General features: G+C 41.5%; 1 protein-coding gene across 3 annotated transcripts; it reads left to right on the top strand.

Moving 5' to 3' along the window:
• Nucleotides 1-23,889: 23,889 nt before the first annotated feature.
• Nucleotides 23,890-117,825, top strand: ttc21b (tetratricopeptide repeat domain 21B). 3 transcript variants are annotated; one of them, XM_041201427.1, is made up of 29 exons: nt 23,890-23,956; nt 38,642-38,771; nt 38,882-38,992; nt 40,229-40,395; nt 42,300-42,422; nt 43,385-43,542; nt 46,485-46,569; nt 47,193-47,291; nt 50,074-50,266; nt 55,316-55,413; nt 67,766-67,966; nt 71,412-71,541; nt 72,350-72,507; nt 75,417-75,641; nt 76,551-76,789; nt 77,708-77,780; nt 78,317-78,427; nt 84,088-84,226; nt 85,003-85,109; nt 87,553-87,741; nt 89,019-89,129; nt 92,579-92,660; nt 99,199-99,349; nt 102,469-102,630; nt 103,173-103,368; nt 107,021-107,245; nt 107,974-108,094; nt 108,206-108,273; nt 116,851-117,825. In XM_041201427.1, the coding sequence occupies exons 1-29, from the start codon at nt 23,930-23,932 to the stop codon at nt 116,926-116,928; spliced, it is 3,957 nt and encodes a 1,318-aa protein (XP_041057361.1). In that variant the 5' UTR covers nt 23,890-23,929; the 3' UTR covers nt 116,929-117,825. The 3 variants fall into 3 exon arrangements, with proteins under 3 accessions (XP_041057361.1, XP_041057360.1, XP_041057363.1); XM_041201426.1 differs by having other exon boundaries at nt 84,985-85,109; XM_041201429.1 differs by lacking the exon at nt 116,851-117,825 and adding an exon at nt 109,362-109,467 and having other exon boundaries at nt 84,985-85,109.
• The last annotated feature ends 17,858 nt before the right edge of the window (nt 117,826-135,683 follow it).

Here is a 135,683-nt window from a genome sequence, read left to right as displayed (position 1 = left end):
AAAGAACGATAACTGTTAAAAAGGTAGTTGAATTCCTCCAGTGACTTAAAGGAATCGCACAAGATTTCAAGTACTAAGACTTTTACTGTAATAAACAAAATCCACATTGACTAACATTATTTAGTGGGTAACTAATACTTGAAACTACAGAAAAGATAACCTTTATTAAAGTCTTAGCACGACCAATAATCCCATGCCACATGTATCCTTTACTGCACAGTCTCCACAGTGTCTTTATAGGAAACAATCCATAGTCACTCCCAGCTTCTATTCAGTCCAAGGATCCCCTTTTCACCAAGTAAGGTCCAGCAACAATCAAAGGTCCTTTCCCTCAATCTCCTGAGAATTACTGAACTGAATTTCAGCAGTAAGGCCCTCTCTGGTGATTTATTCTCCAAGTCTCACTAGGGCAAATTTTCATATATCCTTAAATTGCTGTGGGTTCATTGCTTTCGACCATAGTGGACAAGCTTTCTTGTGCCTTTGGCCTGATCTAACAGAAATCAACATCTTCCTTTTGCAGACTGCAGCAACAACTGTTTTTTTCCTCTCTCTCTGTCAAGGCGTTTTCAAATAGATTGCCTGGAGACTGGAAGTCTACACTAGGCAAAAAGAGTTACCTCTCTTTTTGTTCAGGTGTGAAAAATTGCACTTGGGTTTCAGTTAGTTTTAACTGACCACATGGTAACCATCATCTGGCCTGCTGCCAAGTAAAGCCAAGTACAATTTCACACCATCCCCTTTTCCAGGGCATTCTATTTTACCTTAAATTAAAAAAGGCAACTTAAACATAACCCTCTTGTAAAACCTTGCATTCATAACATTTTTCTTCCCCTAAATTTGAGAAATAATGAGGAATGCTCGTAAGAACTCTGATTGTCCTAATTAATAGAATGGAATCAAAACCTATGCCACAAATCCTCATTGACCGAAGTTTTGGCCCTAGTAAAGAAGCACTCAAAATATTTGCACATACACTTAAAAAACAGACACTGGCATTGCATTGAAGATAATAAACTAGAATTGCTAGGTTGCTTTTTGAAAGTTGCTGATAACTAGATTGCATTTTGAAAGTTGCTGATAATGCCTATCAATAGAATATAATCAGCAACACAGATGGAGATCACTTACATTGGATCTTCAGGTGCAAAGCATTTCCAGTGGACTAAATAACTGGTGTAATGTGATGGAAACAACAATTGATGTCAATGCCCAAGTGATGTTGTTTCCAACACATTACTTCAGTTATATACTCCACTGGAAATGCTTAGTGCCTGAAGATCCAATGATATAAGTGATCGCCACCTGTATTTCTGATCATGTTCTATTAATAGGTATTGTCAGCAACTTTAAAAAAACTAGTCATTCTAGTTTATTATTTTCAATTTATCCCTGATATAATAACCTCAGTACAACATAAAATATTATAAACCCCTAACTATACCACAATGCTAATAGCTTTAAATTTACAATACCTGTTGATGTTAAACAGTGCTTGTTGGTTTTTCAAAAAAAAAATCACTCATGGGATGTGGGAGTTATCAGTATTTATTGCCCATTCCTATTTTCCTTGAGAAGATGGTAGTGAGCAGCCTTCTTGAACAGCAGCAGTCCACATGAAGTTACTACCACAGTACTGTTAGGTAGGGAGTTTCAGGATTTTGATCCAACAACAATGAAGGAACAGCGACATATTTCCCAGTTAGGATGATGTGAGACTTAGAGGGAAGTTGGAGGTGGTGGTGTTCCCAGGTGCCCATCACTCTTGTCTTAGGTATGAGAGTTTGCAGGTTTAGGAGGTGCTATTGAAGTAGTCTAAATAATACAGTCTATAAGATAAGATGAACTTACTAGCTACATAGAGAAGCCTGAATTAAGAAAGGATGGTGAGCACAATTTTTGAAGATGTTGATCATACTTGACCATTCTGACAGGATTCTTTAAAGAAATAAAACACAGTATATAAAGGAAAAGCACTAGATGTGTTTTAAATGCATTTTTAAAAGTATTTCATATGGTACCATATAAGAATTTGTGGTAAAGACAATGGCAGATGGAATTGAGAAAAGTATGGTCAGATGGAGAGGGAGACAATTAGACGGCACAAAACAAAGCACAGGACTAAAATAAAGTTTCTCAGGATGGAAGAATATGGTTATTAATGTTCCCTTGGTGTCCAGTTTGGGCTACTCTTACTTTCTATTTGCTATAAATTATCTGGACCTGGTAATTGAAGAAATAATATCAACATTTGATGTTGCTCCCCCACTGGGACGAGGCCTGGTGAAAGATTGCAGAAAAATATAGCTAAAGTAGGGTGGGCACGTAAGTCACAGATGCAGTTCAAAACCGAAATAAAGAAAGATCTTGCATTTCTATAGCATCTTTCAAAACATCAGGCTGTCCTAAAACTCTTTTCGGCCAATGAAGAGATATAGGAAGTATAGGACCGAATCTAATGCCCCCTCCATACTGCCCCGGGGGAGTTCAGAGACAAGCCTTATGATCGGGTGGGAGGGTGCAGGGTAGGGATCCTGCTGACCTCCTGTCTCCATCCAATCAAGTCCGGAGCAGGGAGGCTTCCCACCTGGAGGCCAATTGAGGCTCTTAAATGGCTTCATAAGGGCTGCTTAAGGGCCTCATCCCATTGCTGCTGGTATTCAGCAATTGGTGGCAGGGGACGGCCATTCAGAGAGGCCGCCCAGCAAAACAGCCACCGTAAGAGTGGGGGGGTGGGGTGGGGTGGGGTGGGGTGATTCCCTCATTCACAGTCATTCCGTGCTCAACAAAGGGGACTGGCATTGGGAAGGGCGGTGCGGGGGAGGTGGGGAGGGCCAGGAAGCCACCCCTCAGTCCTTGCTTCTGAAACTCCTCCATCCCTCATCGGCAACTCTCTTCCCACAACGCTTATCCCATCTATGCTCACCTCTTTCTAGGGATCTATGGCTTTTCCCTCCTGCAAGCCCAGTGCAGTAATGGCAGTGACCATCACTCCAGGTGATGTTACCGTTACTGGAGAGCTGCTAGCCTCTGGTTGGCCAGCAGCTCTCGGGGCCAGGACTCCAGCCCCACTGGGGGCTGAATCAGACAGGAGACTCAATGCTGCCCAGGTAAGTGCCTGATTGGAATGTAGTAGCGTTGGGCTTCCGTGGAAAACGACACGGGGATTCCCAACAGTTCTCCAACTGGTGGATGTGAACCCCATCACCCATATTAAATCCTGGCTATAGTTATTGTTGCAATGTAGGAAACACGTTAACCAATCTGTGCACAGCCAAGTCCCACAAACAGCAAAGTAACAAATGACCAGACCATCTGTTCTTTTTTAAGTGATATTGGTTGGGGAATAAACAGTAAGTCCAAGATATCGGGGAGAAGTCCTGCACTCTTCCTCAAAATAATGAATGTGGGATTATTTTGCATCCACCTGAGAGGACAGATGGGGACCCAGTCCAACACCCCATATAAATAACTATGAAATAATACATTAAGAACAAGATTTTAATGAAAATAGAAGAGCAGAGGAACCTTGGTATCTAGAAACTTTCTAGCAACCTGAGAGGACATTTTAATCATTAAATGTGGCAGTACAAATACATTAGGCCATAGAAAAAAGGGAAAAAAAACCCCTCAGTTTTGCATCTACAATACAAAAGTAAGGAGGTAATTGGAACTTATGGAATACCTTTATTAGGCATTGAGTACGTTAGGCATGCAATCATAGAAAGGGTATAAAAGCAATGGGAAAAGTAACGATTCACTACAATTTTACCAGAATAGAGAGATTATGGTTATCAAAATAATCTTACAGGAGGTGGACTTATTTCTCCACTAAAATAGCACTTACCTTTGAAGTCTGTTTAAAGCCCAGCAATAGCTATCTGTGTCTACAATCCATAAATGGCAGAAAATCTAGGATTGTAAGAGATTCAAAGACATAAAGTTTGGGCAAGTAGACACTTGGATGCAGTGGACCCAGGACAATTTATTAAGCAACAAAATTTATATTTAACAAATGAAGACTGTTGATATTCTAGTTTTGATGCTTCCTGCTCCTCACCAATTCTTGTGACTCCTGTTACTTCTTTTCTATCCCCATGGGCAGAATTTTCTGCCTGTCGGACTGGCGGGCCCAACCCAATCTCCGGCCGGTGGGGAGCCGATCTCTGCCAGAGAAGCAGGCCCCACCGTCATTTTAGGTGGACGGGCCATTTAAGGCTATGCGCTTCCTGTGTGGACGGGAGATGAGATGGGACATGTTCATAATTTCCATAATAACTTTATTAAACTTTTTAAAACCCTGCATGAAACCTCATCCTGCCGGTGGATGAGGTTTCATGTTTTACCTATTTGCTGCCGGCGCTCCTGGCCGACCCAACAACCTTAAGGTTGAATGGGCAGGTCCTTTAATTGTATAATTGATCCTGTCAATGGCCTCAATTGGATCCAGTTGCCATGGTCCATATAGGCACCAATGACATAGGTGGAACTAGGAAAGTGGTTCTGTGTAGAGATTATGAGGAGCTATGTACTAAATTGAAAAGCAGAACCTCAAAGGTTACAATCTCTGTATTATTACCTGAGCTGTGTTCAAATTGGCATGGGCTACATAAAATTAGAAAGGTAAATACATGGCTCAAAGACTGGTGTGGGAGAGGTCTGTTCCAGTTTGTGGGGCACTGGCAGCAGTACTGGGGAAAGTGGTGGCTGCACCATTGGAACTGTTTACACCTGAACCAGTCTGAGGCCAGTGTTCTCACAAACCGCATAACTAAGGAAGTAGTGAGGGTTTAAAACTAAATAGTGGGTGCAAGGGATAAAATGTGGAAAGATATGGTATATCAAACTGTAGACATAGGGTAAGAGAGGAAAATAGTATTGTGGGAAATGAGGATCAGAGAAACGCAGGAAGGAACAGAGAGAAAAAAACAAAGAATGCACAAAGAATCAAGACAAGATGTCACAAAGATAACAAAAGGACTGAACTAAAGGCTCTGTAACTGAATGCACATAGCATTCATAACAAAGTAAACAAATTGATAGGGCACATTGAAGTAAATAAATATGATCTGATAGCCATTACAGAGACCTGGCTGCAAGATGACAAGGATTGGGTCCTGAATATTGAGGGGTATATGGCATTCAAGAAGAATAGGAAGCCAAGTAAAGGTGGAAGGGTAGCACTATCAATCAAGGATGGCATTTGTGCAATAGGTAGTGATGACCTTGGTTCAGGGGATCAGGATATAGAATCGGTTTGGGTGGAGATGAGGAATAGTAGGGGAAAGAAGTCGCCAGTGGAAATGGTCTACAGGCCCCCTAACAGTAACCACAATGTAGGACAAAATAAGAAATATGGGTGCTTGTGATAAAGGGACGGCAATAATCATGGTGACTTTAATCTACATATAAGCTGGAAAAATCAGATTGGCAGTAGTAATGGGGATGAGGAGTTCATATAATGCTTTTGAGATAGTTTCTTAGAACAGCACAATCTGGAACCAACCAGAGAGCAGGTTATATTAAATTTGGTATTGTGTAATGTGACAGGATGAATTAATAACCTCAGAGTAAAGGTACCCCAAGGTAGCAGTGACCATAATATGATTGAATTTTACATCCAGTTTGAGAGGGAGAAGGGTGGATCTAAGGCTAGTATTTCAAACTTAAATAAGGGCAACTGTATGGGCATGAAAGCTGAGCTAGCTGAAGTGAACTGGGATATTGGGTAGGGGATAGATCAATAGAGAAGCAGTGGCAGACATTTAAGGGGATATTTCAGAATTCTCAGAAAAAGTATATTCCTACTCTGAAGAATAATTCTAAAGGGAGGACCCACTCTCCGTGGTTAACTAAAGAAGTTAGGGAAAGCTTCAAACTTAGAGATAAAGCATAAAACTGCTCAAAGGTAAGTGGCAGGTCAGATGATTGGTCAGAATATAAAGAATGGCAGAGAATTACTGAAAGGTTAATCATGAGAAATAAATTAGAGTATGAGAGGAAGCTAGCTAGAAATATAAAAATGGATAGCAAGGATTTCAACAGGCATTTAAACAGAAAAAGAGTAGGTAAAGTGAGTGTTGGTCTTCTAGAGAGTGAGAATGGGGAGTTAATAGTAGATAATATGGAAATGGCGGATTAAATGAAAAAATATTTTACTTCTGTCTTCACTGTAGATGAAAAATATTCCAGTAATGGCTGTAAATCAGGAGGTGGAGGGGATAGAGGAATTGATGAAATTACAATCACTAGGAAAGAGGTACTGAGCAAACTGATGGAGCTGCAGGCTGACAAGTCTTCGGGTCCAAATGGACTTCATTCTAGAGTCTTAAAAGAGATGGCTAATGAGGTATTAGATTTGTTGATGTTAATTTTCCAAACTTCCCTAGATTCTGGAAACATGCCATCAGACAGGAAAGTAGCAAATATAACCCCTCTATTCAAGAAGGGAGGAAGGTAGAAAACAGTTAGCTTGACATCTGATGTGGGGAAGATGTTAGAGTCGATCATTAAAGAGGTTATAGCTGCGAACTTGGAAAAACTCAAGGTAATTGGGAAAAGTCAGCATGGTTTTATGAAAGGGAAATCATGTTTAACCAATTTATTAGAATTCTTTGAAGGAGTAACATGTGCAGTGGATAGAAGGGAGCCTGTAGATGTACTGTTCTTGGATTTCCAGAAAGCATTTGATAAGGCGCCTCATCCAGGTTATTGTGGAAAATAAAAGCTCATAGGGTAGAGGATAACATATTAGCCTGGATAGAAGATTGGCTGGCTGGCAGAAAACAGAGAGTATGCATAAATGGATCTTTTTTATTAGCTTGGTGTGACAAGTGGAGTCTACAGGAGTCTGTGCTGGGGCTTCAACTGTTTACAATTTACGTCAATGACTTGGGTGAGGTGAGAAAAGACATGGTACTAAATTTGCAGATGACACAAAAGTAGTTAGGAAAGTATATTTTGAAGAAGACATAAGGAGCTTGTAGACAGATATAGATAAGTTGAGTGAGTGGGCAAAAGTCTGGCAGATGGATTATAATGTGGGAAAATATGAAGTTGTTCACTTTGGCAGAAAGAGTTAAAAAAGCAGAGTACTACTCAAACGAAGAACAGCTGCAGAATTCTGAGGTGCAGAGGGATCTAGTTGTTCTTGTGCATGAATCACAAAAAAGTTAGTATGCAGGTACAGCATGTGATCAAGAAAGCTAGTGGAATGCTATCCTTTATTATGAGAGGAATTGAATAGAAAAATAAGGATGTTATGCTTCAGTTATACAGGGCATTCGTGAGACCACATCTTGAATACTGTGTACAGTTTTGGTCTCCTTTAAGGATAGATGTAAATGCATTGGAGGTAGTTCAGAGGAGGTTTACTAGATTGATACCTAGAATGAGAGGGCTGTCTTATGAGGATAGGTTGGCCAGGCTGGGCTTGTTTCCACTGGAGGGTGAGGGGTGACTTGATTGAAGTATGTAAGATCCTGAATGGTCTTGACAAGGAGGACATGGAAAGGATATTTCCTCTTCAGGGTGAGTCCAGAACTAGGAGACATTGTTTTAAAATTAGGGGTCACTCAGAGGGTTGTGCGGCTTTGGAACTCCCTGCCTCAGAAGGTGGTGAAGGTGGGGTCACTGAATATTTTTTAAGGCAAAGGTAGATGGGTTCTTGTTAGACAAGGGCACTCGAAACATTAACAGAGCAGCCATGATCTTATTGAATGGCGGAGCAGGCTCGAGGCAACAAATGGCCTATTTCTTCTCCTATTTTGTATGTTTGTATGAATCTAGTTAGACCTCAGCTGGAGTATTGTGTACAGTTCTGGGCACCATACTTGAGGAAGGATGTGAATGCATTGGAGATGTTTGCAAAACTGGTTCCAGGGATGAGATTCTTCAGTTCTGAAGATAGATTGGATAAGTTGGGACTGTTCTCCTTTGAGAAGAAGAGGCTTGATTGAGGTGTTCAAAATCATGAGGGGGCGGGACAGCGTAGATAGGGAGAAACTATTCTCACTCGTAAAAGGATTGAGAACGAGAGGGTACAGATTCAAAGTGATTTGCAAAAGAAGCAAGTACGATGTGAGAGAAAACGTGGAGTGGATCGGATCTGGAATGCACCGCCTGGAAGTGTGGTGGAGGCAGGTTCAAACGAGGCATTCAAGAGGGCATGAGATGATTTTATAAATGGAAACAATGTGCAGGGTTATGAGGAGAAAGCAGGAGGATGACACTGAGTCATAATGCTCATTCAGAGAGCTGGTGCAGGCATGATGGGCTGAATGGCCTCCTTCTGCACTGTAACAATTCTGTGATTAAATGATTAATTAATAGCTCTTTAGTTACAATCTTTAAATAATGTTTTAAAGTATTTTTCAGAATATCTTTGCTTCGACCTTCGATCCATGTTTACATCCCAATCTCTATTTTTCCCATGTAATTTTTTTTTAAATGATTTTATTTTACTGCCTTTTGTTTCCATGTTGGGTGTCTTTAAAAATCCTTCAATGTGATTTGATGCTTGTACGTCTGATGACATCACTCCTACTCTATGCCGGGAATAACCAATAAAGAATTTTGCAATCACTTGCAGTATCACTGCATGGCAATAGATATGAAATTCTCGACAGGAAGGTCATTAGATCTCTCAGCAATACTTACCGCAGTCAGCGGCGACGCCCTTGCTTCCTAGCTGACCGTAAACTCCGAGCCATTGACTGCTCTGCAGATTGATGAACATTAGTAGCCCAGCCAAAGCACTGAAATACCATTATTGATTAACTTCTTTAGAAGATAAGCTGGATAAATATTTAATTTAAGAATATATGGATTTCCTGAGTTGTCAACTGGCTTGTAAACCTTTTTATAAAGAAGAGATTTATGATTTCATTATAAATAACATGCAAAAGCATTCTTCACCAGCGTTAAAGAGTATGAATATAGTTATAAATGCAGGTGGTACATCTGAAAATTCGAGGTGTCAGCTGCAATATGAAACTATCAGTAATTCAATAGTATGAGCTGTAAGGTTGGTTTCATATACTGGAGTAATTTTTGAAGGTTGGGAAGAAATTTAACATAATATTGTTCTTTCAATATTGATTATATCAGATGGGTTGCATAGAATCCTCTCCGTCACGGCAAAAATAGTGGAAATGGCTGAAAATCAGAAGTCCCACCCAAATATGGCAATTTCCATTTTCACAAGGGCAGGATTGGAGGCGGGACTCGTTTTGTGCATGTGCGGTTTATGGAGGCAGCTGGCCACTTAAATTATCGGTTGCCTCCACTGAAGTGGAATTTTGGTAGGCTAGGAGTGTGAAACCCAAAGTGTGCAGATGAAGCCAGGTAAGAGCAGGTCTCAATTTGGTAGATTAGTTTGGATAGCCAGGGTACCCCTTTGGAGAGGTAATGTACCACTTTGGATATGGACCTGGGACACATTTGGGGGAGGTCAGGTGTCCTTTTGAGGGTAGGTCAAGTGCCTTTTGAAATTGTTAAAAGTAAGTATAAATGTGCGTAAAAGGTGAATAAACTCATTACTGTCAAGCTCACTAGAACTGTCAACAAGCCTGTCAAAAATCAACTGTCAAAATGATCAGAAGCACTTGTCAAAGGGAGCTATCAAGTTGTCAAGGCATTTAAAAGTCCTACCCTTTAAATCTTTGAAAAAATGTCTGGAGTGTTAAAAAATGATTGCTTGCTATTTCACTCTGTCTATTGACATAAGTCTGAGAGCTTCAATTACTGGATTAGTGCAGGATGACTGATTTCACAACCATCTCTTTTTACAATAGGATGCCTGCCATTTCAAAGTTTGATTGACAGCTACAAGTGATTATAAACTCTTTGACATAGGACTATGAATACCAATGCTTGTTGTTATAATAGTTGTGCACTTGAATGAAATGTTTGTTGCTATAGGCTTTATTTAGTTGAAGGAATGTAAATGTAGTAAATGGGTTTTTATGAATGAGAGTTTTTTCCCCAATATAGTAAAGCCTGCAATAGACACTTCAAACTTTGTTTTATAGAACTTTATTTCATCTAATCTGCATGGGTGTTGAGGTCTGCCCATGGTGGATACTAGGTTAGTTGACATGTTGGTGTAAGGGAGGTGGGCGTGGGCAAGGGTTAGCATGAGTTGGCACTAAATTGGCATAGGGGCTATAAAGGGCCATAGGGGGAGCAGGTGTGGGGCATAGATTAGCATAAAGGCTATAAAGGGCAAAGGACTGTGGGTGGGGGGCATAGGTTTGTATGGAGGTATGAGAGGTGTTGGGAGGTGGGTGAGGAGCATGAGGTTGCATGGGTTGGCACGGATGGGACAGGGAGTTTGTGGGGGATGAGGGGGGTGAAGAGGGCTGGAGAGATGTTTCATGTTTTCTGTTTTTTTTAAAGTTTTGGACACAGTGCCAGAGCCCCAGGGCAAGCCTTCTGCCCAGCCCACCTTTGCACCTAGCAGCCTCCTCACTCTTCCTGAGTCGCCTGGCCTAACTTCTAATCTTGTCCAACCCTCCACCCCAGACCGAAAATCCGCCATCTGGGCAGCCATTTTTAAAGGTCGGGGTCATGCAGCCGGGAATTCTCCCATCTCTATGCACCCGACCCAGGAGCAGAAATCTGGGCCGATGGATTTGATGGGTCAAATGGCTATTATTCAAAACATTTTTTCCTTGCTAACATTATTTTACATATATTTATTGATTGGCAGTTATAGCTTGTTATACTATGAGAAAATATTGAAAATGTATATTCCAGTCACATTAATACAGCAGATGTAATAATTTACATCCAACCTAACAAATAAGCAACTAAACTTATTATCTTGCATTACACAAACAAAAATAGATACACTTTGGTAAAAACAAAATACTGCGGATGCTGGAAATCTGAAACAAAAACAAAAATACCTGGAAAAACTCAGCGGGTCTGACAGCATCTGTGGAGAGGAATACAGTTGACGTTTCGAGTCTGTATGACTCTTTATCAGAACTAAGGAAATAGAGAAATGTGGTGAAATATAAGCTGGTGGGGGGGGGGGGGGGGGGGGGGGGGGGGGGCGCGGGGTGGGACAGGTAGAGCTGGATAGGGGCCAGTGATAGGTGGAGGCAAAGAAGGGATTGCCAAAGACGTCATAGACAGAAGGACAAAGGGGTGTTGACTGTGGAGATACACTTTGGACTTGATTTTTAAACAACTGTGGGGACAAGATCAAGTATGGGCACGTTTTCAAAATAGCACTCTTGGGTGGCATATCAGTTTTCTGATGGCTCCAGAATGTCCTGCTATTTTCAAAGCAAGGATGGGGCAGGGGCAGGGGCGGAGGTTGCAGGGGCAGGGGGCAGCAACCCACTCGCCTCCAATTAACAGCCTGTTAATCTCCTTCAGGAGCTTGTTAATGGGCTGGGGAGGACCTGAAGGAGATTTTCAAAGTGAAGACTGGGAAAAGTAAATGGTCTGGTGTATGTTGGTGCTCAGCTGTGGGGAGCAATGCAGGAGCCATTATATGATATGACTGATCAAAAAATGTAATGGAAAAATAGGGTGATTCATATGGATCAAGTTCCTTCTCATTGACCATTTAGTCACTTCTTTGCACTGTGAATCTCCTGGCCCTCTGATCTCCTGCCTGCTCCATTCTGAAAGGCAATGGCAAACCCTGCCATGGTTGTCTCCTGCCATTGAAAACTGAAATCTAGAGACAGTTCCTACCTCTCTGCAGCGCCCAGTGCCACTAAATGGGCACTGAATTCACCTCCAGCACAATTAGTGGATTTTCATTTCAAAATGGTGTTGCATCAGTGATGCCAGACACAGCGCGGGACCTGGAAATGATCTGGACGTTGGGTTCTTGACTGCAGATCGAAAATCAAGCATTTGGTTTTTTTATTTAACAGAAAAGCTGTATCAATAGATTGGATTTTGTCAATTAAGAGAAAGATTATGTCCTGTTCATGAAACAATTAGTTAAAATCTGACACCCCAATGATAGGACTGCAATCTAATTTCTTGGATTCCACCCAAATTCTAATGTGTGACAAACACTGAGTGCTGTACTATTGCATCATCTGTGATGTTCGGTTGCCAGGGAGCTTCAGTTGCTATCTTTACTTATTATATTTCTTATTTAATCAAGCACAACGCAGCTTGTTGCAAATTAACACAGTAAGTATAATTCTATCTTTTCGTGGATGCTGTGATCTAGCCCACAACATTGCTAATAAAGCACTTAATGATTCATTTCTAGTCATTGATTTTGTAAATATTTAATGAATCTAAATGGTTTGATGCAATCTACACAGAACTGAGATGCACTACATTTATATGAATAGCTATAAAAATATTTGAAGACTTCTATATATTTCTATTCCAGAATAATGGTCCATACCAAGATAGTAACATGCAAAGTAACGGAGGATCTATTATTATAGTAATTAGGAGAAGGATGTTGAGCATGATTATGGATTCTTCAATGCTGGAAAAATTTTGTGGTGTAACAGGAAATTGAATCCTAGATATTCATCCATTCAGACTGATAGCAGGGTGGACGGTTAAGAAGTAGTGAGCTACTGCCAGCTATTCATCCTGAGATGCAAGAGGCTGCCAGAATGCCAAGAAGAAATGAAGTGGTCTGTATTCATCATGAATTATTTATAACTATACACATAAATCCTTTCATGTTAGCAGCATTTGCCTGACTTAATGTTTTTCAACTAGGAAAATATAATTCATTTTTCTTCACAATAATTCTACGCTTGCACTTAATGAAATTTATAATTCAATGAATTTATGACTGCTAAGACATAATTATTTTTAAAATATATCATAAGAAACTGATTGTTGATCATCCGAATATATATGGACTGAAGTAATAAATATAACCAAGTGAAAAGATTTAATTTTTACTGTAATAAAAGCAGAAAGGCTGGAAGCAGGTCAGGCAGCATCTGTGGAGAGAGAAACAAAGTTAGCATTTCAAGTCGATGACCTTTCATCAGAATTGATTTTTACTGTGCTATCCAGTTACAAATTGGAATGCTTTATTGTGCACCATTGTACAATTTTTTCATGTATTCACACTACAACTCTAAATTAATGTTTAACCTCTAATTTAATAACAAATGTACATTTTCTGTCTTTACATATGTGAAATTTATGTGTGGCAGTGGCAGATAAGAAATGAGTATGTCTTTCTTCATATAATATCATTTGGGAGAAATCATTTTTTAAAACAAAAAAACAAAAATGTTCCTTGTACCTATTTGAGCCTTGACTTATTGAGGCTTATTTTTGTGTCTTGCAGATTGAGGTGGGGCGGTGGGGAGGGGGGTGCAGTTGATGGGAAGTCCAGACTTAATTTAAATGCAATCAGCGAGCTGTCAGTTCCAATCATGTTAATGAACAACTCACCAATTGGAAGCGAGGGAAATTCAATTGGTCTAGTTCAGACAGTTCCTTTAAAGGGGAAGTGATTATTTTGATGGTGGGTAGTGACTTTCTGGAGCTGCTGGAAGCCTGACTTCATCCAGTGCTCCCAGGTTCTCTGAATCAGTAGTGTAGGTGCTTATAGTGGAAGTCAGCAGCAGGAAGAAGGTTGTCTTCCTCTCCAACGGGTTACAGACATCCAGACAAATTTCTCATCAGCCATGGAGAGAGGTGGCAGAGCAAGTAAATGTTCTTAATTCCTAGATGCAGTGCAGGGAAAAAAAAATAACTCAACAGGACAGTCAGACTCATTTCACATTTCTCTTACTTTCGGGATTGCCCCCCAGCACTCCTACATGCATGATCAATCCTTTCTTCTCCACTTTACGATGTCTCTCCTCCAATCAAAGCAAGACACTTACTTGCTCCTCCTCCTGCTGCATTTGCACCTTCTTGATCTGCTATTGCCATCAGAAATACGTTACCCTTTTGAACACACTGATGCCAATTCTTCTCCTTGTGCATAAAAGATTAGTAAACATAGACATCTGGAAAACCCTACAATAGAGCTAATCCACATCCAAGTTTCTTGCAGAAGAGATTGGTTCATAATAGAAGGGAGAACATGAGAATATGAGGAAGTCCTACCTTTATTCACATCCTGATGCCAATGAAAGAGGTTTCTATCAATATCATTGGCAGATAATTCTTTATTGACCCCAGAAAGTGAATAGCTCCTGGAAGAATACAGGGAAAACAAAGACCCTGATATGGCAACAATACACCTTGATTCCATTGATGAGGGACTGTGAAGGAGTCCATGTAGAGAAATACAGCTTTAATGAAGGGTTATATGGGTAAAAGAGTTATTTTCCTGTAAATAAGAGCTTAACAAATTTAAAAGGGTTCATTATTTTTGTAAAGGACAAATAGACTTCACAATGCCTAACTACACATCCTTGCATGCACAGACTTGTGCCTTTTACAGCAATATGAGAATCCCTGATAAGAAAGACACACACCCAAAAATCTGCACACCAGCACATTCTGTTGCACACTGTCAAGGAAAACACAGTGTCAGGTTTGAGAAGTTTATACTGATAATCCTAGACCACAGTCAACTCGAAATTTTTTCACCATTTTTACTGGAACCAAATTATAATCTTAAAACACAGATTCCTGACTAATGGAAATGAACCACCATGAGAACTCATAAACTTAGGCTTTTTTTTAAAATCAATGAAGCCCAGTTGTATGAATTTCCTTTGAATCATAAAGGGCTGTCCTTTAGTAAAAATTAACTGATCAAAACCAAATTTGGAATCTAAAATAGGAAGAGCCTAATTACAATTTAGAGACAACCTCCATACATAAGAAATTAGCCATGCAACCTTAAAAAGACACTATAAATATAGAGGAACAAATACCAAGACAGTCAGATTCACTTGACTACTGGAGGCATCTCTCACTCACTCAGACATTAATATAAATGTTTTTTTTAATAAGTATATCCTTATACTTATAGCCTACTTAAAATATTTTTACTGTAACAATGGAAGTTTAAAACTGAATTCTCTGCTAGAAATAAGATTGCACATTCTCTCTTTTTCCTAGACCTATTTAACGTTGTGATTGACAGTTTCTACCTGACTTTGAATTGCATGTTCAGTTCTTTAATAAACTTCTATATATTTTAGAATTGTCTCACATAGTCTTCTGTATTTCTAATTCAAGAACTTGACTCCATAGTCCCTTTGGTGGGGATGTACATTACTGAGGAGTTATAACTGGACCCTACCAATATCCAGGAAATTATAATCTGACTTTAATTTATTAAAAAGGCTATCTGGAGGACATTAGTAATTTCAGCTGGCTCCTTTCCTTTAGGGAGTGATAGATCAGTCCTTCAAACTTTTTGGGCATCTTTGAAATCTGTCCTTCTCCACTCGAAGTTGAGGGGAATCATCTGCGAGGCACTCCTGATCCGTCCAAAAAAGAGCCAGGATTATAATACACCACAGGACACCTCATAAGGTGGTAGTAAACAGCGGAGAAGATTGACTTCATGCACTTAAGCTGAAAGGCATGAAAACTCCTACGCATCTGGGAGCAACCGAGCAATAAACACACCAATGACACAAAATCAACACTGATGCTGTCGCTTCACAACTCCTCATAAACTCAAAGATACCAGCCAGCGGGGAGGATAAGCAGATGGTAAAAACAGCTCTGATGCAGTCTCCCTAGACTGTCTCTGGGCAGACAGACTTCTCAAGCTCTTACACACAAGAGGAAGTGCACAGTGCCCTGATGGCAACCAAAGCAGGCAAAGCAGCAAGAGGCTATGGGATTTACCCAAAATTCCTGAAGAACATTGAATCACAGGGAAGGAAATGGCTAGCAAAGCTTTTTTTAGTCATTTGTTCATGGGATGTAGGTGTCACTGGCTAGGCCAGCATTTACTGCCCATCCCTAATTGCCCTTGGTGAGCCGAGATCTTGAACCACTGTAGTTCATGTGGTGCGGGTACACCTACTGTTCTGTTTGGGAGAGAGTTCCAGGATGTTGACCCAACAACAGTGAAGGAATGGTGATATAGCCCCAAGTCAGTATGGTGTGTGGCTTGGAAGGGAACTTGCAAGTGGTGATGTTCCCATGTATCTGCTGCCCTTGTCCCTTTAGATGGCTGCTATGTCCCTTCTGTCGGGTTGCTTTGCTCAGCGGACACGGTTGCATACCTATCTACTGGTGAGTGAGTTGGTAAACAAGGTACTGCAGACACAGAGACCAATGTAAGACGAAGCACTTGCTGTTTATTAACACAAGTAACAGAGCACTAACATGTGTGCTTCTCCAAGCAGACCCGATTCTAAACTACTAACTAACATTGTCGCCCGCACTACGCAGCAATTGGGTAATACAATCAAGAGGTCAATCTGCTCACATTCTCTTAAAGGTGTATTGCACCCCAGATTACCACAGTGGTAGAGGAGGCAGATTTGGAAGGTGCTGTGGAAGGAGGCATGGCAAGTTGCTGCAGAGCATCTTGTAGATGGCACACACTGCTGCCACTGTGCGTTGGTGATGGAGGGAATAAATATTTAAGGTGCCAATCAAGTGGGCTGCTTTGACCTGGATGGTGTTGAGTTTCTTGAGTGTTGCTGGAGCTGCACCTTAGCAACATTCACAGTACAGGCACCATTCCAAACAACTGATGCCAATCCAAGATAGTGACCATTGCCAAACCAAGAAAGCCACTCAACGACCTATGCAGCTACTGCCCATACAAAGTCCTGGAACTCCTGCTAAACAGACTGAGCTCCACCCTCCCAACAGGCAGGTTTTTAACACAGGAGATCAAATCAGCTGCTCATGAATAACCAACAACAGACTCCTACAGGGATCAGTCCTTGGACCAGCTCTTTTCAGCATAGCTCTTTTCACCAGTGACCTCAGTCCCACAAAGTCATGGCTCTTCACACATGCGGACAACTTGGTCCTGGATTTCCAGGCTAAAGACCTTCAGGACATTGAGAAAACACTCACTAAAGATCTATGTTCTCTGCAAGCCTACTTTGGAAAATGGAGACTTTGACCAAACACTGCCTAGACTGTCATTTCAGCCTTTCACATGAAGAACTCAAAGGCCCGGGAAGAAATTCATGTCCAGCTCTATGATCACCCATGACTGAATATCAAAATATCTTGGCATCATTCCTGAACATACATTTACCTACCGACAACACACCAGCACCTAGGTCAAGACAAGAGTAAATCTCACACAGAAACTGGCAAGTACTCCCTGGGGCAGCAGAGCCAACACACTATGCCCTGCTCCACTCACAATGGCAGAGTACTGCTCCCCAACTTGGCTCAAGAGCAGCCACATAAATGTAATAGATATTTACTTCCTGGAAGTCATGAGAATTATTTCTGGGTTGTTGAGACCAACACAGTTCGAGTGACTTTCTGCATTACCACATATTGAACATCCTGATGTCTGCAAGGAAAACATCCTCCTCAAAGAACACCACTGGCTAGCATCTAACAAAGCACTCACATTGACACAGGACCTCAAAAAAATCCAGGTACTCGTCTGAAGTTCCATAGTCCCTCCTGGAACACACAACACACACTACAAACAGACAACACCCCAGTCCTCAAAGGCACACCTCCTGATTGATGCAAACACCACCAACCACAACCTGGTGACTGACCCAGTGGTGAAGTCTCAGGTTTCAACGTTCCACTGAAAATCTGGACAACCCTCAACCACTTGATGATGGGCTGGGGGAGATGTGGCCACTTGCTCCACAAGTGGAACATGAGGAACGGTTCAAATTGTGACTGTGGTCATCCAAGTCAGATCATCGCCCATATACTGAACCTCTGCCTGGGAGATCCATTCCTGGTAGCAACACAACCATTCACACTTCATCAGCTGAAACTGTTGAATAGTTTGTTAAACTTGACATAAAACTATAACTGCTTTCCAGCTATATGAATAAAAATTGCAGTTAGAAAAGGCACACTTTATTGGAGATGGGTGGCTGGAGATCAGGCACTGCTGGCTGTTTGCCCTGGACATTTCTCCGTCTTTTTCTCTTCCTATTTAACATAAGATAATAAGAAATAGGAGCAGGGGTAGCCCATTTGGCCCCTCAAGCCTGCTCTACTATTTAATAATATCATGACTTATCTGATTCTGGCCTTAACTCCGCTTTCCTGTCTGTTGCCATAACCCTTAACTTCCTTGTCAATCAAAAATGTGTCTAACTCAGCTGATGACCCAGCCTCCACTGTTCTCTGGGGTAGCAAATTCTCTCTTAATTCTCCACTGACATGCTCATACCCATGTGACAAACTGATTATGCACTGCTATTCACCTGCTCCTGCTTACCTTTGCCATTATGTGCTCACCTGAGGCCCTCTCCCTTCTTTCTCAATCCATTAGAATTTCAGGCCCTGAAAATGCTTAAATTGAGGAGGAGAATCACTGGAACAAACACAGTCACTTACTCTCATCCTTCCAAGCACCTGCATAGAAATTGTGCCCCATGCAGGCTCTGGGCTAAATTATCTCTAACTTATCATGGCAGGCTTGGAGACTGAATGGGTAGAATCTTCAGTTGCATATCCAGTCTCCGACAGTCTGCTCCTGGAGAGCAATGGGAATGCTTTTTTGAAGGTTGATGACTGGGCAGTTGTCCAATGGGAGTGGAACATTATGTCATCTCTCAAGATGGTAGCACATCTGGATCCTCACAATCTTCTCAATCAATATTCATGATGGGACTGAAACACGGGTGGACTTGGTCTCCCAAAGGAGCAGGGGATTCTTTTGAATCTTCATGGAGAACAAAGGGGTACCAATATCATATAATGCTTTTGTGGAACCATTGGAACAAGGGCATCAGTTCACATCAGTTTGTAAATTAAGTAAACAAAGTGAAACTATTTGTTCCCCCACTCCTTCCGAGAACCCATTGAAGAGATTTTGCACCTTATCCTGCTTTATGGGCACCAGTGCCTTGTGTTCTAGGAAACTCATTGGATCAGACTGTCCAAGTAGCTTTGGGCTCTGAGAAGTGATTTAACAGTTTAAATTCTTCAAACATATGTCAATCAGATTGCCCAATCGAACTAAGGAAATTAAGGGTATTTGAAGTAGTCTTTTTAATGCTAAAGTTCAATCCTCAATTTTCATTCTTAGTTTCGTTCTAGATTTTTTAGTCATTCTTCTAGTAGTCTTTTTAGCAGAAGGTATAGAAGTTCTGGGTTTAGTATATGTGGTATGGTGGCTATAAAACTGGAAAGTGCATCTTTGACGGCGAGAAAGGTTTCAGAAGCTATGGCTATACCGACTAAGTACAGGAAGATATATGTGATATTTAGATACATTTAAATAGAGTTAATTCAATAAATCTGGAACAAAAAGCTAGTATGAATATTGGTGATCATGAAACTATTGGGCTGTTGTAAAAACCCATCTGATTCAATAATGTCCTTTAGGGAAGGAAATCTGTCATCTTTACCTGGTCTGGCCTATATGTGACTACAGACCCATGGCAATGTACTTAACTCGTAACTGCTCTCTGAAATGGCCTAGCAAGCCACATATTTGCTTCAAAATCATTGCAACAGACTGCATCAGTTCAAGAAGGCAGGTTACTATTATCTTCTCAAGAGAAGATGGACAATAAATGCTGGCCTTGCCAATGATGTCCACATCACATGAATGAATAAGAAAAAACATATACAACTTTCTTTGAGATCAAGAAAAGTGTGTTTTAAGCCAGCTAATTCAGATATAACTACTAGCATGGCAGGCAAATTTACCCAGGAACAGAGGATCCAGGAAGAATGAATAGCACCTCTGCAGATGGATGTTCATGTTAGAACCATATCTTCAAGAACTATATTTTTCATTTGCAATATGGAAAGACATTGCATTATTTGGATACTAGGATCTTTTTAATAAGGTCATAAGTTCACCTTGAACTGGGAACAAGCGTGCCTTTTCCAAGAAATCACCTGACTGCATGGTACTTGAGGAGAAGATCTATTTGTTATTTGAACTCCAATCACTTTAATTAATGGGGGTAAAACTGTTTCAAAGGCAAAGGCCTGGTGATTTACTGGAATTCACCTGATAAAGGGGCTTTATGTTTCAAGTTTATTTTTTTGAACTCAGTTGGGAATGGACAGAGAAAGTGAAGTTGCCCAGTTCACACCTTCCTTGGCCTGCCTGAAATAGAGTGGTTATCAGTATCCAGCTAGGATTCCTCATGTCAGTGGAACTTATATGTCTTTGGAAACTTTAGAGGCTGAGACGAGACGGATTGATCCGGCTCTGTTTTCTTCCATGCCGAGGCTCCGTTGGTGAGAATCTCTTGGCACCTGCTGGGACTGGCGATCTGTCTTCACACAAGGAAGCTCCAGATCGACAGCGTTGAAACTCGTGAACTTTATCCTTTGTTTTATGAAGTATTTTCTTCAGCCCATTTCTTCAGAGACCCTATCCATTTGTCCTTTGTATGTGTGTGTGCGTGAGTCTGTCCTGGGGAATTTTAAGAGGGATAGTTAAACTTCCAGATTACTAATTATATGTCAACCAGTTCTTTCAACTTGTTTTTAAAAATAAGTTTTGTTGTACGATAAATCAATCATTCTGAGTTTATTGAAAAGGGCATGGTTAAAGTCTCTTTTGTTCTGGGTCTAACAGTAGCAAAGGTAAACAATTGGCAATTTTGGTGAGTGAATTAAGCTTTCAAACTAATGGTGCAACCTGTGGAGTAGTGAGGCTAGATAAACTGCACACTCCTCCCAACCCGGTCGCACATTCACTTTGAGAGATCAAACAGATGACACCATCTTCCCAGATGAAGGTAAGTTAACTAGTTCATCCATATTAGCTCTCGGTTCTGGAAGCAATTGTTAACTACAAGCACATTGGGGGCATTTTTACTGCAAGAGAATGGATAGTGAAATCCCCACTCAATCCCCATGTGGCTAGGATTCTTATTCAGTTGATTTTTCAGGTATTTGATTTCTACCTAATATATTCATACAAGTTGAGGTAATATGACATCAGTAGGGCCCTGAAAAGAATTTAGCCATCTGGTATGGCTGCCCTGACAGCATCAACTTGGTCAGAGCAACAGAGCCATTTTGTAACCTTGCTCTTGCAAGGCCTTTATGTGTGAATTCTGGTTTGAATGAACTGCTTGAAGTGCAAAAATGAAGGCTAGTGAGTTGAATTTAGGCTAATAAATCATTGTATCTGGATTCCTGCACTCAGTTCTTTTAAAAAAAATAATGAATCATGCATGGCTTATATGAATTAAGTTTTAGGAATGCAACTGTCAATTTGTAATTTTGGTAGGAAGCAAAATTGGCTTTTGGTTCCCCCTGGTGGAACTTGCATTATCTCATTCTGGATTGGCATATTATGGAAAATAAAAGATGGAAAATATTTAACAATAGTAATCAATAAATAAGAAAATAAATAATTATATATATATTGTATATGAAAATGTTTATTTTAAAATTCATGGACCATCTAATTGAATTTTAATGTTTTGTTAAATTATAAAATTAGAGTAAAACTGTTAGGTAAATTTTCTGTGTGCATGTCAATGGTGAAGTATTTAATTTCAATGGACAGAAAATCATGGGCAAGATGCTTGTGGTGGATGAGATACCAGTGCTGCCACTGTATACTCAGAAATATTAGGCTGATTAGATTTCTTAAATTCAAAAAAGTTAAAAGTACTACTTAAGATCTTCTATGACATTGCTTGTAGGTAGTTTGAGATTTGAAGCATGGCTTCTGATGCTTATCACCATCCTGAAATAGCCTAAACATGACATCGATTTGCCAACCATTGCAAAACAGGGAAGACACTGAAGCATTATGGTGACCGGGTAAAAATCCAATCGACTACTCTTGCAGAAAGGATACAAAGCTTCACCGATATATTTGTAATACTAATCAGCAACCAACAATAAAACTTTGCATGAGGAACAAATCCTCCAAAGCCTCTTATTCTCAATTACTTATCATGTTTTTTGCTCTGTGTCCCACACTGGATTTTCAGCATTCGCTTGAGATCCAAATCCTTTATTTATTTTCATTCATTCCTGGGAGGTGGGTGTTATTGGCAAGGCCAGCATTCATTGCTCACCTTGATTGCCCTCGAGAATCTGCTCTCTTAGCTAGAAACAAAGAGAAAGCTCTAAAGAGCTGAATTTTGTTCTGGTAGTGTCAATCCCACTGACAGGCAAACCCACTTTGGTGCCTGCAACACTTGAAAACTCATCTTGTTACAGCAGCCAATTGGCTGCAACCTGGGTGGCTATTCCTACAAAGGACAGCAACCTGCCGCACTGGCAGCTCAGCAGAGTCACTGGGAGTGGTGGCCACTGCTGAGGCTGCACCTGGAGGAAGAGCTGGATGTGTGCGCTCACAACCAGGTAAGTGGAGTCTTGGGGCCAGGGCCGGGGCCAGTCAAGTGCAGGCCCTGGTGATGTGTGTCTAGGCAGGGTTTTGTGAGGACAAGTGGCAGTTATTGTCGACGGATGGGGTCCCTCTGCGGGTTAAAGAGTGCCCGAATAGGAGAGCAACCGTACCCAGAGCCCAACTGGGTTTACCTGGTGGTCTCCCTAATAATCGAGGGCTCTCCACCATTGGCTAAATGCCAGAGGAAGTGGGAAGAGGCCCTTAGTTGGCCACTTAAGTGGCTCAGTTGGCACTGGGCAGAATAAACCTCCCAGCCTAAAATCCAGCCCTTTGTCTCTCTTTAAACATCTAAGCACTGTTTTAATAAAGTCACTATTAATTTTTAACCTTCATTTGGATTTTAGGTGGCATCTGCTTGAGGTTGTCAATCTGCTACCATGTTAGTTTTTTTTTAATGCTACATATTCTATTAGTCTTAAATACATTGAAGAAAATGTCACTATGTTAGACTTATATTAACGAAGAATCATTGAATGGTTAGAGTACAGAAGATGGATAATCAGCCTATCAAGTCTATGCAGGCTTGCTGGAAGAGTAATTCAGCTCATCCTACTCCCCTGCCATTTCCCCTTAACCCTGCATATTTTTTATCTTAAGTGCTTAATCAATTCTCTTTTGAAAGACGCAATTGAATCTGTCTCCACCACCTTCTCAGCTAGTGCATTCCAGATGATAATCACTTGCTACATTTAAAAAGCTTTCTCATGTAGCCTTTGGTTATTTTGCCAATCACCTTACATTGTTGTCCTCTGGTTCTTGACCCCTTCACCAAATTTAACGGTTTCTCTCTATCCACTCTGTGTAGGCCTCTCATGATCAAACATCTTCTCAACCTAAGCTCGGAAGAAGTCATACGGACTCGAAACATTAACTGTCTTTCTCTCCACTGATGCTGTTAGACCTACTGAGTTTTTCCAGCATTTTCTGTTTTTGTTTCAGATTTCCAGCATCCACAGTATTTTGCTTTTATCTTCTCAACCTTCTTTTCCTAAGAAGAATAACCTCAGCTTCACCAGTTCATCCATGTAACTGTCTTCATCTCTGGAACCAATCCAGTAGTTATTTTCTATACCGCCTTGAAAGCTTTCACATCCTTTATGTGGTGCCCAGAATTGGACGTAATATTCCAGTTGAGACTGAACCAGTGTTTTATAAAGAATCATCACAACCTCCTTGCTTTTGCACTCTCTCCCTATTTATAAAGCCCACCCCCATGCCTTTTTAACCACTTTCTTGACCTGGCCTGCCGCTAATTAAAATTCTGGAAAAAAAATTCAAAGGGCATTGCTTTAGATTTTTGTCTGAAGAACACTGAAAAGCTATGAAGACATCTAAGTAATGCTGAAATGCTCTATCAGAACTTGGACTGTCTGAGAGCAGAGCCAGACATGAGCTGTCGAAAACCAGCGGCTGGATGGAGGTGCCTGGTAGCTGGTGCTCGATTGTTGATGCCTGTGTTCGGTAACCAGGTGACGGGCGGAGATGGCGGAGCAGGACTCGGCCACCCTGGTGAGGATGGGGCACTGAGGGTGGGATCGTGTCCGGGGAGCGCCCCCCATCCCCCCCGCTGATTGCAGCTGCCGAATTTTGATGGAGCTTGGGCGGCAGCTTGTGTTTTTATTTCCGAACCTCGCCCACAGCGCGCCCTCTCCCCTCGGCTCCGCACGACCTCCCCCCACCACTTCGCCGCTCCCTCTCGTCTTCGCTTCCCCACCGCCCCCAACCAGCACCCCCCCCCCCCCCCCCCGCCACAACTGCTTCTCACCCACTCCCCCAGGTTTCTCAACTTCGGACCCACGGCTTCTGACGCCCCCCCCCCCCACCCCTGGCTTCTCACCCCCACCCCCAGCTTCTCACCCCACCACCACCCCCAGCTTCTCACCCCACCCCCACCCCCCCCCCAACCCTGGCTTCTCACCCCCACCCCAGCTTCTCACCCCACCCCCACCCCCCAACCCTGGCTTCTCACCCCCACCCCAGCTTCTCACCCCACCCCCACCCCTCCCCCCCAACCCCGGCTTCTCACCCCCACCCCCCAACCCCGGCTTCTCACCCCCACCCCCCAACCCTGGCTTCTCACCCCACCCCCACCCCCCCCAACCCTGGCTTCTCACCCCACCCACCAACCCCGGCTTCTCACCCCCACCCCCACCCCCGTCTTCTCACCCCCACCCCCGGCTTCTCACCCCACCCCACCCCCCAACCCTGGCTTCCCAGCTTCTCACCCCACCACCACCCCCAGCTTCTCACCCCCACCCCCACCCCCAGTTTCTCACCCCACCCCCACCCCCCAACCCTGGCTTCTCACCCCCACCCCCACCCCCCAACCCTGGCTTCTCACCCCCACCCCCACCCCCCAACCCTGGCTTCCCACCCCACCCCCCCAACCCTGGCTTCTCACCCCCACCCCCACCCCCACTCCCACCCCCGGCTTCTCACCCCCACCCCCAGCTTCTCACCCTACCCCACCCCACCCCACCCCCAACCCCGGCTTCCCACCCCCACCCCCACCCCCAACCCCCACCCCCACCCCCAACCCCCACCCCCACCCCCAACCCCCACCCCCACCCCCAACCCTGGCCTCTCGCCCCACACCCCCCAACCCTGGCCTCTCGCCCCACCCCACCCCCCCCCACCCCCCCAACCCCAGCCTCTCGCCCCACCCCACCCCCCCAACCCCAGCCTGTCTCCCCGCCCCAACACCCCCCCCCCCCCCCCCCCCCAGCTTCTCACCCCACCCCCACCCTCCCCCCAGCTTCTCACTCCTCCTCCCCCCGGCTTCTCACTCCTCCTCCCCCCACCCCGGCTTCTCACCCCACCGCCCCCCCTTCCTGTCTTTTGCCTCACTCCCTTCTTAAACAAGAGAGTTACATTATCAATTTTCCAGTCCCCTGGGACCCTCCCTGATTCCAGTGGTTCCACTAACCCCTCCACTATCTCCTTCAGAACTCTGGGGTGGGATCCATCCGGGCCTCATCTGCCTCATTACACATCATTAAATCTAGAATTGCCTGTTCCCTAGTGGGCTCCACCACAAGCTGCTCCAAAAAGCTATCTCGTAGACATTCCACAAATTCCTTTTTTTGGGGTCCACTACCAACCTGATTTTCCCCGTCTACCTGCGTATTGAAATCCCTCATGATCACTGTAATCTTGCCTTTCTTACACGCCTTTTCTGTCTCCTGGTATATCTTGTGCCCCACATTCTCACTACTGTTCAGAGGCCTGTACATAACTCCCATTATGGTTTTTTACCTTTGCGGTTCCTCAACTCTACCCACACAGACTCTACATCATCTGATCCTACGTTGTTTCTTGCTATCGATTTAATTTCATTTCTTACTAACAAAGCAACCCCACCCCCTCTGCCAACCTGACTATCTTTTTGATAGGATGTATATCCTTGGATATTTAGCTCCCAGTCTTGATCCCCCTGCAGCCATGTCTCCGCGATGCCCACCACATCATACCTGCCAATTTCAATCTGCGCCACAAGCTCAGTTACCTTATTTCGTATACTGCGTGCGTTCAGATACAACACCTTCAGTCCTGTATTTCCCATCCCCCTTCTCATTGTCGTCCCTTTATCTGACGTGCTTGAAGTTAGATTCCTAGCCCTTTCCAAACACCCTGTCCTATTTTGTGTTCTGGAGACTTTAATAACATCTGGGCTCTCTTTCCTTTTCAGTTTTTTCTTAATTTTCCATGAAGTTGAATCCAACCCCCAAATGCTAACCTGCTGCTTTGTTTCCCATTAGTCATACTTCTTGGAGTTTTACCCTTCCCCCCCACCACCCCCAACTTTCCAGTTTACAGTCCTGTTGCCCACCCTATTTACCTTTATCGCTAGAACCTTGGTCTCAGATCGGTTCAGGTGGAGACCGTCCCAATGGTACAGATCCCTCCTGTTCCAATACTGATGCCAGTGCCCCATGAAATGGAACCCCTCTTTCCCACACCATTCCTTTAGCCACGTGTTTACTTCCCTTATTCTCGCGACCCTATGCCAAATTGCAGGTAGCTCGGGTAGTAATCTGGAGATTATAACCCTTGAGGACCTGTTCTTTAATTTAGTTCCTAGTTCCTGATAATCCCCAAACAGGTCCTTTTTCCTAGTCTTACCTATGTTATTTGTCCCAATGTGGACCACAACAACTGGATCCTCCCCCTCCCTCTCCCTCTCCAAAATCCTTTCAAGCTGGTCGGAGATGTCCCTTACCCTGACACCGGGCAAGCAACATACCATGTGAGACTCTCGATCCTGCTTACAAAGGATGCTATCAATTCCCCTAATTATAGAATCCCCTACAACTACCACTTGTCTTTTTGCTCCCACCTCTTGAATGGCCTCCTGTGCCACAGTGCCGTGGTCAGCTGGCTCATCCTCCCTACAGCCCTGTTCCTCATCCACACAGGTAGCAAGTACCTCATACCTGTTGGACAAGGTCAAGAGCTGAGGCTCCTCTGTTCCTGAACACAGGATCCCTCTACCTGCCTCACTTGCTGTCACACCCTGCTGACCCTGACCACTGACCAAATTTGAGGTACTTAATCTACGGGGTGTGACCGCCTCCTGAAACAAAGCATCCAGGTAACTCTCCCCGTCCCGGATGTGCCGCAGCGTCCGGAGCTCGGACTCTAGCTCATCAATTCTGAGCCGGAGTTCCTCCAGCAACCAACACTTGCTGCAGATGTGGTCACTGCGGCTCACAATGGGATCTGCCAGCTCCCACATCATACAGCTACAGCACATCACCTGCCCAGCCATCTCTACTTAGTTAATTAATTTATTAATTAGCTTTGCGGTGTTTTTTTTTCAAATTTGGTGCAGATTTCCTACTAACCAATCAGGTGACAGTTTTCCTGTGACATCACTTTTTCAGTTTTATCCCGCATCTCCGCTGCTCTCCTCCCGCTCTTTTATCCTGCGTCTCCGCCGCCCTCCTCATGCTCTTTTATCCTGTGTCTCCGCCGCTCTCCTCGCGCTCTTTTGTCCTGATACTGATGAATCAGTACTCCTCCATGTTGAGCATTACTTGGAGCGAACATTGAGGGTGGCTATGGCACAGAATGTACTCTGGGTGGGGACTTCAATGTCCATCACCAACAGTAGCTCGGTAGCACCACCACAGACTGAGCTGGCCGAGTACTAAAGGACATAGCTGCTAGACTGGGTCTGTGGCAGGTAGTGAGGGAACGAACAAGAGGGAAAAACGTATTTGACCTGATCTTCATCAACCTGCTTGCCACAGATGCGACTATTCATGACAGTATCAGGATGAATAACCACTGTGTAGTCCTTGTGGCAATGAAGTCCCATCTTTACATTGAGGATACCCTCCATTGTGTTGTGTGGCACTACCACCGTGCTAAATGGGATAGATTTCAAACAGATGTAGCAACTCCAAACTGGGCAACCATGAGGTGCTGTGGGTCATCAGCAGTCGCAGAATCTGTAACCTCGTGGCCCGGCATATCCCCCACTCTGCTAATACCACCAAGCCAGGGGATCAACCCTGGCTCAATGAAGAATGCAGGAGGGCATGCCAGGAGCAACACCAAGCATACCTAAAAATGAGGTGCCAACCTGGTGAAGCTACAACACAGGAGTACTTGCATGCCAAATAGCATAAGCAGCAGGTGATAGGTTGAGCTAAGTGGTTCCACAACCAATGGATCAGATTAAGCTCTGCAGCCCTGCCACATCCATCCCCATCCTAAGTAATGAGGGAATCCAGCACATCAGTGCAAAAGCTAAGGCTGAAGCATTTGCAACAATCTTCAGCCCGAAGTGCCGAGTGGATAATCTATCATGGCCTCCTGTAGAGGCCCCCAGCATTACAGATGTCAGTCTTCAATGTCATTACAGATGTCAGCCAATTCGATTCACTCCATGTGATATCAAGAAATGGCTGAGGGCACTGGATACTGCAAAGGCTATGGGCCCTGACAATGTTCTGACACTAGTACTGAAGACTTATGCTCCGGAACTTGCTGTGCCTTTAACCAAGCTGTTCCTGTACAGCTACAACACCGGCATCCACCCGGCAACTTGGAAAATTGCCCATGTACGTCCTGTACACAAAAAGCAGGACAAATCCAACCCAGCCAATTACCGTCCTATCAGTCTACTCTTGATCATCAGTAAAGTGATGGAAGGGGTCATCAACAATGCTATCAAGTGGCACTTGGTTAGCAATAACCTGCTCACCGACGCTCAGTTTGGGTTCTGCCAGGGCCACTCAGCTCCTGACCTCATTGCAGCCTTGGCTAAAACATGGACAACATAGCTGAACTCCAGAGGTGAGGTGAGAGTGACTGTCCTTGACTTCAGGGCAGCGTTTGACCGAGTGTGGCATCAAGGAGCCCTAAGGAGTCAGTGGGAAACGGAGAAAACTCTCCACTGGTTGGAATCATACCTAGCACAAAGGAAGATGGTTGTGGTTGTTGGAGGTCAATCATCTCAGTTCTAGAACATCAGTGCAGGAGTTCCTCAGGGTAGTGTCCTAGGCCCAACCGTCTTCAGCTGCTTCATCAGTGACCTTCCTTCCATCGTAAGGTCAGAGGTGGGGATGTTCGCTAATGACTGATGATTGCACAATGTTCAGTACCATTCTCAACTCTTCATACTGAAGCAATCCATGTCCAAATGCAGATAGACCTGGACAATATCCAGGCTTGGGCTGACAAGTGGCAAGTAACATTTGCGCCACACAAGTACCAAGCAATGACCATCTCCAGCAAGAGGGAATCTAACCATCATCCCTTAACATTAAATGGCATTACTATTGCTGAATCCTCCACTACCAACATCCTGGGGGTTACCAGAAACTGAACTGGACTAGCTCCATGTAAAGACTGTGGCTACAAGAGCAGTCAGAGGCTAGAAATCCTGTGGCGAGTAACTCACTTCCTGAACCTCCAAAGCCTGTTCACTATCTACAAGGCACAAGTCAGGAGTGTGATGGAATACTCTCCACTTGCCTGGATGGGTGCAGCTCCAACAGCACTCAAGAAGCTTGACACCATCCAGGACAAAGCAGTCTGCTTGATTGGCACCACATCCACAAACATTCACTCCCTCCACCACTGATTCACAATAGCAGCCGTTTGTACCATCTGCAAGATACACTGCAGGAAAACACCAAGGACCTTTGACATCACTTTCCAAACCCACGACCACTAGCATCTAGAAAGACAAGGCAGCAGTTACATGGGAACAGCACCACCTGCAAGTTCATCTCCAAGCTACACATCATGCTAACTTGTAAATATATCGTCGTTCCTTCACTGTTGTTGGGTCAAAATCCTGGAACTCCCTCCCTAACAGTACCTACACCACATGGACTTCAGCTGTTCAAGAAGGTAGCTCACCATGACCTTCTCAAGGGCAATTAGGGATGGGCAATAAATGCTGGCCTAGCCAGTGACGCCCACACCTTGTAAATGAATAAAAAAATTCCTGGCAGCTCTCACGATGCCTTCATCCTTGTCACTCCAGGATGCTGCTACTCTTTATATCACCACTGAAATTCTGTTGACGGCTTCTAGGGGAAAAGGGATATCCCTTGAAGAGGTAGCTACTCATACCTTTACATAACCCTGAGATGAAGGCACGGCGGTGCCACAACTGAAGACTTTTGCTGGCAAGGACCACCATTGAGCAGGCCACCTGAAAATGTGATTCTGATACCTGGACCGTTTGGGTGGTGCCCTGCAATATACTCCTGCGTAGGCCTTGTGCATTGTTGTGGCCCGCTGTGCTCTCCACAGAGCAGTGTGGACATTGCAGAGAATGAGGCACTGGAGCAACACAGTTCAGAAGAGGGGAAGATACAGAGCAAATGGTGCCCATTCTGTGCAGGGAGAACAAAAAAAATAAGAGCAGGAGTAGACCATATGGCCCATTGAGCCTTCTCCACCATTCAGTACAATCATGGCTGATCTTGGGCTTCAACTCCACTTTACTGCCCATTCCTCATATTGCTTGATTCCCTGAGAGACCAAGAACCTGTCTCTCCCAGCCTTAAATGTATTCAGCGATGGAGCATCCGCAATCCTGTGGGGCAGAGAATTCCAAAGATTTACAACCATTTGAGTGAAGTAATTTCTCCTCATCTCAGTCCTAAATGATTGACCCCTTATCCTTAGACTGCTCCCCCATGGGGGATGGCTGGGCTGTCTCATGAGTCAAAGTTGTCATCAGGATGATTTGAACAACGGATCAAGGCACATTTCACCAGTGCTAGACTCGTACAGCAAGACTATGTGCTCTGGCACATACTTTGCCCTGATTGAGAGAATAGATTCATTAGACACAGAACTTTGAATAGTTCTATTCTTAGTGATGATGCATGGCACAGTCCTCTCCAGTGTTCCTGTTGAAAGACCATTACTTCACTGCACCACTTCTTCCTCCTTTTGCAGTTTTTCCAGAAAGGAATGGAAGCTCCTAAATTTGGGATCATGGCACAATATCTCCAATGTAATTAAGTTCGAACAATTTGCACAAGCACAAATGAAAGCCACCTAAGTGAACCACTTAGGGCAATTAACCAAGTGGGAGCCTTCGCTCTTGGCTGTTCTACACTGTTCTCCCCCTATGGCCTCGGATGAGGTGGAATCAACATGCTCGTATGTCTTTGGCTTATGGCTGAGGTGCCTGTGATGGTCATCCTCATCTTCCAGAGGCTGCTGGAAGTAGTTTCTGCAAGCACTCCAAGTGCTGCCGTATATGGCTCTCCAAGAGGTTTGCCACTCTCAGTGCAGGAGTTCATGCATTCAAAACCCAGAGCCATGAGGACACATACAGTTACTGCCATATGACTACAAGTCATCATCAAGCAGAACATTGACCTTTTGAAAGTGAGGTTTAGATTCCTCAATAGATCCGTGGGAGCCCTGCAATATACACGTCAAGGGTATCCCATATCATTGTCATCTGCTGAATATTTTACAATCTGATGTTCCAGAAGGGAGTAACACTGGAACAGAAGAAGACACTGAGCGAGCCACATCCTCAGGGGAGGGGGATGACTACGAGGCGCCTCAACACATGCCATCCAATAAAGATGGTGCTGCTGGGCACAGCTCACATGACAGTGAGATGCAAGGGAGGGAGATCCATGACTCTCTGATCAGCAGATGCTTCACGTGAGGACAAGTGCCACTGAACTAAGAGTTCTTTCCCAGAAGTGGCCTTTTTGACTTTTCATTGGAGACCCTTAACATCTCTCTGTACCCATCAGTGCTTTAAACAAAGACCTTCTGTCAACACAGGCACTCATGAAACCTCCACTTTTAAACACCATCTATCTGGTTCCACATCTGACCACTGTCAACTTTTGCATAGAAATAAATACACGAGTTCTAATACATTGAATAAACTGGCCTTGTTCAATAGTGAGCAAACTTGGGCAATGGGGAGATGTGTGGCCGGCCTATCTTGACCATCCATTGCCTTTTAGACCTCCAGATGAGGCCATGATATGGCGGTCTCTGCAAACCCCCTGCATCCAAATGGTGCTCGATGAGGGTTGCTTCTCTCAATGGAGGACACCGTGCAATCACATGCAAGAGATATGGAGCCATTCATGTCATGGATGGAAGCTCCATCATTTGAACATGGGACTTCACTGCCTCGATTGGAAACTCCAACAGATGTTCAAACAATTTACACTGATGCTGCAGCATCTGCTGCTTTGCTGATGACACCTGAAGCTTGCTGCCTGCATGGAGCCAAGTGTTGCTGGGCCTTACCTCAATTCTCTGAGGAGAATTGACCGCAGCTGTCACTTACTCAGTTACCTCCTCCATGTTTGTGCTCACCACGTTAAACTCTACACGTTAAACAAAGCCCACCGATATGAGTGTATTTATTCTGATGGAGGGTGTGCTGAAATAAAGTGAAGCATAGAGCCTTGAGATGGTGCTGCATCTTGTGAGCCTTTTAGTGTATTAGGAGCCCTGGTCTGTCCTGACCTGCTGTATCTTGCAGAGAGATTACAGTGAAACAGCTGCTCTTTCAGTCAGTCATGAGTGCTTCCCCTTGGTCAGGAGCTTCCATTGGTGCTAAAGGCCCTTGCAAGGTGCCACAGGCCACAAATGGTCTAGGGAATGTTGTCACAACCAGCACTATACTCACTTTCCATAGCCTCCACAACTGCCTCACACTCAGCAACAGGCTCTGTGCATGACCCTTTTGATCGCCATAGCTTCCTCCTCATTGGTGTCACAAGGCGATGAAAGGCACTCCACCTCTGTTCGTTGATGCTCCTTGGCATTCTGAGCATGGTTCCTCTGCAAGACATACGCAGTGTCACTCTCTGTCTTACGTTGCATATGTATTGGTCACCCTGAGGCATTGTAAATGTGTAGCATCAACCATAGCATAGTGAGGTATCCAGCCATCTCAATGTAGCATTCACTCATGACTGACCATGGGGTTCGGGGGTGTGTGAGTTAAGTACCTCAATGTGGACTGAGCTTCGTGTTGCCCATGCATGGGCCTACCACTTGGTCTCATTTTGTGGGTGCTATCTATCTCATGCTGGACTTCCAGTTTGGAAATAACATCACTCATCTTTCCAGATTGCACCAGATCATTAAATCTCTCCCTGTACTGGATCAAGGTTCTTGCAACAACCCCTCAGCTGCTTACAATGTCTGCCACTTATGGCCATGCCTTCTTGATGAGGTTTGCTGGACTCTTCCTTCTGTCTGCTGGAAATAGGACCTCTTTCATTTCTCACATACAGGGAGGTGCCGCTGAATCATGGAGGAACCCTTCCTCATTCTGACACCATTCCTCCACTGATTTCTTTACTGTTGACCCTCCTTCTTGACTTTGTCTTCAGTCTGCCTGACTGATGCACATGTGCCTTTAAAAATGGCAGCACTAGGATTCGCCTGTCACCATTATTTAGCCGGTTCCCACACCTGTCAGCCCTTAATTGGCTCTTGCTGGGAAAATCTCATAAAGATCTGCCCCCTGCCCATGCATGCAGCCAACCCGCATCTTCGCCTGATGTCTGACTGTCCACCCGATCGGTAAAATTCATACCTAAGAGTTTCATGCAGTAATGACTGAATATCCGATGCTACCCACTTGGTCACAGCTGAGCTATGCTGCAAGAAACATTTAACTTTTGGTGCCCTGGATTGCACCTCTTCTTTTGTTTTCCTTAAACTCACCTTGTTGCAATTTGCTTCATTCTCAGCAATTGATCCATGGTGCAAGCTGACAGCCACCTGATGTTCAAAAAGTTGCTCCCACCAGGTGGCCAGATGCTGATGTATGTTTGTTCTGAGGAAGCAGCTGACTGGCCATGTGCAGATGAAGTCTGAGAGGCAGAAACCACCTTGGCCTAATGTTACCAGGATTGAAAGGCTGTTTTGCTGCACACATAGGAACATACGAGCAGGAGTAGGCCATTCAGCCCGGCAAGCCTGCCCCGCCAATCGATTAGATCATGGCTGATCATCTACCTCTACACCACTTCCCTGCACTATCCCCATATCCCTTGATGTCATTAGTATCCAGATATCTATCAATTTCTATCTTGAAGATGCTCAATGATTGAACTTCCACAGTTCTCTGGGATAGAGAATTCTAAAGATTCACACCCTCTGAGTGAAGAGATTCTCTCTCGAATCAAGTCTTAAATAGATTACTCCATATTCTGAGACTATGTCCCCTGGTTCTAGACTCAGCAGGGGAAATATCCAACCTCCATCTACCCTGTCACACCCTTAAAGACCTTTGTAAGTTTCAGTGACATCACCTCTCATTCTTCAAAACTGTAGAGAATACAGGCCCAATTTCCTCAATCTCTCCTCGTAAGATATCTGCCATCCCAAGGATTAGTCTGGTGAACCTCCATTGCATTCCCTCTATGGCAACTATGTCTTTCCTCAGATAAGGAGACCAAAACCATACGTAATACTCCAGGTGCAGTCTCACCAAGGCTTTATACAATTTCAGCAAGACATCTTTACTCCCGTACTCAGTTCTTCTTGCGACGAAGGCCTACATACAATTTGCCTTCTTAATTACTTGCTGCACTTGCATGCTAGCTTTTAGTGACTCATGAACATGGACACCCAAGTCCCTTTGGACATTAATACTTGGCAACCTCTCACCATTCAAGAAATACTCTGCCTTTCTGTTTTTTTCTACCAAAATGGATAACTTCACATTATATTCCACCTGCCATGTTTTTGCCCATTCAATTAGTTTCTCCAAGTCCCCTTGAAGCCCCCTTGCATTCTCCTCACAACTTACATTCCAACTGAGTTTGATGGCATCAGCAAACTTGGAAGTACTACATTTGGTTCCCACATCCAAATCATTTATATAGGTTGTGAACAGCTATGACCCCAGCACTGATCCTTGCAGTACCCCAGTAATCACAGCCTGCCATCCTGAGAATGACTCATTTATTCCTAGTCTCTGTTATCTGTCTGTTAACCAGTTCTGAATCCTTACCAGTATATTTACCCAATCTCATGTGCAGTAATTTTGTTTACTGACCACCTGTCTGGGACCTTATCAGAAATCTTCTGAAAATGCAAATACATAACATCCACTGGTTCTCCTTTATCTATGCTACAATTAACATCCTCAAAAAACTCCAACAGGTTTGTCAAACATGATTTCCCTTTCATAAATCCATGTTGACTCTGCCCAATAATATCATTATTTTCTAAGTGTGTAGTTATCACATCCTTCGTAATAGATTCTAACATTTTCCGTGTTACTGACGTCAAACTAACAGGTCTGTGATCTTCCGTTTTCTCTCTCCCTCCATTCTTAAATAGTGGGGTTACATTGCTACTTTCCAGTTTGCAAGAAACTTTCCAGAATCTATAGAACTTTGAAAAATAACCACCAATACATCCACTATCTCTATAGCCACCCCCTTCAACATGCTGGGATGTAGCTCATCTGGTTCAGGGTATTTATCAACCTTCAATCTAATTAATTTTTCGAGTACTACTGATTTCTTTCAGTTCCTCATTTTCACAAGCCTCTTGGTTCGCTAGTATTTATGAGACATTTTCTGTATCTTCCTCTGTAAAGACAGACATAAAGTAATTGTTTAGTTTCTCTGCCATTTCCCTATTCTTCATTATAAATTCTCCTGTCTCCACCTGTAATTAGAAATTACACAAAATTATTAGAAATTTTTGGAAACAAAAACATTTGTTTTTGCTAATATTTTCTTTTTCACATACCTAAAGAAGCTTTTACAGTCCCCCTTTATGTTTCTAACTAGCTTGCATTCATATTCTCTTTTCCCCTTCTCAGTTTCTTGGTCCTTTGCTGGATTCTAAATTGATCCCAACCCTCAGGGTTACCACTTTTTCTGACAACCTTATAAGCCACTTCCTTTGATTTAATACAACCGTTAACTTCTTTTGTTAGCCACGGTTCGCCTTTCCCATTGGGCTTTTGTATCTTAGAAGAATGTATATTTGTTGTAGACCATGTAATATATCTTTAGATACTAGGTATTGCTTGTCTACTGTCAAATTTTTTTAGCATATTTTCCCAATCCACCACAGCCAACTTGCCCCTCATAATTTCCTTTGTTCAGATTTAAGACCCTCGTTTCAGAATGAACTATGTCACTTTCAAATTTAATGTAAAATTCTTGTCATATTATAGTCACTCTTTCCTAAACGCTCCTTTACAGCAAGGTTATTAATTACCCCTTTCTTATTACATAATACTAAACCTGAAATAGCCCAATCCCTAGTTGCTTTTTCAATGCACTGCTCCAGAAACCCATCTCTCACACACTCTAGAAATTCATCCTCTACGGCATTTGTGCTAATTAGGTTTACGCAGTCTATATTTGAATTAGTACTATATTACCCATATTACATACAGCTCTAATTTCCTGATTTATACTGTTCCCAACATTACCACCACAGTTTTGTGGCTTATATACAACTCCCATCAATGTTTGCTGCCCCTTGCTATTTCTTAGCTCCACCCAGACTGATTCTACATCTTGACTTTTTGATGTATGATCCTCTCCCAGTAATATGCTGATTGTGTCCCTTATTAACAGCACCGCCCTACCTCCTTTTCTTTTTTGCCTATCCTTCCTAAATGACAAATATCTTTGAATGTTCAGTTCCAAGTCTTGGTCATCCTGTAATCATGTTTCTGTAATGGCAATTAAATCATACCCATTTCCCTCTATTTGTGCCTTCAATCTTTTTGTGCAAGTTGCATGCATTCATATAGAGTGCGCTTACATTCTGATCCTATTTGATGCTTGCCTTTGCTTTGCCTGTCTTCTAATTTTGCTTACCTCTTTTCAACTACTTGTTATCAGCTTTGCTTCCCTTCAATCTGAGCTCCCTCTCAGCTTCCCATCCCCATGTCAATCTAATTTAAATCCTCTCCAACAGCACGAGAAAATTTCCCTGCAAGGATGTTAGTCGCGGTCCTGCCAGGTTGCAACCTGTCTATCTCGGACATATCCCAGAACCAGTCCCAATGCCTCAGAAACCTGATGTCCTCCCTCCTACACCAATTCTCCAGCCACAGGTTCAATCCCCCAATCTTCCTGTTCCAGTGCTCCCTAGCGCGTAGCACTGGAGTAATCCTAAGATTACTGCTTTTGAGGTCCTGCGTTATAATTTCTTTACTAACTCCCTAAAATCTGCTTTCAGGACCTCACCCCTCTTCCCACCCATGTCATTGATACCAATGTGGACCATGACCTCTGGCTATTCACTACCCCCCCCCTCCCCCACAGAAGAATGCCCTGCAGCCACTCTGTCACATCCTTGACCCTGGCACCAGGGAGGCAACATATCATCCTGGAATCACGTCTGTGGCTGCAGAAATCTGTCTGTTCCCTTAACTAATGAATCCCCTATCACTGTTGCTCTTCGACTCTTGTTTCTCCCCTCCTGTGCAGCTGAGCTACCTGTGGTGCCATGGACTTGGCTCTTGCAGCACTCCTCTGAGGAACCATTACCCCCATCGGTATCTAAAATGGAAAACAGTTAGCATGCAATATCAACTCAGAGGACTCCTGCACTACCTGCCTGGTTCTCTTAGACTGCCTGACAGTCACCCATTCCCTCTCTGTCTGCACACGTTGTTCTCTCCCTCATCTGCCTAAGACTTGCACCTTATTAATATTGTGGATTAAGACTGAAATTATGTGAAGCTCCCGCTGTCACCTTCTCCTGTGTCCCTGCTGTTGACCATACCAGCTCGCTTCGCTTTATTTCTGAGCGGTTTTCAGTTTCAGTATCTCTTCCATTTCTCTCATTGCAATCCTCAAGCTCATATTTTCCAGTAGACCCATTTCCAACTCCCTCAGCATCCCCGCCAACCAAATAGTAACCTTTTAATTACCTTTTCCAGCTCCAATATTTGATGATATTAATTGTTGCCTTTGTTCAGATGATTCTGTTTATCAATACCATTTATCACCGATCCCTTTTTCAAAAATTGTGCCTTTGGTCAATCTGTCTTCTCCAATTACAGCCCTCCATTTTTTCTTTCCTCTTTAACCTTCCATTTCTTGCAAAAGAAATATCTGACCATCATTTGGCATTTTCTCCTGTTTTTAAAAGTGAGATTGAAAATTTGTATGAAGAATTGTAACTGTTAACCAGGATTGGTGTTGCACCTCTCCCAGTGCGGAGCACGAGATGGGAAGGCATGTCACTTTGCTGCTGTGAATGGCCATGTAAATCTGGAAATTAGTAGCTGGATGGCACAGGGGCTGAGTGTTGTGGCATATTGTTACAGAGGGGTGTTCTGATCAAAACTGGAATTTCCAAAATCATTAACCTGATAAAAGCTAGAGGTATACATCGACGAGTTTTTCATCCAAGGATTAGAACTGATTGGTGTTAGTGGTTGAGATATTAATTCATTGAAATCTCACTCACTCATACAGAGTAGAATAGGAGCCAATATGTCCATTTGTGTTGCTGATTGCATCTCTTAATATGTTGGTGCAGAACATTATTCATGAGGTCTGGGAATTGGAACAGCATTTGTTCCCTTGATATGAGGTCAACAGGTTGCGTGAAGGGCAATCGAATGGAAGAAAATCATCACATGAAGAGAAGGGCGAGGGAAGGAGGAGTTCCAAAGAGAAGACAAGTACTGAAAGAACAATTCAATGTACTTATTTTAATCTTTTTATTTTGCAGGCTCTAATAAACTATTACTGCCAAAAAAAATATTTTAATCATATCCAGATTGCAGCAGATGAGGGCCTCAAAAAATATGGCAATGATGCTGTATTCCTATTTTTTCATGCTTATGGGATCCTTATGGAAGGTAATTAAGTGCAATGAAAATGCTTAACGTATTTTCATAACCGTCAAGCATCACCAGTAACAAAACTTATTTGATAACTTAAAAATATTGTCTTTATTTTGCACATGTAGATCGTATTCAAGAAGCTATCCGTGAGCTTGAGGCTATTAGAGAAAAGCAGGATGTGTCGCTGTGCTCTATAATGGCTCTCATCTATGCTCATAAAAAAAGTTTAGCTCCAGGTGAGTACACATAGCATACGTTATCTGGCAATGAAGAAATGGCATCACTTGTCCTTAGTAAAATAATATAAAATTTGAAGTAGGACTCTGCATTACAAATATGTTTAATTAATTTAGATTGGATGCTCTTTATAATATTACAGCCTACAACTTATACATGTCTCCTACCTGATTTATATTTGTTTAGTTTCCTTATGTAGGTTTAAAACCCTGGAGTCTGTGTTTTCGTCTTACGACAATTGTGTCGCTTTATGTTAGCTTCACGATAAATATATGACTACTACGTCTAAGTACTGTAAAGAAAATTATTACTGACCTCCAATTTTTACCTTGTAGAATGTAAAATAAAGCCAGGCAGGGAATTCTGCTGAACTACTGAACAATCCTTGTTATATCCACAATTCTATCATTCAGTTTCCAGTAATCACCGCTTATTCTTTCCTGAAAATATCCACATTCATATTTTCTACCCCAGAACATACTTTTTCTTCAGTACTAAACTATAAAACCTTGGTATTCTCATCCTTTGAATTGGAGCTACCAGATTTTACCTTTCTCTTTTCTTTTTTATATTTGTGCAGAATACGATTCCCATGATTCACTTACTACCAACATTTTCTTTTCCCTCACTCTCTATCTCCTCCAGAAGCCATTAAATACTTGCTGTGGAATAGACCTGATTGCCCTAAAGTTGCCATTATTTATGTCAAAGCCTTGAACAAACTTTGAAGCGTAAGAGCTGAGCCGCATAATAATCAGAAGTGGGAACTCTGACTGAATTCTCCCCTATAATACAGATGCTGTGGACAATTATAGTGCCATGACTACTGCTACAGATGAGATCAGTTGTCTCAGCACAAACTTGGAATCAAACCTGCGACCTTTCTACTATGTATGATTTGGCTGCTCGCAGTACTTTTCTCAACTACTGGGGAAACAAAGCTTGACATCTAAATAAAATTTTGTTTTGAACAGGCAGTCATTTTAATGTAAGATTCAAACCATATTTTCATTAAATAAAAAGTGCCAGAAAATAAAAACTAATTAGATCAAATAGATAAGCACTAAAATGTTCAGAACAAAAACAGAAACAAAAATACCTGGAAAAACTCAGCAGGTCTGGCAGCATCGGCGGAGAAGAGTACAGTTGAAATTTCGGGTCCTCATGACCCTTCAACAGAACTAACAGTTTTGTTACAGAAATCCTGAAGTAGTTTTTTTTTGCATTGATAAAAGATCGTGATGCCATTCAAGAACTTGATAGCAAGCTAAAAGATGACCGGAAAACTGCAGGACAGATGGCATTGTATTTTGCGGGCATCTTCCTTTGGCATGTTGGGCGTCACGAAAAAGCTCGTGAATACGTTGATAGAATGATTAAACTTTCTAATGGAGCAAGAAAGGTTAGTATATTTTTAAAGATAACTCTATGGAGAAATTGATAATATTACTTAAAGGGAGAATTTGCACAAATGGATGTCCAATTGCCACTAACTAGCAATTTTAAAGTATACATGATAAAGAATGATTGAGACACACCAATGAACATGAAGATATCTACTTTTGAAACATGGATTTAAGAAAATTCAGTAAAATACAATTGCCCTTTCAGTGGTGCATAATTTGCCCCACATGATGTGAAATTGTCCTTATAAAGTTACTTTTTCAAAAATGATAGTTAAGTACATTCCAGTATATGTAGATAACAGGCAAGATTTTCTCCGTGGGCTTCAGGACCCTGCCATCAGTCTCAAATGAGATAAGAAACCCACACTCTATAATCAACTGGCTCTGATTTTCCTTGATTTGGCCAAGTAATAGCCAGAATGTGGGCTTGCCGTTCACTTAAGGAGCTGGATGGTGTGGGGGTGGGATGGGGTGGGAGGGGCGGTGAAGGGTGATGCTTTCAAAGCTGGAAAGCCAATAGGCAACTCTTCAGCACTGAGAAAGTAGGCTGATTTTTCGGGTAAAGAGAGAGTGGGCTCCCAGGATGGAACTTTTTAACATTTTAAATATTATGTCTTCAGCATCAGGGCTACCCACAGGGTGGCCTGTGACTGCAGTTGAAGCCTATCAGGTGGGGAGGCCTCCACGCCTGCCTATAGTGTTGCCACTACCTGCCACTCCTCTCCACACTACCAGGAGGCTGCCTCAATTGTTCTCCAATGCCTCCGGGGTTCTGGAGGCCAACTAAGAAATTCCAGTTGGCCTCTGACAATAGGCCTTTAATAAGTTCAATTGGCTACCCACCACTTAAGGATGCTTAGGCTTGCCCGCCACCACCCCCACCCCCCCGTTCAGTCTTTATATTCAATACACTAAAATAATGTGGAGGGAGTAAATGCTGGAAATACACTGCAAATTAGGCAGCATTTTATATTTTTATTTCAGCCTTCCAGCAATTTTTGTTATCCAAACATAAAATGTTTCCCAATTATTTGGTCTGTCATATTTACCAGACTGAATAGAATTAAGCTGCCAAATGTTCTTTATAAATACTTTTTCAGTGTGATTGTTCAGTGCTTCCTATTTCTTTTTAGATTTAGTTGCTGAATGAAGGATTCAATAGGTTGCAGTGCAAAAATTTGCAAGTGGGTATATTTGTCCTCATTTTATAAACCCATGACCCCAGTGTAAATTGTATTGCTAATGAGATTACCAGGATTCAACTGTACAGAACCATTTTATGGTAGAAATTATCTGATAATTTCCCTTGGTTTTTTTCCTATGGTATTAACCACCATTTTTCTTTTAAAGAAACTATATGTCATTGGTGTGCTGTTCATGGTGATTCAGAAGATATGCTGGAGGTCTCAACCTATCTATGTTTAACTGAATTAGCTAGTTAAATAAACCAAACAGTAACTGACTATTACAAAAGCAAAACACTGCAGATGCTGGAAACTTGAAATAAAAACAGAAGATGCTACACAGCAGGTCTGGCAGCATCTGTAGCGAGAGAAACAAAGTTAACGTTTCAGATTGATGACCTATCAACAGAGTTCTGATGAAAGGCCAATGACCTAAAATGTTAACTGTGTTAATTGGTCTGCTGAGCACTTTCTGTCTTATTTCAATAACCAACGACTGCCACTTTATTAGTTCTTTAAACATAGTGCCTAACAATAATAAGGTAATAACTGATTTGTGTGCAGTTGAAGGTGCCAAAGTGTTTGCATACCAGTCAAAAGGGATACTAAACTGATGCCTTTGAACTTGTACTTTCTTTTCTAAATTTAATCAAATGTAGTGACCTACTATATATGGCACATACATCAGTGTGTTAATTAGTGTACTGTCATTCCAGGGCCTGATTTTGAAAGGATGGATCGATCTAACCAGTGGGAGAGATGTGTATGCTAAGAAGGCCATCAAATATTTTGATGAAGGAATCCAGGACAGAAATGATGTATTTGCTACGATGGGGAAGGTGAGTTTGATGTAAAAAAAAACTGCAAAATCAAAAGGAGTGAAATTGGTCTTCAGTGGTAGCAGAAAATGGGTGATGGAAAAATTTGCTGAAGACTTAATTTCACATCAAAATTATTTAAGAACTGAATTTTTTTCATGAAATGTTGCCCATTGTTAGCAGTAAACAATTCACTGTAGAAGATAATGCAACAGTTGAGTTAATTTCTTGAGTTGTAAATACTATCTGTTCTCCTACCCTACCCCAGCCCTCCACCCAAACCCAACAGAGGTAAAAAGTAATGAGTTTCCTTTAAAATGTAATTTGGATTTTTCTCTTTTGTGTGCACTCTCTTTCTGTCAGTCTCAGTCAAATTTTATTTCTTGATTACTGCAGCATGTTCCTTTTCCATATACATATTTCTTTTGGTGTTAACACTCTTTCCAAAGCATTTAGCCTGAATACCATACACCGGAATGGATTATCCTTGCACTTAAATTAATGGAAGAAAAGTTGACTGTCCTGTCCTCCTGCCTGAGTTTTTTGTTTATTGAACCTAGGCAATGCAAATGTGCCAACTAACAAAATGGGAAGGTATGACAGTAGTAGGCCATATATCAACCAGTATACATTTTCTATCCTGGAAATACACTGACTCAGCTGCAGCAGTTTCTAGTCTTCTAAGTAACTGAGTTTTATGTGACTTTTATGCAGTTTGAATTACAAGCTCAAAGATTTCTTCCTGCTAGGTAGGAATAATGAAGTCATAAATCTGTTGTTTATGAATGCATTTACAACTTCACTATACCTAGTGCACATAGTGCAAATTTTCAGCCAGTATTATGCCATAGGATTTGATGAAAAAAGCTCTTCACTCCAGTGATCTTATCTTCTCAAAATTATAACACAATTAAGGTATGTAGATGTTGTATTTGCTCAAGTTTCTATTTTAGTTCCAGAATATTCTTTCTTCTTAATAATAGGTGCAATATCTTGAGATGCGTCAAAACTACTCTGGAGCTTTGGAAATGGTAAACCAGATAATAGTTCATTTTCCTGGCTTCCTGCCAGCTTTTGTGAAGAAGATAGAACTCCAACTAGCCCTGCAGGATTGGGAACAGACAATCGAGACAATACACAGGTAGAGAAGTCAACTTACTATGAAAGCAACCTTGTTACATCTTGACAGTGCGTGAGTGATTATGGCAGGTCAGAATGTTGTGTTGGACCTGCATATTGCACAGCTTACTTACAATTAAGGAGAAATTTCAATCTGCACCTGCATTGCAGTAAATGGTCCCCAGTCAGTATCTGTGAAGTGTAATCACAGTAGTTCTGTGCATGTATCTATTGCAAGTTTAAGTTACAAGAAAGCTGTTGTTTTCAAACGTTAAAAATGCAAGGTAACAGTGTCCAGAAAGACCAATGGATGTGGATTCACACAGAGATAACGTCATAATCCAACTGGTTAAAGCTCAAATGGGGGTGAAATGGATTTCTGGAAAGATGACCCTGAAACTGGTGGTGTAACACCATTTAATGTGCTCCGGAATCAGAATCAAATTGGGACTTGGCTCCAGAAATATATTTGCACTAGCCATACACACACAAATGACTTTGCATAGGAAGGCAAAAGCAAAAAACTGCGGATGCTGGAAATCCAAAACAAAAACAAAAATACCTGGAAAAACTCAGCAGGTCTGGCAGCATCTGTGGAGAGGGTCACAGTTAATGTTTCGAGTCCGAATGACCCTTCAACAGAACTAAGTAAAAATAGAAGAGAGGTGAAATATAAGCTGATTTAAGGGGAGGGAGGGACAAGTAGAGCTGGATAGAGGGCCAGTGATAGGTGGAGATAACCAAAAGATGTCACAGACAAAAGGACAAAGGTGTGTAATAATACCACCACCTTCAACACCTCTTTGTCCTTCTGCCTGTGACATCTTTTGCCTATCTCTCTACCTATCACTGGCCCTCTATCCAGCTCTACTTGTCCCACTCCCCCCACCCCCAAAACCAGCTTATATTTTACCTCTCTTCTATTTTTACTTAGTTCTGTTGAAGGGTCATTCGGACTCGAAACGTTAACTGTGTCCCTCTCCGCAGATGCTGCCAGACCTGCTGAGTTTTTCCAGATATTTTTGTTTTTGTTTTGCATGGGAAGGCATTAGTTCACTTTAAAACAGTCTATAATTGTTACCCGGATAAACAGAACCATGATAAAATTATAAAAGAAATCTACCGTTATAGCATTGTTTCCATTTTTAATTATCAGCTTTCATTTCCAAGGAAACCTGTTGCTTATTACTCTCCACTCATTAATTGATGGATTAGTAGTCCCCTGTGTTGAATGATACTCAAAGGAAGTGCTGAGGGAAGGAAGCAGGTTGTACTTTGGTTGGGGAACTTCAATTTTTATCACTAACAGTGGCTCCCTGTCACAATCTGTAATCTTATGGCCCAGCCATCCTTCATTAGAACATTGCGCCACCTGAATGCTAAATATAAAGGGCAGAAGATTATAGACCATTATGAACCGATCAAAACCCTGCAATATCATCACACCCACTTGAAATTAGTGATTGGCAACTAATAAGAAGAAGGAACTCTGCTCCCGTAATTATAGAAAAGCCCAATGCACGAGTGTAAAAGATAAGCCTGAAGTATTTTCAAACATATTCAACTCAAGAGGGCAGTCTCACTTAGCCGACCCTGAGGTCCCTGCCATTATAAATATCAGTGTCCAGCTAGTCTGGTTTATGTCATGTGACATAAGAAATGGCTGAGTGCATTGGATGCATCTTGACCCTGACAACACCCTGGTTGTAGTGCTGAGACCTGTGTACTAGAACTCGCAGCCTCTCCAGCCAAGGTTTTCCAGTGTAATTGTGACATTGGCATTTATGTTACAATGTAGAAAATTGGCAAGCGATATACTATCTAATTATTGCCCAATAATTGGGAAATTGATGGACAATACTACCAGCATCAAGCAACACTAAATCCTTAATAATCCACTCACAGGCACTATAATCATCCAGCTCCAGATGTTGTCAGTGCCTTGATTCAGACAGAAACTTGCTGAATATCAGAGGAGAGGTGAGAGTAGTTACTTTTGTTAAGGCAACATTTGCTTGAGAATGACACAAAGGAGCATTAGCAAAACTGAAATCAGTGGGAGTCTCTTAAGTTTAAAAACACTTCAGGAGTGGAATCCTACCGCAGATGAAGGAAGATGTTTGTGGTTATTGGAGGCCAATCAAAATCTGGAATTAAAAGTACTGATGACTATGAAACCATTGTCGATTGTTGTAAAAATCCATCTGGTTTGCTAATACCCTTTAGGGGAACCTGCTGTCCTTACCTGGTCTGGCCTACATGTGACTCCACACCACAGCAATGTGATTGACTCTTAAATGCCATCTGAAATGGTCTAGCAAGCCACATAGTTCTCAAGGGCAATTAGGGATTGGCAATAAATGCTGGCCCAGCCAGTGACACCAACATCCCGTGAACGAATATAAAAAAAATCACTGCAGCCTCGGGATATCCCTACAGCGGTTCTTTATGGGTGTCCTCAACTCAGCCATCTTCAGTTGCTACAACAATGACCTTCTCTCTATTATAGGATCAGGAGTGGAGTTCTTGCTGGTGATTTTACAATGTTCTTCACCATCATGCAGTATACTCCACATCCTAAGAACAAAAAAAAACATTAATTGGAAAACACAATTTTGTTGCCTTTCCAGGTGCACTTTATTTTCAGTGATCAAATAGATGTGCATGTCGTGAATATAACTTATTTATCTGATGAAGATATTTTCAACATGTTTACACTTTCACTACTATAAGAAAATAGAAGTTGGCTTGTGTTAACATAACTATGTATATCTTGTGCAATACAATTTCTTAAATGCTAAGACAAATTTAAAACATAAATTCTCCAAAAGCAAAGTTCAGTACCATTACAGTTTCTCAATAAATAGAATGCATTTAATCCATCTGGTAAAATTTAGAGATTAAGATTCCATTCATTTGTAATTTAGTACAGTAATTTAAAATTTATTCTAAAATCTATCACAGACTCTTACAGAAAGACAGTCATAACTTTGAAGGTCTAAGGATGCTGGCCCTCCATTCTTTATGCAGAGAGGGAAATACTAAGGAGGTAAGGAAAATGTTATAATGAAGCACCAGTTACAAGTGATCTATTATTTATAATGTCAATACTCATCAGTGTCAAGCCTGGTCAGGTTTTCTCAAATCTGTTCATGGGTGTTATTTGTGGCAACGTTCAAAGCTAAAGGCCCCATATTTCTGCCTCCTTCAACAAATTGTTGAGGAGATACTAAGATCTGTGCCACATAAAATCATGTGCTAGTTAGTAATGTTGTTCTCGTACTGTATGGGGATTAAAACCTTCAGCACTTTTTGAATGAAATGTATTTAAAGAGATCATTTTCAAACTCTTAAGTGGGAGTTGTGCTAGATGCTCTGTCAGAAGTAAGAACTATGGGGTTATTCAACATGCATCTTCAACTCAAATTAAAATTTACATTAGTTTCCAGATAACTGTACATGATATCATCTGTATTAAGGACCTATGAAAGGTCAAAATATAAATGTGCACTGTTGTCAATTTTCTGTGTGTGAAGCAATTGAAACAACATTTAGCAAATATATTTAAATATATTTAAGTTTCATAACTAATAATACATAGGTAATGATTTATTAAGGTGTACCATTCAAAGTCTGAAATGGAATTCATATTAGTTATCAACATCTTTCCAGGCTGGCTCTAGACTTGGTGATCTGATCAGTGTACTGGACCGTTTTGAACCACATAATCCTGATCTCTTTTATAAAATGGCACTGGCTTTCAGTAGGATGGTAAGTTTGTTAATATTTTGAAACAGAAATATTTTTCCCGATAGCCTGAGTAATTTGATTCAGCAATTAGCTGAGCTATAAAAATTATGCAGAGTCCAAGTTTGATGCTAGCCTGTGCTGAGTCAGTTAATCGCTGTCAAAGTGGAAGTAAGAGTTCAGCAACTCTCCTCTGGAGCCTTGGGCAAGGTTCTCACTTCTGGCTGATACCCAGCCAGCTCTCCTGGAAGTGTGTGTGAATATTGGGCGTTGAAGAGTTCAGGCTTTATGATAATACCCTCCATGATTAGATAACTTAATGATATTGTTGACACCCAATATAAATTTTAGCCCCTTCAGGGTAGCTGCTACAGCAAACCTGCTTTTGGTGGAACTATATTCCAAAAAGTAGTCATGATGAAAGAAATTGGATAAAATTGTCAGGAGATGAGGGCGGGGTGAAAAAATTTGAGACTAGAATTTAATTTTTTTACAGAAAGGAGCTGATATTTTATTAGTTTTAACCTCTCTATTTTGTCTACTCATCACCTTTTTAAATTAGGCATTTGCTAGATATGTTTCCATTGTCTTTCTCGATTATTCACTTTTACTAAAAACATTGTATAAGTAGCACAAGTAAAGTACTGCAGATGCTGAAAATCTGAAATAAATCCTGACCTAATCTGAAATAAGGAAATGCTACAAATAGGTCAGGCAGCATCTGCGGAGAGTGAAACAGAGTTACTGTTTCAGGTAGCTGATCTTTTGTCAGGACTGAGATAGGTTAGAATGACTGAGGGGAACAGAGAAATTAAGATGGCCAATGTCATGTTGGCAGTTCACAAGGAAAAGATCTAGAGAGGGTAAAAGACCAGATGGAGCGGTCCAGGTGGAAAGGTGAATTCTGGAGAAAGGGTCTTCTGTGTGAGGGGGAAGATTTCTGGCCACATAAGCGGGAGCGGAGGCAAAGGCACAGGAAGGAGAGCTAAGTGTTGTCTAAATTCACTGAAACAGGGTGTAAAGGAATGGAAATTAAGGACTGATTGTTCAAGGTCAGAGGGAATCGTGAAAAAGCAGCAACAAATGAGATTGGAATAAGGAATAGAATTAGAAGAAAGTGAAAGGGAAGAAGGATGTTAAGGGGCATTGGTATCCTTGATAGTTGATGCTTATGATTCTTGACACCTGAAAGGAAGGAAAAAGGTTTTTTTCAAACACTGAATGAAGCAAAGGATGAAATTGAACTGCAGACCAGGATAGCTTCAGCATAGTAAATCGTTGCTGTTGGAGAGGGAAGTGTCAACGACCTGAAATGTTAACACTTTGGCTCTCTCTACAGATGCTGCTTGATCAGCTGAGTATTTCCAGCATTTTCTAAACATATAAACTGACATTAGCAGAGTTACTTATACATTTTGTGTGGCTCTGAAAGCTTGTGTTACTGATTTCTGTGAAGTTACTGATAAAAGATACAATCTGGGTTTTACTGAGAAGGGGCAAGGGGCAGGCAGCCAACCCATTCTCAGAAGGCAGGGGCATTTTAATATGTTAATGTGGCTAGAAGTCTCAGGTTAAACTTTAGGTTTAACAGTGGCTGGCTGGAAACCTGGTAGCTACAGCAAGGTGAGGATAGCCTCAAAGAGAGGTTTAAATGAATAGGGAGGGACTCAGACTATGGAAGAATTTGAAAGTGAGAATAAATCATTTCAACTTAATAAGATAGGGCACAGGAAACTGGTGTAAGCCACCAAGGGTGATTGGTTAGAACTTATTATGACAGATTAGGAACAGTTTTATTCTGAAAAAGTTGGGGGTCATGGGGCAGGAAAGAGGGCATTGAAATAATAACTTTTAGAGATGACAAAAATTTGTCTGGTTTTCAGTAGCATTGAGACTGAAATGGCACAAGTGGAATTGGGCAAGCTTCATGACAGAAAGGATGTAGGGATTAAATCTCATTTTAGGGTTGAACTGGAAACAAATTTGAGTAAGGTCTGATTCAGTATGAGCGACTGGGGGAAGGAAACAACAGTGTGGGGAGCCAAAAACTACACTTTTGGACTTCCCGAAGTGAAATTGGTGGAGATACAGCTCATTCATGATTTGAGGTGCGGCAAACCTTTTGAAAGCGTGGAGATGTCCATTGATCTGGATGGCTGATGAAGATCTGGGTGTTTTCAGCATTTTGTGATAATTGAATGCTTTCTATCCAATTAACCCTGGACCCATCATTTGTTATTTACTGTATTGGTAAAATAACTTTGGTCCAGAAAATCCTCAATGCAACAATCTTCTCCATTGTGTGGGATTGCACCAGCTGGGTACCTGCATTGATGACCCTGCTGGAATATGCAGCCAATGGGAAGTCATCTCATTTAAATGCAATTGCCCAAGCCATTACTGCAGCATTGCCTGTAATCACATGCCCTGGATGGTTGCAAAATGCATCCTTGATGTCCAGACTGTGACTCCAGCCACGAAAGATATGCTGACCTCTGCAAGACCAAGATCTTAGGAACTCTGAATAGGGAATTTCTGCCAGGGAAATAGGGAATTCTTGTAAAGTCGCATGAGAACTTTTAGCACAAACTGTTATCTAACATATGCACTCCCATCAGATTTATGGTAGTGGCACAAGTGTGCCAAGAAGGTTGAGGAAGTTCTGTTTCTTTGTGCTTCATTTGTTTACATGGTTGTCAAAGTAATATAGAAGTTCACCTTAGAATGTAAGAAACTTTAGTAACTGAAATATTTGAATTATAATTTGCTGATTCATGTAAATGATCACTTATGTATGTTAATATAGTGCGGACGGAACCAGATTGTCCTTCAACAGACCTATACCTTGGTTGAAAGAGCATTCAGCATGTCTTCACGTAATGCAGAGTTTGCAAATGAACTCGGCTATCAGATGGTATTACAAGGAAAAGTAAAAGAAGCTGTTAGGTGGTACAAGACCGCAATGTCACTAGATGAATCTAGTGTCCCTGCATTAACTGGTATGACTATTTTTATTTATATCCTTCAAGGAAATCCTTTATCTGTTGCCTTTGTGAGGTGCAATTATTGTTAGTAGCCTTGGAACCTCTGACACAATAGTGGCTATGCAACTTGTTTCCCTCAGGCTCCAAGAGGAGATTTCAAAATCCATACCTTCCCAGCATTGGGGCTTTAGTTTTGCTTTGGTATTCCTATCTTGGATACTGGTCCATGTTTCTAACTTTCCTGCCAATAGTTTACAGTGTGATTCTTTTTTAATTGCATAAGTTTATTTTAACTTGGTTTGCTATCTGCTAATGACTACTGTTGCGATCCCTGTAAAGACCAATAACTTTTAAAAGGATATTTGAGTTTCCAGTGACTGACTGGAAGGATCTCTCAAGATTTCAAGTTTTAAAACTTTTGCTATAATAAACAAACTAAAAACAACATTGTCTAAACACTATTCAGTAGGCAACTTATACTTTAAACGATGGAAAAGATCACCCATTTAACTTTCAAAACAACCAAAAATCCCCATCTACGGTTTTACTTTACTCTGTCCTTTCAATGGGCACTTCATTCTCTAGGAACTAGTCCAAAGCTATTCTCATCACTCACTACTTGCTTCCTTATTCCTTTTCCAGCCGAATAAATTCTAATCACCAAACTGACTTTCACAGTGAGGGTTACATGAAGATTCCTCCCTCTCGCCAAAGCTAGTCAAATGTTAACATCTCATTTAACATCTCATGAACTTGGTCCTTTCAACCTAAGCATGAGCTCCCATCCACATTCAGCATGGTGAACAATAGAGCCTGGTTGCCTCTATCTCTCTGCTCTCTCTCAGATTCTTGCAGACTGACCTGCTTCTGTCAGGTTCAGTGATATCTTAGATATCCCTGTAAGCCAAGACAACAGTGGCTTGCCATGGGCTCTTACCCTCTCAAAGCAACATGAATCACATGAACCATGTAACCAGGTGGAAATGCCAATTAGCTCTCCTCTAGATGCCTAACACCATTCCATCTTGAATTAAATAGACAGTGTAAAGTGTAACCCTTTACAAAATCTGACATTCTAAACACCTCCCGATGAAACTCAGAAACTAAATATCGACACAGATGCTCCTGCCATTGTCTACCGGTGTGAATATCTTGCACCTTCTTTCCAGTAAAATAACTTGGGCCGCCCTTAACCTTTAACAACCAAACTACCCAGGCTTGTTGCTGGGCATGGTTCAGAGTAGGTCACATGACCCCCAGACATTCCCAAACATAACAGAGAAACATAGAAAAAAGGAGCAGGGTAGATAATTTGGCCCTTTGAGCCTGCCCTGCCATTCAATATGATCATGGCTGATCCTCTATCTCAATGCCATACTCTTGCTCTCTTCCCATACCCCTTGACTTTAGAGTCTAGAAATCTATCTATTTGCTTCTTAATTATATTTAGTGACTTGGCCCCCATAGCCTTATGTGATAGAGAATTCCACAGATTCACCACCCTCTGAGTGAAGAAATTTCTTGTCATCCCAGTCCTAAATGGCCCACCCCATACCCTGAGACTGTGACCGCTTGTTCCAGTCCCGCCAGCCAGAGGAAGCATCATCCCTGCATCCAGTCTGTCCATCCCTGTCAGAAAGATCCCCTCTCATTCTTCTAAATTCCAATGAATACAGGCCTAGTTGGCCCAATCTCTCCTCATATGACAATCCTACCATCCCAAGAATCAGTCTGATGAACCTTTGCTGCACTCCCTCTCTGGCAAGTATATCCTTTCTTAGGTAAGGAGCCAAAACTGCACACAATACTCCAGGTGTGGTCTTACCAAGGCCCTGTACAGCTGCAGTGAGACATCCTTGCTCATGGATTCAAGTCCTCTCATAATGAACTCGCCATACCATTTGCCTTCTTAACTGCTTGCTGCTTATGCTTGCTTGTTTTCAGTGATTGGTGAAGAAGGACACCCAGGTTCCTTTGTACATTAACATTTCCCAATATATCACCATTTAAATAATACTCTGCCATTCTGTTTTTCCTGCCAAAGTGGATAACTTCACATTTATCCACATAATACTGCATCTACCATGTATTTGCCCACTCAGTCAACTTGTCTAAATTGTCTTGAAGCCCCTTAACATCCCCCTCATCACCCACATTCCCACCTAGTTTTGTGTCATCAGAAAACTTGGAATATATTAAATGTGATTCCCTCATCCAAATCATTGATATATATTGTGAATAGCTGAGGCCCAAGCACTGTTTCCTGTGATACTTCACTAGTCATCTCCTGCCACTCTGAAAAAGATCCATTTATTCCTACTCTCTGTTTCCTGTTAGTTAACCAATCTTCAACCCATGCCAATATATTACTCCCAATCCCATGTGCTTTAATTTTGCACACTAACCTCTTATTTGGGACTTTATCAAAAGCTTTCTGAAAATCCAAATATACCACATACACTGGTTCTCCCTTGTCTGTTCTGCTAGTTATGTCCTCAAGAAAACTCCAGTAGGTTTGTCAAACATGATTTCCCTTTCATGAATCCATGTTGACTTTGTCTAATCCCGTTGATATTTTTTAAGTGTCCTGTTATCTCATCCTTTATAATTGCCACCAGCATTTTCCCTACTATTGATGTTAGGATAATTGGTCTGTAATTCCCTGTTTTCTCCCTCACTCCTTTTTTAAATAGTGGGGTTACATTTGCTACTCTCCAATTTGCCAGGACTGCTCCAGACTCTACAAAATTTTGGAAGATGATAACCAATGCATCCACAGTTTCCATGGTCACCTCCTATGGTACCCTGGGATGTAGATTATCAGGCCCTGGGGATTTACTGGCTTTTAGTCCCATTAATTTCTCCAGCACTTTTTTTTTAGTAATACTAATTTCCTTCAACTCCTCCTTCTCACTAAACCCTTAGTTCCCTAATATTTCTGGGAAGTTATTTGTGTCTTCCTCCATGAAGACAGAACTACCATTTCCTTGTTCTCTGTTATAAATTCTCACATTTTGGACTGTAAGGGGCCTGTATTTGTCTTCACTAATCTTTTTTCTTTTTACATACTTAATATAAGCTTTTACAGTCTGTTTTTATGTTCCTTACAAGTTTACTCTCGTACTCTACTTTTCCCCTCTTAATCAATTTCATGGTCCTCCTCTGCGGAATTCTAAACTGCTCCCAATCCTCAGGTTTGCTATTTTTTCTAGCAACTTTATATGACTCCTCTTTGGATCTAATATTATCTTGTACTACTTTTGCTAACCATGGTTGGGCTGCTTTTCCTGTTGCTTCAGAAAGGAATGTATAACAAATGCATGCATTTGTTTCTTAAATATTAGGCATTGCCTATCCACCATCATGCCTTTTAATGAACATCCCCAATCTATCATAGCCAATTAACCCTCATACCTTTGTAGTTTCCTTTATTTATATTTAGGACCCTCGTTTCGGATTGGACTACTTCATTTTCCATCCTAATGAAGAATTCTATCATGTTATGGTCACTGTTCCCTAAGAGACTTTGCCCAGTCTATGTGTAGATTAAAGTCACCCATGATTACTGTACCACCCTTGTTAAATGCATCGCTAACTTAAAACTTATGAACCTCATATTAGTAATACTGTTCCACTACCACTACCCAAACAACACTGCTGATGTTTCTGCCTCCCGGATTGATTCATTGCTCAGTTACTAAGATAGCACTTCATCTCAGTATAGCAGGCCATGCCCCATCGTACACATGGCTCTGAAATTGTCAAATTCAACATTCATCCTCTAAAGAAACATTGTAGTTACTATCACAAACAAGACAGGGAGGATGCAGACCACAGCAGGTTAAAAGTACAATTCTCAATGTCATTTAGGTAGATGTTCATCACCAGCCAAGTGCACATCCTGAACTTGTATGTGCCTGCCTGCCATGTTCCAGATTTTCTTCAACTGCCGTGTGACCCTGACATCTTGGGTCACCACAGGGGCCCCAATAAGCCATATCCATGACCTTCTTTAATCATCTCATCTTCAGCTTTTCTTCACCAGCTATCAGGACTTGGGCTTACTTTCTTTGGCTGTTGCCAGGCTTTAATTTTTTTTTGTGTCTTCAACCATTGCTGGTCACTTCTAGAAATCTAACCGTTCCAATAACCACAGGGTCGGTACTCTAATCTGGTAGCAAGCCCAGTATCCTGTTTGCCATGATGATGACCCATTTCATGCACTCAAGTCATGCATAAGCCATCTGGTTTCTAGCTGTAAGCCAAAGCCAATGTCCATGTTGATGTCACGCACATTTTGGCAGCTGCCCAGAACCCAACCTCCCTCCCCATTTCCTGTTGCGCTCCTTCCAGTTGTGCTTGCCCTCTTCCACTTCCTTATAGGAAGTGCCCCATTATTATGACCACATCTCCAATGCCCAAGATGGAATTTATACAGCCAGTGATTACTCCCACAGGGACTTCTGGAGGCGGTCTGTTCAGAGAAACATAAGAGGCAAGGAGAAACAGAAACCTAAGCCAGCTGAGAAGAGGGCTCTAAGGAAAATAAAGGCATGAGAATCTTTCTAATTCTCAGCTCACTGCTTTCATGTGCAAGTGTGGTAGACTGTCATGTCACAATGGGCTCCAGAGCCATACCAGGTGATGTTTTAACATAGAATTGACCACCCAAGCGCAAACCTCAAATGCCAGACTGAAGGCTGCTAGGTTGATTCCTCCACAAATTACAAACCATTTAGAATGGCTTGATCAGCACCCTCACCCATCCAAAGTACATTATATCCTAGCACTGGTTTACTTTTTATTCTTCATATTTTCAACCCTCTAAACTTTTCTGTTTTCAACTTTACCTCCTTCTTAATGTGTGCTGTTTACATCTTCTCTGTGAAATGTTTTAGTGAATTCTATATTTATGTATTATAGAATGCAAATTATTGTTGTTGAATTAATGAAGATATATTGAGAAGTTTGTGTTGATTGCCCAAAAACCCTTTGTTCGATAGACATATATAGAAACCATTTTTATGAATGGTAAATAAATTTTGCATGTCTTTGTAACTCAAGGTATTATAAGATGCCAATTAATTGAGGGACAACTGGAAGATGCAGAGCAACAATTGGAATTTCTTAATGAAATTCAACAATCTATTGGAAAATCTGGGGTAAATATATCTTTGTTAATTTCAATTGTACTTAACCTCTTAAATATAGCCAACCCCTTTTTATATGCCTATATTCCTGCTATTCTGCTTGTAGCTGCCTTGATGTGCATCTGAGCATCAAGTTTCCCATAACACCTCACACCCAAGCAGCAGGGTAACCTTAGAAGGCTATATGCATATTTATTTTATCCTATCTAAATCTCTAAGACAACCAATTGTTCATCTTTATTATAAACCATGTTATGCAAATATTATGGTTTGAAAACTTTACATCTTTAATACTTCAAGATTGCAGTAATTCTTCATCTGCATCTAAAGGAAGTATAATATTTAATTACTAATACCAGATATAACTATATAATTAAATGCTCTTTTTCCCCCCTTGCAATTATTTAGTGCTTTGATGAAAGCACAGAAATTCAAGATTATTGAACTTTGGGTGACAGGTGATGCAGCTCTGTGGATCTCTCAAAATCTGAACTGCTTAATTAACTGTTAATGTGGACATGCAGTCAGTTAGCCAGCCAATAGTTCTATAGGCCTGATTGAATTGACTTGCTCGGTCAGTGTGGACAAATTACTGCAGTTTGCCAGTTGGAGGCCTTCTTATCTGCATGTGCAGTTAAATCAATCAATTCAAATCTCTCATGCTGCAGAGAACCACGGTGATTGATGACACAAATCCCATAAACCTAAATCTGTTGATTTGACTGCAGACACTAACAAAAATTAATTAGCGGCAAGTTCTAACCACGAATCTGTAGCAATTGCCTTTGCTTTAGTTGGAGTGTCTCTTAAAGAAACTGTGCAATTTTTATGCAAATAGGTTTCAAACAAAGTTAGTTAGTTGTGCAACAAAAATTGCTGGAAAAACTCAGCAGGCCTGACAGCATCTGTGGAGAGAAAGACAGAGTTAATGTTTTGAGTCCTTATGACTCTTCTTCAGAATTGAAAGTGAACAGGAGAAAAGAGACAAGTAGAAATCCTGTCAGAGAGAAGAGCAGTACTTCTTCATGGTAGGCATTCCTGGAAGAGAAGTGGCAGTCAATTAAACACTAGATAAAAGCAAAATACTGAAACAAAAGCAAAAATTGCTGGAAAAACTCAGCAGATCTGACAACATCTGTGGAGAGAAAGACGGAGTTAACGAAGAAGAGTCATAAGGACTCGAAACGTTAACTCTATCTTTCTCTCCACAGATACTGTCAGACCTGTTGAGTTTTTCCAGCAATTTTTGTTTTTGTTTCAGATTTCCAGAGTCTGCAATATTTTGCTTTTAGTTAGTTATACAGTTCTGTGTTCAGCTGGAGTTAAAGCAAATAACTTAACACCCTACAACAAAACTGCAAATTTCTGTATTTGCTGATGGCTGCAATTGTTGCTGGAAAATTGCTTTATATAGCACACTTTAACATACTAAAACTTACAAAAGCATTTCAAATTGACAACCGAATGTTTGGAGAGGTGATCAAAGGCACCATCTAAGAGATTGATTTTGTGGAAGCTTTTGAAAGTGAGGAAAGGGTTTGCATATTGGAAGATTTGATGGAGGAAGAATTGTTGGTCGATTAGGACCAAGGTAGTGGAAGGCCCTGTACCAAAAGTGGGCCAGGAAGAATGGGGATATGTGAAAGAGGCCAGAGTCAAGGGAAGAGTCTTGGAGGAAGTGAAAATTCCCATTTGTGAACAGACCTGAACAGTAACTAATAAAGTGCATTAACTAAAGTGGGACTGGAATAATTACAAAAAAAATTTCACCATGTGTTGAAATAAAAAGTGCAAGTAATTATGGAAATCATTTGCATTTGGGCATTTAATTTGGAAGATTGACAAACCCTGCCTCCAAAACAACATAGAATCAATTGAAATGGCAATCATTTCGGGATTGTTGAAAACCTACACTTAGAAAAGGAAGAACTTGCATTTGTATACAGCTTTATCATGCCTCGCAGAAAAGCTTCAAATTTCATATACAATGAATCATTTTGAAGTGAGTCATTATATATGTTATGAAATTATTTTTTAACCTTCCACTAAGTAAATGTTTAAAGTGCAGTCAGCCACTTGGATTGTTAGAGAACTAATAAAATACACCTTCAACTTCTAAACATCTGGCATCAGCTTTACTGCTCAACTAAATTGCATTGAATGCTTGCTTAAAAATGCTGACGGGTTAGATTGGCTTTAAGATAATCATACACATCTGACATAAAAGCTACTCTGCAGAATTAATAAGGTACTGCAATTAGTGAAAGTGGTTTCCTCTTACATTTCTGAAAGCCCATCTCCAGTGATTTTATTAAGCTAATTTCCGATGTCTTAATGGATTGAAAAGTGTTATCCTAATGTAGAATTTGGTTCCATTGGTCAATTCAGTGTTCATTAACTTCACTGAGAACTGAAAGAAGCATTTTCTTTTGAAAAATAATGGCTGAATGCAAACTATTGTTGAATGTGACACAAACATATCTATTTCAATGTCCTCTTGTTACTCAATTAAGAATGTCATATTCTAAACAAAGTTATTTAAGATGAATTAGAGATGATTCTGCAGCCAGTATTATATAGAAAAATGAAAAAATTGTTGAAAGATGTAATTCAAGTTATATCTTTTCCAATTATTTCTAGAAAGAAAGGGCAAAATTATGTGGAGGCAATGGGGTTTTGGCCATCGGAGATCCCTGAAGCGTCTCTTTTACAGAAGACCCGCTGCATCTTGTGCCACTCAGTGATGAGCCTTCCTCAAGGTCAAGGGCCACGGGGCTGCAAGTCCCACTCACCAAGGGCTGCTGGCCAGTCAGAGGCTGGCAGCTCTTTGGTGCTCAGCAGCGCCTCTGGGGAAGCAGTGGCTGTTGAAGGTACTACACCCACCTGAGGTGGGGTACATGTGAGTGATGGTAGGGGTAGAGGGATGGTCAGCATCAAGGGCAGGGGATGGCTTTCAGCAATTTCCACCTGACCCCTTTCTGATTCCAGGTCCCTCGAATAGACACTGAGTGTCTTTGAATGAGTGATCCGCCCTGGGACCCCGCAAGCAAACTTGCGAAGGTTTGGTTGTTATGCTTCCCACATGGCAAGCCCCTCACCTGCCACTGGATTAATATCACTGGTGTTGGTATGAGGCCCTTACATGGGCATTAATTTGCTGACTTAAGGGCCTCAAAAAGCAGCAAGGTGGGCAAGCTGCCCATGAGCCTTCCGCCACAGACTTAATCGGGGCGGAGACAGGAAGGTGACAGGGTTCCCACCTGCCACCCTCCGTCCCATTCAACTAAATGACCTCCGCCATGAAACACATGGGGGCAGGGCACAAGCTTCTGCCCATAGACTTACATTTATATAGTGCTTTTCAGGGACACTGGACGCCCCAAAACACCGACGGCAATGAAATATTTTTGAAGTGGTGTTACTGTTGTAATGTAGAAAATGTGGCAGCCAATTTTACAGAGAGCAGTGCGATGATGACCAGGTAATAGGTTTTTTTAATGTTGATTGAGGGATAAACATTGGCCAGCTCTTCTTTGAAATAGAGCAATGGGATCATTTACATCCACCTAAGAGGGCAGATGGATCCTCAGTTCAACCTCTAATCAAAAAGATAATACTTCCTTCTGTTTCAGTTGGTTCCACTTGTAATCACAATCTGGTGAATCAGTTGTCAGCTGCAATTCAATAACAGGTTCAAATTTCCTGTAGTCCAGGGAGCTGTGAAGGCTGCCCTCCCTGGTATGTAGGGACTTTAAACCACTGGACCTGCTAGTTAAACTGCAAATACTGACAGCAAGGTTATTGCAACAATGAGCCTGTCTTGACTGGGACAAAATCAATCTCTTTAGATAGAATGACCATTGCAACCTCACTATTAAGATTAGCAAGGGCTGTGCACATTCTAAATCAGTGCTTGAGACTTTAAATAGTGTTACTCAGAAGAATTAGGAATCAATTATGATTTAAAAGCTTGGTTTCTTTTAAATTTAAACAATTGGTTGTGAATAGGTTGATTTCAAGAAAAGGTAAGTTAAAATTAAAATCAGATAAAGTAGGAATAAAAAGATAAGTCAGGATGAAAGGAAATACACGGCAAGCACAAGTAAAGTGCTTATTTTTAAATTAAATTTGTACTTTGCATAATTTTGCATTGAATTGGATTAAAAGTGCAGAAATGCAGATACTCATGACATTTGTTTCAGTGTTAACAGGAGAACTGAAAATTTAGGAACACATATTCATAACATATTAGCATGGATAAAGAATTGGTTAGCTAACAGGAAGCTGAGAGTAGGGATAAATGGGTCTTTTTTGGGTTGGCAAGCTGTTTTTAGTGGAGTGCCACAGGGACCAGTGCTTGAGGCCTCAACTATTTACAATCAATATCAATGACTTGGATGAAGCGATCAAATGTATGGTGGCTAAATTTGCAGTTGACACCAAGATAGGTAGAAAGTCAATTGTCACGAAGTAGAGAGCCTGAAACGGCATATAGACAGGTTAAGTGAGTGGGCAAAAATTTGGCAGATGGAGTATAATGTGGCAAAATGTTAACTCGTCCAATTTGGAAGGAAGAATAGAAAAGCAGTATACTATTTAACTGAAGAGAGATTGCAAAACTCTGATACAGAGGGGTTTGTCTGTCCTGGTAAATAAATCACAATAAATTAGTGTGCAGGTAAAGCAAGTGATTAGGAAGGCAAATGCAATGTTGGCACTTATTGCAAGAGGAATGGAATATATAAGTTTTACTGTAGCTGTATGGGGCATTGTTGGGACCACATCTAGAATACTGTGTACAGTCTTGGTCTCCTTCTTTGGCAAAATATATAATTGCTCTAGAAGTAGTTCAGAGAAGGCTCACTTCATTCATCCCTGGGCTGAGGGGCTTATCTTATGGAGAAAGATGAACAGGTTGGGCCTATACCCATTCAAGTTTAGAAGAATGAGAGGTGATCTTATAGAAACCTATAAGGTCCTGAGGGGACTTGACAGGGTAGATACCAGAAGGTTGATTCCACTTGTGGGGGAGTCTAGAACTAGGGCATACAGTTAAAGAATAAGAGGTCTCCCTTTTAAGACAGAGATGAGAAGAATTTTTTTTCTCTTTTAGAAGGTCATTAGTCTGTGGAATTCTCTTCCCCAAAAAGGAAGAATGCTGGGTCATTGAATTTATTCAAGGCAGAGTTAGACAGATTTTTGATAGACAAGGGAGTTGAGGGTTATGGGGGGCAGACAAGAAAGTGGAGTTGAGACCACAACCAGATCAGCCATGATCTTATCGAAAGGCAGAGCAGGCTGGAAGAGCCGAATGGCTGACTCCTGCTCCAAAATCCAATGTTCCTATTGACACAAACCCAAGAAGACGGGAATGTCTCTGGATATCCCAGAGCCATGAGGGTTCAAATTTCCTTCATGAAGGTGATGATCTAAAATGTTTGACAAAAGTTGGATGGCAGTTAAGGCAGCAATATCTTGAAGTTTTGTTTTACGTTTAACTACCCAAGTTATTCTTTAATTGTATTAAATGTGGACCATTCCCATGTTAACATTAGACTTGAGGGAGAATTCTGCAGTCAATCTCCCACTATTTACTTGTCGCAGGTCAACATGGAGCATGCAGCACCAGTGTCATGTCATCCCTTGTAATTTTGAGCAGATGCAGAATAGTTCCTTTGACAAATGGATACATAAGGACATAAAGAGTAGGAGCATGAGTAGGCTATTTGGCTCTTCGAGCCTGCTCCATCATTTCATACAATCATGGTTGACCTTCTACCTCAACTACACTTTCGCAATCACTACTCCCACACCCCTTAATTCCCTTAGTATTCAAAAATCTATCTGTCTTGAATGTACTCAGTGACTGAGCATTCACATCGCTCTGGGGTAGAGAGTTCCCAAGATCTACAACTTTTTAAGTGAAATTTCCCTTCATCACAATCCTAAATGGCTGACCCTTTATTCTGATACTATGACCCCTAATTCTAGTCTCCTCAGTCAGGAAAAACATCCTCCTGGCATTTACCCCTTAAGAATTTTCTATGTTTCAATGAGATCATCTCTCGTTTTTCTAAATTATAGGAAATATAACTGTAGTCTACTGAATCTCCCCTCATAAAACAATCCCATAATCCCAAGAATCAGTCTAGTGAACCTTTATTGCACTTACTCCAAGGCAAGAGTATCTTTCCTTAGGTAAGGAGACCAAGGCTGTACATAGTACCCCAGGTGTGATCTCACCAAGACCTTATACAATTGCTCTCATAATCCAATCACTTTAAATTAAAGGCTAACTTACCATTTGCTCTCCTAACTACCTGCTGTACCTGCATGTTAATGAACATGTATGAGGATACCCAGGCCATTCTGAACACCTACATTTCCCAGTTTGTCACCATTTAATTAATATTCTGCCTTTTTAATTTTCCTTCCAATTTGGATAATTTCACACTTTTCTATGTTATATTCCATCTGCCATGTTTTAGGTCAATGACTTAACCTGAGTAAATAAAAACAGGAAATGCTAGTAAAACTCAGCAGGTCTGGCAGCATCTGAGGGGAGAGAAAAACAGTTAACATTTCGAGTCTATATGAAGTTGAAAAGATTTAGAAATGCAATGGTTTTATGTTGTTGAGAAGGTGTGGAGCAGGTGGAGCAAAATAGGTGGTCAGGGATAGGTTGGAGCTCAGGAGAGATTAAGTGACAAAGATGTCACGGACACAAGACAAAGGGAGTGGTAATGATAGTGCTAAAGACTAAGGCAAGTGCTAATAGTGGCATAAAGGTCAGATAATTAGTCATTTGATAGTAAAGAACTTGAGTATGGCTGAAAAAAGAGACATATTTTGTCAAAGCTTTTCGTCTTGCACTCACCAAGACAATTTGCAAGAAAATAGCAATGTCGGGGAAACAACATATTTACACTGTATAAGAGAGTGCTGATTGGTTGGCAAGTGATACAGGCATTGCCATGGAGAATGCACCAGTTGATGGTGACTGACAGTTAACTGCCAAGCATTGTTTGAAATTTAACCCAGGCAGCTTGACTATGATTGGTCAAGACAATGCCTTGGGGAATGAACCAGCAAATGGCTGTCACTTATTTTGTTTAGTTGAAACCGACGCAGTGTATGTACATGTTCTTTCTGTCTGCAAAAAAAAGGGCACTGTGTATTAATATATGTAGCTTCCAGCACAGGCAAATGCACCACACTACAAGCCCGACTGACAATCTTAAATTGGTTGTCAGTATAATTTTTAGCATACTGAGGATCATTTAGCAAATGTTGTCCAATCGTGGAATCACATCTAATGTTGTCAGATAGCAGAATGTGTTAATAGCAGAGCAAGGATCGGCACTTCCTGAAAGCAAAACATGAGAACAAGTTACAGACTGGCCCTTGGGGGTGGGATGCACAGAATCAATATGGAGGACAGAGTTTATGGCCTGAAGTTGTTGAACTCAATGTTAAGTCCAGGAGGCTGTAAAGTGCCTACTTGTAAGATGAGGTGCTGTTCCTCCAGCTTGCGTTGGGCTTCACTGGAACATTGTAGTCCATCCCTTTACAGCCTCTTTACATCCTCAGCACAGCTTATGTTCCATCTAACTTTATATCATCAGCAAACTTGGTTACATTCCCCTTGATCCCCTTACCTAAGTCATTGGTATAAATTATAAATTGCTGAGGGCCAAGCACTGATCCTTGACGTACCTGGTAGTTCAGCCTGCCAACCCAAAAATGACATATCAATTCCTGCTTGCTGTTCTCTGTCTGTTAACCAATCCCAATCCCATAGGCTCCAATTTTATGCAATAACCTCTTGTGTTGCATCTTATCAAATGAAAATCCAAATACACTGCACCCACTGCTTCCCCCTTATCCATCTTCCTAGTTGCAACCTCAAAAACTCCTAACAGATTTGCAAACATGATTTTTCTTTTTTAAACCCATATTAACTCTGCCTAATCAAACTATGATTCTCTGATTGCTGTGTTCCCATGTCTCTAATAATAGATTCTACCATTTTTCCTGTTACTTATATCAGGCTAACTGACCTTCAGTTCCTTGTTTTCTTGCTCCTTGCTTTTCTCAATAGTTGGGTTTTGTTTGCTAACTTCCAATCCATAGGGAATGTTCTAAAATCTAGGGAAATCTAGAAAATCAAAACCAATGAATCCACTGTTTTCATAGCTACCTTCTTTAAAAACCTAAGATGTACAAATTTGTTGATTTGAAGTACCATTAATTTCTCCACTACTACTTCTTTAATAATATCATTAATACATTAGTCATTTGGTAGTACAGAACTTGAGTATTGCTGAAAGAGACATGTTGAAGCTTTTCCAGACACTTTGCAAGAATACCAATATAAGGGGAAAACAACAATTTATACTGTATGAGAAGAGAACGCTGATTGGTTGGTAAGCTGATTGGTAGAGGCATTGCCATGGAGAATACACCAGTTGATGGTGACTGACAATTAACTGCCAGTATTGTGTGAAATTTAAACCAGGCAGCTTGACCCTGCTTGCCCAGGCCAAGGCATTGCCCTGTTGCGTCTTCACAGCTCGCTGCATCCGTGTATGTGTGGGTTGCCCAAGACACACAAAAGTGATGTCCCTTTACGGCCTATCTTACCTATGACTGGTTCTGAATGACACGAATTGGCCAAATGGCTGGGTGAATTGTTACAACCAGTTTTGAGCAAGTTTTCAACAAATATGGTGAAGGATTCATTCACATTTGCAAAAACAATACAGGACCTCCATATTGATAGTAATACCATGTCCATGTGCTCATTTGACATTGCTAGCCTATTCACCAATGTTCCTCTTAAGGAAACCATAGATCTTTGTGCTGCAGCACTACATCATGGCAATCTAGACCCGACACCATTTTGTGAATTAGTATTCATTAAACTTATGAACTCAGCAACTTGCGCAGTTGAGTTCAGTTTTAATAACACCATGCATGGCCAAATAGAAGGTGTTGCCATGGCATCCCCTCTAGGCCCAGCTCTCAAAAACATCTTTGTTGTGTCCCATCAGAAAAGCGTCTTCGATGGAATGACCCTAACGTCCTACTCCTCGCATATTTTTGATATGTGGATATTACGTTTGCTATATTTAAATTCGCAGCTACATGTAATAATTTCCTTACATGTTTCCTTACATGTGGTCAAATCCACCATTGAAATGAAGCAGTCAAATGAACACTCCAATGATGTACTAGTTGAGAAATTGGGATTCTTGCAGTTCCACACACTATAAGATTGATCTTATCAACAACCCTGTAAAGAGGGCCTGAGCCATTTGCTCACCGTGCAAGCTTGATGCTGAAATAGGGTGCATCAAAGGCATCCTGTGGGATAATGGCTACCCTGATCAGATCATTTTGTGCTGTAGATCATGCAAACTCACGGAATGGGCCTAAGGTCATCACTTTTGGCCCTGAAAAGTGCACAGTCTACCTCAGATTACCCTGGAAGGGCAAAGTGCCTCAAAAATTTGAGCAACAAGTGAAGCTACCTGTTTCATGCTGCTACTATGCAATAGCAACACGAATGGTATTCAATTCACCACTAACGATGCTGCTGTCAAGCCAAAAAGACATTCTGCCTATCACACGAATGAGTAATGTGGCATACAAATTTCAGTGCTAGTGTGATGCTAGGTATGTAGCTTGTACATCCCAAAGACTGGCTGGTTGTATCAAACAGCATGTCCCAGCCACTGTTCGCAACGGGCAAGGTACAGACTGTACCCCAACCAGCCCGTGTTTACAAAACTCAAAATACAGTGTCCAACATTAGATGTGATTCCACCATTGGACAATATTTACTAAATAATCCTCAGTGTGTTAAGAATTCCGCTGACAACCAATTTAAGATTGTCAGTAGGGCTCGCAGTGTGATACGTTTGTATGTACTGGAATCTACACAAATGGACTCAACACAAATTAATACACAGGGCTCTGTTCTTTGCAAACAGAATATGTACACACACTGCCTGCTTCAGCTAAACAAAATAAGTGACAGCCATTTGCTGACTCATTCCTCAAGGCAATGCCTTGACCAATCAAGGTTTAAATTTCAAACAATGCTGGCAGTTAATTGTCAGTCACCACAAACTGGTGCATTCTCTATGGCAGCACGTCTACTAATCAGAATGCACTTGCCAACCAATCAGCACTCTCTTCTCATACAGTATAAATTGTTGTTTTACTCTTACATTGGTATTCTTGCAAAATGTCATGATGAATGCAAACAAAAAGCTTTGACATATCTCTTGTTTCAGCAATACTCTTTTAAAAGTTTATTCATGGGATATGGGTGTCATTGATTAGGTGAGCATTTATTGCCCATCCCTAATTGCCCTTACGAAGGCAATGGTGAGGTGCCTTCTTGAACCACTGCAGTCCATGTGGTGTAGGTACATCCACAGTGCTATTAGGGAGAGAGTTCCAGGATTTTGACCTCATTTTCACTAACCTTGGTACACTATTTGTGGATTTATTTTGTGTCTTCTACCATGGAGATTGATACATGTATTTGTTTAATGCCTCTGCCATTTCCATATTCCTGATCAAATAGTTTCTGCTTCCAAGGGAACTTTGTGTACTTTCTCTTCCTTTTTACAAGCTGTTTTTATGTCTGTTGCTATTGTACAAACATTCTTTCTTTCTTTATCAAATTCTTGGTCATCGTTTGCTGAATTCCAAAATCCTCCCAAACCTCAGGCTTACTATTCTTTTTGGCAGCACCATAGGTGCCTTCCTTTAACCTAATAACATCTTTAACTTCTTCTGTTAGCCACAGTTGGACCACTTTTCCTGTGTAGTTTTGCTGTAAGGGAATGTATATTTGCTGCAAATGATGAGTTAATTATTTAAATGTTTGCCATCGCTTATCTACTTATCATATCTTTTAATCAAGTTTCCAAATCTACCTTAGCCAACTAACCCACCATACCTATGTAATTTGTTTTGTTCAGATTTAGGACTTTAGTTTTTGACCTAATGAAATCACACTCAAATTCAATATAAAATTCCGTTATATTGTGATCACTCTTCCCCAGAGGCTCCTTAGCTACAAGGTTATTAGTTATCCTTTCTCATTGCATGATGCTAGATCTAGGATAGATTGTTTCCTAGTTGGCTTCTTGACATAGTGATCATACTATCTTTTATACATTCATGAACTCGTTCTTCACGCTATTACTACAAATTTGGTTTGCCCAGTCTATGAAAATAGAAGCCCCCCATGATAGCTATATTACCCTTGTTAAATGTTCCTTTATTTTCCTGAGCTACAGTTGGCCTAGTACTACAAATACTACTAGAAGGCTGACAAACTTCTGCCCTCTCTTGTTTCCTAGTTCCCACCAAACTGATTCTGCCTCTTCATTTTCAAATCTAATATCTTTTCCCTATACTGCCTTTATCCCATCTTTTATTAACAGGGCTACCTACTGCCACTGCACCATAGATCACAGCCCTAGTTTATAAGACAATACCATTTTTTCAGCCCCCAAAATCATGTTTTTGCATATACTCAGCAAATGAGTCGACCCCCTTTTCAGCCACAACATTCTATACTTGCATTAGTAGTCTGCCTCAATTTTTCACCCCACAAATAGATGTTTTACTTACTAGCACCTTATAATTATGTGCAAGGGATCAAACAGGTGCTATGGGCAGTGTTGTGACCCCACATGGCAAACAAAGATGGCACCAATGCCAGTGGTTTACTTTTATACTCGGCATATAATTTGACCCCTGTTTTTGGAGGGATTTTCCGAGGCTTCAAAGATTGATTTATATGCTGACATCTATGGTATCTCTGCCTGTAGGCTCTGGTAAGTGTGCAGCCTGGCTTTCCCTTGATGGTCCTCCTCTTTCTTGATAAAACTATAGGGGAATTCCCTTGGGGAAATCCATTGTTGCACTTCTGCAACTATTGTGGGGCAGGACTTGGTGGGAAAAGGCTACACAACAATAATTGGCACAAAGGAACTCTTGAAATGGGCTTTAATTTTCTCAGTCTCGCTTAGAGAGCTCCTTGTGAGGCACACATGAAAGTCAGGAAATGCATGTTCTCTAAATTTTGAGATCATATTTAAATTAACCAACCACTTAAGGCAGCAGCATCCTGCACCCATTAAATCCCCACTGGGAATATGTGTGATGTGCAAAAATGGGCACAAATCATGCATGTTGGATCTCCGTCTGTTTTCCAATCAGTAACATCAACTTTGCACCTGAAAATTGAGCATTATTGATCGGAAAATCTCGTGTCTAAGAAGGAAAGATTGTTCAGACAGAAAAGGAAATTAAACCACTCTTAACATCTTTTTTGCAGGAACTGTCTTTCTTGCGTGCAGTTTTGGCAGTAAAGAAGCATAAGGGGCAGGATGAAGTAATTCATTTGTTAAATGATGCTGTTGACACTCATTTCTCCACATTGCAAGGCCTGCCTCTAGGAGTTCACTACTATGAAAATCTAAATCCTGATTTTTTGTTAGAAATCATTCGTGAATATCTTGCCTTCTGTCCCACACAGGTAAAAGTTCAATGTTAAATTAATGTTTACAGAAATATATTCAGAAATATAAGAAATGCATGTTTTGCAAGTCTGCATTGTTGGATCTAAAACTTAAAAGGAATAAGATTGTCAGTGTAGAGTTTTATTTGTAATTTTAAGAATGGTCAAATACTTAATACATTGGCCAAAATTTTGCAGTAGAAGTGACAGCAAAGCTGCCAAAATTTACCATCGCTACTCCTTTGAAACTGACAATGACTTCTAGAGTCTGCGCAATTAAAGTTATACGTGGAAATCCAGAAGTTGTCAGTGATTTTGCTGTTTTCCATGAGTGCAATCAAGTAAGAATCACTGAACTGAGTTATGCTATTGGTTTAATTGTAAAAATCACCCTTGAAAAAGTCACACCTTGTTGAATAAGGTGCAACTGGGTTTTTAACAGCGCACTGGGTTCATAAATACTGCTGAAAACTCCTCTGACCCCGGAAAACTAACTTCATACTTGCGAAATGCCAAAATTCTCCATTACGAAAGAAAGAAATCTGAATTTTTAAAATGTGTTTCATTTAAAGCTTATTTATATGCCCCATTCATGTATTTCACTCTCGGCAAATTTTATTAACAGTGAAGGTGCACTTTACTTCCTGAACAAAAACAGAATTACCTGGAAAAACTCAGCAGGTCTAGCAGGATCGGTGGAGAAGAAAAGAGTTGACGTCTCGAGTCCTCGTGACCCTTCAACAGAACTGAGTGAATCTAAGGAGAGGGGTGTAATATAAGCTGGTTTGAGGTGTGGGGGGTTGGGTGGAGGGAGAGAAGTGGGGGGGGGTGTGGTTGTAGGGACAAGCAAGCAGTGATAGGAGCAGATAGTCAAAAGATGTCACAGACAAAAGAACAAAAGAACACAGAGGCGTTGAAGGGAGTGATATTATCTAAACGAATGTGCTAATTAAGAAGGGATGGTAGGGCACTCAAGGTACAGCTCTAGTGGGGATGGGGTGGAAAGGCTAGCAGGGCATAAACAATTTAAAAATAATGGAAATAGGTGGGAAAAGAAAAATCTATATAAATGATTGGAAAAAACAAAAGGAAGGGGGAAGAAACAGAAAGGGGTTGGGGATGGAGGAGGGAGATTAAGATCTAAAGTTGTTGAATTCAATATTCAGTCCGGAAGGCTGTAAAGTGCCTAGTCAGAAGATGAGGTGCTGTTCCTCCAGTTTGCGTTGGGTTTCACTGGAACAATGCAGCAAGCCAAGGACAGTCATGTGGGCAAGAGAGCAGGGCGGAATGTTAAAATGGCAAGCGACAGGGAGGTTTGGATCATTCTTGTGGACAGACCGCAGGTGTTCTGCAAAGCGGTCGCCGAGTTTATGTTTGGTCTCTCCAATGGAGAGGAGACCGCATTGGGAGCAACGAATGCAGTAGACTAAGTTGGGGGAAATGCAAGTGAAATGCTGCTTCACTTGAAAGGAGTGTTTGGGCCCTTGGACTGTGAGGAGAGAGGAAGTGAAGGGGAAGGTGTTGCATCTTTTGTGTGGGCATGGGGAGGTGCCAAATGTGGGAGTTGAGGAGTAGGGGGTGTTGGAGGAGTGGACCAGGGTGTCCCGGAGGGAACGATCCCTACGGAATGCCGCCGGGGGGGTGAAGGGAAGATGTGTTTGGTGGTGGCATCATGCTGGAGTTGGCGGAAATGGCAGAGGATGATCCTTTGAATGCGGAGGCTGATGGAGTGACAAGTGAGGACAAGGGGGACCCTATCATGTTTCTGGGAGGGAGGAGAAGGCATGAGGGCGGATGCGCGGGAGATGGGCCGGACACGGTTGAGGGCCCTCACCCCACCCCACCCCACCAGAGCTGTACCTTGAGTGCCCTACCATTCATTCTTAATTAGCACATTCGTTTAGATAATATCACCCCCTTCAATGCCTCTGTGTTCTTTTGTCTGTGACATCTTTTGACTACCTGCTCCTATCACTGCTTGCTTGTCCCTACAACCACACCACCCCCCACCACATCTCTCCCCCCACCCAACTCCCCCCCAACCTTAAACCAGCTTATATTACACCCCTCTCCTTAGATTCACTCAGTTCTGTTGAAGGGTCATGAGGACTTGAAACGTCAACCCTTTTCTTCTCCGCCGATGCTACCAGACCTGCTGAGTTTTTCCAGGTAATTCTGTTTTTGTTTTGGATTTCCAGCATCCAGTTTTTTGTTTTTATCATTTTACTTCCTGGTTTGCTGTATTCACTGTGCAAATACTTCACTGTAATTGGTTGCTTACTCTGCTGGATGACATTACTGTTGCTAGATGCCTGGAGATCCCCTTGTTTTGTCGCCAGATTCAAACTGATGTCGGGAAAGGGGAAATCCATGCCACAGAGATTTCTAGATAGCTTTCTTTGAGATCAGCAGTGAGCACCGTTGCTGAGTGGCAGACCACAAAATCTGGCCCAATAGGTTTTTTATTAGTGAGAGTAGCAGTTATTTAAGCTTGTTTTTGAAATGTGTTTTTAATTGTTTAAAAATTGACCAGAAACTAATGGAAATGTTATTTACAAAGAAGTATGGCTGTTGGAAATTGGTATGACTTTAAATTGTTACCAATAAGTTTAGATGCTGTGTGTGTTGATGGGCAACTCTACTAATGTTTTATACAGATTAGGATAATAGGACTTCAATAAATGGAGTCAGAATAAAGGTAAAAGCCACCAAACTGTTTAACTTTTGTTAAGAGTTATCTATGAATGTATGGAAAAGGATAATTTAAGAACACTGGAGCCAAGTATGTTTTTATCTGTCATATGCCATATGGGCCCATGAAATTAAATATAAAACATTGTTTGAGGGAGAAACAGCTGTCCATTCAGTCACATTGTTTTATTGAAGTTATCACTTCTAAGCTGTGATATTGTAATAGATACATGAATGTACAGTTTCTATTGCATGTATCCTAGAACAGAAGTTTTCAAAATCAGCCTTTTTACTTCTCAGATTTTTGAGTAACCTTTCTGCAGACCCTACAAGTTCAATATGTTAAATTTTTATTTAAGCCTTGAATCAGAACAGATAATGCTAAAACGCTAAGTATAAACACAGTAAGATTAAAATATTAACAGCATAAAATATTAAACTCCTTAAAAAAATACCTGTAAACATGTACTGAAGTAATGCAACATGGGAATCCATTGGAATTTATTCCCAAGCAAATGCCAAGTTTCAGAAAAACTAAAGCAAAATACCGTGAATGTTGGAAATCTGTAATAAGAGCAGAAAATGCTGGCAACACTCAACAGGTCAGGAAGTATCTTTAAGAAGGTAGAAATTCTGCATATTTTGAAAGTTACTTAGGAATTTCTGTTCTTAGATGTTCCTGGTTTGTATTTATTTTGTATATTTAATGAGAAACACTGGACTTAGTAAACACATGTTTTCTCTAGTCATGCCCCTTTCATTTTTTTTTCAGCCTGGAGCTCCTGGTCAGCCTCTATCTCCATTACTGAAACATTGCGCTTCAGTGCTGGAGACTGTCGTGAAGACAGTACCAGGACTATTGGAAGCTGCCTTTCTAATGGCCAGAGTTAAATACTTAGCAGGTATTTATATTGTCACATTATGTAAAAATGTATGGGGTTTATTTATTTTACAACAGAACTTTTTAGTTTGTTTGGAGGAAAAAAATTGGATGCTTTATTGTTGTATGTGACCTCTTCATTTTGAGATCAACAGCATTTCATGTTTTGCAAAATCAGGAAGCTGCATGTTCCTATATTTTAAATCTATATATAACGCAAATGATGGACAGGATAGTTAGATATAAAGACATGGATATCTTGTGGTGTGTTATAAATACCTGCACAATCACAGTGCATTAAGAGTTTTACTGTTCCTTGTACCTGGAATTAAAAATGACTAAAAAATAAATGCTCCCCAAAAAATGAAAACATCTTGGCATTAAATGGTATGTAAATTGGAGGTAATCTTTCAGAAATAGTTATGACAAAAGACAAATTTGAGTATTGCTGAAAAAAGCTTTTCGTCTTGCACTATTCAGGACAACTTACAAGAATACCAAATGTAAAGGGAACAACAATTTATACTGCATGAGAAGAGTGCTGATTGGTTGGCAAGTGGACTCTGGTAGAGGTGTTGCCATGGAGAATGCACCAGTTAACTGATCACTGACAATTAACTGCCAAGCTTTGTTTAAATTCAAACCAGACACCATGTCCTTTTTCAGCAATACTCAAATACCGTGTAGGACTACCAAACGTATATTTGTAAAAGACAAGTTCTGGAATTACTTGCACTATAGTCTTAACTGGTTCAGAATTGATCACTGAAAATGTTACAGCATGAACTGGATTAAAACTTCCACTTTTGATGCTTTTTCTCATTTTAAAGGTGATGTTGATGCTGCCCAAAGCAATCTACAGCATTGCTTAGAACAGAATCCTTCATATGCAGATGCCCACCTCCTGATGGCTCAGGTTTACCTATCTCAAGAAAATTTTAAACTCTGCTCACATTCTCTGGAACTGTGTTTGAGTTATAATTTTGAGGTGAATTTAATGGCATTCACTGTGTAACACTTATAATATTTTATAGTTTAAATTGTACCAGTACAGATATTTGGTCTTTAATTTAATTTAATTTTTAGTTTTTAATCCAACTTTCCTTTATTCCTAACACACAACAAGCACATTAAAATTAATTTAGACTCAATCTCTTTTTAGATAAATTTTGCTGCATATTTATTCTATGAACTAGACCTTCCACTCATTCAATTTGACAGTTTAACTGCATCATGGCAGGACCATTGACCTCCACATGATCCAAGATAATTTTCTGGCTTGAGGGTCATTTAATTTTTCCAGGCAGGCCCTCCATCCTCACTGGGTAATCTGCTGGAAGGGAGCTGAGGATCTGCGGTGCAAACCTCAGAGGCATGCTATAGTGATATGTAATCATACTGCTGATTAAAGTTGGAGGAAGGTAAAAGTAAATTTGGTTTGAAAAGCAATGCCTAAGCCTCTGTGATTGATTGCATTGGCCTCTTGCTATTTAAATTTAAAGAGCTATCTAAAACTGTGTAATGGGCTTTTTAGGATTTTTAGACCCCAATGGGGGCGAGCTTGCTGATGTGCGGGTGCCAAAATTCATGCTACCGACCAGCACCATCCTGGCCCCAGGCCATTTTCTGGGGGATAAAAAGGGGCAGGAGAAGGATAGCAATGCTACTATTTACCCACAATCAGCGGGTAGCCAATTTCTTATCTCCATCTTAACAACTGTAATACTGCAACTTTGTCCATTGCGTTCATATTTTATTTATTTGTTATTGGATTGTAATAGTAACAGTTTCAGACGGGATAAGACTTTTGGTCCTTTTAGCACACCACTGTTGTTGATACTGATAAAGCCACATTTGTTGCCCATCTTCCATCGCCCTTAAGAAAATGTTGCTGCACCTTCCTTCTTGGACTGCTGCAGTTGGTGATGGTGATCCCACAATAATGTTAGATTGGGAATACCAGGATTCTGAACTAATAATGATGCAGAAATTATATTTTGAAGTCAGAATTGTATGCAACTTAGAGAAGAACTTGAAGCGGATGGTGTACCCATAACATTGTTACATTTGTTCTTCTTGATGATGAAGATCCTAGGGCTGGGAGGTGCTGTTAGAGCAACCTCGGAGAGTTACTGCAGTGCATCCTTGTAGTTCGTACATCCTTGTAGTTTGTACTAGTGCTGGAGGGTGTGGTCGTTTAGGGATTGATCAAACAACGTGCTCTATCCTAGATAGTGTTGAGTATCTTGAGTGTTGTTCCATCGAGTACATCCTCTTTTACAATTTGCCATACATTTCAATATGGGCAAAGTCTTTCTTTGCATTTTGTGTAACAAAATCGTGTGTTTAAACTTTAGATTTTAATTTTGTTAATATACAGTAGAAATCTTACGCTGCACCCCCACCCCTACAATGGATCAGCACATCTGGCTGTATAATTTTCTTCCCTTTTATTTATTTCTGCTCCTTTTGAAGGTTTAGGCTATCCTAACTGCTTGCCCCAGATAAGTTGTTGGCACTTTCTATTAACAGGTCTGACTATTCTCCTGTGTTGGCCTGGTCATTTCTTTTCTTTTTGGTTTCAAAACCAGTTCTTTTTCAGTAGGAGGAGAATAATGGAAGGCATACATGTGTCTTTATTTCTATTAATTACTATTTTGGCCCAGATGCCCTTTTTCTGTCTTTAAAAATTGTTATAGTCTAGATAGAAATTTGAACACACAGCAAAGAATTTAATAGATTACATAGATATTAGATGAAAATAAACTGAAACAAACAGTAAAAGAAAGAACTTTACTTGAGAAGTTATTTTTAAATTTGAAGTTTCCTCTAAATTTGGGACTAAAATAGCATTTAAAAGTCATTAGGCTTTTTGAAATCATGAAAGAGTCATCAACTCTTTGACTATGGAGTTGATGTCCATGAAAAAGTGTTCAGTACTATTCGCAACTCCTTAAATAATAAAGCAGTCTGTGCCTGCATGTAGTAAGACCTGGACAACATTCAGACTTGGACTGATAAGAGCCAAGTGCCAGACAGTGACCATCTCCAACAAGGGAGAAGCTTATCATTTCTCCTTGACATTCAATGGCATTACCATTGCTTAAACCCCCATCATCAACATCCTGGGGGGTTACCATTGACCAGAACCTTAACTGGACCAGCCATATAAATACTGTAGCTACAAGAGCAGGTCAGAGACTGGGAATTCTGTGACGAGTAACTAATTTCTTGACTCTCCAAAGCCTGTTCACCATCTACAAGGTGCAAGCCATGAGTATGATGGGATACTCTCCACATGCCTGGATAAATGCACCTCTAATGACACTGAAGAAGCTCAATATCATCCAGGAAAGACTAGCCAGCTTGAGCGTTACTCCATTCAACCACCTTAAACATTCACTCCCCACCCCACACCAAGATGCACTGCATCAGCTCGCCAATGCTCTTTCAACAGCACCTTCCAAACCTGCGACCTCTACCACTTAAAGAACAAGAGCAGCAATATGTGGGAACACAATTACCTGCAAGTTGCCCTCCTAGTCTCACACCATCCTGATTTGGAATGATATCGCTGTTCCTTCAACGTCGCTGGATCAAAATCCTGGAACTCCCTTCCTAAAAGGGTGAACCTCCACCACATTGACTGCTACAGTTCAGAAGGTGACTTTCCACTGCCTTCTCGAGGGCAAATTGGGAGTGGAAAATAAATGCTCACCTTACCAGCAATGCTCACACCCCTGATGAATAAAAAAAGGAATATGAAACGTTCTTTTCAGTAGTACACATGTTGCATAGTCTGAGTTTCAGCAGTAGGAGAAAGGCAAATAATAAGCTGACAACAACAAAAAAGCTTTGATTTTGTTTCTCTTACTTCAAATGATTTTCCAATTTCAGGTTCGTGAACATCCCCTGTATCATTTGATTAGAGCTCAAACTCAGAAGAAAATGGGCGATGTACAGGAAGCCATTAAGACCCTTAAGATAGCTGCAGGTTTACCTGCAATGAGGAAAACTGGAAGTGCATCCAAATCAAAAAGCAAAAAAATTGAATTCAGTGCAACTGACCGTGTTTCTGTTTTTCTGGAGCTAGCAGATGCTCATCGTATGAATGGAGAACAGGTAATGGAAGAAGTTATGTTTCATGCCTTTCATTCATGCCTTTGTTACCTCCAGGCTTGACTATTCCAATACACTCCTGGCTGATCTCTCATTCTATCCACAGTAATCTTGAAGTAATCTGAGCCTTTACTGCCTGTATCTTAACTTGCACCAGTTCCAGTTCCCCCATCATTGCTATGCTCTCTGACCTACGTTGGCTCCCGATCAAGCAACATCTTGATCTTAAAACTATCATTCTTGTTTCAAATCCCTCCATGGCCTCACCTCTCCCTATCTCTACATGCTCCTCCAGCTCCACAACCCTCTGAGATATCTGATTCTGCCCTCCTGAGCAACCCGATTCTAATTGCTTCACCATTGGTGGCTGTGGTTTCATTTGCTTAGACCCTAATCTCTGGAATTTCCTCCCAACACCTTTCCGCCTCTACCTCGCTTCCCTTCTTTAAGATACTCCTTAAAACCAACCTCTTTAGATCAAGCTTTCAGTCATCTGACTTAATATCTTCTTATGTGGCTTGGTGCCTTGTGACATGCCTTGATGTGTTTTATTATGTTAAAGGTACAATATAATATAAGTTGTTACAGGAAATGCATTTCAGCATGAATGGTGATCCATAAATGCATGCCTTATAATGACAGTATTGTCTGGATTTTTTCTGTTTTATTAAAATTAACGCCCTGTGTACTCAAATATTGATAAAACTAGCCTTTGTTATTAAACAAAAAATATAATGAAGTATCTGTTGAAAGCTTTATATTTACAAAAAACTTTATCCTCTATAGATCATACGGAGATCCTGCATCTTGTGCATGAAATGTAATTTGCATGAAGCTATTTCACTATTAAATTTTATACATTATGTATGATGATTTTCTCATAACACTAGAAAAACTTTTGTTTTTGTGTAGCATGAAGCTGCCAAAGTGATGCAAGATGCCATCAATGAATTTTCAGGCACCCCTGAAGAGTTACGTGTTACAATAGCTAATGCAGACCTTGCTGTTGTACGTGGGGATATAGAACTGGCACTCAGTATGCTTCGAAATGTCACACCTGAGCAACCTTATTTTATTCAAGCAAAAGAGAAGATGGCTGCCATATACCTAAACCAGAGGAAAGATAAACAGTTATATGCAAGCTGCTACAGGTGAAAGATTTTTTTTTCGGATCGTGCAATATTTTCTTTATTTGTCTGTAACATATTGAATGTGAAAAATTGCTTCAACATTCATTTGGTAGTTCATTCGTAAGTAACTGAGAGCGACATTAACTGCACTGAGGTCAATTAGTTATGTGACAGCCCCAATGTCCTTACTGGCAGTTAAAAGTAGTAGCTCTTCTCATTAAGCAGGAAAATAACACCAAGCCAACTAAACCCCAAATGCCCTTGCCTGACAATAAAAAAGAAATCACTCAAGGCCCTCTCACCTCTGCTCTCTCCACATACATCAGGGAAGGCTTATGACTGACCTCTGCCCACTGTGCAGGAAAACCAACCATTGAATACCACAGTTCTTCCTTCACCCCATTCAGAGAAAAGTGTTGTCCTGTTCCCATCCATTGCCTTGGATGGCAATCCTGGCCTGTTGAAGGGATAGGGACATCTGCCGACTTTCCGCTGAGAAAGTTTACCCAGCTATCTCTGCTCCACCTCCTCCATAAGTTTCTCTGCTTTTTTCTTCCATGTCATCCTCTTGCCCTCTTCACTTCACCTTCTTCCCACACTTTGCTTTATCATTTTTCCTCAATGCACCTCTCATTCCTATTTTCACCCTCTTCCCTACCACACATTTCATCTTTCCTTCTCTCTCCCTCTCTCTGTGCCTGGCTTCCCAGTTATGCCCCACCCTCTAACCCTACTTGATCTGAATACTGTACTTTGTCTCGAATGCCTCTCACTTGTACAATGTCATGAGAATTTGTCTAGTACTCATAAACTTTCATCTGATGAACGCAATAACATTATCTTACTGTAGCATTTACATGGTATAAAGTTGAAGGTAAATTAAACTAGACTGAATCTGAGAGAACTACTATTTAAGTATTATTTTATCTTTGTTTACAGAGACTTGGTTGACAAACTTCCTGGACCTCATGCCTATCTTTTGTTAGGTGATGCCTACATGAATATTCAAGAGGTGAAAAATTTCTTATTTTTACATATAAATTACTGTTGGTGTTGCCCATGATCAGTTGTTGAATATAAGGGTTATTTTCAGCAGATGGCACTGTTGTATGTGCTGGTATGTTGATTTCCTGTCAATTTTCCATTTTAAGTTACTAGTAGAAGCTAATTATTTAAATTGCTCAAGCAATAATTATCTCCCTCTGCCATCCCCACCACCACCACTATAGGTGGTATTGTCATGCCTTTTTAATCTCTATGTTCAAATCACAAGATGAACTTGTAATTGTAGTTTTTTCTTAATTTTTGTGCCATTCTTGCTTTTGTACAGAGATATTTGCAGTTCCACAGAATACATGAGAGGTTAAGTACGCTCAGAAGAGTTTATATGACAGTTAATGAAATGTGTGCAGAATTTGAGAGTAGGCTAATGTGTCTACCAATCTATCCACATGGAACATAGTTTAATTTAACCTCCTATTATAAATTTAATTGTCTTTTAATAGAAATTATAATACTATGAAACTGATATTTTCTATTCCATTGCAGCCTGAAAAAGCCATTGATGTATACGAACAAGCTCTAAAGAAAAATCCAAGAGATGGAACTTTGGCTAGCAAGATTGGAAAAGCTCTTATTAAAACACATAATTATACGAAGGTCAGTTATAAGACATTTTTCTGTATTGGTCCAGAAGCTCCCTAATGGAATTCCTATTGTAAACTATGCTGTTTATAACTATTCAGTTGTTCCTTTAAGACAGTGTAAATTGTATAGAATAGTAAATTGCCTTCTGATCAAATTCCTATTCGATGAATGTTCATCTATTGACTGCTGTTTATAGTAATGTGGAAATCAGATTATTATAAATTAGTTTTTAAAAGAAGAAAAATTACCTGATCTTCCCAAATGATTCAACAGTTAAAATTATAGTATGATGCATACAAGCCATGGAGTTAGCAGAATAATTCAGCTTTGATCCCTGATCTCAGCTCAGTTCAGGCTAGGGGTGCTGCAGTTTGTTTCCGTACTCCTGGACTAGGGAGAAAAATATCTGAACTTGGTTTTCAGTTCCTGGTCAGTCTCGGATATGCTCCCCATGCCAACAAGTTGGTTCCTGTCCTCACTGTAGCTTGCATGGCTATTACTAGCTGAAACCTATTTGTGGACATCTGCTTGCTGGTGTTGCTCCACCCATCATAAGGAGACAAGTTACTTAGAGAGTAGAATGGACAAAACAAGTGATCTTCATCATCCTCTCTTCCAGGAAGAACAAGCAAGAGGAGGCACATGTTGAGGGGGCAGCTTCTTACATTCTGCCCAGCCCCTAGATTGTAGCCCCCACAGCTGCTGTCTTGCTAATTAGTCAACATATCTACAGATGAAGGCGTATGAGTTGTCAAATGACCTATCTAATCTACTTAATGACCACCAGAAGCCAATGAAACAGCCTACTTGGCTATGACTCAATTGCCTCTGTACTGTTGTTGGCCACTAAAAAAACTTCGGCCAGAATTTTCCCATTGGCGTGCGGGGGAGGGCCCGCACGCCCACGCATAAAATGATGACAGTGACATCAGGCAAGCATCCCGACGTCATCGCATGCCATCGCAATATTTTGTTGGGCGGGCATGCGATGTTATCTGATGCGCACTCACCATTAATTAATGGGCATTAAGGTTGATGGCAATTTTTCGGTGCCCGTGCGATCTTCGGCTCATCGCATGGGCAGGTGGGTAGGACACATTTGTATAAACCTCATCAATGGGTGGGATAAGAGGGCTCAGTGGGGTTGTGAGTGTGCTGTCAAATATTGTTTTTTCAAAGTTACTAATACTTGCCTGTGTGATCTGCAACACTTCAAAACATTCCAGCTGCTTGGACTGTACTCACAACCTTCAGGTCAGAACGCTGCAAAGAGGAGTCTTTTTTGGGTCTGCAGGTTTCAGGAAGCGTTCCCTTAGCCTGGGAATGGGAGCTGAACTCTCCACTGGAGGCACCTCCTCCTCTGAGGAGGGAGTATTATAAGGGGGAGGAAGCCAGGAGTACACATTCAGCCTCCTGGGGAGCCACCTTTGGGAGGGCAGGCGCAGGCACAAGGGGTGCAGGGCCAAGATGTCGTCCAAGGTGGAAGGGGCCGCAGAAGATACCACAATCCTGCTGCCAGGATATACAGGCGGCGAAATAGCTACCTCAATATGTCTGAGGCGCAGTACTAAAGGAGGCTTCGTCTCTCAAGGGAGACAGTCAGCTCTATCTGTCAGATGATTGGGCCTGAGATCTCCACTAACTGTGCGGACGGGCACCCCATGCCAGTGGCTCTAAAGGTCAAAGCTGCCCTCAACTCCTATGTCTCTGGCTCCTTCCAGGGGTCGGTGGGTGATCTTTGCGGTGTCTCCCAATCACCTGTCCACACTTGTGTCGAGCAGGTGACAGACACTCTGTTCAGGCGTACTTGACCTTCATCCACTACCGTTGGGACCAGGCAGGCCAGACACAGCGAACCAGAAGCTTTGCGGCAATTGCTGGTTTCCCCCGCATCCAGGGTGCAATGGACTGTACACATGTGGCCATCAAGACACCAGCAGGTGAGGCCAGTGCCTTCATTAACAGGAAGGGCTTCCACTCCATGAAAGTGCAGATAGTGCGTGATCACAGGATGCTGATTCTGCAAGCCTGTGCAAGGTACCCAGGCAGCTCCCACAGCGCCTACATCCTCAGATACTCCCAGGTGCCGGGGCTCCTCAGTGCTCCAGCCCAGCTTGATGGATGGCTGCTGGGTGACAAGGGCTATCCCCTCAGAAGTTGGCTCATGACGCCTCTCCGCCATCCAAGAACAGAAGCTGAGCAGCGGTACAATAGGAGCCACGCTCCACAAGGGCTGTGGTGGAGAGAGCCATTGGTCTTCTCGCGATGCACTTCCGATGCCTGGACCGCTCACGGGGCACAGTACCCCTCAGATCGTGTGTCGCTGACAGTGGTTGCATGCTGTGCTCTCCCCAATCTTGTGCTGCAAAGAGGGGGACGCTGTGGACGATGAAGATGTAGACGCAGTGCATGTGGCTGCACACGATGAGTCCAGCAGTGAGTCCGAGGATGAGCATGCACAGGGAAATGCTGAGGGGATAGTCACTGACACTGGCATACTCCATGGACACCTAGGAGGCTTTAATCCAAAGAACCTTCAATTAGCACACCACATACGGACCTCCAGGACAAGTCTGGGCTGCAGGTTCCATGTTTGATACCTAAGTGCAAACTCTGCTAGATGGGAACATTAACTAAGGGCCTTGTTAATAAAGCTGAATATCCCACAAATCACTCATAACATTATTAGAAACCATCCACCTGCAAAAGAAAAGAGCACCCTCAGCCATGGTGACATGTCTGAATTTAATATTACAACCAAAGGAACTGAAGAAAACAAAATGACAAAGGTGTTAAAAATCACACCAACTCATAAAGACCTCATTGTGGGCCAACACAAAAGCACCAGTGATAATCCCGTGGTGTGTCTAAGGTGCCTTATGTTTACGTTTTCGGATTTATGTTTACGCATCTGAGACAGCCTGCTGACTGTGCTGTCCTCAGTGACCTTGGCGGTCGTCCTCTGGCCCATGGAGCCTGTGCTGGCCCCGCCTGGGAAGGAGCGGCCGGTTCCACAGCTGGCATCTCCCCAGTCGTCGCAGCCTCACCGGATGCAACGGTCACTGGCAGAGGGATGGAGGAGCTGGCGCCCTCATCCAGAGCACCCTAAGAGGAGCCTGTAGAGACGACAGGCAGCTGCTTCAATGACATGAGGTCACTTTGGACCTCCCTGCTCACCATGGATGGATGGGCACTGAGCTGGGAAACTTGGCACCCAGACCATCTCCCACATTGGCACTGACCAGCCGAGGTCAATGCTGATGTGAGAGCTTACTGGTCCGAGTGCATCCCCAGGAAGCCCTGATTCGCCTCTGGAGGAGCCTCTCCACGAGAGTCGCCACTCTCTCCATGAAGAGCACATGAGGCTCATTGCTTAGGTGATCGTCCATGCAGACTCCTCCACCACGGAAACCAAGCTAAGCATAGCCTCATGTCTCTCCACCAGATGCTCCCGCACACCTTGCCGCATTTCCTGCGTTTGCTGCTTTGCAGACATCTCCAGAGGCACATCATCGGGCATCGACTGAGCATGCGCCTGGTCCCCTGCAGCCCTCTGACTGCTGGCGCCATGGGCACTCTCTGTCTCTGCCAGCTCCTTCAGCAATTGTGAAGTGCCCTCACCGCCGTGCCGCAGGACACTAGCCGATGTTCTAATTCCCACCAAGGTGCTAGTATCTGCGCTGGTGCCTGCCTGGCAGAGGTGGTGTGATGCTGGTGAGTCCGTGACTTTGGGGCCCTCAGGTGTGAGAGGGGGCCCCTGCTGCTCCTCCTCCCGGCCCTGCTCCGCTAATGCTGAAAGGAAGAACAAGGACATTGGATCAGTTAACAATGTCAAAGTGCATCCCTGTCCCCCAGATCATTATGCGCTCATCCTTCCATAAGCAATGGTCAAGCCAAGTTGCAAACTTCAATCACTGAACATTCAGCACTGCCATGGCTGTTGAGAGAACAGTGGTGACCTCACTGCTGGACAAACATACCTGCCCGTGGTACCACAGCCTCACCGACACCAGTGGACCTGGACGCATGGCGCCTCTCCAAATCTAGGGCCTCCTGCTCGAAGCAGCTGAGAATCACCAACTGGGCCGGCCCTCCGCCAGTCCTCACCCACTCGGCGACATCATGTGCATTCTTCTCGTGAAAAGGAGAGAAGAGCATTGATTAGTGCTACTTGTACCTGGACTCTTCGCAGACGGCTCACCCCAACCAGAGTGGGACATTGCAGCGCACCAGGGGGCAAAGCATACCTGCTGGGTTAATTGACCAATGCCAACATGGTACTCACCCTTCCCGAGCACAACAGGTCGTTGAAGCGCTTGTGACACTGGATCCAGGTGCGCCACACCACATCATGGGAGCTCACAACCTCCGCCACCTCCTTCCAGGCCCATTTGTTCATGTGGGGTGCCTCCTCCTCCTGTCCTGGGGAATGAGCACCTCCAGCCGTGCTGCCACCTCCTCGAGGAGGGCAGCAAGGCAATCGTCAGAAAAACGAAGGGCACAGTGCCCCCCTTGCATGACCCTCCTGCCTGGCCTGCTCACCAGCAGCGCTCTGGGGAGCCCTTCCACTGGCCATGATTCACAGCCTTTGAAAGGTTGCAGCAACTTTTTAAAACAGCCGTCGGGTTACCATTGGACCCAGTGGTTATTGCAGTCCCGCTGCCGCCCGCCCGAGTAAAATGGCAGCCCGAACCCGTTCCCAGGTGGCAGTCAGGTCTCTGCCCGTTATGCAGAAGTGGAGATGTAGCTAGGTTAATTCTGTCAACTGTGACTACAGAAAGGCGTCCCAAGTGATGAAATAGCTCCTAGACTGCCCCCTATTACCAGAACCATGTAACCCCGAAGATCCAAAGGTCATCAACGCTCAACTCAGAGTCGAGGGAAGATGTAGCAACGTAACAAGAAGGAACTGCTCCTGGTTGAAACTTAATGTTTTATCCAATAATAATTTGTGTGGATATTGGAGGAAATATGGATCGCATTTAATCCTGGTGTCTCCACACTTGAATGGCCTAAGCTATTGCGTAAACTGCTTGTGGGCTTCTGTTACCTGTGGAAACCCTAGCCTAGCATGCATTAGGCCGTCATGCCCAAGAGGAGAATGGGGGAGGAAATTGGGGGGGAATTAATTGATTAATAATACACATGATTTGTTGCTACAATGAGGGGCTCAGTCAAAGCTATGTTTAGTTATTCGTGGCCACCATGATGTGGTTGGTAGCGCTCTTGCCTCTGAGTCACAAGGTTCTGGGTTCAAGTCCCACATCAGGGCTTGGGCACAAAAATCAAGGATGATACTCCAGTCCTGAGGTAGTGCTGCACTGTCAGAGGTGCTGCCTTTTGAATGAGATGTTAAACTGAGGCCCCATCTGTCTTGTGTGCATGTAAAAGATTCTATGGCACTATTTCGTAAAAGAACAGGGGAATTATTGCCAATGTCCTGGCCAATATTTATCCCTTAATGAACATCACAAAAATAGATTATCTGGTCATTATCACTTTATTGTTTGCCAAAGTTTGCTGTGCACAAGTTAGCTGCCTCATTTCCTACATTACAACAGTGACTGCACTTCAAAAGTACTTAATTGGCTGTAAAGATGTCTGATGGTCTTGAAAAGCACGTTTTAATTCCAAGTCTTTCTTTCTTTTGTTGTTTTTATTTTTCCCCAAAGGCAATTAATTATTATGAAGCAGCGGTGAAGACTGGCCAGCAGAATTTCCTTCGTTATGACTTAGCTGAGCTCCTGCTTAAGCTTCAACAGTATGAGAAGGCAGAAAAGGTCCTTTTGCAGTCATTAGAACATGATTATGGTATGTTTTTATGAGGGGAATGAATTGGTTCACTTTTGAATTTAGTAACAGAAGGAAATGATTTAAATATATCTAACTTCATTAGTGGCACACAAAAATTTACTTTTAATATGTTACAAAAATAACCCCTTAGTTTACACTGGGAGTGGCAGGACAGCCACATTATGTGATATCTACAATGTTTGGCTTTTTAAAATAATTTAGTTGCTGTAGATTGGGAGTTTAAAGATTGTGTTGTTTTACAAACATCATGAAACTACAATTGAAAATTAGAAACATTCATGAATTCCAATTTTTATTTGATTTTCAACTTGAGAGCATAGCATTACATATTGGTTACCTGTTACAGAAACTGTCCCATCTTTCAATGAAGATGAAAATCATGTGGTTGCCATAACAGGACATTGTAATAACAATTGTAATACTGACTTTATACTCAGGTGGCAAGTTGAAAAGCTATCCCATAATTTAGCTAAAATGCTACATTCACAAACGATTCATTTATTAGGCTGTAATAACTAATAAGTGATGAATAGCCTGTTGCGTTCACTACATTCTTTTCATGATTTATTGCTGGATGGCATAAAAATAGAAACCTTCAAGATAGGCAGTTGTCTTGCAGACAGTTTAAACAAATGGTTAAAGGAAAAGAGCATGAAGGAAAATGGGATAAACAATGTTGAGTAAAATTTACAAAACAGGAACTACCTCATTGCGATTTATAAAAGAACGAAAATTCTTTTTATATCATATTTTAGATCTTCAATCTTTTACAGTAAGTGACCTTCAAGCTTTGATGGAAGATGCGCGATATTTAATGCTTCTAGCAAAAATGTATAGCAAGAAGGAGAAGACTGAAGATGCCATCCTTGCATTGCAGAGGGTAAATAGACTTTATTTCATTTTTATTTGTTTGAGTATTGAAAGTTAATTTAAGCTTTCAAAACTTTCATGTCTTCAGATAATGCCTTCAAGGTCAATATATACAGTGAAATTAATGCAATAGTTGTCTCTTTAATGGCATAATTTTGCTTTGCTCAAATTAAAATGCATCACTAGAGTGCATAAAATCTTTGTACTAAAAATAAATATATGAAAAAATTACTTTTATGGATCCACAATATCTGGCTTTTTATATATTGTAGTTGCTATAGATATCATTGAATCATACAGCACAGAAAGAGGCCAGTCAACCCATTGTGCCTGTTTTGGCTCTGTTGAAAAGCTATCCATTTGTCTCACTTCCCTGTTCTTTCCTAACTTTTCAAATATATATCACATATACTTTTGAAAGTTACTGAACCTGCTTTCACCAATCTTTCAGGTAGTACTTTCCAGATCACCCTAACTCGATTCAGAAAGTAATTTCTCCTCATCTGCCCCCGGTCTATTTGCAAATGACCTTGAATCTATGTCCTCCAGGGCTGTCCCTCCTGCCAGAAGGGACAGTTTTTCTTTAATTTTAACAAAACACTAAATGATTTTAAACAGCACTATTAAACCTAGTATGTTTAATAGATATTTGATAGATCTAACGGATGTATAAGGTAATCAAGGTAAGAGTGACAAACAGTGATTCAAGCTATCAAGGTTTACATTCATAACTAGGATCTACTCGGACTAGTTTTTATTAACTCATGCTGTGGTACATGGTCAGTGTTCCCTTACTTCCTGTCTAATCAGGAATCTCTCCATTTATTTTATAAATATAATCCAAGTCTGAATTTATGCTACTTGGTAGCATTCATTCATAACATAGCAGCTTAACATCTAAAGTAATCTGAGGCTTTAATCATGTACTCTATTTATCATTTTCTGGTAGCAAAGTAAAGATTTTGTACATTCAATGCTCTAATTATCTTCATGAGTTTAAAAATATCATTATGTATTTTCCTTCTGCTATTTTTCTTATTTCGTTTGTTTTTCTTCACTGTGTATTTGTGGTGATTTTAAAACTTAGTGCTGTTGTTGAACTCTGTCCAGTGCATCTGTTTTTGAAGTAAAGCAGTGAAAATTAGGAATTATACTTCCATATTGCTTTCTTTACTCAAATTCCAAACCCTTGAATCTTTTCCAACAGTCTCCTGTGTGGTGCTTTGTCAAAGACTTTGAACGTACACCATATCCACTGTTTCCCCTGCCATTCATCATACCTGTCACCTTCTTCAAGAACTCGTTCATGATTGTCAAATGCAGTCGTCTTTTCTGTGATATGTCTTCTCTACTTCTAATTATTTTCCCTTCTAGTTTTTATAAATTTATTGTAAAGATTCCAAGTTTTTCCCTCCCACAGCTGTTAAATTGATTGGCCTCTATTCCCATCATTTGCCTTGTTTCTCTTTGTGAAAATGCCTATTATATTGGCCACTCTCTAGTTCCCTGGCACAAATCCATTCTACATACAATCTTGAAATGTAATTTCTAGGGGCCTCACTATTACTTTTCCAATTTCCCTCAAGATCCTGGTGTTTGTTTTCTCTTAGCTTAACTAATTTCGATAATACTTTAGTTTGTTATTTATTAAATCTTTAATCTCACTTTTAACCAATTCATGATTCACCTCCTCTCCATCATCATTCTGTTTTGTAGATACTGATATAAAGTACTTAAGTATCCCTGCAAATTTCCAATTAGTCAGACTTTATACAGTGTTTCAGACCACTTTAACCCATGTCCCCTGGTTGTTAAAATATATCTTAAACTAATCTACACCAAATACTTACCATTCATGGGACTTAAATAGATATTTCTCACATCCATATATATTTTAGTTGGAATTCTCAGCTATTCTGGAACTCAGTGGTACCTTGAAATTTTTTTTGGGTGTCCCTCTGATTTTTTTTTTATCCTGCAGTTCTGTTGCTTGTTATGTGAGTTAGAGTACATGTATTTTTATTTGGTTATATAAATGCTAATAGAAACTAAAGATTATTTCCCCAAAGATTAACATTTGTTAAGAATTGCAGATCATTATTGTTTGCGCTTCCTTATCATTACATTTGCTTGACTTGCTCTGCTTGACAGCATGCTTGACAGAATGATTTTGGAAAAATGGTGACAACATAAAATCTGCTTCAAATGCAATTATTTCTGAATGTAATATTCCAAGTGAATCCTTGTTTTCAGCAGACTAAAAAACATTTGTTGTCCTGTGTGTAAAAAAAAAAATCTATAATTTATAATAGCATGTGTCTCACATCTTGGGTTTAATAATGTGAATATTTTTGTGTGTATTTTATGTGTCAGATGTACACTACCAGTTTTATTTTCTGCCATTTTAAAATCTGACAATTTGCACTTTTTTTTGCTTTTGCCATTTTCTAAAGGCACGGGAGGTCCAGGCTCAGGTGTTAAAACGAGTTCAACTAGAACAGACTGATGCAATTCCTACCCAGAAGCAACTTGCAGCAGAGATTTGTGCTGAAATAGCAAAGCATGCCACAGACCAGAGAGACTATGAAAAAGCGATTAAGTTCTACAAAGAGGCACTTGTCTATTATGAGAATGATCATAAGGTTAGTTATGCAGTTGCTAAGTTATTGCATGTGGTGACTTCAAAAAATTCTAGACTATGCCTTAATTTCACAAGGGAAGAATGTGTATGTTTGGATAGATATCCTGGAATGTGAAAATTGTGATATTGGATACTGCTTTCAGAGAAATTTAGAAAGCTTGAGTAAAGATTGTTAAATATTCTACCTGATAATACTAAAATGAAGTACTACAAAGCAGTTTTGAATATATAAGATGAACTGTGTCTGTGAAAGCATTCCACAGGCAACATCACAAAGTAAAAAATGACTGGCCTAGAAGCAAATTTCTTTCCTCATCATTGTAAGCTATGTACTTTGCACCTTCTGATTGCTGACAGTTCTCTAAGGTGGGACTTACTCCCGAGATAGGGGTGGAAGTCTCACTTAAAGCAATTAATGCAGCTCCCACTGTTAAATTGTTGCAGGGCAGCTGTTAGGATCATGAATGGGTGGGGGAATGGGAACCACAGTGTCCCGTGAAATTTAACCCAATGTGTTGTAAGATACCTAGAAATTTAAAAAGGATAAAAGGATAAACTGCTGCCTGTAATAAAGTCGGGATGAGAGGCTGACTGAAGGGAGTATTGTACAGGATATCATATTCTATTCAACTCACATATAGATGTGGGTTTCAAAATCAGAATTCCAGGGAATTTGTCAGAAACTCAGCATGTCCAATGTGAAGAAGTTAGTAATTTGAGAATATGGGGTCTTTAAGCTCACAAATGAACCTGAAAACCAGGCCAGATGCAGTCTGAAGGTAAATCTTTCCTGTCTGATATTTTTTAAAAACTGTCAAAAGATAGGTGACAACTCCCAAAGTAATTTTTTCCCAAAAATCCATATTTTGGTATGCAGCCAAATTCCCAAATAATACATCATTTTACAATTATCATGGCAAGATGCAACAACCTGAATAGAAGAGTTTTTTAATTCTATGTACATTGATATGTTTCACAGGCAACATTGCTTTTTTTTGTGATATATATGTATAAAACATTAAATGCCACTGATATTATCTGGCTATCTGTCTAATCCAATCTGTGATGGTGACAGAACACCATTATCTCGAATTTTGTTAAAAACGTTAGAATATTCCGTATATCCAAAAAACAATTTACTAAAAAGAATGGTACCACCATTTCCCCATGCACCCAAGTGAATCAGAAGTCTTTCATAATTGTGGAATAAAATATAATTATCCACCAATTATCTTGCAGTGTTATGTCATGCTATATCCTTATTGTTTTCTGTGGCAGGTGATGCTAGAGCTTGCGCAGTTGTATCTTGCCCAGGATGATATTGATGCTTGTCAGCATCAATGTGCAATTCTGCTGAAAAGTGACCAAGATAATGATGCAGCTACCATGGTTAGTAGAAATAAAACCAAAATGTAATAGATAATTGAGACATCACTGCTATTGTTGATAACTTACTTTTTAAGTTTTGGAAGTTTGTCACTCAATTATGTGATGAAAACTCTAGTGTTCATTTAGTTCTCTTGTCACACATTTTGTGTGCCAAAGGTTATCTTTCAGGATTCCCCTTTCATTTGATTTAATGGAAGGGGAATGAGAATGGAATGCCATGTACCAGATCTGGCTGTTTACACTTATAATACAGCATTGTAAAAACTTTGAGATGATACCCTGATGAGAATATTCAATAAGGGCACCAAACAAACCCTTAACCCTTTCAGCTTATCTCTGCATCAAGAAATCATCTAGGGTTTGCTGTCTAGCTTATGCATTTTCTAAATTTCCAGATACCCATTTGTATGTCCTAGAAATTTGTGCACAAAGGTTACTGAAAGAACTTGGATTAAGCAAGAATGCAGGACAGAAAACTGAAGTTTGAGGATTTTAGTCTCAAAAGTATGATCTTAATTTTGCAAAGAAACATTCTGAATTCTTTGACCAATTTTGGCAGCACCTGTGTTAGAGGAATTCAGGCCTTAGAAGTAGCAATTACCTCAAATAGCCCTGTTGGTAACTTTAATGATCTCCAAATCAATGCAGCACCATCAATTAGATATGCCAGTTCGACCATTTATTCTTTAGCTCCTCAGTTCGCTAGATTGGTCCCTGGGATGAGAGGATTGTGCTGTGATGAGAGGCTAAATAAATTGGGCTTATATTCTCAGGAGCTGAGAAGAATGAGAAGCAATCTCATTAAAGCCTACAAAATTCTGAGGAGGCTTGATAGGGTAGACACTGTGAGCTTGTTTCCATTGGTTGACGAGTCTAACACATGGGGGGGACAGTCTCAGGATAAGGGCCCAATCATTTAGGACTGAGTTGAGAAGAAATTACTCCACTCAAAGGGTTGTGAATTTTTGGAATTCTCTACCCCAGGGGATTGTGGATGTTCCATTGTTGGATACATTTAAGGCTGGGATAGACAGATTTTTAACGTGTCAAGGAACTAAGGGAATGGGGAGCGGACAGGAAAATGGAACTGAAGCCTAAGATCAGCCATGATCATATTGAATGGCGGAGCAAGCTCGACAGGGTATATGGTCTACTCCTGCTCCTAGTTCTTGTGTTCCGATGCATCATACAAATCCAAACAGGCAGAACATCTTTGTCTCCCTTAATTAACTGTCTCCAGACCTATGTTCTAGATATTCTGGTAAGGGAAATGTTTGATTTGTATAAACATTCATTGTTTAATTAGCATTAGTCCTTTGCTTTCTAGCAGTGAGTCTGATGCCTGAATCCATTTTCAGGATGCTTTTAAAACAATTCTTGATACTTAACTCCTACAGCATCCTGTGTGTGTGTGCATGTGTGTACTTGACAGTGATTTCAGAGCACTGTTTTTACAGGTTGAGGTTCAGGAAGGAAGCAGTTACAAAACTGTGCCACTTTGTTTCAAGGTAACTTCCATTATAGGTTTGGCAGTGCCAGTGCCGATCAAGGTGAGCATAGCTCTCCTTTGCTTCTAGCATGTAATATTTATCAATTTCATGCCAACAGTTGAATCAAAGAGGCAATTACTATTCTATCCAGAGGAACCAACATCTTCATTTCTTTTCTCAACCAGTAAACGCAGCACGATAGGACTGCCCAATTCAATCAATATGCTGGATATTTGTGTAGCTATCTGCGCTCCTAACCTCAGTGCAGTGGCCTACTTGAATAGAAATGTGTCAGCCTTGGTTCACCATTATTGCTCCCAGTCAGAAGGCATGGATTCAAGCCTCACTCCAGAGACTTGAGCACATAATAAGCTAACACTTCTGTGTGGAATGAAGGGAATGATGCATTTTTGGATGAGATGTTAAACCAAGACCCTGCCTGTCCTTTCGGGTAGAAGACGTTCATGATTCCACTATGCCATTCAAAGAAGAGCAGGGAATGCTTTCCCAATTTCTTGGCCAACATTTATCTTTTGACCAATCTCTAAAATAGATGAACCTGTCATTTATTTTCATTACTGTTTGTGAGAGTTGGCTGTGTGAAAATTTACTGCTGCATTTCCTACAACAGTGACCAACAATGCTTTCACTGTAGAATTATCATCTGTGCCAGAGTTATTTGAAAGCAAAGGAATACTAAAAGATTTTGCCTAAAAGATAAATATGTCCCTTTAAGAAAGCCCAGTTGTCCATGTGGCACTGGAAAAATGAGCGCTATCAACAACACCCTCCTCTGCATTTTCTCAACTATTGTCAGTCATCGTTATTTACATGGACAATGCTGGCAGGCTGTTACCTAGGAAAACAAAAAGAGAGAAGCATGTGTTAAAATGTTGGTCCCCATAGACACCTTCATACATTGCTTACATTGGAATATACCTTTTGGAAATGATTTATGGAGTGCGGAGGATGCTGACAAAGTCCCTTTGACTAAAGGACGTTAACAAGTCAGTTTGGTGGGTTTTTCATGGGTGCTAGCCAACAGGCTATTGAATTCACTTTCACGATTTGCTATGATGGAATATGAACTCATGACCACTAATTCAGTATCATTACCACTGCAATACTGTAATGTATGTGATGTTTTTGTGGTTGTATGTGCATAAGTGCAAGAGAGAAAGGTGGACAGGATACAAGGGTGTGATGGTACTAACTGAGTTGGGGGCTGTTCATCAGCTGCACCTTCTCCAATTCTCTCAATGGTTTTGTATACAATAATGTCCAATCTAAGTTCCTGAGAACTCTTGTAGTTTCTGGGCCCTCTAACTTGGGTTTGTTCTTATTTATTGTGTGCCATCTTGCTACGCATCTAGAGCAGTAATCTTAAATTGGGGAGAATATACAGTAGCAAAAAGATGGGCCCAACCTGCAGTATCTTGTGTGCCAGTAAAAGAAGATGCATCACACTGCTAAGTTGTGTTAGAAAGAATTGTTACATCAGGACTTACCAGAAATGTCCTGAATTAGCTATGCTTAGAGGTCAGTAAAGTGTTGAATTGCTCTCTACCTGTGCTCTTTATGCTATTGCTCCTGATTGACTGTCTGTGGCTGTCATTTTATTAAGTTGTGTTACATTTCTTCTGAACAGTATAAAAATATAGAGAGTCACATGCAAGAAAATCCTTTCGTGTTAGTTGTCAAAACCATCTTAAAGCCATAGTGTCCTTGCAATTCTCCTTGTGGTAATCTGGGTTTACACCAGGTAGAAAGTAGAGGATCCCTGCATTCAAAGAAGAGATAATGCCCTGCAGTGGTTTGTGGCCTTACTATTCTCCTGAAATAAATCTAAGTTTTGTTATTTGGAAAAGAATGCTAGCAAATATATCTTGCAATTGTTTTAAATAAATCTTATCTACTACTATTTATTCTAATTAGAGCTATTGTGATTTGTTCTTATAGATGATGGCTGATCTGATGTTCAGAAAGCAGGATTATGACCAAGCTGTATTTCACTTCCAACAGCTTTTAGAACGCAAACCAGGTAAAATTAGCTGTTCATTGCTTTACACTGATAACATTTTGTAAGTAGGCTACCTTACAATTATGCCACCAAATATTTGAATCAGTAAACTAAAGCTTGTTATTATTTAGCCATTGTGCAAACAGAGATATAAAGAATATCATGTTTTCTGACCAGCTAATATTTGAGTTTTACCAAAAAGATGGTGATAATGAGTGCCTTATTTGAAGAAGTTCTACATTCCATTTCACAACTGAGCAATGTACGTGCTACATGACTATTAATAATTTGGGTCTGCCATTGATATTTAATTGGTAAAGTGGAGTCTGCTGTTCCATTAAATGTTTCCATTACCATCTTCTTGCCTGTATCTAATGCATTAATATCAGGTCTGAGAGTATAACAGCAAGACTTCCTTTTGTTATGGACCAGTGTCTGAGACAAGTGCACTCATTTCATTTCTCATAAGGTAGGCCGAGTTAACACAAGGCAAGGCAACATTTGATTTGTTAGATAAACTGCTTTATTCCACAGTCTGCTACACAAATACTTAGTATGATTGAGAAACCTTTGGGACAACCACTATAATTTCTAAAACAAAAACAGAATTACCTGGAAAAACTCAGCAGGTCTGGCAGCATCGATGGAGAAGAAAAGAGTTGACGTTTTGAGTCCTCATGATCCTTCAGCAGAACTGGGTGAATCCAAGGAGAGGGGTGAAATATAAACTGGTTTAAGGTTTGGTTGGGTGGGGGGAGAGAAGTGGAGGGGGGTGGTGTGGTTGTAGGGACAAGCAAGCAGTGATAGGAGCAGATCATCAAAAGATGTCACAGACAAAAGAACAAAAGAACACAGGTGTTGATGTTGGTGATATTATCTAAACGAATGTGCTAATTAAGAATGGATGGTAGGGCACTCAAGGTACAGCTCTAGTGGGGGTGGGAGGGCATAAAAGATTTAAAAATAATGGAAATAGGTGGGAAAAGAAAAATCTATATAAATTATTGGAAAAAACAAAAGGAATGGGGAACAAACAGAAAGGGGGTGGGGATGGAGGAGGGAGGTCAAGATCTAAAGTTGTTGAATTCAGTATTCAGTCCGGAAGGCTGTAAAGTGACTAGTCGGAAGATGAGGTGCTGTTCCTCCAGTTTGCGTTGGGCTTCACTGGAAAAATGCAGCAAGCCAAGGACAGACATGTGGGCAAGAGAGCAGGGTGGAGTGTTGAAATGGCAAGCAACAGGGAGGTTTGGGTCTATCTTGCGGACAGACCGCAGGTGTTCTGCAAAGCAATCGCCCAGTTTTCGTTTGGTCTCTCCAATGTAGAGGAGACCGCATTGAGAGCAACGAATGCAGTAGACTAAGTTGGGGGAAATGCAAGTGAAATGCTGCTTCACTTGAAAGGAATGTTTGGGCCCTTGGACGGTGAGGAGAGAAGAAGTGAAGGGGCAGGTGTTGCATCTTTTGCGTGGGCATGGGGAGGTGCCATAGGTGGGGGTTGAGGAGTAGGGGGTGATGGAGGAGTGGACCAGGGTGTCCTGGAGGGAACGATCCCTACCGAATGCCGATAGGTGGGGTGAAGGGAAGATGTGTTTGGTGGTGGCATCATGCGGGAGTTGGCGGAAATGACGGAGGATAATCCTTTGAATGCGGAGGCTGGTGGGGTGATAAGTGAGGACAAGGGGGACCCTATCATGTTTCTGGGAGAGAGGAGAAGGCGTGAGGGCGGATTCGCGGGAGATGGGCCGGACACGGTTGAGGGCCCTGTCAAGGACCGTGGGTGGAAAACCTCGGTTAAGGAAGAAGGAGGACATGTCAGAGGAACTGTTTTTGAAGGTAGCATCATCAGAACAGATGCGTCGGAGGCGAAGGAACTGAGAGAATGGGATGGAGTCCGTACAGCAAGCGGGGTGTGAGGAGCTGTAGTCGAGGTAGCTGTGGGAGTCGGTAGGCTTGTAATGGATATTGGTGGACAGTCTATCACCAGAGATTGAGACAGAGAGGTCAAGGAAGGGAAGTGTCAGAGATGGACCACGTGAAAATGATGGAGGGGTGGAGATTAGAAGCAAAATTAATAAATTTTTCCAAGTCCTGATGAGAGCATGAAGCAGCACCTAAGTAATCATCGATGTACCGGAGAAAGAGTTGTGGAAGGGAGCCGGAGTAGGACTGGAACAAGGAATGTTCCACATACCCCATAAAGAGACAGGCATAGCTGGGGCCCATGTGGGTACCCATAGCCACTCCTTTTATTTGGAGGAAGTGAGAGGAGTTAAAGGAGAAATTGTTCAGTGTGAGAACAAGTTCAGCCAGACGGAGGAGAGCAGTGGTGGATGGAGGTTGTTCAGGCCTCTGTTCGAGGAAGAAGCTAAGGGCCCTCAGACCATCATGGTGGGGGATGGAGGTGTAGAGGGATTGGACGTCCATGGTAAAGAGGAAGCGGCTAGGGCCAGGGAACTGGAAATTGTTGATGTGACGTAAGGTGTCGGAGGAATCACGGATGTAGGTGGGAAGGGACTGGAGAAGGGGAGAGAGAAGGGAGTCAAGATAACGAGAAATGAATTCCGTGGAGCAGGAGCAAGCTGACACGATCGGTCTACCGGGACAGTTCTGTTTGTGGATTTTGGGCAGGAGGTAAAAGCAGGCCGTCCGAGGTTGGGCGACTGTCAAGTTGGAAGGTGTGGGAGGAAGATCTCCAGAGGAGATGAGGTCAGTGACAGTCGTGGAAACAATGGCTTGATGTTCAGTGGTGGGGTCATGGTCCAGGGAGAGGTAGGAGGATTGTCTGCGAGTTGGCGCTCAGCCTCCGCGAGGTAGAGGTCAATGCGCCAGACAACAACAGCACCACCCTTGTCAGCGGGTTTGATGACAATGTTGGGGTTGGACCTGAGAGAATGGAGTGCAGTAAGTTCAGAGAGAGACAGATTAGAATGGGTGAGAGGAGCAGAGAAATTGAGATGACTAACGTCACGCCGACAGTTCTGAATGAAAAGATCAAGAGAAGGTAAGAATCCAGAGGGAGGGGTCCAGGTGGAGAGAGAGTATTGGAGGTGGCTAAAAGGATCCGTTGAACGGGGAGAGGACTCCTGCCCAAAGAAGTGAGCCCGGAGACGAAGACGGCGGAAGAAGAGTTCAGCATCATGCCGAGCCCGAAATTCATCCAACGCCTCAACAAGAAACTTTTTCTCTTTCTCTCAAGTGCTAAGGAACGCAAGCTCCAACAACTCATCGGCATCAACACCCATCTTGGACCCTCCACCCCTGCCTGTCCCTCCGTCCCCACCCCATCTTCCAATCCCAGCCCCAGCCGTGTATTCACTATACCCCCTGACCTTCCCCTCTCCGACGCTGAACGTTCAGTGCTCAGCAAAGGATTTCATACCCTTACGCCCTCATCACAATGAATTTGGGCTCGGCACGATGCTGAACTCTTCTTCCGCCGTCTTCGTCTCCGGGCTCACTTCTTTGGGCAGGAGTCCTCTCCCTGTTCAACGGATCATTTTACCCACCTCCAATATTCTCCGTCCACCTGGACCCCTCCCTCTGGATTCTTACCTTCTCTTGGTCTTTTCATTCAGAACTGTCGGCGCGACGTTAGTCATCTCAATTTCTCTGCTCCTCTCACCCATTCTAATCTGTCTCTCTCTGAACTTACTGCACTCCGTTCTCTCAGATCCAACCCCAACATTGTCATCAAACCTGCTGACAAGGGTGGTGCTGTTGTTGTCTGGCGCACTGACCTCTACCTCGCGGAGGCTGAGCGCCAACTTGCAGACACTTCTTCCTACCTCTCCCTGGACCACTGAACATCAAGCCATTGTTTCCAGGACTGTCACTGACATCATCTCCTCTGGAGATCTTCTTTCCACAGCTTCCAACCTGATAGTTGCCCAACCTCGGACGGCCCGCTTCTACCTCCTACCCAAAATCCACAAACAACTGTCCCAGTAGACCGATCGTGTCAGCTTGCTCCTGCCCCACGGAATTCATTTCTCGTTATCTTGACTCCCTTCTCTCTCCCCTTGTCCAGTCCCTTCCCAACTACATCCGTGATTCCTCTGACACCTTACGTCACATCAACAATTTCCAGTTCCCTGGCCCCAACCGCTTCCTCATCACCATGGACGTCCAATCCCTCTACACCTCCATCTCCTCCACCATGATGGTCTGAGGGCCCTTAGCTTCTTCCTCGAACAGAGGCTCGAACAATCCCCATCCACCACTACTCTCCTCCGTCTGGCTGAACTTGTTCTCACACTGAACAATTTCTCCTTTAACTCCTCTCACTTCCTCCAAATAAAAGGTGTGGCTATGGGTACCCACATGGGCCCCAGCTATGCCTGTCTCTTTATGGGGTATGTGGAACATACCTTGTTCCAGTCCTACTCCGGCCCCCTTCCACAACTCTTTCTCCGGTACATCGATGATTACTTAGGTGCTGCTTCATGCTCTCATCAGGACTTGGAAAAATTTATTAATTTTGCTTCCAATCTCCACCCCTCCATCATTTTCACGTGGTCCATCTCTGACACTTCCCGTCCCTTCCTTGACCTCTCTGTCTCAATCTCTGGTGATAGACTGTCCACCAATATCCATTACAAGCCTACCGACTCCCACAGCTACCTCGACTACAGCTCCTCACACCCCGCTTGCTGTACGGACTCCATCCCATTCTCTCAGTTCCTTCGCCTCCGTCGCATCTGTTCTGATGATGCTACCTTCAAAAACAGTTCCTCTGACATGTCCTCCTTCTTCCTTAACCGAGGTTTTCCACCCACGGTGCTTGACAGGGCCCTCAACCGTGTCCGGCCCATCTCCCGCGCATCCGCCCTCACGCCTTCTCCTCCCTCCCAGAAACATGATAGGGTCCCCCTTGTCCTCACTTATCACCCCACCAGCCTCCGCATTCAAAGGATCATCCTCCGTCATTTCCGCCAACTCCAGCATGATGCCACCACCAAACACATCTTCCCTTCACCCCACCTATTGGCATTCGGTAGGGATCGTTCCCTCCAGGACACCCTGGTCCACTCCTCCATCACCCCCTACTCCTCAACCCCCACCTATGGCACCTCCCCATGCCCACGCAAAAGATGCAACACCTGCCCCTTCACTTCTTCTCTCCTCACCGTCCAAGGGCCCAAACATTCCTTTCAAGTGAAGCAGCATTTCACTTGCATTTCCCCCAACTTAGTCTACTGCATTCGTTGCTCTCAATGCGGTCTCCTCTACATTGGAGAGACCAAACGAAAACTGGGCGATCGCTTTGCAGAACACCTGCGGTTTGTCCGCAAGATAGACCCAAACCTCCCTGTCACTTGCCATTTTAACACTCCACCCTGCTCTCTTGCCCACATGTCTGTCCTTGGCTTGCTGCATTGTTCCAGTGAAGCCCAACGCAAACTGGAGGAACAGCACCTCATCTTCTGACTAGGCACTTTACAGCCTTCCGGACTGAATATTGAATTCAACAACTTTAGATCTTGACCTCCCTCCTCCATCCCCACCTCCTTTCTGTTTCTTCCGCCTTCCTTTTGTTTTTTCCAATAATTTATATAGATTTTTCTTTTCCCACCTATTTCCATTATTTTTAAATCTTTTATGCCCCCCCACCCCCACTAGAGCTATACCTTGAATCCCCTACCATCCATTCTTAATTAGCACATTCGTTTAGATAATATCACCAACCTCAACACCTGTGTTCTTTTGTTCTGTTGTCTGTGACATCTTTTGATGATCTGCTCCTATCACTGCTTGCTTGTCCCTACAACCACACCACCCCCCTCCACTTCTCTCCCCCCACCCAACAGCCCCCCCACCCCCCGCCGCCCCTGCCCCCCTCCTTGGATTCACCCAGTTCTGCTGAAGGGTGAGGACTCGAAACGTCAACTTTTTTCTTCTCTGCCGATCCTGCCAGACCTCCTGAGTTTTTCCAGGTAATTCTCTTTTTGTTTTAGATTCCCAGCATCCGCAAATTTTTGTTTTTATCACTATAATTTCTATCCTGTTACAAAAATAAAGAGCATAGATATGCTAGACTATTTTAGGGGGCTCTTAAGGTAAAATCACAAATTTGCCCTGTATAGGACAGAGATTGTTCACTTGCAGCCTCTTGCTACCTGATGGATTGACTTTCAAGTGCCTGTGTCCCGAACTTTGCAAGCTATTCTCCCTAATCAAGTGTGTTTGCCAACAACAGAGTTGTCTGTATTTTCTAGAATAATACAACATTGCAAATAAATTGCACACTGTTTGGCCGTGCAAAAAATCTTAGCAACCTGCTTTTTAAATATCTCTTGTTTGATGGTTACGGGGAGAAGGCGGGAGAATGGGGTTGAGAAACTTATCAGCCATGATTGAATGGTGGAGCAGACTCAGTGGGCCGATGGCCTAATTTCTGCTCCTATGTCTTAAGGTGTTATGATGGGGCTGTCTTTTTTGAGCAATGTTTGCTCAGAATACATTTTAAAATCACTAATGTCCAAGTCTTTTGAATGAGAAAATAGTCAATAAACCTCAAACTGAAATAGTTAGCATTTATACAGTTTTTTCTCTTGTTTAGATAATTTTATGACATTAGCACGTTTGATTGATTTGTTGAGGAGAGCTGGAAAACTGGAAGAAGTTCCCAGATTCCTTGACATGGCTGAAAAACACACTCCAAGACCAGCTTCTGAACCTGGTTTTAATTATTGCAAAGGATTGTACCTCTGGTAAGTTGTCCTATAATTATGACAATTATGAGAAAATAACTAAGTACTAATGGCTCAGTGAACAAATATACCACATGATATAACATTATGTCACCAGGACCAGGAGCATCCCGAGTTTGATCTGGCCTGTGCTAAGTTAATCAGTTACTGTCAAGGAAGCAGTACGACCTTAATTTTCCTGAGTGGAGGGCAAAAAAAATTCAAATACCAGTTCTCATTTTTCATGCATGTAAATGCAGTAATTATTTGGGATTTGGTCATAGTTGCCTTCTTGATGGAATAGTAAAACATAGGAATATAAGTGTAATTGTAGGGCTGCTGTTGTGGAACTATCTTCAGGATCATTTAAACTTTCAGGAGTGAAGGAGGAAGCGGGAGAGGGTTTTCCATTACACTTTGTGTGAAAAATTGCTTCTTGCTTTTCTACCAAATAGCCTAGCTCTATTTTCAAGGTTCTGGCCCCTCCTTCTGGATTTCCCCATCAGAGGAAATAATTTCTCTGGCAGGAGTTTTAGACCCAGAAGGGGGTGAGTGTGGAAGTGGGCGGGTGCGAAAATTAGTGCCGCTGGCTTTTGTGCTTGGTTGATGTCATCGCTCTGACAGCTGCCAATTTTGCTCAGAAGGGAGGAAGGTGGGACCTTAAAGCTGCCACATTTGAATAATAGCCAGTGTCAGCCTGTCAAGGCCAATATGGAATTTTGGTGATGGTGCATGGGTTATGCGATGGACTGGAAGCAATCCAGATGGATAGAGGCGGCAACACAGCAGGGAGCCAATCATGACTGATCTACGCAATTGGCTGAGTCTAAAAAAGGGTGAATGGCTAAGAGGAGCATGTTGGTGCCATCAGGTGAGCAGAGTTAGCGGAACAGATGGTCTGTGTATCCTCAGTCATTTGAGAGGGCTGTGACCATCTGAGATTCTGAGGCCAGAAGTGGGTGGGCTTGTAAGCTTTGCGAATCCTGCTGACTGCAAGAAGGCAATAGCTGAGCATGGGATTAAGCTAGTCTGAGATAGGGTACAATAGCGATGAGGATCATCATCCACAGGAGCAGATGCAGAACCCCGGGCATGAGCAGAGCAGAGGGGAGGAATGAAGCTTAGGGAGGCAACAGAGGCCATATCCTCAACATCAACTGTAGCACTGAAGATGAAGCTACTTGGTCATGTTGGAAAATCAGTGCCACAGGCGACTGCGCCCATCAGAGCAGATGGTCACTGAGATTTGTGCACCCCTTGAGGAAGACCTCAGATCTTGGAATACTGCATGCCATGCCCAGTCAGTAGCTGTCAAAGTTACTGTGTCTTGAGCATCTTCACCTTTGGTTCCTTCCAGCGATCGGCAGTGGACCTTGGTGATGTCTCGCAAGTCTTTGCATTGCATTACATCTCGCAAGACACTGATGCCTTATCTATGAAAGCAGGGCAGTACATACAATTTCAAATAATTGGGGTATTCACCTTCATCGCTGGATTCCCACGGGTGCAGGACATCATCAGTTGCACCCAAGTGGCTAGCAAGGTGCTGAGTGCTCTTGAGTTGAGTGAGCGGCCGATGAGATTAATTAGCAGGAAAGGCTTCCATTCACTCAATGTTCAGCTGGTCTGCGATGACAACAAGAGCATCATGTCTGAGTGCACTAGCCTCACATCTTCATTCTCTGGCATCTCTTCATGACATCACCGAAACTTTGTGGATGGATTGTAGGGGGCAAGGGACATCCTTGAAGAGTTGATTACTCATCCCTTTACATCAACCTGAGACGAAGCCACAGAATCGCTATAACAGAAGCCATTTGCTCAACCATCAAGCAGGTCATTAGGCTTCTGAAGATGCAGTATCGGTGCCTGGACCAGTCAATAGGTGCCTTGAAGTATACTCCTGCAAGGATCTTGTGCATCATGGTGGCCTGCTGCATTCTGCAGAATTTGGCCCTCTAGAGGGGGGTGGATCTTGAAGAGGGCAAGATGCTAGAAGGACACAGCTCATGGAGGAGGAAGAAGAGAATGATGCAGAGCATAATAGTGTCCAGGCTATGCACGGAGGTGACAGGGGCCAGCTCAGGAATCAAAACTCTGATCTGGATGGTGCCAATGTCAGGGAACATCTGATTTAGCCACCTTTCACTTGCGCGCTTCTCATCCAGCAGGACTGCATGCTCTGGAACTCAGTTTGATCTGCTTATGAGAGAACTTTCATTGAAGACACAACTCTGATTAGATCAACTCATACCGTCAATTTATGCTTATCATCTGTTCAGTGGTCTTGTCATCCCCATTCAAAGACCATTGCTTCCCTTCACCACTTCTTCCCCCTTTTCAAGTTTTTCCATTCAAGAATAGAAGTTCACATGTCTGATGTAATGTGTCAACATTTACAGTGTTAGTAAAAATATCAAAACGCTCATTAACAAATAAGCCTGAGTAAACCACTGATTACTCCGACCGGCATGATAGCCTCCGCACTCTGCTACTTCAACGTGGTGCTTCCCTTGTGGTTATAGATGAGGTGGAAACAGCCTGCTTGCGTGTGTCTGCTCTCAACTGGGATGCCTTTAGTGGCTATCCTTGTCATTGAGCTGCCAGAAGGCTACTGCACTGGCTTCAGTGCAGGGATAGCCTCAGTCACTGGGTCCTGGTGCACAGATGTTCCCTCAGTCAGAGAGGCCAATGATAATAATGGCATGCCATGAGGCATGGCACCCTCATCCTCTTCGGTAATTGCCTTAGCCTTTGGATGGGGCTCTGTACTGGTGGAGGGGACCATGAGCTGGGCTGCAACTGGCATTCATTCTGCGCATCTCTGTGCCATTAGCACCATTGACCATATAGAGTGTAGCATGCATTCTGTACATGTCAGTATGCTATTCCTGCATCTACTTCAACTGCTGCCACATATCTCTCCATGAGATTGGCCACTCTATCAATGCAGGAGCTCATGTGTTCAAAGCCCTCAGCCAAAGTGGTGCACATGAGCTGAATGGCCTCCCCCATTCTCAACCCATGACCTCCACTTTGCCTCAGGGAACTCTGACATGTGGGCAGAATAGTCACACTCAGTTTTGAAAAGAAATATTTTGGCATGAAGAAGGGCTAATTGTGTGAATTCTTTCTTCTAGGTACACCGGGGAACCAAATGACGCCCTCCGGCACTTCAATAAGGCTCGCAAGGACAGTGACTGGGGCCAAAATGCAATTTATAACATGATAGAGATCTGCATGAATCCAGATAATGATACTATAGGAGGTGAAGTCTTTGAGAACCTGGATGGAGATGTGCGGTGAGAGCATATTGCTATTAAATATTTGTCTTGCCTGTTTAGGTGATAGGGATAAAACTAAATTTTAATTACTTCTAAATTGCATATTCAATTTTATTTTACTATCACTTTTAAATCTTTATAATCTGTCAATTTTTGTACCAAACTTTCTGCTTTATCGTGGTTATCCCTGTTCTAAGACTAAAACCTTTAGCAGAATGAAATTAACTTTCCGAGTTTGGGTTAGCTTTGTGGGGAAAAATACTGTAATTTTACTCAGTTTTCCCTTGCACTGTCTAATTTTTTTTGCGGTATAGGATTTAGTGTGCCAACTCACTAGTAACTTGTCTGTCAACAGTTTATTGGCTGACCAGTGTAATTTATCAGGATTCACTGTGTTTGGGTACTTTGCACAACTGTTGCAATTGCATGTAAAGCTATCTTATATTTGTATCTGAATATAGTATGATTTCACAATGGGAATGATTAGTAATTGGTCAGCACTGATCAAAACCAAATGAGAAACTTTGGGTGTATGTTTTACATGTTTCTGTTGCCAATAGAAACTCAACTGAAAAGCAAGAGTCAGAGCAGTTGGCTGTGATGACAGCAGAGAAACTCCTGAAAGAACTGAAACCTCAGACTATTCAAGGCCATGTTCAGTTGCGCATAATGGAAAGCTGCTGCCTCATGGCAACAAAGCATAAAGCAAATGTGGAACGAGCTCTCAATGTCTTCACTGAAATAGCAACAGCTGAGGTCAGACTTGTATAAATCACAAGATAATTATGGATGGGAAAGAGTTTTCAGGTCACCTGCTTTGTGTCTGAAATGATTTCAGGGTTTTAGCCTCTGTTACCAGTACTGGAAGTCCACTCTTCACACTGATCACATTTTGTGTGAAGAACTTCATATCACCCCTAAACTTAACTTACATGGTTCTGATGAAAGATCATCAACCTGCAACATTGCAGGGGATGTTAATGAGGAAAATGAGTACATTTGGATCAAGTGGGGTCTAAAAGTCAGGAAAATTTGCTTCCCAACCCAAATCCACCTTTAACTGAAACAGGAAGATGGGCAGGCAACCAAATTGATTCCAGAAGCCCGCTTTCATTTTAAAATATAATAACGAAACTTGCAACTTCATTGTCATTCAGCATTTGACCTTTTACTGCTGGTAGCTGGGCCTGAGCTGTGGGGAATAAGAACAGATGGTGCTGAAAAACTCAGCAGCTCAGGTAGCATCTGTAGAGAGAAACAGAGTTAATTTTTCAGGTCAATGACCTTTCATCAGAAAGTTTCTGGCTAGGGGGCAGGGTAGTGCCAGAAGCCGGCACGCCAGCTGAGGCGTGAAATTATGTGCTCACCTTTCTCCATTCCCGTCCTCACATCGCAGTGAAAATCCTGCCCTTTCTTTCATTCACCTTTTAATATTTAGCTCAATTCCACTGTTTGTCCTAGTTCATCATATGAAAATCTGACCATTGTGCATTGAGCTTCAAAATCTTAGTCATTGATGCAAACCATGAATTGAATTTTTCTAAGTCCTCGACATCATACTCACTGTTTACCTCTACCCTGACATAACCGGTATAAGGATAAAATCACTTCAGTAATAAAAGATATAATGAGACCAGGCAATAGATGCTTTATGGGTAGAATTAAGAAACAGAAAAGGATTTAAGACCATAGTGGGAGTTTAATAGGCCTCTTGTTAGCAACTGTGAAGTGGTAGAATGTATAAATGTGGAGAGTAGTAGTAATTTGGAACTCCTACAAATGCCAATTCTTAATTGAAATCCGAGATTGACACATTTTTGTTAACCAAGGCTGTTAAAGCATATGGGGCAAAAACAGGTATAAGGAGTCAGGTTACAGATCAGCCATGGTTTCGCTGAATGATGGAATAGGCTGAAGGGGTTAAATAGTTTATTTCTGTTCCTATGTTCCTTCCCATTATTATCTATCTTTCAGGCAATTTCTTACATATTTTCACAATTTACCTTGAATAACAAAGCTTTGAGCTTCAATAATACCTTTAATGTAGAATGTTGTAAGATACTTTTTGGAAGACTCATAGTCTATTCCACAGTCCAGTTGGTTGTCATTTTCTCATGATGTCAAGGACTTTGGTCCAGCAAGACCTACTTTTTCTGAATCTACGTTCAATATTTATTTGATCAATTACTCCCCCTCTCAAAGATTTTCACAGAATCTCAGAATCTTTACAGTGTAGTAGGAGGCCATTTGGCCCATCGAGTCTGCAATAGCTCCCTGAAAGAGCATTCTACCTAATCCCACTCCCCTGCCTTATCCCTGTAACCATGCACATTCTTTCTTTTCAGATAGCATTCCAATTCCCTTTTGAATATCTCAATCAAAATTGCCTCCACCACCCTTTCAGTTAGTTTGTTCCAGACTCCAACCACCCTCTGGGTTAAAAAACAAAATTCCTCACATCACTGCTACTCCTTTTGTCCATTGTTTTGAATCTGTGCCCCCTAGCTCTTGACGTACTCTTGAGTGGGAATAGTTTCTCACTATTTATTCTGTCCATACCCCTCAAATCTTGAGTACCCCAACAAGTCTCCTCTCAGCCTCCTGTTCTCCAAGGAAAACAGACCCAACCCCTTCAATCTATCCTCATAGCTACAGTTGTTTACCCTTGGAATCATTCTTGTGAATTTCCTCTGTAATCGCTCCAGTGCCTTCACATCCTTCCTCAAGTATGGCACCCTGAACTGGACTCAGTACTCCAGATGAGTCCTAACTAGTGTCTTATACAAGTTTAACATGCCCCCCTGACTCTTGAATTCAGTGCCCCTGTTAATAAAACTGCTTTATTAACTGCTTTCTCAACATGCCCTGCCACTTCCAGTGAATTATGTACGTATACACAGAGTCCCTCTGTTCCTGCACCTCCTTTAGAGGCTCCCCCTTTATTTAATGTTGTCTCACCTTATTTTTCCTGCTTCACACTTCTCTGCACTGAACTTCATCTGCCATTTGTCTGCCCAATCCATCAATATGTCTAAGCCCTTTTGAAGTTCAAGACTATCATCATCACTGTTGACAATGTTTCCAATCTTTGAATCATCTGCAAATTTTGAAATCATGCCCTGAACACCACTGCCTAGGTCATTAACATATATCATGAAGAACAAGGGTCCTACACTGAACCCTGAGGAACTCCACTACAGACTTTCCTCCAATCTGAAAAACAACCATTTTTCACTACTCTCTGTTTCCTGTCACTCAGCCAATTTCTTATCCAAGTGACAACTTTCCCTTTTATTCCATGAGTTAGAATTTTCGTCACAAGTCTATTGTGTGGCACTGTATCAAATGCCTTTTCAAAATCCTTATACACCACATCAACCATATTGCCCTTATCAACCTTCTCTGTTACCTCCCCAAAAAACTCCAGCAAGTTAGTTAAACATGATTTTCCCTTAATGAATCCATGTTGGCTTCCCTTAATTATCCCGCACCTGTCTAAATGACTATTGATTTTGTCCCGAACTTACGGTTTCCAGAAGTTTCCCTACCAGTGATGTCAAACTGACTGGTCTGTAGTTGCCGGCATTATCCTTGCATTGCTTTTTGAACAAAGATGTAACATTTGCAATTTTCCAGTCCTCTGGCACCACCCCTGTGTCTAAGGAAGACTGGAAGATTATCACCAGTGCCTCTGAAACATCCACTCTTACCTCCCTCAGTATCCTCGGATGCATCTCATCCAGTCCTGATATCTTAGCAATTTTAAGTAAAGATAGCTTTTCTAATGCCACCACCTTCTCAATTGTAAATTCCTCGAGTGTACCAGTTACCTCCTCTCTCACCTTGGCCTGGGATAGCATCCTCTTCCTTTGTAAAGACAGATGCAAAGTACTCGTTTAATACCTTGGCTACTTCTCCTGCCTCCACATGGAAGTCTCTTTTATCTCTAATTAACCCTACCCTTTCTTTTACCAGTCTTTTATTATTTAAATGCTTATAGAAGACCTTGGGATTCCCTTTTATGTTAGCTGCTAGTCTCTTTTCATGCTCCCTCCTTGCTTTTCTGATTAGTTTTTTCACTTCCCCTCTGATCCATCTATATTCAGCCTGATTCTCCATTGTGTTTTCTACCTGACAAGTTGCACTTGAAAGCCCACAGCCCACCTTCCCTGAATCTAAAAATATTATCAGATGTCCAAGGAAGCAAATTCTGAAATATAATGCTGATCAAATAAAAATGTAGAAAAATTAACTCCTTTGCAGATTCATCATGCTCAAATTTTATTTATCTAAGCTGAATTCAGTCCCATGTAAGCCTACAGGAAATTATTTTAAAGGCACCTGTAGGAGAACTACCATGTATTTTATGAATTAATGGTTGGCACATCTATTCTTGATATTAATACAGAAGGACCACATTCCTGCACTATTTGGAATGGCCACAGCATACATGATTTTAAAACAGACACCTCGTGCAAGAAATCAGCTAAAACGCATTGCAAAATTAAACTGGAATGCAATTGATGCAGAGGAGTTGGAAAAGAGTTGGTTGCTTCTAGCTGATGTTTACATTCAGTCTGGAAAATTTGATATGGCTGTTGAACTTCTTAAACGCTGTCTACGGCACAATAAGGTAAAAACAGTTAATGATTCCTATATCATGAGCTACTTAGTAATTGATAATTGACTTAAACATGCATTACACTCTGTGTTTACAATCTTTTTAAATATAATGCAGTGAAATGTAGTTTGTGCCAGATGAACATAATTGGGAGAACTCAAAAGAGGCACTGGAGGAAATTTTTGTCTTTGAGTAGGAATCTGGTGGCGCCTGTTATAGAACCTGCCCGAAATCAGTTGAATCAATGCGAATCAAGCACCTCCCATATTAGGCAAACAATCCACTCCGTCTGCTTTACCACCCATGTGGTGAGTATGCTGTTACAGACAAGAGAAAGATGGGGGATAATTTCCCACCTCTCGACTAAGCGCAACAAGATGTATTTTTGAGAAGGAGTATTTTAACTCTTTGAGTGATGTAACTTTTAAGAACAGACACAAAATGCTGTCTGGTAAGTTTAAATCAAAAGAAAGGATAAATGTTTATTTTTCACGACACCCAAACAAGCCCCTACTCCTCATCCGTGAGCACACATACACACACACACAAACGATGATTTCTAAAGATGTAGCATGTTCTTAAATTACTTAGTGTCAAAAAAACAAGGTCACTTCTATAAACAGTCCTCAAGATGGTAATTGAAATGTTGCAGGCCTGAAAAAATTTGGAGTAATTTGTGTCCTTGGTTCATGTTTCTTCTTTATGTCTCTGAATCTATTAACAGATGTTTGTTTTCTTAGTCCTGTTGCAAGGCTTATGAATATATGGGATACATTATGGAGAAAGAACAATCTTATAAGGATGCAGCCGTTAATTATGAGATGGCTTGGAAATATTGTAACCAGACAAATCCAACAATAGGTAAAATCAAAATTATTGGTACATGGCAATAACAGATATTTATCATAAATTCTTAAATGCAAAGATGTGCAATACTGGCTCAGAAAATTGATAATACTTTTTATTTTACAGGGTACAAGCTGGCCTTTAACTATTTGAAGGCAAAGCGATACGTTGATGCTATTGACATTTGTCATAAGGTAATATTTTTAAATTCAGCCTTTGATCTTGCTTTCAGAATATTAGTCAGATCAGTTACAATCAATTAGCCTGCATTAGAATTTATCATTTACACAATCAGTAATCCCATGTGCTTGGCCAGTTCCTGTAGCCCTTCATCCCCCTTATCTAACTTATTCTTAAATGTTAACATGTTCTCTGCTTCAATCAACAGTTTTAGTGGTGAATTCCATGCTGTCACAACTCTGCCACACGTGCGCGCATGCCGCACACACACACACACACACGGATATATAGATAAAAATTTTATCCTGCTCTCTGTCCTAATGTCTATGTCCTCCTAGATGCTGCAGTCACTGGAAACAGTCTGCTGCCACATTCCCTGTTCCATCCCTTCATAAACACCTCTATCAAATTACCCAATGATTTCCTGTACAAAAGCAAAATGCTGTAGATGTTGGAAACCTGAAATAAAAACAGAAGGTGCTGGAAATATTCAACATGTCTGACAGTATCTATGGAAAAGAAACAGTTAATGTTTCAGGCTGATGACCTTTCATCAGATCTGAGAAACATGTATTATATTGTACGCACTAACATTATATTCCATGTGTCACATCTTGCTCTTCTCCAGCCTTATTAATGTCGCCTTGCAGCTTCCTTTGGTCCTCAATGACTTATTATGCCTCCTACTGTAATATTGGCTGCAAATTTTGACTCTACTCCTTCCAGTTCTATATCCAAGTCATTATAAACAGTGAACAGAAAGGAACCCTGTGGGATGCTACCACTCACTTGCAAACAGTCTGAGAAATTGTCCTTAGCATCTACTTCCTGTTCCTCCTCCTAACTGATTTTTAATCGAATTTGCTGTCCCTGCTATAATTTCATACTCCTTAATCTTCTCTAATGTATAGCACCTTGTCAAAAGTTTTCTACAATAAGATATGTGCCACATCTATGGCATTTTTCCTCATTCACCATATATGTCACCACCGCAAAGAGCTCTCAGATTTGCTGAACATGATCTGCATTTCAGAAATCGTGTTGGCTGCCTCCAGTTATTTTCTCTTTATCTAGATTTCTGTCATTTTCAATTTTATTAAAGATGAAAAGCTAACTGGCCTGTGATCACCTGTGTTACCTCTGCTGCCTTTTTGAAATTACTTATTACATTGGCCACTGATGAGTACTTTTTTCCCCATCCCTGCAAGGTGAGTTTCATGAATGAGATTTCCAATCAAGAAATCTGAAGTTCATTACCGATTCTTTTCTAAGTCAATATTGTGTAAAATAATTCAGACTTAAAGATGGTTACTGTTCTTTATCATTACTTTGGATAGAGTATCTGTTATTATAAGTAACTTATCTGATCTGTTCTAATGACATTATCATTAGTTTCTACATCTGAGATTCAAGTTGTCAAACTTGTATTGAATTAAATTACAGACATTGCAACACCACATTAAGTGGTATACCCCTTTATTCTGCTTTATGGCACCGCAAAGCAAAACTAAGCTATTTACCAGAAAGCAATGAAGTCATTCATTGTTTGTAAAGCATTAAGATTTTTGAAGGATATGACATGATCCTGTATAAATGCAAGTCTTTACTTCTCTTTGTCTTCATTAGCTATACTGAAAGTGAAATAGATTAAGGTTTGGATTTCTTACAATCACACCTGTAATAAAACAAGAGAAAGGGGCCAATTTATAGGAACAAATAAGTAGAATAAGAGTTCTTATTGCTATCAAATTGAATATGACAGCTGGTAACCAAGAACTGGGCATCTGAATTTTAATTATCAGTGCTATTGTATTGATTAGCCTTTGTTGCAATTGGTAGGAGGTTATTATGCATAATTTTTTTACTTTGGGAATAAATAAATATTTTTAATCTTAAGTAACCATAAGTCAACAATGATAATATTACTTGATGTTTTCACTTTAATCCCTGATTAAAAAAAAGACAAAATAATATATTACACAGCCAACACTTAAGCCATTCAGCCCAGCAGCCTATTTTGGTATTTACCTTCCACCGAGCAACAGTTCTAATAGCATTTACCATGTTCTGATATTTCCCCAGCCCCCTTTTCCTTTGTCCATCTATCCCATTCAATGTTGGATGTTGGCATTGTTTCTGCTTCAAGCACTAACTCTGGAAGTGAATTATACAATCTCACAACTGTATGTAATTAAGTTTCTCCTGCCCTCTTCTAAATCTCGTTAGTCTTGCTTTTGACCCCTCGACTACCAAAATCAGTCTACTTCTATTTATCTGCTCCATTGTTTCGTAACCTCAAACACTAATATTATTTCACCCCCTAATCTGTGTCATTCTAATGGAAAATAATTACAGAATTTTTTTCAAATCTTTCCTTCATATTAATCTCCTACAACTTTCTGGAAAAAGCCATATCCCTTCTGAACTATATCACACGTAATTATTCAACAAGTAGTGTTCTGTTTTCTGGACTATTTTTAAGTCTGCCAAAAGGCATGGTAAATATAGGACAAATTTTAAAAAGTAAATGTTTCTACTATAATACAGCATATATTATATAAATATGTATAATTCCCAAACAGCAATCTATTTAAGATTTGTGCAGGAGTTAGTTTCTGTTGTATAATTTAAATGCTGTATGAAGTTCTATTCCAAACTGATAGATCTTGAAGGACTTGCCAGCATTTGTCAGTTGCTCTTTATAACCATGCACATAAAATTCTGTAGACATTTTTGATGCTTGTGGGCTAGCATTAATTCCCTTACTAAGAGTCAAAGAAATTTGAAATATAGGCATGAGGATTAAAATTTAGCCATTGTGATTCATCAGCTTTAAAATACTACACGTTTTAGACTTGCTCTCACTCTCAATTTTATACTTTTAAGATGAAAACAGTATATTGTCTCAATGAGAAACACAACATAAACATCGGTTTGCACTATTGCCTGAGAATTAGTGTCAGCAGATTTGAACTCTAATTAATAACATTCAGTAGATGTAGCACCTTATTTTAGAAAATTAGACATTTACCTCATTCCCCGCACAAACCACACAATTTTTCCACAGGCACATTAAAAAGCATTTTGGACTTCTATTACTTAATTCATAGCAGCTCAGTGAATACGTGGTTTAAAAAAATTATGCAAAGAAAAATCATCACATCACACTTTTCAATTTTTGTTTCACTAGAATGCTGGTCACATGAACATCTCATTTGAAATAAGCTAGGAAATTTGAGCTGTAAAATAAGATATGCAAAGAAGTATTATAAAGTTGAAATCTATTAGTATTGCAGCTCCTATTTAGTTATGTGAAAAATATATGTGATATGTTTCATATCCAATATCCAGCACTCCTAGCATTTTCAGCGCTGAGACGTTTAACTTCATATTCTCTAGTCATGTGTAATACACTCCTGCTGGTCTCCCACATTCTACCCTCCATAAATTTGAGGTCATCCAAAACTCTGCTGCCCATGGCATAGTCTCAGCAAGTCCCATTCCCCGATCACCCCTGTGCCTGCTGACCTACAATAGCTCCCTCCTGTTCAAGCAAGGTCTTGATTTTAAAATTCTCATAATTGTTTTAAAATCCTTCCATTACCTCGCCTTTCCCCATCTCTGTAGTCTCCACCAACCCCACAACCCTCTGAGATATCTATGTTCCTCTAATTCTGGCCTGCTCTGCATTCCCAATTATAATTGTTTCTGCATTGGTGGCCATGCCTTCAGTTGCCTAGGCCCAAGCTGTGGAATTCTCTCCCTATGCCTCCCCTCCTCTCTACTTCACTTTTATCCTTTAAGAAACTCCTTAAAACTTACCTCATTGATTAAGCTTTTGCTATCTGATCTAATATCTCCTTAAGTGACTTGGTGTCATACTTTGTTTTTTAAGGCTCCTGTGAAGCACCTTGAGATGTTTCATAATGTATATAAATATAAATTGTTGCATAATTATCATAACTTGTACTTTCCTTTGATATAAAGATTACTGTTAAGTTTTTGTTTCTTTGAATGCCAAACGTGGGCCTGTACTTTATCTTAAACAATGTAATGACAGTACACCCTGAAACAGTAGATGGCACCCAGGCTGCTCTTCAATATCATGGAAATTGAAGAAATAAAACAGTATAGTAGGAGCTAAAATTAGAACAAAAAACATTTTTGTGACACCATACAATGACATGAAGCAACTGAAGGCACAAGGATACAGATTAGCATTGCAGGTAAGTAGGCACTCTGAATCAATAAAATAATAGAGCAGTAAACACCACTTAATACGTTCATTGATTACTGGGAATCAGAAGATTGGTAAACTAAGACAGCAGTGGACACTAATCAATTAATATTTACATGTCACCAATGATAAAAGAGATGTGAGTAGCAATAAATTCATAAGTCAGAGTTTACATCAACAAAGGAATTAATAAAGCAGCAAGTGCAGCAACAAATAAATAATGGAGCAGTAGGCATCAGTGAAAGAATAGAGTTACGAATCACAAATCAATTATATGAAGTAGCAGGTATTTGTGCATTTGTTTGTTAATGTGGAAGTGAGCATACCAGAAAATCAATAAGGGATACACCAAAAAATAAATTAATTAATGGAGCACTAAAACAAAAGCAAAATGCCTAAAAATCTGAAATGTAAACAGGAAATACTGGAAATGCTCAGCAGGTCTGGCAGCATCTATGGAAAGGGAAACAGAATTAAGATTTCAGGCCTGTGACCTTTTCTCAGAACTGGAAAATGTTAAGAAATGCAACAGATTTTTGAGCAAATGAAAGGGGGAAGGTGAGAAGAAGAACAAAAGGAAAGGTCTCTGATAGGGTAGAGGGCAAGAGAGATTAAACGATAAAAGGTTTCATGGTGCAAGGCTAAAGGGAATGATAATGGGACAAGTAAAGAAACAAAGGATGTGTCTAGAAGAGGTGTAAATGGCAGAATCCTGAATAGTTGCTGTCCAAACATAAAGGAAATAAGGGACAATCAAGAAGCACAAAACAAAATGGGGGAAGAGGTTATGACCTAAAATTGCTAAACACCATTTTGAGTCCAGAATGTTGTAAAGTGCTGATTGAAAAATGTTAAGACCAATGTGAGAAGTGAAATGACTCCCCTATCCTTCCACTCCACGCTTGACTGTCACAGGGTCTTTTTGAGAATTTAGAGAGGATGTGCTTTGCCAATTTTGTAAGAGTCTTACTAATTATGCTTTGAGGTCACAAAGAATTATTCAGACAGATTTTCTTAGGATAAACAAAGAGCAAGAGAATTTTATTAAAACTATTTCCTAAAGCTAAAAAAAAATAGGTAAAATGCTACCACTATTCATCGGGTCTCACACATTTGTTTCGGCCCACACACACACACACATCAGTACAAATGTCTGAGTAAGAGGATGGGCTTATAGAATTTTTTTACAGTTCTTGAAAGCTAAAACAAAGGAGTATGTGGTTAGCTGTTCCTTGACTGGCCTTGATGCGGTGCTTTCAACATTGTGGCCATTTTGCTCAGCTGTCCGCCTGGGCATATTTATATGGAGCAGATTTCGCTGTTTGTTTTTAAAAGATCTGTTTGCAGTCAGTTTTTCTTCTCAGAATGGTTACTTTGCAAACCGGGCACAGCACGTTCAAGAGAGAGAAAAAAAGAGAGCACACAGCACCAATCAGCCTGTGTTCAGTACAGCGTTGTCTTTTTTCTCTCTCTCCTGTTGGTAAGGGGTCCTTGAAGTACCTTGCTGGCTGTATATTCCAGAGAACTTCTATTAGTTCATGTTTGCTGCAGTTATTGTTTCAGAACAGGTAATTGAATTTTGATGTCTCATCTCATAAACATTTAAGAAGTCTTAAGATGGTGTGAATTGACAGGGGATTCACGCATCCCAGGGAGTTGAGTGTCTGTCTTCATCCCACTTGGAATGTGAAATTGTGTGTATTGCAGCAGTCTGGACTGTTTTCCCATTGTCTGTATTGGATCCCAGTTTTTTTTAAATCCAGGCAGAAAAAGAAAAATTAGAAATTATGGGGAGAATTTTCTCCCTGTTGGAGGGGGTTGGACAATTAAGGCCCGCCCAGCATGACGCGCACTCGGAAGCGCTGAGCACTCCCTGTGCGGGCGGGTGGAGTAGGCTGAGTCAGGGCTTGTGCTTTTTTGTGCATAGAGCTGCCTCAGGGAGATAACTTTGATTTTTAAAAATTTTAATAAAGGAAAAAAAAATTTAAAGGCATGTTCCCTCATGTGACAGTGTCACATGAGCTGGGACATATCTATGAATTTTATTTAAAATTTTTATTAATGTTTTAAAACCTTCATGAAACCTTATCCTGTCCATCGATGAGGTTTCATGTTAAATGCGAAGGCCACCTGGGCTCTTCACCTGCCTGCCAACCTGAAGGTTGGACGGGCAGCTCAGTTAAGTATCTCAATTGGAATTTAAATGGCCTTAACAGGCCTTTGACAGTTTGGCGAGTGCTCAGCCGACTCCGGTGGGCGCCTGCCGAACTGAAGATCTGAATGATGCACAGTAACGCCAGGACACATACCCAACATCACCAAGCGTCATTTTATGTGTCGGCGAGTGGAGCCCGCCCCCGTTCGCCAACCCAAAGATTCTGGCCTATATCTTCGAGAAGCACATCTTTGTAACAAAAGGAGGGATGCTGTTTCTTGTGTTTGTGTTGGGAGCACTGCAGCATGCCAAGGACAGAAAGGTCACAGTTGGGAGCAAGGTGGAGAATGAAAATAACAGACAACTGGAAGCTCAGGGTCACGTTTGAGGACTGAATGAAAGTGTTCTGCAAAGTGGGCACTCAGTCTGCATTTGGTCTCCCCAGTGTAGAGGAGACCACATCATGAGCGATGTATACAGTATACAAAATTGAAAGATGCACTGAGCACCAGTGAATTAATGGAGCTTTCAACAACAGTAAATCAATAAATTTGTTGAATAGCAGACAGACCAACATGTACCTGAGAATTAATATCTCAATGGAGCAGTGAATACACCAATAAATCAAGAAACTATGGAGCAGCAGTCACAATCAAATTAATAAGCTCATTGTGCAGTGGGAACTAGTGAATTAATGTTGTTGTCTTGCCTTTGCTGGCTGTTAATTTGCTGTACCATTGGTGGCCTTTTGTAAGTACATTGCTTGAATTTTAAAATAGGTGCCCTAATGCCTATAATTACATTCCCATTTTATAATTAAAAGGCTAGTTCTAGGAAAGCAATTCATAGGTATTAAGTTAGGGGCCATAGGTTTTCAAAGAGCAAAACTTGGGCCAGAAACTTACCTATGTCGGGTGGGTTGGGCGGGAGCGGGTACGGAGCTGCGCGCCGCCATTTTAGGTGGGTGGGCCAATTAAGGCCCGCCCAGCGTGAGACACAGCCGGTAGCGCTCAGCTTTCATGCACATGCAAGAAAGAGCACAACAATCTCCCTGAGGCACGAAGCTGCCTCAGGGAAATTAAGTTGAGAGTGAAACTTTTTAATAAAGGAGGAAAAAAATTATTTAAATTTGTGACACAGTGTCACATGAGCTGGGACATCTTTGTGAATTGTGCAAAATTTAATTAATTTTATACAACCTTAAGGAAACCTCATCCTGCCCGTGGATGAAGTTTCCTGAAAAATGCAAAGGCCACTTAGGTTCTTCGCCTGCCCGCCAACCTTAAGGTTGGATGGACTGCGCTGTTAATTAGCTAAATTGCTTTCCTAATGGCCTTAACAGGCCTTTGACAGTTTGGCGGGTGCGCATCTGCCTCCAGCATGTGCCAGTTGAACAAAATATCTAATTAATGTGCGATGAATTTGGGACGCACGCCCGACATTATCGTGCATCATTTTGTGCGTCGGCGTGTTGGGCCCGACATTATCGTGCATCATTTTGCACGTCAGTGTGTCAGGCCTGTCCCCACACGCCGACGGCAATATCTGGCCCAGGAGTGGGTTATGCAGTAATGGAGTTTCACCTGAGCAAAGCCCAAGGGTTTGGGGCCTGAAGAGATGAAATGGTTAATAAGCAGGGCGGACTGACAAATCAAGAAACATCAGGAGTTCCCCACTTGGAATAAATGGGGCCTGAAGAACAGGATTGTGATGGCTGGGAAGAAGGAGGCACTCCTTGGAACAACGCTGGGAATTAAAAATAAACATTGTAGATCACATCACAATATTCTGTTGAGTGAGACTGCAAACTTGAATAAAAATTGCAGTTGCAAAAAGAAAATATGCATCAGGAAGGAAAAAAATGTAAATTTTGGACAAAATAAACTTTAAAATTTACCTGACTTGGCCAAAGGCAAAATTTAAATTGCAGGTTGATGTGGATGACTCATTAGTGTCACAGGTGGGAGGAGGTTAATGTTGTTTGTTGGAAATAATGGTAGCAAATGCTGTAGCTAGTTATACTCCCTAATGAAACAAGAAGCAAGCATTATACTGTTGCATATTAGGTGCAGCTGTTCTCTAACACTTTCAAAGTGTTACCAAGTTACGACACTAGAAGCAGGAAGATTTAATAATTTTAATATTGTGTAAATATTTATAATAATCAGACTGATAAGTTGAATTGTTTTCCTCTTGCAGGTATTAGGAGCACATCCCAATTATCCAAAAATGAGGAAAGATATTCTTGACAAAGCTCGAGCAGCTCTGCGTTCTTAACTGTGTCATATGCTAGCTTTGCTTTAGAAGATTTCTAAAGAGAGATATATGTATTGTTTGGCGTGTCAATCTTGCATTACGCACAATAAGTTCTAATGTATAATTAGTTAGATATATGGCTTTTTATGCTTTATAACTCAGTAATTTATATACAAAGTACTGTGTTTCACTTTTTTACAGTAATGCAATTTATTTAAATTACGAGTACTGTACATATAAAATTGTACATGTATAGTCTCCCTTAATTTTCTGACACATCTTTAGTGCTGTCAATGATGTAATGCACAATCATTCAATTGAGATGATTCCCTCCAGGACTTGATCCTTCAAGCCTGAGAATTTCCAGTCGCCACTTAACCGTGTGCTTTTGAGTACACATTAGAAATTTTGAGTACAAATTAATTGAGATGTCTGTGGTGTTGGTTGTCCTGAGCTTTTGGGGAAGAAGTCAGTCTATGCTGAATGATTTAAACTAAAAAGTGATCTATATGTAGTGAATCACTATGTGTAAATGCATTTTAGAGACAAGAAGGGAAACTAAAGTAGATGTTTTATATTTCCATGAACCTGCAACACTTGCTGTTTCTTTCCCAATGCATGAAACTTGGTTAAATTAGTTGCCCTGCATAGTCTAAAGATTGTCACACAGTTTCCACTTCAAAAGTAGCACTAGATTTTTTAAAGCTTTCATTTTCTAATTTACAGTTTTGTTTTGATTTTTTTAATATTGCATATTAGTCTATAAATACCTGTAGTAAGTGAAGTAAAGATAATTTCTGTAATTAATCCTTTCCACTTGTGGTTGTATCCTTAAAAAAACAAGAAATACTACAATCTCAATCACTACTTTATTTCAGAGCAAATATCAATAAATAAGCAATGTTGATTTATTTTTTATATTAAATGTTAGATGTTTGTTATATTACACCAATACATTCCCCATAATTTTGCCCATGCTGGAAACCTTGTGTTTAGGGGAGACAGTGGCATAGTGATAATGAAACTGGTAATCCAGTGGCCCAGGCTAATGCTCTGGGGACATGAATTCAAATCCCACCAAAGCAGCTGTGGAATTTAAATTAAACTAATAAAATCTGGAACTCAAAGCTCATCTCAGTATTGATGTCCTTGTCAATTGTCATTAAAAACCACCTGGTTCACAAATGCCCTTTAGGGAAGGAAATCTGCCCTTACAATCCTTACTTGGTCTGGCCGACATGTGACTCCAGATCGACAGTAATGTGGTTGGCTCTTAACTGCCCTCTGAAATGGCCTAGTATGTCACTCAGTTCAAGAGCAATTAGGGATGGGCAACAAATGCTGGCCTGGGCAACAAATGCTGGCCTTGCCAGCAATATCCAAATCCCATGAAAGGATATTTAAAAAATCACACACCAATCTTTACCTTTCAAGGTATCATTTCATTACAGGTACATAATATATTTTTAAAAAGGATATGGATTTCATAATGAATTCTTCTGGCCTAGAGCCAGAAGCTTAAATCAGTTACAATTGCCATGTGACAGACGTTGAGAGTTTAGAAGCAGTTAAAATTATTGGGATTTTCCTACTCATGCTCTCTGAGGGAAATTATATATCTGTAATGATCCTAAAAGACAGGCTAGAGTCCAGATTATCCACGAGCAACCCCGCTGGAGATTAGTTAGTATTATATAAAAAAGCCTTCAGTACAGGAAACACCATACTGTAAGGAATATATCTTTTTATTTCAGTTGGACTGTTGTAAAGAACATATCTTTTTATTTTCTGTTGGACTGTGGTAAAATTACAATGCTGCAGTTGAAAGACATGTCCACTGGAACAGGATGAGAGATACAAACAATATTGCAGCCCTGGAACAGGGTGTGCCACGAAAGATAGGAGTCCTGGACAAAATAGCTGCCTGACAACAGCATTTTAATTGGCTCCTGTCCAGGTGACCAGGCTTTGAATGAAAGCAGTGTGCAGAATATCTCCTAGCTTGAAAGGAACAAGACCTAAAACTGTTTTCTCCTGTGGGTGAAAGATCCTAGTAATTCCACAATAGCTAGCTGACTTTTTCTTCTTATATCTCTATAACCTGATCCCTCTCTGAAAACCCCTATCAAGAGGGAAAGGAGAAAATCACGGTTAAAGACATTGAAAGGCAAGTACTCAACCAGTGAACTACAGATTGAAAGTGCTGACTTGTGTCATCAACAAGAACTGAAGGAATTTGGAAGACATTGATCAAATTCAACTCATTGATCCCTGTACTCTGGATTGGTGCTATTGAACTATTTTATTCCACCCTTAAAATTGATGTTTTGTGTATCTTATGTGTCTTGTATGTGTGTATAGTATTTAAAAAGGAGGTAGAGTTATAGTGTTAGGAAGTTAGCAGTTCATTTATTTTTGCCACAAGTTAATTTGCTCAATCAACAATTATTCACTTATTAAGTTTACAAACCTGGTGCTCTTGTTCTGTTAAATTGAATTAAACAGGTGGAATTGGGGCAATCTGGTGGTTTGGTCAAACTTGTCACATTTGTCATGGCTTGGGGAACAGTGGGGCTTGATATTACAGTGCAATATCCCCAATGAGTTGTGACAAAGTTTAGGAGCTCAGGTCCGGGATACTGTGGAACAAAAGACAACGACGATTTGGGTGTAGATTTAGTAAGTAAGAAAAGCTAAAAGGAACCACCAGCTTTGTACTATCAAAAATAAGATGGCACTGGAAACTGCTAAAGCTTTCCTGCAAATGGAAGAGATGTTCCTGACGATTTTATAAGGGATCCCAAAAGCCAAGTTAATCGAATTGGCAAGTAAATTAAGTGTAGGCTTGCCTGCCAAAGCTAGGAAGGCAGAGATAATCAAAGAGATGGCACAGCATTTGAAATTGGAATGAATGCCCAAGAGACCGAGTTCTCCAGGGGGTGGTTCATTGGAATGGACTTAAATTCAGTGGCAAATAAAAAAATTGGAACTAGAAGCAGCAAAAAAGGAAAGAGAGAGAGCATTTCAAATGGAGCAGGCAGAAAGGCAGGAGAGAGAAAGAAAACCAGAAAAGGAATTATAAATGTTGAAGTTAGAAAAAGAGAGAATTCCAGCTTAGAATGCTGGCAGTTAAAAAAGAGAAACCAGTAGGTGAGGCAGGACTTATTTCCAGATCAGAATCCAGTGGGGAGATGTTTAAATTTGTGCAAGCTCTTCCAAAATTTAAAGAAAGGGATGTTGAAGCATTCTTTATTTCATTTGAGAATGTAGCTAAACAGATGAACTGGCCAAAGGAAAACGGGACATTGCCCATGCAGAGCAAATTGACAGATAGAGCACAGGAAATTTATGCCTCACTGTCAGAAGAGGTTTCTAGGGATTATGATGTGATGAAAAAGGCCATTTTGAGTGCATATGAGTTGGTCCCTGAAGCATGCATACAGACTAAAGTTTTGAAATTTAAGGAAACAACCTGGGAAAACTTACATTTAATTTGAAAGGATTAAGCAAAGTAGTTTTGACAGGTGGATATAAGCATTAGGATTTGAAACTACCCCATGAAGTTCTCAGAAAGATCATTCTCTTGGAAGAATTTAAAAACTCTCTACCTTCTGTAATAAGAACCCATGTTGAAGACCAAAGGGTTGCAATTGCAGCAGTAGTGGCTGACGACTATGAGCTGATCCATCACCCCCATAAATTGAAAAAGGATAGAAAGTGGGAGAGTGTAAGGAAGACAAGTAGCCAGGTAAAGAATGGATAGCCGGGAATACCTTGAGATGATCTCCCCAGATCACGAAGGAAGGTACTGAGGGCAGAGGTGAAACTCGAAGGCTGAAATGTTTCCATTGTAACAAAGTGGGACACATTCATTCAGAGTGCTGAAAGTTGCGAAGGAAGCCCATAGGACTTTTTGGAGTTCGTAAGAGTTAGTCCGAGAAGGGAACTCAAAAAGAAAATGCCACGGATCAAATTATAACGTTAACTACAAATAAGGGTCTAGAGGTAAACACTTTTGTGAATGCAGGTGAAGTGAATAATGTAGATGAGAGATATCAAGGGTTTTTGTCTAAAGGAAAGATAACTCCTTTTTCATTAAATGATACAGCTCAACCCATAACTATATTAAGGGAGACAGGAGCTATTCAAAGTCTTGCTGGAAAAGGACCTAGTTTTCCCTCCAGAGAGTTCAATGAAAACTGATATATTGGTATACTAGATACATGGAGAGTTTATCCAGGTTCCATTGTACCATTGGAGAGTGATTTGTTGTCTGGATCAGTGGTTAAGAAATTACCCATGCATGAAGTTGATTTACTCCTGGGGAATGAATTGGCAGGAGTGAAGATTATAGCTTCGCCCATAATTACGGGAAGTCCAAGAGAGGCTAAAGAGATGGAGCAATTGCAAGAACAAGTTCCTGGTAGTTTCCATTGTATGTGGCGACCAAAGTAATGGCTAAACAAAGTCCATCACAAAGGTCCAAGTAATACCACGAGCAGATGTTAGGATAGCCAAAACTTTCTTTAAGGATGAGGATAATTCAAAGGCAGTTTGGCAAGTCTTCTTTAATTGAGGCTCAGAAAGCAGACCCAGAGTTAAACAAGCTAGCACAGTCAGCTCACATTGAAGCTGAGGCTGAAGGAGTTCTGGAGTGCTATTACCTTAAAAACGGAGTTCTGATGAGGAAGTGGAGACACCCTCACAGACCTGTGGATGAGGAATGGATGGTTGTTCATCAGTTAATGGTACCACCCAAATATAAGGATATATTGCTAATAGCACATGAAATCCCTATGGGAGGACATGTAGCAATGTAGAAAACCCAAGCATCGTTAAAGAGGTATTTTACCTAGCCAAGACTTCATACGGACGTAGTGCAATTTTGTAAAACGTGTCATATATGTCAGATAGTAGGTAAACCTCAATATGTGATTAAACCCACACCTTTAATACCCATACCAGTTTTTTAAAGAACTGCTCAGTTGGGTATTAGATTGTGTAGGACCAGTACCCAAAATGAAAGCAGGACATCAGTATATCCTTACAATCATGGACATGACAACCCGATTTCCAGAAGGTATTCCTTAAAGGACAATTACAGCTAAGGTGGTAGTGGAAAAGCTTTTCACTCATTATGGTCTACCAATTGAAATACAATCTGACCAAGGTCTAATTTCATGTCTAAAATTTTCCAGGACAATCAGCAATTTGGGTATCAAACAAGTAAAGTCTACCATTCATCACCCACATACACAGGGAGGTTGAGAGAGATACCATCAGACTCTCAAAACCATGAGTACCCAAAGGATTGGGATAAAGGATTAGATTTCTTACTATTTGCTACCAGAAATTCTCCAAGTGAATCTACTGGATTTAGCCCATTTGAATTGATCTATGGTCATGAAATAAGAGGTCCATTAAAAGTGGTTAAGGAAAAGTTCCTAAAGCAGAAGGGTGAATCCTCCTTGTTGGATTACATGTCAATGGGCAGAATTTTGCCCTTGGCAAGCATGCTCAGCCGGAGTGGTCAAGAAGCCGACCACTGCCTGTAATCAGCAGCAGACTGCGATTTCATGCTGGCGGGCCAATTAAGGCCCACCCAACGTGAAATGTGAGTATTTAGGCAATGTTGTAATATATAGTAACACATGGGAAGAGCATGTAAAGCATGCTCTTCAGAGGACCTGTTTAAGCAATTGCAATTGACTGGCTTAGTCATAAATCTGGCCAGAAGTGAACCTGCAAAAGCAAGGGTAACTTACCTCAGTCACATTTTAGGGCAAGGACAAGTGTTGCCAAGAACAGCAAAAGTGAATGTCTTAATAGAATTCCCCACTCCTAAAACTAAGTGAGTATTCATGAGGTTTTGGGGAATGCATGGGTTTTATAGGAAGTTTGTGCCTAACTTCAGCACAATAGTTGTACCTCTCCAATTTGTTAAGAAAACAGGCAAAAGTGGTATGGTCAGCAGAATGCCAAGCAGCCTTTGTAAAGCTGAAGGCACTTTTAATACATGAACCAGCATTGGCCGCCCTGGCTTTACCAAACCTTTTAAAATGGCAATTGATGCGAGCGACTCGGTGGTAGTTACAGTCCTATTGCAAAATGATTATTAGGGATAGAGAAGCTGGTGGGGTACTTTTCCAAGAAACTAAATCAATATCAGAAGTATGCTACAGAAATTTTAGCAATGTTATTGTCTCTTCAACACTTTGAAGTTTATGTCTGACACGATAAAGAAACACTAATCTACACTGACCATAATCCACTGGCGTTTATTGAAAAGTTTAAAACTCAAAATGCGAAATTGTTTAGATGGATTCTATTGTTTCAACCATTCAATGTAAAGATTGTTCACATTGATGATAAAGATAATATGATCGCAGATGCATTGTCACAGGTGTAAAATACTAAAATAAGTTAAAAGGGGTAAGAAATGCTGAAGATCGTAAAAGATTGTATAAGGGGGAGGAAGGATGAATGAAAGTAAGTCTCATGTATTCTTGTCCATGTGTCACATACTTTGTGATGAAGCGCATCTTGGAAATTGTGTTTCATCTCTTCTAAGGGTGTAGGCATGTAAGGAACATATCTTTTTATTTCTGTTGAACTGTTGTAAAGAACATATCTTTTTATTTTCTGTTGGTCTGTGGTAAAATTACAATGGCTGCAGTTGAAAGACATGCCCACTGGAACAGGATGAGACATATATATATATATATATATATATATATATACACATACATATATATATATATATATATATACAATGTTGCAGTCCTGGAACAGGGTGGCCATGAATGACAGGATGCTGTTGTAAAGGAGTCCTGGATCAAGGGAGCTGCCTGACCACAGCATTTTAATTGGCTCCTGACCAGGTTACCAGGTTTTATGTGAAAACAGTGTGCAGAATAGCTCCTAGCCTAAAAGGAACAAGACCTAAAATCTCTTTCTGTGTGTGTGGAAGATTCCAGTAATTCCACAATACCTAGCTGGCTTTTTTTTCTCATATCTCTATGACCTGCTCTCTTTCTGAAAACCCCTGTCAAGAGACAAAGGGGAAAACCACTGTTAGAGACATTGAAAGTCAAGTGCTCAACCAGTGAATTACAGACTAAAAGTGCTGGAAGACCACCTCGTGTTATCAACAAGAACTGAAGGAATTTGGAAGATATTGATCAAAATCAACCCAATAAATGCTGTGCTCCAGATTGGTGCCATTGAACTGTTTTATCCCACCCTGAAAATCCATGTTTTGTTTTATCTTATGTGTCGTGTGTGCATCTGCATGTGTGTGTGTGTGTGTGTGTGTGTGTGTGTGTGTGTGTGTGTGTACAGGGATTTAAGAAGGGGGGGTAGAGTTTAAGTTATAGTGTTAGAAGTTAACAGTTCATATTTCTTTTGCCACTAGTTAAAGGCAATTTTTTCAATCAACAGTTATTTACTTATTAAATTTGCAAACCTGGTGCTTGTATTCTGTTCACCTGAATTAAAGAGTTAGGTAGAATTGGGGCAATCTGGTGGTTTGCTCAAACTTTTCACATTTGTTACAGCTTGGGGAACACTGGATTTGATGTTACAGTGCACTATCCCCAATGACAATGTGACAATACTTCAGCTATCATTCTTCAACTAAAATATCTTTTCAAAAAGATATAACCTGCAGGATTCAGCTCCATAGCTTCCGCTTTTTTTGCTGCTACAGGTTTGGTTTGCCTACAAAATGACACATGCACACTGCTGGTGTAAGTCATGTCCAAAGCCATTTTAGTAAGGGTGTAAGCACATGTGTACAGGGAGCATCCGCTGCAAAGAAGGCAAATTGTGACATCAATCAGCATGTATGCCAGTCCTGCCATTTTGGAGCTCAACACTCTGGCTAATGTTGTCTCATACACAGCTGAACAGCCACACCAGTGTAATTTAAAGGGATCATCAACCGCTTTCAGGTTAGTTGCTAATTGTTTTCTACCAGCACTTGCTATAATTGTGGAAGTGTTAGGTTGTTTTTGGGGCTGGTTAAAGTTGCTAAAGTGTACAGAAAGCGGTAAGGCATGCATTGTGGGACCTGTCCTGACATCAAGGATTCTGCACAAACCATTTGCTCGCAAAGATGGGTGCAGCCCTTTTGGCCTACACCACAATAGGGAAATTGAGCAGAGGTAACACATGTTATATTATTTACTCCTTTAGTATGTGATATATGAGTCACAGGAATACAAACAATATATAACAAATTCTTTATTGTAACTTGAACTGGAACATATATACTCCATGAGTATAGGAGCATGTTCCACACATCTTACTCTGTCAATCTACACCCCACATCTCCTAGGTCATGAGACAGGATAAAAGAGCGCGAGGAGAGCGGCAGAGACACAGGACAAAAGATCATCAGTCTCCAGAAAACAAAATAGGACAGAGTGTTTGGAAAGGGCTAGGAATCTAACTTCAAGCACATCAGATAAAGGGACGACAATGAGAAGGGGGACAGGAAATACAGGATTGAAGGTGTTGTATCTGAATGCACACAGTATACGAAATAAGGTAAATGAGTTTGTGGTGCAGATTGAAATTGGCAGGTATGATGTGGTGGGCATCGCGAAGACATTGCTGCAGGGGGATCAGGACTGGGAGCTAAATATCCAAGGATATACATCCTATCGAAAAGATAAGCAGGTTGGCATACGGGTTGGGGTTACTTTGTTAGTAAGAAATGAAATTAAATCGATAGCAAGAAATGACATAGTGTCAGATGATGTAGAATCGGTGTGGGTAGAGTTGAGGAACCGCAAAGGTAAAAAAAACATAATGGGAGTTATGTACAGGCCTCCAAACAGTCGTCAGGATGTGGGGCACAAGATACACTGAGAGATAGAAAAGGCATGTAAGAAAGGCAAGGTTACAGTGATCATGGGGGATTTCAATGTGCAGGTAGACTGAGAAAATCAGGTTGCTAGTGGATCCCAAGAAAAGGAATTTGTGGAATGTCTACGAGATGGCTTTTTGGAGCAGCTTGTGGTGGAGCCCACTAGGGAACAGGCAATTCTAGGTTTAGTGATGTGTACTAAGGCAGATTTGATAAGGGAGCTTAAGGTGAAGGAACCCTTAGGAGGAAGTGACCATAATATGATAGGATTTACCCTGCAATTTGAGAGGAAAAAGCTGGAATCAGATGTAATGGTATTACAGTTGAATAAAGGTAACTACAGAGGCATGAGGGAGGAGCTGGCCAGAATTGACTGGGAGGTGAACATAGCAGGAAAGACACTGGAACAGCAATGGCAGGAGTTTCTGGGAGTAATTTGGGAGACACAGCAAAGATTCATCCCTAGGAAGAAGAAGAATACTAAAGGGAGGATGAGGCAACCATGGCTGACAAGGGAAGTCAGGGACAGCATAATAGCTAAAGAGAAAGCATACAATGCGGCGAAGACCAGTGCAAAGCCAGGGGATTGGGAAGCCTACAAAGACCAACAGAGGACAACTAAAAATGAAATAAGGAGGGAGAAGATTAAATATGAGGGTAAACTAGCCAGTAATATAAAAGAAGATTGCAAGAGTTTTTTTTAGATATATAAAGGGTAAGAGAGAGGCAAAAGTGGACATTGGGCCACTGGAAAATGACGCTGGAGAAGTAATAATGGGGAACAAAGAAATGACAGAGGAACTGAATAGGTACTTTGCGTCAGTCTTCATGGAGGAAGACACAAGTAATATCCCCAAAATTCAAGAGAGTTGTGGGGGCAGAGGTGAGTAAAGTGGCCATTACCAAGGAGAAGGTGCTAGGAAACCTGAAAGGTCTGAAGGTGGATAAATCACCTGGACCAGATGGATTACACCCCAGAGTTCTGAAGGAGATAGCTGAAGAGATGGTGGAGGTGTTAGTAGTGATCTTTCAGGAATCACTGGAATCAGGAAGGGTCCCAGAGGACTGGAAAATCGCTAATGTAACACCCCTGTTTAAGAAGGGAGTGAGGCAAAAGACGGGAAATTACAGGCCGATTAGCCTGACCTCGGTCGTTGGTAAGACTTTAGAGTCCATTATTAAGGATGAGATTTCAGAATATTTGGAAGTGCATAGTAAAATCGGGCAAAGTGAGCATGGTTTCATCAAGGGGAGGTCATGCCTGATGAATCTGTTAGAATTCTTTGCGGTAACAAGCAGGTTAGCCGAAGGAGAGCCAATGGATGTTATTTACTTGGACTTCCAGAAGGCCTTTGACAAGGTGCCGCACAGGAGACTGCTCAGTAAGATAAGAGTCCATGGTGTTAGAGGCAAGGTACTAGCATGGATAGAAGATTGGCTGTCTGGCAGGAGGCAGAGAGTGGGGATAAGGAGGTCCTTCTCAGGATGGCGGCCGGTGACTAATGGAGTTCTGCAGGGGTCAGTGTTGGGGCCACAACTTTTTACTTCATACATTAATGATCTAGATGAAGGAAATGAGGGCATTCTGGCTAAGTTTGCAGATGATACAAAGATAGGGGGAGGGACAGATAGTACTGAGGAGGTGGGGAGGCTGTAGAAGGATTTAGACAGGTTAGAATGGGCAAAGAAGTGGCAGATGGAATACAACTTGGGGAAATGTGAGGTCATGCACTTTGGTAGGAAGAATAGAGGCATAGATTATTTTCTAAATGGGGAGAGAATTCAGAAATCTGGAGTGCAAAGGGACTTGAGAGTCGTATTCCAGGATTCTCTTAAGGTTAACTTGCAGGTTGAGTCGGTAGTTAGGAAGGCAAATGCTATGTTGGCATTTATTTCGAGAGGACTAGAATATAAAAGCAGGGATGTACTGCTGAGGCTTTAAAAGGCTCTGGTCAGACCACATTTAGAATATTGTGAGCAATTTTGGGCCCCGTATCGTAGGAAGGATGTGCTGGCCCTGGAGAGGGTCCAGAGGAGGTTCACGAGAACGATCCCAGGAATGAAAGGCTTAACATATGAGGAACGTTTGAGGACTCTGGGTCTATACTCGATGGAGTTTAGAAGGATAAGGGGGGATCTGATTGAAACTTACAGAATACTGAAAGGCCTGGATAGCCTGGATGTGAGGAAGATGTTTTCATTAGTAGGAGAGACTAGAACCTGAGGGCACAGCCTCAGAGTAAAGGGAAGACCTTTTAGAACAGAGATGAGGAGAAACTTCTTTAGCCAGAGAGTGATGAATCTATGGATTCATTGCCACAGAAGGCCATGGAGGCCAGGTCATTGAGTGTAATTAAGACCGAGATAGATAGGTTCTTGATTGGTAAGGGGATCAAAGGTTATGGGGAGAAGGCAGGAGAATGGGGTTGAGAAACCTATCAGCCATGATTGAATGGTGGAGCAGACTCAATGGGCCGAATGGCCTAATTTCTGCTCCTATGTCTTATGGTCTTATAACATCAATTCCTTCAGTGACTCTTCATTTTTAATCTCTTAAAGTGATCCCACAATATTACTCTATTCCAAAGACAATAACATCTCCCATTAATCAGAAAACTTATATAGAATATACAATGATGTTGTGGTTCAGAGTAATTATACAGGAATAAAATAAAACGTAATTTACTAGTAGACAAAATGAAAAATCACAAAAACGTAGAGGCCATCTGTTTTTCCAGCCAGATCTTGTGATCGTAAAACTCTGCTCAGAACTGTGATCATCTTTCACAACTCTTCTGATTCACTGATAATCAGAAGATTTTTGTCAGCTGTACATGTGACATCCATGAGTGCATCTTGGAATCTTGTCTTTGACCTTGTCCATGATGCAACAGGAGTGTCAGATGCGGTAACATCATATCACTCTGAGTTGACTTAGGTTCCACCTGAGAATTGTACCATTCGGTGCCTTGACTTTGTATGATGTGGGCTGGTTGCTTATCTTAACAACCTCTGCAGGATATCAAATTCCTGACGAATGATTAAGAACTCTGACCTATTGTCGCATGACACCTTCATCTTCCATTGTTTGGAAAGAAGTACATTTCTTATTGTTGAAAACTTAAATGATGACTGGGAAGGGTAGTTCTTACCTGCCTCTCAAATATCAACTCTGCAGGCAACAGTACCCCCATGTCTAAAGAAGTAGCTTGGAGGTGTAGCATTACAACCTTAATATCTTGTTTTATCTGCCTGTACTTTTAAATTAATGATTTGATGGTATTAACCCATGTATTTAACCATACCATTTGACTTTGGATAATGAGACGATGATGTCACATGATGGACTCACCACCTAGCGCACATCTTGAAATGCTCTACCAGCATTTTGCAGCCTGTTATCAGAGATAATTTCTTCTAGAATGCCAAATAAGAACAAAGAACAAGAACAAAGAAAAGTACAGCACAGGAACAGGCTCTGCGCCGATCATATTGCCTGTCAAACTAAAAAAAAACCAATAAGCTAAAAAGAGCACCGATTGTATCTGCAGGCACAGCATTTGATGTATCGCATAGCTGCCTGGTTATTGGAAAGTTTGTGAAGTTATCCTGAAGAATAAGAAAATTATTGCCTTGAATGGGAAATAAGTCAGTACCTTTCTTCGCCTGTGGATGCAGGTGTTTTTCATGCAAAATCAAGGGTTCTGTTGATTAGGTTGATAATGCCTCACAGGATTTCACCATTTTCTCAACATCACTGTTGATTTCCAGCCAGTAAACTGTCTCTCTGGTATGACGTTTGGTACATTCAATCCCTAAACGCTCTTGATGTAATTGGGTTCAAACATCAGAATGCAGAACTTTGTGTATCAGGACTTGTTTCCCTTTAAAAATCATCCCTCGGGATATCCAATCCTCATCTCAACATGGCCAGAAATAGCGTAGACGTTCAGTTACTTCCTGTATAGTGTCAAGCCATCCTTCCGCAATCGCTTTCCAGAACAACAATATGGTAGGGTCATGTGCCATCTCGTTTCTTAATTGCTCGCATTTGTGGGGTCCAAAATTCATAATATTGATCTTCAAGACATTCTCAACCTTGGTATCCACACCATGTACATGCAAATCTAGCGAGATAGCTGCACTTTTATTCAAGTTAGGTAACTTGCACAGGGTGTTTAATTTTTTGATGCCCAGTTTATACCAGACATCACAATCGTACGTTGAACTTTCACCAAAAACCTCTGCAACTGTGGGGAGCACTCACTCATAAGCAGTCTGCACCATATGGTTCCCAATGGTTTATGGTCAGTCTCAAAAGTAAAGTGTCTTCTGAAGAGGTAGGTACAAAATCTGGTTATGGCAATGACCAGGGCTAAGGCCTCATGCTCCATGATGGAATGGTCTGGATTTGTGATAAACATTTTCCTTCCTGCAGGATGTGAGGCATGTGCCCAATCCCTTATGGGATGTGTCGACTTCCAAAACGGTCTCTTTGGTAGGATCGTAGTATTGCAGTGTACAATCCTGGTTCGGTAATGCTGATTTTAAAGATAAAAACACTTGCTGGTGGTCTTCTTCCTGCCAAAATAAGAACAAAGAAGAAACAAAAGTACCTGACGGGAACAGGCCCTTCGGCCCTCCAAGCCTGCGCCGATCATATTGCCTGTCAAGCTAAAACATTTTGCACTTCCAGCGTCTGTAACCCTCTATTCCCATCCTATTCATGTATTTGTCAAGCTGCCTCTTAGACACCACTATCATACCTGCTTCCACCAACTACTCTGGTAGCGAATTCCAGACACCCACTACCCTCTGCGTAAAACACTTGCCCCGCACATCTCCTCTAAAGTTTTCTCCTCTCACCTTAAATCTATGTCCCCTAGTAATTGACTCTTTCACCCTGGGAAAAAGCTTCTATCTACTCTGTCCATGCCACTCATAATTGTGCAGCAGTTCCCTGAACAGAGCTGCTTGCTCAGCAAAATTAGGCACACACAAGGCCAAAAGTTGAATAGCCCTAGCACCGCTGTAAGTTCTCCTGGCTCAAGTGAGTTGGCATGTACATGGACCTAAAAAAGTTAATGTGCCCAACATTGAACTGGCACTTCTTGCTATTAAATACGAGATCCTCAGAATAAGCAGCCAACATTAGAAAATGCAAGTTTTGGTCATGTTCTGCTTTGGTTTGCCCCATCGCTGCATTGTCATTGACCAAACAGATACAGCTTGGGACATTTTCTGTTATCCTGTCTGTGTATTGTTGAAATACATCTTGGCTGACACACAGTCCAAATGGTGATTACCTGAAACAGTATCTTCCAAATAGCATTCTAAATGTGAGCAACTGAGACTCTTTAGCTAAGGAGACAGACCAATCCAGTTCTAAAGAAGAGTTATATGGACTCGAAACGTTAACTCTGTCTTTCTCTCCACAGATGCTGTCAGACCTGTTGAGTTTTTCCAGCACTTTTTGCTTTTGTTTCAGATTTCCAGCATCCGCAATATTTTGCCTTTATGGACAGACCAATTGTCCTGCTTCCCATTGAACTTTGAAAAATACTTAGCACCGGTGAACTTAGGGGTCAGCTCCACAAAGGTCAAAATTTTATGAACATCACTTGAGTGCTAAGTTCAAGTGTCCCAGGTCTGAGCAAATCCTGAGATTGCCATTTTTTTTTAAGCACACAGGTGATGGAGCTGCACCAATTGGTGTGCTGGTGCACTCGGCCAATGATTTTGTTACATTTCATCCTATCAAGCTTCACTTTGAGCTTCTCTTCAACGTACATGTCACACTTCTTTGGCACATTGAAAGTAGGAACTGCATATCATCCCTTACATGCAACATGGCATCTCCCTTGAAGTCATCAATTATATCAAACCTGTCCATATAGAGCAATTGCAGGTCTTTAACAGACTCAATGCACTCCATGCTGCAACTTTCTGTACCTTTTGCTGCGATACTGACCTCATGTATTGTAACGGTCCATAAATCTTGGCATATTGGAAGTCCTGCCAGAGCTGGGCCAGCTACAATATAAAAGAGTTGATGTTCCCATTCCAACTTCCCACAGCTGCACTGCAAGGTTATTGTTCCAATGCACTTGATTGATAAGCCATTGTAGCAGTCAGTCTAGCCATAGTGGGTTGTACATAGATTCCCATTTCTCTACATACATAACCTTCAATATACTGAGAGGCAAGATATTAGCACCTGCTCCCATATCGATTTTGACCTTAAGTGAATGCTTACTATTCTTCTGTAGATATATGATCCCAATCGCGGAGAATGCCTCAGATTGAATAATAGCATCATCAAGTCAACCACAATGGCCCATCAATTGACTGTATGGAATGCTTGTTCAACTGGCATCTGAACATGGTTTTCATTCAGATTCTCTTCATGTTTTGCTTCCTCACCAACCTGGTGTATCACCTTAGACTTCTGCTATGTCTTGGCATACTTTTGACTGTGGTTGCCACTGCGTCTTGCACTGTTTCCTCTGCATGTAGTTTATTTTTAAATGCATGCTTGAGCTTGGCCACCTGCATTGCCTTGCACAATGTCCCGCACACCACATGCTTCGCACAGGTCTTGGTATGTCAGACAATTGTAATTGCATGAGTTAACCCACATTTACCACAAGGCTCAGCATACTTCTGAACCCTGGTTACCAGACCAACTACCGTAGCCATCCCCAATGCTTGTAATTTTTGGCACCCAGCCACGATGGCTTCAAATCATTAATTATTACATTGATGCCGTTTCCTTTCTTCTTCTCTAGTAGGTATTTTTGAAAGGCCTGTCTTAGTTTCAAAATCCATTCCGAGAATTCAACATCTAAAAAGTTACACTCCAGCTTTGTTTTGGCACCTTGCAACAAACTGAGCATCTTGTCATTGACTGTATGTCATCAGCTCTAAACTATGGATCCAGAATTTGACCTAACTTTGAACTGATTTTCCAGGTGTGCCTATATCTTGCAAGGGTCTGTTTGCTCCTCAGCCATCAATCCTATTGATCTGGTGCAGGCCCTCATTGCCCAGTGCGATCTTGATTTTTCACAGTCTGTTTCTCTGGTTCACTCACTCCTTGATCCAGGAAGCACAGTTCCATTTGTTAGTGAAATAATTCAAACTCATGCACTATATCGTTCCAATTCATGAGTGGGCATTTAAGTGCCATTTTCTCAATGTTCCTTTAAAAATAATAGCTGTCACAGGTTTTCCTTTTACCTGTATTTCCAAAGGCTTGTCTCTTTTTTTATTTCAGGGGTGGCTGCTGCACAGGTGCTTTTTTTTCCCCAAAGAGCTGCAACCACAACTGTCCAATGTAGCTGTGGGGCTATTCCTGCACTTTCAGAACAGGCCCCACCCATGAAGTGATTCAGCATGGGAATCCACAGATGGCAAGGGCAGCGCGCTGTGCTTCAGATTTCTGGCCCACTGCCATAATAGTCAAGGACACTGATCCCATGGCTATTACTCTGCCACCACCACGCCCCCCCGCCACCCACCCCAGCATACCACCCCCTCCCCCCACCTGACCACCAATCCAGCTGCTGTGTGGCTATTGTACTCGCACAGGGGTCCTGTCCTGTAATGGGTCCTCTGCACTGTTGAACCCTTGAGTTACCTTCAGCCAGTCCTGGTAAACGACCAGTTGTCACTTTAACATATCTGGTGATCTGGATTCCTCCAGCGCTGTCACTGTATGCAGTGTTCTTCATAATTTTTCCACTGCTGCCACCATATAGTCATTTGGTAGTACAGAACTTGAATATTGCTGAAAAAAGAAACATGTCTAAGCTTTTCGGCTTGCACCCATCAGGACGTTTCGCAAGAATACCAATATAAGGGGAAAACAATAATTTCCACCTCTCACTGGCCCTCTATCCAGCTCTACTTGTCCCACCCTCCCTTAAACCAGCTTATATTTCACCTCTTTTCTATTTTTACTTAGTTCTGTTGAAGGGTCATTCGGACTTGAAACGTTAACTATGCTCCTCTCCGCAGATGCTGCCAGACCTGCTGAGTTTTTCCAGGTATTTTTGTTTTTGTTAATAATATATACTGTATGTGAAGAGAACACTGATTGGTTGGCATGTGGTGTTGCCATGGAGAATACACCAGTGATGGTGACTGACCATTAACTACCAAATATTGCTTGAAATTAGGTAACTTGAGCCTCGATTGGTCAAGGCATTGCCCTGAGGAATGAGTCAGTAAATGGCTGTCACTCATTTTGTTTAGCTGAAACAGATGTAATGTATGTGTACATGTTCTCTCTGTCTGCAAAGAACAGGGCCCTATATATTAATATATGTAGCTCCTGGTACATGCAAATGCACCACACTGCAAATCCAACTGACAATCTTAAATTGGTTGTCAGCATAATTCTTAACACACTGAGTATTATTTAGCAAACATTGTCTAATCATGTGTCCAACATGACTCTGTGATATTAAACTTGTCTTTTTTTTATTGAAATGCAAGATTAATAAAAATATTTGTTAACTTTCTCATAAATATTTAACCAATTAGTGGAAGTAAATTATGTAATTTCAGCTTTAAAGGAAATATCAAAACTTATTTTCCTCAAAAGGTTCTGAAATCCATCACACAAGCAATCGCTCCCTGAGGATCTTGACAATTGACAAAACCATTTCTCCAACAGTGGAGATACATTGTCGGTGAGAATCTTCGGTGTCTGCCAGCATCGGGCGTGATCGGTGGCGTGAACAGACAACATGGCATGATCGGTTTCATGACGGCGTGAAACCAGTTTGCGATTGTCTGCTCAGCCCATCAATGGTGGGCCGCGTTTCCAGCCATCCGACGTCGACAATCTTGTTGGAATGCATCAGCGTATGATTATCAGACCAGTGCGCCAGAATTGTCCCATTCTCCCCCAGCCAGATCGCCCATCCATGCTGGTGGGAAACCACGCTGAGCTGTTTCACAACAGCACATAAATGGCGTGCACTTGACGGCCTGCACTTTGAAGAGAACTCGGAGCTGAGTACACAGTAAGGTTGTGCAGCGCTTGCCACGGTCACCTGTTGGACTGCAAGCTTCAGGAGGGTTGGGGGGTTGGGGTTAAGGGCAGCCTTGCCATTGAATACGGTGCACAAACATTCGGTGTGGGGCTAGGGTGGGCGAGGTAAGTGGCCAGGCATTCAGTAAATCTGTAGAAAATGATGATTCCTCTGCAACTGAGACAGTTCAGGCACACTAAAATTGATATGATTGGAGTCGAGCTTCTTCCTTATCTTCCCACTAAAGCAACGCAGAAACATCAAAGTGCCACCAAGCGGTCCAGAGCTTCCCCCTGCCAATCACCCCTTGGCACAGACTGCAAATTCATGAGCATTTTACTGGACTGCAGCACAGTTGGGCAACTGTACATGTTGTACAATCTCCTCGCTAAAGCTGGCCATGGAGCAGTCACTGCTGGAGGCACTCAGAGCCCCTTGCAATGTCAGTATCCCAATTTGGACCAGTCTCCTCCAGGGTCCAAGCTAACAGTGCAGCCTTGCAACGCACTAATCTCTGGCCGTCCAAGTGGTGGCCGGCACTCTCTGGGAAGCATTAAGGGCCCATCACACTTAACCAGGACAGGTTCTTAGCATACCCATGCTAGCCATGTGTCTCTCTCTTTCACCCTGCAGGAGTATATCAGGATCATGGAGCCTGGTGAACTAGCTGTATGCCTGATGGCTTAGAGGGTGAAGACAACAGAGGAGAGAGCAACTGAGGCTCCTGGCTGCGCAGAGGCAGGGGTAGCAACCTCAGGAAGAAGGGGCGGCTGGGGCTCCCACACATGCTGCCCAAGAGCCACAGGTTGGCGCCTAGCGACACCCAGGGTCCATAGATGACTGCAGATGACTGAGAACCAGTG

The sequence above is a fragment of the Carcharodon carcharias genome, chromosome 12 (assembly GCF_017639515.1).
Source record: "Carcharodon carcharias isolate sCarCar2 chromosome 12, sCarCar2.pri, whole genome shotgun sequence".
Classification (NCBI taxonomy): domain Eukaryota; kingdom Metazoa; phylum Chordata; class Chondrichthyes; order Lamniformes; family Lamnidae; genus Carcharodon; species Carcharodon carcharias.
This window is presented reverse-complemented; position numbering and strand designations above follow the sequence as displayed.

What these genes read in the sequence shown, in the direction of transcription:
- ttc21b (XM_041201426.1), top strand. Translation starts at nt 23,930, where the DNA reads ATGGCGGAGCAGGACTCGGCCACCCTG. An exon ending in TTGCCTTCTGTCCCACACAG is followed by an intron (nt 67,967 to 71,411) that starts GTAAAAGTTCAA and finishes TTTTTTTTTCAG; the next exon opens with CCTGGAGCTCCTGGTCAGCC. An exon ending in ATTATGAGAATGATCATAAG is followed by an intron (nt 87,742 to 89,018) that starts GTTAGTTATGCA and finishes TTTCTGTGGCAG; the next exon opens with GTGATGCTAGAGCTTGCGCA.